This window comes from Miscanthus floridulus, chromosome 7, assembly GCF_019320115.1.
Source record: "Miscanthus floridulus cultivar M001 chromosome 7, ASM1932011v1, whole genome shotgun sequence".
In the NCBI taxonomy this organism is placed as follows: Eukaryota; Viridiplantae; Streptophyta; class Magnoliopsida; order Poales; family Poaceae; genus Miscanthus; species Miscanthus floridulus.
The window spans coordinates 3638897-3783075 of record NC_089586.1 but is presented as its reverse complement, the minus strand read 5'-3'; the positions used below and the strand labels follow the sequence as shown (position 1 = coordinate 3783075).

Sequence of the window (144179 nt, the reverse complement as noted above, 5' to 3'; positions counted from 1 at the left end):
TGCTCGTGCATCCGCGCGCCCGCTTCCTCGCCACCGCAGCCCCTGCAGCCCTAGCCATCGTCGCATGCTCACCTTCTCAGGCCACCACGCCACCAATCCCACGCCGCTGAGACCACTTTTTGCCTGTGCGTAGTCATCCTCGCCCATGTGCACCACACCTTGGGAGCTCTGCTCGCCAGTGCATTTCTTGGGGACTGGGTTTGTCGGCATTGCTGCTAGACATCACGCCAGAGCCCGTGCCTCATCTGGTGCTTCTCGGCGACTGCCTATGTGTGCTCCTATGTCCATTCTTCGCCAATTGGCAGTTTCCTTGGCTAGCTACAGTCTCTCCCTTGGTGAGCACCTTCGCTGTCCTGCATGTGTTCGACAAATTGTTGATAATGACTCCCTTTGCCGATTTGCTTACCCTCGTCTGTCAATTCTTGCTGCAGTGACGTACCAGCCCCCATGACTACTTATCTCTGCTAATTTGCGGTTGATTCATCATTAGTTGATAGGTAGCAAAGACCTCTTCATTCTAACTCTTATCCATCTTGCTTTGCTTCACTTAGGTATTCTCATCTCTAGCAATACATTGCTTATATATTCCTTTCTATATCTATCATTGCAGCAGTGTCAGTGGTTGAGGTGACTTGGTCAGTGGCCGTTGGTAGTGAACTTGGGGCCAATCCCATGAGTATGGAATAGAGGCCAAGCCTCTTGAGTGTCAGTTGAGTAGGATGACTTGAGTCAGGGGAGTTCTGTTCTCTAGCAGTTGATTCTTAGCAGTTAATCTTACAATATCAGTGAGTGCTTGATTCAGAGGTATTCTTATCAGTGGCAGCTATGGCGCGTTCAGAGTGCACTAGTCCCACTCCTCTAGCTAGAAAGAGTGGTGGCGGCCAAGACCCTCACCGTTCATCAGGAGACAAGGGGAAGGCCAAGGTGATTGAGCAGACAAAGAAGTGGAAGCGGAAGCACAGGGAGGTTGAGCAAGCACTTGCAGTAGCTGTAGCTTATGATAGAGGTGTGAGAAGTGGCAGGGGTGGATCTCTACATATTGAACCTTCAGCTATAGAGACTCGGTCTTCAGAGCCCTAGTAGATAGAGATGCCTCAGCTGCATTGGTCGTCATGTGCACGCACCACTGTGCACCTGACGCCGAGTCAGCAGGGAGCAGCTAAAGGACCCTGAGGAGGACTTGCCTCCTATGCCACCCTGATGACACTTCCAAGAGCGTGACGAGTAGGGACTTGAGCAGGTTTAGGATGACCCTCACCTGATTAAGCTTCATACAGCCACAGCCAGACGTGTATGTCACTTTTGGAATGTCCCACTCGAGGAGTGGCTACCTACATAGAGAGAGGAGCTTGCCTCAGCACCGTCCAGCATGACTATTCAGAGGTCATTCTACATAGCACAGAGGCTTGAGCGAGTTGGTTTGAGGCCCCATAGAGTTCGGCCTATTTGAGGAGAGTAGTAGGTACTCATGAGATTTGATAGTGCATCACCTAGTTGCTAGGACTATAAGAGTTGATGTGTAGATTAGGGCTATACTTGGATGAGTGGGTCAGAGTGTTCTACACCATAGTTTGGGTTGACCCAAGCCATGAGTTTATTCAGTTCTGTTTCGAGGGTGAGACCTATAGGATCTTAGCATCTAAGATTAGACAGTTGTACAGGTTTCCAGAGACACTAGTTAGACTGTATAGTTTGTGCTATGGTATAGTTGACCCTCCTTGATGACCTCACGGTGAGACACAGCCATCGGCAGTCCATGTGGCTGCTATCTTTTATCCACTGTTTGATGAGGGTTCTAGACGGAGTCCGAGAGACATTACCCGTCTTGCTTAGGTGCTTGAGAGAGTGATGAGGAAGACCTTGCTACCACGAGTAGGTTTCAAAGAGGCCTTGACACACCTATAGCAGTGGCTTCTTGGGGCACTAGTCTCTCACACAGTGTTTGATGTTGTAGACTTTCTGCTTTGTGAGATTGAGGACACAGTAATGGATGGATGCAGAGCTCATCGTCAGCTTCCCTATGCTCACTACTTGTCTCATATCTTTGAGAGGATGATCCACCACCCCCAGTACATCATGACTCGAGACACTCACGCTAGAGCCTGTGGGACTTATAGTCCAGTTGCCCTTAGGATAGATGAGCGACACAGAGAGCTTGAGCCTATCTAGCAGCCAGAGGTAGAGGACCCTCAGGACGAGTCAGTTCATGACACTGAGCAGGAGTTTGGTAGAGATTATGATGATGATTTTGATGATGATGATGACGATGATGAGGACGAGTCGACATGAGCACCTTCGCCTCCGCAACCCCATGACCACGAGGCTAGTGGTTCCTGCTCTGCTCCACCAGTTCCTCTAGCAATAGACCCCACTCTGGCAGCTTTACTTCAGCAGATGATCTCTGAGCAGCAGAGACAGGCCGCTGAGATTTAGAGGATAGCAGCCGAGCAGGCATGATGTGAGGCAAAGGCACATACCGAGCAGGCAAGGCTAGGCCAGTAGATGCTTACTTTGTTTGAGAACATCTAGGCTTGGCAGGATTCCTTCTAGGACCGCATGCTTGCTAGTGAGGCTCGTCACTTTCACTACTTTGACCACATTCTGTAGCAGACAGGCATCTCACCTCCACCGCCTCCGGTCTAGATAGCAGCTCCTGCACTGGTTTAGCAGGTTTCTTTGGCCCTAGCTATACAGTATAGTGTACTTCAAGGCCAGAGCTTAGGGTGTCTCTGATTCACCCCACTACACTCGACTTCTCCTCTCTAGCAGCTCAGGGTGTGGATCTGAGGATTACCGGCATGTCTCAACCTCTCCCGCTTATAGCTACTATCGACACAGAATTTTTGTCCCGTGCCGAGGACACACGCAGCAAGCCAGAAGGGTCTGCTCGATGGAGCTATAGATCCGCCTAGCTACAACACAGGGTGGTCGATCCTACGTACTCCTCCCAAGACGTGCCAGTCAATTTGATCCTATAATTGACAAGGAGAGAAAGTTCATTAGTAATTAAGGACGAAACTTACCAGTGTTGCCAGACAGTCCCAAATGTGTGGCTCTAAGAGCCGATATGAAAGGAGATCGACTAAATAGTCGATTCCAACATATTCATGAGAATAAATCGATTAAAGCTCATTGGGTTGTATAAGAAGAATCAATTATCATTCAAGGTAAATGTCGTTATTTGGATAGATATTAATCAATGACAATAAAATGTCAACAATGATTGGTTTATGCCAAGCCAATGATTATAGGTAACCGAACCCCTTTTTATATAAAGAAACGATTCAACACCACTTAACCGTTTAATAAAGGTAGATCTAATGATCATGTTAGATCTCATCTATCGCTATGACTAGTGGGGCATGAGGCAGAATCATGCAAGCCATAGAAATAACAATAGACTCGATGACCCTAACTCATTACAAATATTAGTGGGGTAGGAGGTAGAATCATACAGGCCGTAATACAATAATAAGATCATGGGGCTAACATATCTTTCAACCTATCTTTACTTCAACGGTCTCGTGATGTGAACTATTCGTGAAAGGACTCGATATTGGCTAAAATAGCAGATTCAGGCATAACACACAGCTAAAGTCATGCTTTATCAAGAATAGATCTATCAAACAACGATCCCCACTCCACAGTGCTAATAGTGGGGTGTGAGGCAGAATCACGTAGGCCGTGATAACGAGCCATGGAACGGTTCTCGCTAGCCAATAAATCTACTCAAGATGCAACATGCTTTAACCGCACGCTATGCACGATCAAGATTAACGTAAAACAGCCGATAAAATGTAACTCGTCGTTTAACGTGTAGATTAGATCAATTTCAGATTAACAAACGATGGGCTAAACAAGATATAAGGCCAATCTAGATCAATTCCAATCAGGCAGAGTGATATTGCTATAATTAGATAAATAATGAAAGCAATAAGCAATATCAGTAACTTAATGAATCTACCAAAGACAGCCAATCTAAGGTAGAGACGATAACTTGACCTTGATCTAGTTCATGCAGTGGGCGTCGACCGGATCGATGCAGCTATACTTGAACCAGGCAAGAATCGATAACTAACTTATACCAGAGTTGCAGTGGAGGTTGACCAGATCGATGCAGCCGTACGAACAGAGGTATAAGCTATGACGGCACTTACAACAAGCAGTGGAGGTCGACCGAATCGATGCAGCCATACTTGCTGAAGAACTCACCGAGATCTACTCTACTCCTACTCCTAAGAGGTGGCTGGAGCCAAAAAAGTAAATAACTTATATATTGGATTGATTGTTGTCCTTTTACAATAGCCAGGCTTTGATATTTATACCCGGGACCTGTGCATGACTCCTGTCTAAGCATGACTCGTCACAATTTTTGACCCTAGAGAAAACATTCCTAATTTAAGATAACTTGGACTCTAATCTTTCCCTTTCCGTAGAGTCCAACATGTCTTGTCCTGGCGCCGAACGTAGCCTTTGTCGTTATCCGCTGGCGCTATCTGAAGAAAACCGATTCTAGTTTTTGCATCCGAATCAGCTGGTTCCAATCTACACGCAATCGATTCCTTGATGACATGATCTTGGAAGTCTTTGAAAGCTCTAGTTTGGTTTTGGTGAATTGATGAAACCCTAAGTGCTAACCTAGTTTATCAAGTGATCATAAGATAGGTAGCATGTTCCAATTGGTGAAGTAAATGAAGATCATGACATGATGATGGTGATGCCATGGTGATGATCAAGTGCTTGGACTTGGAAAGAAGAAAGAGAAAAACAAAAAGCTCAAGGCAAATGTATAAATTGTAGGAGCTATTTTGTTTTAGTGATCAAGACACTTAGAGAGTGTGATCACATTTAGGTTTGATAGCCGTACTATTAAGAGGGGTGAAACTTGTATCGAAATGCGGTTATCAAAGTGCTACTAGATTCTCTAACTCATTGAATATGCATTTAGGATCTAGTGGAATGCTAACACCCTTGAAAATGTTTGTGAAAATAAGCTAACACATGTGCACAAGGTGATACACTTGGTGGTTGGCACATTTGAGCAAGGGTGAAGAAGTTAGAGGTGAAAAGGAGTTAGTCTCGCTGGTCACAAGGTGACCGAATGCTGGTCTCAGAGGAACCAGCATGTCCGGTTAGATGTAACAGCGAAGACGCTGGCGTCGGTCAAACGACCGGACGCTAAGTCGCTTAGCGACCAGACGCTGGCTATGTCCGATCAAACATGACCGGACGCGTCCGGTCGAAGAAATTCATTTCTTGAACTTTACTGGAAATGATCGGACACTGGAGGCTGAGTGTACGGTTAGTTTGTGCGCTGCGTCTGGTCAATAGATGACCATTGAGATCGGGCGAACAACATTCAAAGATAGGTGACACATGGCTGTCATCGAGCGATTGGACACTGAGGTCCAGCGTCCGATCAACATGACCGGAGCGTCTGGTCACCATGAGTTGTGCCTAGTGAAGTGGTACAATGGCTCTATTTCATGGGGGCTTCTATTTAAGCCCCATGGCCGGTTGAAGCTCACACCTTTGGCCATTTTCATTGACATAGCAACCTTGCGAGCTTAGCCAAAGCCCTCCCACTCATCTCCATCATTGATTCATCATCTTTGTGAGATTGGGAGAGAATCCAAGTGCATTGCTTGAGTGATTGCATTTAGAGGCACTTGGTGTTCATGTTTCGCTGTGGGATTCGCTTGTTACTCTTGGTGGTTGCTGCCACCAAGACGGCTTGGAGCAGCGAGGATCATCGAGCGGAGGTTGGTGATTGTCTCCGGCTCCGATCGTGGTGATTGTGAAGGGTTCTTGACCTTTCCCCGGTGGAAAGCCAAAAGGTACTCTAGTGGATTGCTCGTGGCTTGTGCGATCCTCATCTTATGTTGGTTGTGTGGCACCCTATTGAGGGTTTAGCGTGTGAAGCCAATTAGCGCACGAACCTCCAAGTGAGTGAATCACCACAACGAGGACTAGCTTGCCAGCAAGCAAGTGAACCTCGATAAAAAATCATTGTGTTCATCATTGATTCTGAGGTGATTGGTCTTCATTGTTATTCATCCTTGTGATTGACTAGTTCCTTCATCTACACGGCGGTATAACCTTCTTGATCACTCTCTTTACATTACAACAAACTAGTTGTCAAGCTCTTTAGTGTAGCTAGTTGTGAGAGCTTGCTTGCTTGGTTGGTGTGGCTCTTTAGTTAGTCTTTGAGAGCACACTAACATAGGGTAGTGTCATAGCTATTGTGTGAATAGATACTATCTAAACTAAAATTGTGGTAGGTGGCTTGCATTTTGAGTTGGCTAGCGCAACACTTACTTTGCCTCATAATTATCTAACCATTCTGTTAAGTGTTGTTGTAGAAATTTTTATTAGGCTATTCACCCCCCCCCCCTCTAGCCATTAGGACCTTTCAAGTGGTATCAGAGCTGAGGTCACCGTGATTTGAGGCTTAACAACCTTCAGTGTAAAAATAGATCAAATCAACAACACAAAGAAGCCACCCCAATTTGATGGCTCTAACTATCCCTATTGGAAGGCTAAGATGACAACTTATATTAAGTCAATCAATAGGAAGGCTTGGAAGGTGGTAGAGACAAAGATTGAGATTGAATATGAAGAGGCTCCCACCGCCGCCGAAGAAATACTACTCCAAAATAATGACATTGCTCTTAGTGCCATCCATGATGCTTTGTATGAAAGAATATTTGAGCAAATCAAGAATATTGAGAGAGCTCATGAGGCATGGAAGAAATTGGAGGAATCATTTGAGGGCACTCAAGTCATGAAGGGTGCAAAGGCATACATCCTCAAAGAAAAGTTTGCAAGCATCAAGATAAAGGAGGATGAGAGTGTGTCGGACATGTTCTATCGGATGGAAGTGCTTGTCAATGATCTCAAAGCACTTGGTGAGAAGATAGAGGACAAGGACTTCTCTAATAAGTTCTTGAGATGTTTACCCGCAAGATTTGGCATGTTGGTCACCTTGCTAGTAAGGACCAGTTTGGACACAATGACACCAAACAGAATCTTGGGAGATATTATGACCGATGATGCTTATACAGATGATGATGAGAAGGAAGAAAAGAGGGAGAAGAAGGATGAGAAGAGGGAAGACAAGAAGAAGAGCATGGCATTCAAGGCCACATCATCCAAGGGCAAAGCTAAGCAAGAAACAACAAGTGAAGATGATGATTCATGGGATGATGATGATGATGAGAAGATGGCCCTCTTTGTTAAGAGATTTGGCAAGTTCATGGTGAAGAAGGGCTACCATGCTAGAAGAAAGAAGTCTTCATCCAAGAACAAAAAAGAGTCAAGAAGGTGCTTCAAGTGTGGAAGCAAAGATCATCTTGCTGCTCAATGTCCATATAATAGCGACAATGATGATGATAACAAGAAAAACAAGAAGAAGGATAAGATGACCTTCAAGAAGAAGAAGGGTGGTTCATATGTGGTCACTTGGGATAGTGATGCTTCCTCAAGTGATGATGATGATAGTGATGATGACAAAACTACCAAGAAGAAGGCACTTGCTAGCATTGCAATCAATGAAAAGCCTTCTCTCTTTGACACTCCATCATGCTTCATGGCTAAGGCCACTAAGGTACAAACTTGTGATGATGGAAGTGAAAATGAATATGATAGTGAAAATGATAGTGATAGTGATGACGATAAACCTACTAAAGATGAATTATTTGACATGCTAAAAGATGCTAAAGAACACTTTGACATTAAGAGAAGGGAATGCAAGAGCTTGAATAAGGAGGTAAAAGCCCTTAAGCAAGCCCTTGATGAGCTCAAAGCAACTCATGAGAGGCTAGAGGAAGCCCATGAGAAGCTTGGCAAGGCTCACAAGAAGCTTGAAAAAGCTCATTCCTCTTTGCTTAATGAGCAAAATAAAAAGAAGCATGTTGACACTTGCAATATAGGCTTAACTTGTGATATAATTGATGAATCATTATCTATGCCTATCATTGTTCCTCCCACTAACCCTTCTTGTAGTACTTCAACTTCCACCTCATCTAGTAGTGATGGTCTCACTTGTGATGCCTCGCTAGTGGTTGAGAATGAGAATCTCAAGAAGGAGGTTAACAAGCTCACTCACACTTTGGCTAAGGCCTATGGTGGTGTGGATTGCTTGCTTATGTGCTTGGGTAGCCAAAGAGCTTCTCTCTACAAAAGAGGGATTAGGCTATAACCCCAAGAAAGGTAAGGCGGCTTTTGCTCCTCACAAGACTAGTTTTGTGAAGAACAATGGTCGGTTTTGCACTAGTTGCAAGCAAGTTGGTCATAAAGAGCATAAGTGCAAGAATAAGAGCAAAAATGCTAATGTATCCTCAATTAAGATTAATTCTTTCTATGTGCTTACTAAGGGTACAAATGGTGTGAAGGCTAAGTTTATTGGTAAACCATGGATGGGCTCAAAGAAGAAAGCCATTTGGGTACCAAAGAGCTTAGTAACTAACCTTCAAGGATCCAAACAAGTTTGGGTACCTAAAAAGAATTGATCTTCTTTTGTAGGTCAATTACAAAGCCAGAGTAAGGCATTGGGTTCTTGATAGTGGGTGCACTCAGCACATGATCGGTGATGCAAGAATGTTCAACTCAATCAACCCTAATGGCAATAATGGTTATGATAGTATCACATTTGGTGATAATGGCAAAGGCAAGGTCAAAGGGTTTGGTAAGATTGCAATATCCAATGACATGATCATATCCAATGTATTGCTAGTAGAGAGCTTGAACTTCAATTTGCTATCCGTGGCTCAATTATGTGATCTTGGATTTAAATGCATATTTGGGGTAGATGATGTAGAGATCATAAGTGTAGATGGCTCTAACTTGATCTTCAAAGGCTTTAGATATGAAAATCTATACTTGGCTGATTTCAATGCTAGTGAAGCTAAATTATCTACATGCTTGTTCACTAAGTCTAGCATGGGTTGGTTATGGCATAGAAGGCTTGGTCATGTTGGAATGAAACAATTGAATAGATTGGTTAAGCATGACTTGGTTAGGGGCTTGAAAGATGTGTTTGAATTGGATAAGCTTTGTAGCTCTTGTCAAGCCGGCAAACAAGTTGGAAACACCCATCCTAAGAAAAGCATGATGAGCACTAGTAAATCATTTGAGTTATTGCATATGGATTTGTTTGGGCCAACACAATACACTAGCATTGGTGGAAATAAATATGGCTTTATGATAGTGGATGATTACACTAGATACACATGGGTATTCTTTCTAGTGGACAAAAGTGATGTGTTTGCAACATTCAAATCATTTGTCAAGGGCATTCATAATGAGTTTGAAACAACCATCAAGAGAGTTAGAAGTGACAATGGTAGTGAGTTCAAGAATACTAAAATTGATGAGTTGTGTGATGAATTTGAAATTAGAAATCAATTCTTGGCCAAGTACACTTCATGATCAAATGGCCTTGTTGAGAGGAAGAATAGAACACTCATTGATATGGCAAGGTCTATGCTTAGTGAGTACAATGTGAGTCAATCTTTTTGGGCCGAAGCTATCAACACGGCTTGCTGTTGTAGCAATCGCCTCTATTGTCATCCATTGAAAGAGAAGACACCATATGAGCTCTTGAATGGTAGGAAGCCCAACATTGCATATTTTCGGGTCTTTGGTTGCAAATGCTATATCTTGAAGAAAGGCACTAGATTGGGCAAGTTTGACAAAAAATGTGCTGAAGGATTCCTACTTGGTTATTCCACTACAAGCAAAGCATATAGAGTTTGGAATTTGGATGGTGGTACTCTTGAGGAAGTTCATGATGTTGAATTTGATGAAACCAAGGGTTCACAAGTAGAAAATAAGAACTTGGAAGATGTTAGAGGCATTCAACTTTCAAATGCCATGAAGAACATGGATATTGGTGAATTGAGGCCTAGACAAGTAAATGATGATGAAGATGATCAAGTGCAAGTGCTCTCTAACTCAAATATGCAAGATGATACAAATCAAGCTAGTACAAGTGGATCTCATGATAATGAATAAGATCAAGTGACTAGTACATCATCTCAACCCAATGATCAAGCAAGTGTAAGCAATCAAGTTCCAATCCTCCAACCAACCAATAAATCTACTAAAGATGCAACATGCTTTAACCGTACGCTATGCACGATCAAGATTAACGTAAAACAACCAAAAAAATGTAACTCATCATTTAACGTGTAGATTAGATCAGTTTTAGATTAACAAACGATGGGCTAAACAAGATATAAGGCCGATCTAGATCAATCCCAATCGGGCAGAGTGATATTGCTGTAATTAGATAAATAATGAAAGCAATAAGCAATATCGATAACTTAATGAAACTACCAAAGACTGTCATTCTAAGGTAGAGCTGATAACTTGACCTTGATCTAGTTCATGCAGTGGGGGTTGACCGGATTGATACAGCCATACTTGAACCAGGCAAGAATAGATAACTAAATTGTACCAGAGTCGCAGTGGAGGTCGACCGGATCGATGCAGCCGTACGAACAGAGGTATAAGCCATGACGGTACTTACAACAAGCAGTGGAGGTCGACCGGATCGATGCAGCCATACTTGCTAAAGAACTCGCCGAGATCTACTCTACTCCTACTCCTAATGGGTGGCCAGAGCCGAAAAAAGTAAATAACTTGTATATTGGATTGATTGTTGTCCTTTTACAATAGCCGAGCTCTAATATTTATACCCGGGACCTACACATGACTCCTGTCTAAGCATGACTCGTCATAATTTTTGACCCTAGAGAAAACATTCCTAATTTAAGATAACTTAGACTCTAATCTTTCCCTTTTCGTAGAGTCCAACATGTCTCATCCTGGCACTGAGCGTAGCCTTTGTCGTTATCCGCTGGCGCTATCTGAAGAAAGCCGATTCTAGTTTTTGCATCCGAATCAGCTGGTTCTGATCTGTGCGCAATCGATTCCTTGATCACAAGATCTTGGGAGTCTTTCAAGTCCCTGCGACCCTCCTTCCAAAATTTGGTGTAAACACACGCCCCCTAATTTTGGGATAAAAGTAATTTTATTCCAAAATTATCACGTCTGTATCCCTGATAGGTCCATAGTCACGGGTAGAGAACCTTGATCTGGGGTCTACTGTTTGTCGCCGTCCATGCTAGTTCATGAGCCCATGCTTCAAAACTTTTACGAGAGCACCATTGCTTCATAGGCACTTGGATTCATCCTTCCAGGCCAGCTATAAAATGTCTATCCGACCCTGGCGAGAGCAACTCAACAATTCAGCCATGTTTCTCTTCTATCTGCCACCTCGAGTGCTCCCAACTCCATTGGACCCTCCATGGTCTATCCTTTTGCTATGAAGATTTCGAGCGGTTAGAAGAATTCTTATGCATAGGGTGATTGTGTCACTTATTCTAGCGCCTCGTTGAGCAAGTAGACCAGCCATTACGGTTAGAAGAATTCTTGTGATATCACCTGAGTCTTCTCTCCATGCTCACAAAGTTGTTCTAGTGTTTGCGAGGGCTAGAATGTGTGGACACCTTCCCTTTGTTGCTCCTCCAAGCGCCCACCAGGAAAGCCTCAGGCTTCTTTCCCATAGTTCCTCACTCTATCGAGAAATCTACTGAGCATATGTTAGGCGGGCGACCTTTCTTCTTCTCTAGTACAATTTTATCGATGGGCCGATGTGACTCGGTTCACAATGAGTTTGGTCTTGTGGAGATCCAGACTCCCTTCAATCTAAAGAAGTTTTGGTGGGTTAATCTCTAGTCAATGTATCCATCCCACGATATTTTATAATCTAGGGAAGCAATAAATTCGAGTCTGTTACCTCTTCATTATCCGTCCCCTAAATTTAGTGTTGATCCATTTCTATTTCTGATTTTAATTTCACACCTCCATCGAAATCTATCTTCTCGCTTTCCAGGCTATATATACGGGCTATGGCCGTGGATCAAAAAACAACCCTCTTTGTCTCAATCCTTCTTTGTCTTCAGTATATTTCCTACCTTTCTATAGGTTCGAGGTCATGGAGAACAACAAGAGGTCTGCTGAAGAAGCCCTTAACGGATCTACATCATCACGCCAACGCCTTTGTCATCAAGAAGATGCATCTTGGGGTGCTCCCATCGCTTTGGATCAAAGGGCTGACTCTGCCCAGCCCTCGGGGTCCTCCTTGGCACCAATTCACCGCTAGCTTCCTTGTCACTCGAGGCGATAGATTGGTAATGACAATCTATTGGCCTCCATCGATTGGACCGACCAGTATCTAGCCAACTGCCTCTCCCTAGCGAAATGGGCTTTGGTCATGATTGAAGACCGATCACCCCCCGAGGTCTACCTAGTGAGGGAAAGGTTGGCCAGGGCTAAAGCTAGAATCATGGGTGAGATGTCTGCCATTATTTCTCTATTTTTCCTTGATTTTACCCTCAAGATTTTTTATCACTCTTTCCTTGAATATTTTAGATCTAACTGCTCAGTTGGAGAGTCTTCGATCAGCTGTGAATCATGCGGCAGGATTTATCAATGCTAGGGGCATCGTTCCGGTGGTTTGCTTGCATGACATCCCGAATTGTGTCAGGGAGGTCGCCCTTCATGGCGTTTGTTATGGCACTGCCATGGCGCTGACTGCTGCACAAGCCTGTTCAGGCCATAATCTTCAGCTTCTTCCCCATGGTTTTCCAAACGCAGCGTACCCTAGGGAGCATGAGCGCTTGGTTGAGGATTTTATGAGCACCGCTAACTCTGTAGCTTTCAATACCCTGACCGATGATATAGTAGGCAAAGTGTTTTCCGGCCCGTAGCTTGTAATAGGTGATGTTTAGCAAACAACTTCCTCGCCTTGAGTGATTTCCCTTTGTTTTGTGCTTCATAATCATCACTTCGTTTGTGTTTGCTTTGCTTCTATAGGTGATACACATTGTATCGGCTTTTACTCTTTTGGGTTCATTTTTGCACTGGAGACGATACCTGTTCAATATCGGCTATTAAAGTTATCGACCGAACATATCATTTATTAAGTATTGATCCAAACGCTAGGATAATATTTCTTCAAATATTTCCTGTTGATTGCTCGGGCAAATTCTTCCTCTCCTTTTAATGTTTCCAAAATATAAGCATTACCAGGCGCACAACATTTGACCCAATAGGGTCCTTCCCAGTTAGGTGACAATTTGCTGAATTTACTGTCTTTTGATCTGATCGGCAATTTCACTTTTCAAACTAAGTCTCCTTCAAAGAATTGCTTAATCTTGACCTTTTTATTGTAATATTTCGCAACCCTCAGTTTATTGGCTTCGATATTTTCAAGAGCACGCAGCCGAAAGCAACTCAAGTCTTCTAAATTGTTTATCATAAGATTCTTGTAGACCTCAGCTGACAAATCATTCTACAGCATAACACGCCTCGATCCAGTCTAAACTTCTTAAGGAAGAACTGCATTATGGCCATACACAAGTTCGTAAGGTGATATTTTAATTGATCCATGGCAGGCCATCCTATATGCCCATAGCGCCTCATTTAGCGTCGAATGCTACTTCCTTGGCTGTTCCTCAATCTTTTTCTTGATCAACTTAATCATAATCTGGTTGGACGCCTCTGCCTAGCCATTAGCTTAGGCATAGTAAGGGGAGGAATTAAATAGCTTGATTACCATACTAGCAGCAAAATCCCCAAACTCTTCTGATGTGAACATTGTCCCTTGATCGGGAGTTATAGTTTGAGGAATCCCAAAATGATACACAATGTGTTCCCTGACAAAATCAATCATGTTCTTTGAGGTTACCGTCTTCAAAGGAATTGTCTCAACCTATTTAGTGAAGTAATCTGTTGCCACCAATATGAACTTATGTCTTTGGCTTGAAGGCAGAAAAAATCTAGCCAATTAAATCAATTCCCCAACCCCAAAACGGCCATGGTTTGATTATTGGGTTCATGGCCGAAGCAGACGATCTTTGGACATTACCAAAATATTGATAATCCTGACACCCCTTATAATATTCAAAATAATCTTTCAGTATCGTTGGCTAGAAATATCTAGTTCTGCGAATAATTCATTTCATCTTATAAGCCGATTGATGAGCTCCACATATCCCTTCATGCACCTCACCCATCAACACCTTAGCCTCTTCTTGGTTCAAGCACTTGAGCAATACCCCATCGACTGTTTTATAATATAACTGATCATCTAACAAAACATACTTAGCTGATTTATACCTTAGCCTCCTGGTAACTTTTTGAGACGGATCTCTAAGGTAATCGGCTATTTCAACCCTCCAATCATCACTTGAAGTTTCACTACTCAAAACTTCTTGAAACATTCGATACCCTGATGCACTTTGAGCTAGTCGATTAGCCTCTTGGTTTTGCGCTCTTGGAATATGTTGGAAAGAGATATGAAGAAACTCCTTGAGCAACTTTTGGCACTCATCATAGTATCCTTTCAATGTCTCTTCTTTGCACTCATACAGGCTGATCAACTGATTAATAATTAACTATGAATCTCCAAACACTTCAACTGCTTCAGCCTTTACTTCGTGAAGAAGTTGAAGTCCCTTGAGAATAGCTTCATACTCCGCTTGATTGTTAGTAATCATTGGTTCAGTTGGAAAAGCAAACTCAAAACTTGCCCCCCCGAGGCGAAATAATAATAATACCAATGCCACCACCCTACTTGCATGATGACCCATCAAAGAACAACATCCAAGGCATCGGCTCTACAAAACTAATGCTTGGCTTGTGATGCTGGGTGATAAAATCGGCTATTACTTGTCCTTTGACTGTATTAGCCGATTCATACTTCAAGTTGAATTCCAATAACACAAGAATCCACTTTCCCACTCTTTCATTCAGTATTGACATTAATAACATGTGCTTAACCACATCAGCCTTGGAAACAACTATACACTCGGTCGATAATAAGTAGTGTCGCAATTTAGTGCAAGAGAAATATAAACACAAGCATAATTTTTCGGTGGGAGAATATCTCATCTCTAGATCCAGTAGTCTTCTACTCAGATAGAAAACAACTCTCTCTTTTCCCTCAAATTCTTGCATCAGGGTTGATCCAATTGTCTTGTCATCAGCCGATATGTACAACTTAAATGGCTTACCTTGTTGAGGAGGGAGCAGCATAGGTGGACACTTCATATATTATTTTATTTCTTCGAACGCCCTTTGTTGTATGTCACCCCACTTGAATTCTTGATCATTTTTCAACTTTAACAAGGGAGAAAATGGCAGGATCCTTTTTGACAAATTTGAAATGAATCTTCTAATGAAATTAATCTTACCAAGCAGAGATTGCAACTCTATTTTAGTAGTCGGGGGAACTGCTTCATCAATTGCCTTCATGCTTTTCTGACCAACTTCGATTCCTCTCTCGTGTACCATGAATCCTAAAAATTGTCCGGCTGATACTCCAAAAGCACACTTATTAGGATTCATCTTCAAACCATGCTTCCTCATGCATTCTAGAGTCTCACGCAAGTCAGCCAGGTGTTCTTTGTACCCTTTGGATTTTATCATCACATCATCGATGTAGATCTCAACAATCCTGCCGATCAACTTATGGAAAATATAATTCATCGCCCTTTGATAAGTTGCACCGGCATTCTTCACCCCAAAGGTCATCACAACCCACTCGAATAGACCGATTGTGCTAGGGCACCTGAAAGCGGTCTTTGCTATGTCTTCTTCAGCTAAGAAAATTTGGTTGTATCCTGCATTACCATCCATGAAGCTAATAACCTTGTGCTTGGCTGCTGCATCTACTAACATATCAGCTATCGACATCGGATAACAATCCATAGGTGTGGCTTTGTTCAGATCCCTAAAATCAATACAAACTCTCAATTTTCCATTCTTCTTATATACAGGGACAACATTCGATATCCACTCTGCATATCGGCACGGTCGGATAAATTTTGCTTCTAGTAACCTTTCAGTCTCCTTTTTGATATCATCAAGCATGTTCGAATTGAATCTCCTCGGAGCTTGTTTAAATAGCCAATATTCAGGTTTAATTGACAATCAATGTTCAATAATTGACCGATGTAAACCAGGCATCTCATAGTATTCCCAAGCAAAGCAGTCTTTAAATTCCTTTAATAAATCAATTAATTCCTGCTTATACTCTGGATCCAACTTAGCACTTACATACGTCGGCCTAGGTTTATCTCCAGGACCAATATCTACTTCTTCTAATTCATCAACCGACGTGAAGCCATATCCTAGTTTGTCATCTATACCGTCTATTGGATTATTCATTAATACAAATTTTCAAAGCCAACTTCCTGGATCGGCTGTTGGCTTTCACCATTGACTCTGAATTCTAACGGCAACAGAAAAGCCATTTAGATATTAGCCGATGGTTGCTTTCTATTGGCTATTTGCTTGGTATGCCACACTTGAGTTTTACCGAATGCCTGAGCCTGTTCCATCTCTTTATTCCTTAGGCGTTGCACCCTTCTCTTCTGGCTTCTTGTTAAACCTTCTGGGCACCACTGGCCTTCCTGCCATACATATTTTCTTTCATTGCCTTCCTCTTCATGATCAGCCTAGTCCTAATTAATGACTCTTTTTTCAAGCCGATCATGAACACTTTTATTTGTTAAGTGCCAATCCATGTTATTATAATGATATGCATCTTGAGCATGGATAGACCGGCGGTTGGTTTGAGACTATCTATACTCCCGATATTGATTGCTGTATTCTAGACAGTCATGTCTGGTAGGCAACTTTAAACCTTCGTTCCTGCAATGTCTGAAGAAAGGACAATTCTAATGTAATTTGTCTTGTTTCCTTTCATATCTCTCTTCTTTCAGTTGATGCTGATACACTTGATCTTTTAACCAACGCTGATAATCCTTTTCCTTCTGCCGCTGCCATTTATTCAATAGAATCCGAGATGTGACTTGTGGTTTTGTCATCTCTACTTTTGATGTCTCCCCTTGCTCGTATCGGCTCTTTTGCTTGGCACGACGTCTTCTAATCTCTCTGTACTCGTCAGCCGATATTTGCATCTTGAGATCGACTGTTCTAGCTTCTTTTGATTTGGTTGATGTTAGGACCTTAGTTTTTCCTTTGAATAGCCCAGCATCAACCATGTTTTGATCTCCTGGGAAAGGATTATCATCAATTTTCATTTTCTAAGGCGTATCAAATTTGAGCCTCCCCTGCTGAATAGTTCTCTGTATATGTTGCCTGAAGATTCTGCATTTATTAGTGGAATGAGAAGTAGCATTATGGAACTTGTAGAATTTCTTATTCTTCAACTGATCAGGGGGCAACATGACATGACCATCGGGCAACTTGATCTGCCCTTTATCAAGCAAGAAATCGAAGAGCTTATCTGATTTGGTGACATCAAAGTCATAGCTCTCTTCGACTCCTCTTCCCTAAGGATTTATCACCGTCACTGTCTTCTTGCCCCAATTTCATTCAGCCGCAGCAACCTCTTCTTCTTCATCTTCATAATCATCATCGACTGAGTATGGATCATAAGCTTCGGCTACTTTGGTACTCTTCTGAAACCGGGTATCTCTACGTATGCTGTGGAATTGGCTATTGAGCGCTGCTACTTATTGAGCCAATTGACCCAAGTTGTCAAATTCTTATCCCAGTAGCTTTTCTTTCCACATCGACAGCATTCCTTGAACAACTAAAGCAGCTAGTTGATCATCGGCCAAGTTTAAGGAGAAGCACAAGTTCTTGATTTCTTGGAACCTCTAAAGAAATTCAATGCCCGGTTCATTAGTCTTTTATCTTATAGTAGTCAAATTGGTAATCTTATTTTCTCCTGTCCCAGTGTAAAAATATGTATGAAATTTCTTCTCTAGGTCAGCCCAATTGGTAATAGAATTGACTAGCAATGATGAAAACCAAGTAAAAGTTGGCCCTAATAAGGACAGAGAGAAGAAACAAACTCGATGGGCATCCTCAACTGACGCTTCATCCACTTGTGTAAGATACCGACTGATATGTTCTATTATGCTTGTACTGTCTTGGCCAGTGAATTTAGCGAATTCTGGGAGCCTGTAATTTGTGGGAAGAGCGACCAAATCATACCATTCTGGATATGGGCAATTGTATGAAAAGGTCAGTCCTTTTGGCTTTAGACCGAACTAATTTTTCATCATCTCGATCACCCTCAGTAATAATTCATCAGCTTGCGGATTTGGATTTCTCTGTACCTGCTAACCCATCTGTGGATTGAAATCTCATGTGCCTTGATATCCTAGATTTGGCATCATGTGAAGGGTGTTATAATCCATGCTATAGTGATACCCTTGTGGAATCTCCATCTGCTAGGTCCTCTGCTAGCTTGCTGCTTGAAGTCTCTGATTATAGACCTAAGGATCTATATCTCTACGGATCTTTTGAATTGATGGTGCTATTTTTTGAGCCGACGACGGTATGTGGCCTGATGTGCCAAAATTGATCACCTAGTTCTGACTTTGCTCCATCGGCTATTGCACATGCTATATTGATGGTCCAGGATTGCACTGTGTCTAATTTGCAGTAGTTCCTTGACTTTGTTCAGATGAACCCTGAACTATCTGGACATCACCACTACCAGCTGGTGCTACTTCTTGATGGCTAGTACCGACTTGATTGGTCCCTTGGGTCGACGGATCTAGAATGTTGTAATAAGCCGGCCCACCTTGACCAACTAGAAACCCATGAATCGCCTCTCTCATGGCATTGTGGAATATGTCCACGAAAGCTTCGTTATGGCTTGATATGGCATCATGAACAGATTTGTCTACAACTTTCTTAAAGAAACGCATGTCTTCAACTTTAGTTGTGTCTGTCTGCCCGTGTAACAGAATTCTTGGTAGTGGAAATTTCTAAACAATTATGTTGTCACATGTTTTGGTGTAGGACAACAAACATTTGTTCTCAAACTCTTCTGTAGCTTTGATGATGATACCCTTATCCCCATCAGGTAGATCTTCATAATGTAGCATAAGGATGTTGTTATTGTGAACCGCCATAACGATTATGGGGTCCCACCGATCGTGCCAAAAACATGTGTCGACACAGAATTTTCGTCCTGTGCCGAGGACACACGCAACAAGCCAATAGGGTCTACTCGATGGAGTTATAGATTCGTCTAGCTTCAGTGCAGGGGTGGTCGATCCTACGCACTCCTCTCGAGCTATGCCAGTTAATTTGACCCTATAATTGATAAGGAGATAAAGTTTATCGGTAATTAAGGGCGGAACTTGTCGGTGTTGCCAGACAGTCCCGAATGTGCGGTTCTAAGAGCCGATATGAAAGGAGATCGACCAAATAGTCGATTCTAGCATATTCATGAGAATAAATCGGTTAAAGCTCATTGGGTTGTATAAGAAGAACCAGTTATCATTCAGGGTAAATGACATTATTTGGATAGATATTAACCAATGGCAATAAGATGTCAACAATGATTGGTTCATGCCAAGCCAATGATTATAGGTAACCGAACCCCTTTTTATATAAAGAAACGATTCAACACCACTTAACCGTTTAATAAAGGTAGATCTAATGAACATGTTAGATCTCATCTATCGCTATGACCAGTGGGGCATGAGGTAGAATCATACAGGCCATAGAAATAACAATAGACTCAATGACCCTAACTCATTACTAATATCAGTGGGGCATGAGGCAGAATCATGCAGGCCATAATACAATAATAAGATCATGGGGCTAACGTATCTTTCAACCTATCTTTACTTCAATGGTCTCATGATGCGAACTGTTTGTGAAAGTACTCGATATTGGCTAAAACAGCCGATTCAGGCATAACGCACAGCTAAAGTCATGCTTTATCAGAAATAGATCGATCAAATAACGATCCCCACTCCACGGTGCTAACAGTGGGGTGTGAGGCAGAATCACACAGGCCGTGATAACGGGCCATGGAACGGTTCTCGCTAGCCAATAAATCTACTCAAGATGCAACATGCTTTAACCGCACGCTATGCACGATCAAGATTAACGTAAAACAGCCGATAAAATATAACTCATCGTTTAACGTGTAGATTAGATCAGTTTCAGATTAACAAACGATGGGCTAAACAAGATATAAGGCCGATCTAGATCAATCCCAATCGAGCAGAGTGATATTGTTGTAATTAGATAAATAATGAAAGCAATAAGCAATATCGGTAACTTAATGAATCTACCAAAGACTGTCATTCTAAGGTAGAGCCGATAACTTGACCTTCATCTAGTTCATGCAGTGGGGGTTGACCGGATCGATGCAGCCATACTTGAACCAGGCAAGAATCAATAACTAACTTATACTAGAGTCGCATGGAGGTTGACCGGATCGATGCAGCCATATGAACAGAGGTATAAGCTATGACGGTACTTACAACAAGCAATGGAGGTCAACCGGATCGATGTAGCCGTACTTCCTAAAGAACTCACTGAGATCTACTCTACTCCTACTCCTAAGGGGTGGCCGGAGCTGAAAAAGTAAATAACTTGTATATTGGATTGAATGTTGTCCTTTTACAATAGTCGTGCTCTGATATTTATACCCGAGACCTGCGCATGACTCCTATCCAAGCACGACTCATCACAATTTTTGACCCTAGAGAAAACATTCCTAATTTAAGATAACTTGGACTCCAATCTTTCCCTTTCCATAGAGTCCAACATGTCTCGTCCTGGCGTCGAATGTAGCCTTTGTCGTTATCTGCTGGCGCTATCTGAAGAAAGCCGATTCCAATTTTTTGCATCCGAATCAGCTGGTTTCGATCTGCACGCAATCGATTCCTTGATGATATGATCTTGGGAGTCTTTGAAAGCTCTACTTTGGTTTTGGTGAATTGATGAAACCTTAAGTGCTAACCTAGTTTATCAAGTGATCATGAGATAGGTAGCATGTTCCAATTGGTGAAGCAAATGAAGATCATGACATGATGATGGTGATGCCATGGTGATGATCAAGTGCTTGGACTTGGAAAGAAGAAAGAGAAAAACAAAAAGCTCAAGGCAAAGGTATAAATTGTAGGAGCTATTTTGTTTTAGTGATCAAGACACTTAGAGAGTGTGATCACATTTAGGTTTGATAGCCGTACTATTAAGAGGGGTAAAACTCGTATCGAAATGCGGTTATCAAAGTGCCACTAGATGCTCTAACTCATTGCATATGCATTTAGGATCTAGTGGAATGCTAACACCCTTGAAAATGTTTGTGAAAATATGCTAACACATGTGCACAAGGTGATACACTTGGTGGTTGGCACATTTGCGCAAGGGTGAAGAAGTTAGAGGTGAAAAGGAGTTAGTCTCGCTGGTCACAAGGTGACCGAACGCTGGTCTCAAAGGAACCGGCGTGTCCGGTCAGATGTAACAGCGAAGATGCTAGCATCGGTCAAATGACTAGATGCTGGGTCGCTTAGCGACTGGACGCTGGCTATGTCAAGTCAAGCATGATCGGACGTGTCTAGTCGAAGAAATTCATTTCTAGAACCTTATTGGAAACGACTGAACGTTGGAGGTTGAGCGTCCGATCAGTTTGTGCGCTGCGTCCGGTCAATAGATGACCATTGAGATCAGGAGAACAGCATTCAAACAGAGGTGACATGTGGTTGTCATTGAGCGACCGGACGCTTTGGTCCAGCGTCCGGTCAACATGACCGGAGCGTCCGGTCACTCTGAGTTGTGCCTAGTGAAGTGGTACGATGGCACTATTTCATAGGGGCTTCTATTTAGGCCCCATGGACCGTTGAAGCTCACACCTTTGGCCATTTTCATTGACATAGCAACCTTGTGAGCTTAGCCAAAGCCCTCCCACTTATCTCCATCATTGATTCATCATCTTTGTGAGATTGGGAGAGAATCCAAGTGCATTGCTTGAGTGATTGCATCTAGAGGCACTTGGTGTTCGTGTTTTGCTACGGGATTCCCTTGTTACTCTTGGTGGTTGCCACCACCTAGACGGCTTGGAGCAGTGAGGATCATCGAGCGGAGGTTGGTGATTGTCTTCGGCTCTGATCATGGTGATTGTGAAGGGTTCTTGACCTTTCCTTGGCGGAGAGCCAAAAGGTACTCTAGTGGATTGCTCGTGGCTTATATGATCCTCATCTTGTGTTGGTTGTGCGGCACCCTATTGAGGGTTTGGTGTGTGAAGCCAATTAGCGCGTGAACCTCCAAGTGAGTGAATCATCACAACGAGGACTAGCTTGCCGACAAGTAAGTGAACCTCGGTAAAAAAATCATTGTGTTCATCATTGATTTCAAGGTGATTGGTCTTCATTGTTAATCATCCTTGTGATTCATTGGTTCCTTTAGATACACGGCAGTATAACATTCTTGAACACTCTCTTTATATTACTGCAAACTAGTTGTCAAGCTCTTTAGTGTAGCTAGTTGTGAGAGCTTGCTTGCTTGATTGGTGTGGCTCTTTAGTTAGTCTTTGAGAGCACACTAACATAGGGTAGTGTCATAGCTATTGTGTGAATAGATACTATCTAAACTAAAATTATGGTAGGTGGCTTGTATTTTGAGTAGGCTAGCGCAACACTTGCTTCGCCTCATAATTATTTAACCATTTTGTTAAGTGTTGTTGTAGAAATTTTTATTAGGCTATTCACCCCTCCTCTAGCCATTAGGACCTTTCAAGTGGTATCAGAGCTATGGTCACCGTGATTTGAGACTTTACAACCTTTGGTATAAAAATAGCTCAAATCAACAACACAAAGAAGTCATCCCAATTTGATGGCTCCAACTATCCCTATTGGAAGGCTAAGATAACAACTTATATCAAGTCAATCAATAGGAAGGCTTGGAAGGTGGTAGAGACAAAGATTGAGATTGAAGATGAAGAGGCTCCCACCGCCGCCGAAGAAATACTACTCCAAAACAATGACATTGCTCTTAGTGCCATCCATGATGCTTTGTATGAAAGAACATTTGAGCAAATCAAGAATATTGAGAGAGCTCATGAGGCATGGAAGAAATTGGAGGAATCATTTGAGGGCACTCAAGTCGTGAAGGGTGCAAAGGCATACATCCTCAAAGAGAAGTTTGCAAGCATCAAGATGAAGGAGGATGAGAGTGTGTCGGACATGTTCTATCGGATGGAAGTGCTTGTCAATGATCTCAAAGCACTTGGTGAGAAGATAGAGGACAAGGACTTCTCTAATAAGTTCTTGAGATGTTTACCCACAAGATTTGGCATGTTGGTCACCTTGCTAGTAAGGACCGGTTTGGACACAATGACACCAAACAGAATCTTGGGAGATATTATGACCGATGATGCTTATACAAATGATGATGAGAAGGAAGAAAAGAGGGAGAAGAAGGATGAGAAGAGGGAAGACAAGAAGAAGAGCATGGCATTCAAGGCCACATCATCCAAGGGCAAAGCTAAGCAAGAAACAACAAGTGAAGATGATGATTCATGGGATGATGATGATGATGAGAAGATGGCCCTCTTTGTCAAGAGATTTGGCAAGTTCATGGTGACGAAGGGCTACCATGCTAGAAGAAAGAAGTCTTCATCCAAGAACAAAAAAGAGTCAAGAAGGTGCTTCAAGTGTGGAAGCAAAGATCATCTTGTTGCTCAATGTCCATACAATAGCAACAATGATGATGATAACAAGAAAAACAAGAAGAAGGACAAGAAGGAAAAGAAAGAGAAGAAGGACAAGATGACCTTCAAGAAGAAGAAGGGTGGTTCATATGTGGTCACTTGGAATAGTGATGCTTCCTCAAGTGATGATGATGATAGTGATGATGACAAAACTACCAAGAAGAAGGCACTTGCTAGCATTGCAATCAATGAAAAGCCGTCTCTCTTTGACACTCCATCATGCTTCATGGCTAAGGCCACTAAGGTACAAACTTGTGATGATGGAAGTGAAAATGAACATGATAGTGAAAATGATAGTGATAGTGATGACGATGAACCTACTAAAGATGAATTATTTGACATGCTAGAAGATGCTAAAGAACACTTTGACATTAAGAGAAGGGAATGCAAGAGCTTGAATAAGGAGGTAAAAGCCCTTAAGCAAGCCCTTGATGAGCTCAAAGCAACTCATGAGAGGCTAGAGGAAGCCCATGAGAAGCTTGGCAAGGCTCACAAGAAGCTTTAAAAAGCTCATTCCTCTTTGCTTAATGAGCAAAATAAAAAGAAGCATGTTGAAACTTGCAATATAGGCTTAACTTGTGATATAATTGATGAATCATTATCTATGCCTATCATCGTTCCTCCCACTAACCCTTCTTGTAGTACTTCAACTTTCACCTCATCTAGTAGTGATGGTCTCACTTGTGATGCCTCGCTAGTGGTTGAGAATGAGAATCTCAAGAAGGAGGTTAACAAGCTCACTCACACTTTGGCTAAGGCCTATGGTGGTGAGGACCGCTTGCTTATGTGCTTGGGTAGCCAAAGAGCTTCTCTCTACAAAGAGGGATTAGGCTATACCCCCAAGAAAGGCAAGGCGGCTTTTGCTCCTTACAAGACTAGTTTTGTGAAGAACAATGGTCGGTTTTGCACTAGTTGCAAGCAAGTTGGTCATAAAGAGCATAAGTGCAAGAACAAGAGCAAAAATGCTAATGTATCCTCAATTAAGATTAATTCTTTCTATGTGCTTACTAAGGGTACAAATGGTGTAAAGGCTAAGTTCATTGGTAAACTATGGATGGGCTCAAAGAAGAAAGCCATTTGGGTACCAAAGAGCTTAGTAACTAACCTTCAAAGACCCAAACAAGTTTGGGTACCTAAAAAGAATTGATCTTCTTTTGTAGGTCAATTACAAAGCCAGAGTAAGGCATTGGGTTCTTGATAGTGGGTGCACTCAACACATGACCGGTGATGCAAGAATGTTCAACTCAATCAACCCTAATGGCAATAATGGTTATGATAGTATCACATTTGGTGATAATGGCAAAAGGTAAGGTCAAAGGGTTTGGTAAGATTACAATATCCAATGACATGATCATATCCATTGTATTGCTAGTAGAGAGCTTGAACTTCAATTTGCTATCCGTGGCTCAATTATGTGATCTTAGATTTAAATGCATATTTGGGGTAGATGATGTAAAGATCATAAGTGTAGATGGTTCTAACTTGATCTTCAAAGGCTTTAGATATGAGAATCTATACTTGGTTGATTTCAATGCTAGTGAAGCTAAATTATCTACATGCTTGTTCACTAAGTCTAGAATGGGTTGGTTATGGCATAGAAGGCTTGGTCATGTTGGAATGAAACAATTGAATAGATTGGTTAAGCATGACTTGGTTAGGGGCTTAAAAGATGTGTTTGAATTGGATAAGCTTTGTAGCTCTTGTCAAGCCAGCAAACAAGTTGGAAACACCCATCCTAAGAAAAGCATGATGAGCACTAGTAAATCATTTGAGTTATTGCATATAGATTTGTTTGGGCCAACACAATACACTAGCATTGGTGAAAATAAATATGGCTTTGTGATAGTGGATGATTACACTAGATACATATGGGTATTCTTTCTAGTGGACAAAAGTGATGTGTTTGCAATATTCAAATCATTTGTCAAGGGCATTCATAATGAGTTTGAAACAATCATCAAGAGAGTTAGAAGTGACAATGGTAGTGAGTTCAAGAACACTAGAATTGATGAGTTGTGTGATGAATTTGGAATTAGAAATCAATTCTCGGTCAAGTACACTCCACAAATAAATGGCCTTGTTGAGAGGAAGAATAGAACACTCATTGATATGGCAAGGTCTATGCTTAGTGAGTACAATGTGAGTCAATCTTTTTGGGCCAAAGCTATCAACACGGCTTGCTGTTGTAGCAATCGCCTCTATTGTCATCCATTGAAAGAGAAGACACCATATGAGGTCTTGAATGGTATAAAGCCCAACATTGCATATTTTTGGGTCTTTGGTTGCAAATGCTATATCTTGAAGAAAAGCACTAGATTAGGCAAGTTTGATAAGAAATGTGATGAATGATTCCTACTTGGTTATTCCACTACAAACAAAGCATATAGAGTTTGGAATTTGGATAGTGGTACTCTTGAGGAAGTTCATGATGTTGAGTTTGATGAAACCAAGAGTTCACAAGTAGAAAATAAGAACTTGGAAGATGTTAGAGGCATTCAACTTTCAAATACTATGAAGAACATGGATATTGGTAAATTGAGGCCTAGGCAAGTGAATGATGATGAAGATGATCAAGTGCAAGTGCTCTCTAACTCAAATATACAAGATGATACAAATCAAGCTAGTACAAGTGGATCTCATGACAATGAACAAGATCAAGTGGCTAGTACATTATCTTAACCTAATGATCAAGCAAGTGCAAGCAATCAAGTTCCAATCCTCCAACCAACCAATGTTACAAGAGATCATCCATTAGACATTATCATTGGTGATATTTCAAGAGGTGTACAAACAAGATCAAGATTGGCTTTATTTTGTAAGCACTTCTCATTTGTGTCATCCATCGAACCGAAGAAGATAGATGAAGCATTGAAGGATGTTGATTGGGTGAATGCTATGCATGAAGAATTAAATAACTTCACAAGAAATCAAGTATGGGAATTAATAGAGAGACCAAAAGGACACAATGTGATTGGAACCAAATGGGTCTTTAGAAACAAGCAAGATCAAGATGGGATAGTAGTAAGGAACAAAGCAAGATTGGTAGCACAAGGCTATACACAAGTTGAAGGTCTTGACTTTGGAGAAACATATGCCCCAATTGCTAGATTGCAAGCAATTAGAATCTTGCTAGCCTATGCTTGTGCCCACAATATCAAGCTCTATCAAATGAATGTTAAGAGTGCATTTCTCAATGGTTATATCAATGAAGAAGTATATGTTGAGCAACCTTTCGGTTTTGAAGATGACAAGAAGCCTGACCATATGTATAAGTTGAAGAAGGCATTGTATGGCTTGAAGCAAGCACCTAGAGTGTGGTATGAGAGATTGAGGGACTTTCTACTCTCTAAAGGGTTTATAATGGGCAAGGTTGACACCACTCTTTTTATCAAGAAGATTGTAAAAGATTTGTTTGTGTTGCAAATCTATGTTGATGACATTATATTTGGAATAACCAATTAAGACTTTTGTGATGAGTTTGGAAAGATGATGGATAATGAGTTTGAGATGTCCATGATTAGAGAGTTAAGTTACTTCCTTGGTCTTCAAATCAAGCAATTGAATAATGGTACATTTGTGAGTCAAGGCAAGTATATTAAGGACATGATCAAGAAGTTTAGCATGAATGATAGTAAAGCCATTAGCACACCAATAGGAACAAATGATAACTTGGATAGTGATGCCAGTGGCAACATGGTGGATCAAAAATTGTATCGGTCTATGATTGGAAGCCTACTCTATGTGACCGCATCAAGACCGGATGTCATGTTTAGTGTATGCATGTGTGCAAGATTTCAAGCCTCATCAAGAGAAAGTCATTTAAAGGCTACAAAGAGAATATTGAGGTACTTAAAGCATACACCAAATGTTGGTTTGTGGTATCCCAAAGGAACAAAGTTTGAGCTAGTTGGTTACTTCGACTCGGATTATGCGGGATGCAAGGTTGAAAGGAAGAGCACCTCGGGCACATGTCAATTATTGGGAAGATCACTTGTTTCATGGTCATCAAAGAAGCAAAATAGTGTTGCATTATCAACCGCCGAAGCCAAATACATATCCGCCGATAGTTGTTGTGTACAAGTACTTTGGATGAAGGCCACTTTGAGTGACTTTGGAATCAAGTTCAAGAAAGTGTCATTGCTATGTGACAATAATAGTGCAATCAAGTTGACAAACAATTTGGTTCAACATGCAAGAACAAAGCACATTGATGTCCGCCACCATTTCATAAGAGATCACCAACAAAAAGAAGACATTTACATTGAGAGTGTAGGCACCAAAGATCAACTTACCGATATATTCACCAAGCCATTAGATGAAAAAAGATTTTGCAAGCTAAGGAATGAGTTAAACATATTGAATTTCTCAAATATGTGTTGATGCACCCCCACTTATATGACATGCCTCTCCTTCGAGCAATCTAAGGTAAAAGTTGATTGGCATGGCATACATCCTTGCTAAGGACTTGTTTAGTGCATCTAGACATCTTTCACATTGAATAGGCTCATTCATGAAAATTAAATGATTTTAATGATTGTATGGTACCACTATTGCTTCTATGCTTGACTTGATCTAATGGTAGCATATGACATGTTTGTGGGCTTATAAACCTAGTGTTTGGTCTAGAAAATGAGCTATAAGTGTTTAACTCAACATGGTACAAGATAACCCTTATTTGGAGGCGTGAAGAAGCTTGTCCTTGGATCAAACCGAGTTAAATATCTTTGGCAAATGATCTAGATTGGACTAAATTTGGGAAAATGATCCTCACCCCATTGATTGACATTGATAATCCTAACCTATCTATAATTTAAGTCTTTGTGGTAATTGATGACAAAGGGGGAGAGAAACAAAGATATAAGTGATAGGGGGAGAAATAACAAAGATATTAGTACATGGGAAAAAGAAGTGTACTAAGTTGGTGAAAAGGCAACAAAGGGGGAGAACTTAACATAAGGGGAGAAATATGACAAAGGAGAGGGATCAATTAAAATTTTGAGCACACAAGTAGGGGGAGCAAGCTTATGAACTTGTATGGTGCATTTGAATGTGCATTTCATATGTTTGCTTGCATGGCACAAGTTTTAAATTTCAATATCCATGCTTGTGTGATGTATGATAGTTGTAGGTTTGAATGATGAAATGAAAAACTAGCATGCATAGGTTATCTAGTGATTTTATTTCCAAGTGTTTCCAAGTGGTATCAAGCTAACCATGGTGCTAAGGATGGTATAATGGTGCACTCCGATTGGTATCACGCTTCAAAAGTCCATCTTTTATACCTTAGCATTATTTGGTAGACATTGTCTCCTATATTTCCTATCTAAGCATATGTGCAAGCTACAATCCAAACTCTTAGCACATATGTAGGGGGAGCAATTGCTACCATTTGGGGTTCATGAAACTTGTCCATATTCTTTTACACATGGTAAATATGCTTGGGCAAGCAACATGGATTCAATTGAATTTTAATTCATATCTTTGTGAAAGGGTTGTCATCAATTACCAAAAATAGGGAGATTAAAAGCTCTAGTTTGGTTTTGGTGAATTGATGAAACCCTAAGTGCTAACCTAGTTTATCAAGTGATCATGAGATAGGTAGCACGTTCCAATTGGTGAAGAAAATGAAGATCATGACATGATGATGGTGATGTCATGGTGATGATCAAGTGCTTGGACTTGGAAAGAAGAAAGAGAAAAATAAAAAGCTCAAGGCAAAGGTATAAATTGTAGGAGCTATTTTGTTTTAGTGATCAAGACACTTAGAGAGTGTGATCACATTTAGGTTTGATAGCCGTACTATTAAGAGGGGTGAAACTCGTATCAAAATGTGGTTATCAAAGTGCCACTAGATGCTCTAACTCATTGCATATGCATTTAGGATCTAGTGGAATGCTAACACCCTTGAAAATGTTTGTGAAAATATGCTAACACATGTGCACAAGGTGATACACTTGGAGGTTGGCACATTTGAGCAAGGGTAAAGAAGTTAGAGGTGAAAAGGAGTTAGTCTCGCTGATCACAAGGTGACCGGACGCTGGTCTTAGAGGAACCAGCGCGTCCGGTCAGATGTAATAGCGAAGACACTAGCGTTGGTCAAACGACCGGACGCGTCTGGTCGAAGAAATTCGTTTCTGGAACCTTACTGGAAATGACCAGACACTGGAGGCTGAGCGTCTAGTCAGTTTATGCGCTGCATCCGATCAACAGATGACCGTTGAGATCGAGCGAACAACATTCAAAGAGAGGTGACACATGGCTGTCATCGAGCGACCGAACGCTGAGGTCCAGCATCCGGTCAACATGACCGGAGCGTCCGATCACCCCGAGTTGTGCCCAGTGAAGTAATACAATGGCTCTATTTTGTGGGAGCTTCTATTTAAGCCCCATGGCCAATTGAAGCTCACACCTTTGGTCATTTTCATTGACATAGCAACCTTGTGAGCTTAGCCAAAGCCCTTTCACTCATCTCCATCATTGATTCATCATCTTTGTGAGATTGGGAGAGAATCCAAGTGCATTGCTTGAGTGATTGCATCTAGAGGCACTTGGTGTTCGTGTTTTGTTGTGGGATTCGTTTGTTACTCTTGGTGGTTGCTGCCACCTAGATGGCTTGGAGCAGCGAGGATCATCGAGCAGAGGTTGGTGATTGTCTCCGGCTCCGATCATGGTGATTGTAAGGGTTCTTGACCTTTCCCCGATGGAGAGCCAAAAGGTACTCTAGTGGATTGCCCATGGCTTGTGTGATCCTCATCTTGTGTTGGTTGTGCGGCACCCTATTGAGGGTTTGGCGTGTGAAGCCAATTAGCGCGTGAACCTCCAAGTGAGTGAATTGCCACAACAAGGACTAGCTTGCCGGCAAGCAAGTGAACCTCGGTAAAAAATCATTGTGTTCATCATTGATTCCGAGGTGATTGGTCTTTATTGTTATTCATCCTTGTGATTGATTGGTTTCTTCATCTACACGGTGGTATAACCTTCTTGATCACTCTCTTTACATTACCGCAAACTAGTTGTCAAGCTCTTTAGTGTAGCTAGTTGTGAGAGCTTGCTTGGTTAGTTGGTGTGGCTCTTTAGTTAGTCTTTGAGATCAAACTAACATAGGGTAGTGTCATAGCTATTGTGTGAATAGATACTATCAAAACTAAAATTGTGGTAGGTGGCTTGCATTTTGAGTAGGCTAGCGCAATACTTGCTTCGTCTCATAATTGTCTAACCATTTTGTTAAGTGTTGTTGTAGAAATTTTTATTAGGCTATTCACCTCCCTCTAGCCATTAGGACCTTTCAATCTTTCGAGTCCCTGCGACCCTCCTTCCAAAATTTGGTGTAAACAGCTACTTAGACATCGTCGGTGATCGTGATGACTATAGTAGCTCAGACTTCTCAGACAGTCTCCGCCACACACAGCCAAGTCATAGGAGAGTCTTCACAGGCAGTGTCGTCCACTTTAGCTCATGTGCTACCTATAGCTCCACCTCAGACAGGCACCAGCGACACTATACCTTCTTTAGTTGCCTCATCTGACCCACAACAGTAGGTAGTCCTAGTGAGTCAGACTCCTCCACCTGCCACTTTAGAGGCTCCAGTGACAGTGACAGTGACAGTTGTAGCTACAGCGCCCGTCGGTCAGCCAGAGAGATAGAGTTTAGGTTTAGACTTTGACTACGACCAGTTTGAGCTTACCATGCACCTCTACACCTGGCACTACTGCACCTACCCCACCTTAGGACCCCTAGGTTTTGGTGCTTGACACCAAAGGGGGAGAGGGTGAGAGTATGTGAGATAGGGGGAGAGCTTGTGAGAGGGATTTGATATCTTTGTGTGCTACTCCCATATTTTGTTGCATGCATGTTTACATTTCCGCTATGCTCTGTATTATATGCATGCTTGCATGTGTGATGACTTGTGAGACATGTTGACTTATCGCTATATTTATATATCATGTCTTCGTTGTGTTGCTCGTTTATTGTGCTTCCACCTAACTCCGATGTTAAACGAGCTTCTACATTCTTGTACCCGCGCTTAATTCTTATATATTGAGTACATGTTGGGGACTTGGTATGTATGAACTTGTTCTAAACCCTTTGCTCTTATTGCCATAAGTTCATGCAAACCAAGCGGTTGAAAACCTCAAATCTCTTTTTTTAAACATACTCGAGGCTATGTTGTCATCAATCACCAAAAAGGGGGAGATTGAAAGCATCTAGGCCCCTAGTTAGGTTTTAGTGATTAATGACTACACAAGATTACCATGACTAACATGTGTTTTATAGAGGCATTATAAGTTAGGTCATGATAATGGTGATTGATTGGGCACTTATGGTATTCATGCCCCTAACGATAGAATCATTTTGGTTTTCAAAGGATGGACGACAAGGTTAAGGATGGACTAGTTCTAAGTGTCATTTGGCGTTGTGAGACACTTAGATTAGTTGTAGGACATTGTTTTTTCCTTTGGCCGTACTATAAAGGGGGGCATGGATGGATAGCTTGACCTAGGCGTGTCTAGTGAGAAGAATGTGGTGCACATTTGTTTAATCTAGCACTAGGTAGCTCAAATGAAGCCCAAGATTAGCGGAAGTTCGAAAACGATCTGAAACTGCACTGGACATGGCGGTGTACACCGCCCTAGGGGTGGCGGTGCCATCGCCCTTTTTCCTAAGGCTACTGGTTTGGAAATTTCTCTAGGCGGTCACCAGACAGGGCACCAGCCTTGGGGTGGTGGTGCCACCGCCATAATTTTCCAGAGACTCGGTGTTTTGGTGTTTTGCTGGGAGGGTCACCAGATAGGGCATCACCCTAGGGGTGGCGGTGCCACCGTCGCTTTATTCCAGAGAGGAGGGAATCTAGGCTTGGTCACCGCCCCTGGGGTGGCGGTGCCACCGCCCCTAGGGTGGTGATGCTAGCCCAGTAATGGCTAGTTCAAAACTAGCCGTTGGGGTGGCACTGGACAGGTGGTGGCGGTGCGCCACCTTGCTGTCCGATGACCCCAACTATGCTGAGTTGGAGGATAACGGCTAGTTCCTTGGCTTGGGGCTATTTATACCCCTCCATCTCGTGCATTGAGGCTCTCTTGCCCATTTGTTTAGCTGAGGGTGTGCAAGGGAGAGCAAGAGCCTAGTGGAGTGATTGAGATTTGCTAATTCAAGATTAAGGACCTCATTAGTGCATAGAGAGTAGCAAGTGTGCATCCAGTTTTCTTATTAGGCTTGGTTGGATCAAGTGAGAGATCGTGCTTGTTACTCTTGGTGATCACGATCACCTAGACGACTCGGTGGTGATTGAAAGCCTTGTGATCATTGGGCGGAGCTTGTGGATGACCCAAGTTATAGTGTGAGCGATTGTGGGTGATTCACCATGATGGAGTGTCGAAGAATCAGCCCGTAGAGAGTACTTGATCCTTGTGCGGATCAAGCGAAAGCTACACCCTTGCATGGGTGCTCCAACGAGGACTAGTGGGGAGTGGTGACTCTCCGATTCCTCATAAAAACATCATCGTGTTCCTCTTTCTCTCTTTACTTTGAGCATTTATATTTGAGCAATTCAATTCATGTCTTTACATTCTTAGAATTACCATGCTAGAGTAGGATTGGAACTTAGGGTGCAAAACTTTTATGCGGTAGAACAATAGAAACACTTCTAGGCACAAGGGGGTGAAATAGGCTAAATGTAGGGCTTAATTATTGCAAGAAATTTAGAATTAGCCCAATTCACCCCTCCCCCCTCTTGGGCATCTTGATCCTTTCAGTACCCCTATCATACCCCATGTCATCTGAGCACAGGTAATACAATCACTGAAACAGGAAAGGGCATTACCTCCTCCTATGGGCCTAAATCCATATAAAATCGTTGTATCTTATGTTGTCATCTAGTTTGGAATCACGCACATAGCTCCGTAATCGTATTGCAACTTGGTGGTGACAAAACACTAACATGACGCTCCATAAGAGGAAGAGGAAAGTAGACAACTATCAAAAATAAGGCATGGATATGGCTAAGTAAACCTTGTAGCCAAGCATCTTTCACCTGTGTATGGCTCCTATGCCACAAGCTTTGTCTTGCCGCCACACATGCTCTGCGGCTCTACCCTAACCACCCCTTGCGACGAATCAACAAGATTACAAGATAGTCGTGCATGCTTTGTCTTTGTAAGTCCCTATGACAACTCATGGAGGTGTCCATGTCATCGACATTTTATGAGCTAGAGTAGAGTGAAGGAGAGCACAAAGAACGATGTATGAGCACAACCCTCACGTGGGACCCATGGCTACGGGGGATCTAGCATGGCATATTTGGCATGTATGGTACTACCTACCTCTGTCCCAAAAGGATGCAACTATGGGTTGCATACCAGTTAAAGTGATTCACGTTTGACCAAATTTCTAGTAAATAATATTTACATTTATGGCTCCAAATCAAGTTATTATGAAAATACATTTCGTAATTAATCAAATGATATTAATTTCATATTATAAATATCTATATTTTTTATTTATAATTGGTCAAACTTGATATACTAAAACGTGACTGAAAGCATCTAGACCCCTAGTTGGGTTTCAGTAATTAATGATGATACAAGATTACTGTGACTAACGTGTGTTTTGTAGAGACAATTTGAGTTAGGTCATGATAATGGTGATTGATTGGGCAACCAATGGTTCTCATGCCCCTATCGATGTACATCATTTTGGTTTTCAAAAGATGTACGACAGGGTTAAGGACGGACTAGTTCTAAGTGTCGATTGGCGTTGGAGAGACACTTAGAGTAGTTTAGGACTTTGGTTTTCCTTTGGCCGTACTATTAAGGGAGTATGAACTAGTAGGTTGACCTAGGTGAGTCTAATGGTTTAGATATGGTGTACACTTGTCAAACTTAGCACCAAGTAGCTCAGGGACAGCCCAAAGATTGATTGGAGTCAAACTCATACACAAAGGTTCTTGTTTTGGAAGTGAATTGTGTCATATTAATGACCGGACACTGGAAAGTGCAGGGACCGAACTCTGGCTTGCCGAGTCCAGTCAGTTCACAGGGCGCACAGCCGAGGCTTCACTCCGACCAGACACTGGCTCCTAGCGAGGACCGGACACGACGGTGTCACTGTTGCAGTGAGGTGCATCGCTCTGGCTTGACCGGACGCTGAGAAGGAAAATGACCAGACGCGCGCGTGTGTGAGTCTGGTCAACAACAGAAAGCTTTTAGAGAGGAAAATTGATGACCTGATGCGTCAGGTCATGGTGGACCGGACTCTGCAGTGGGTCCAGTCACTCCAATGTCTCTCTACGCACTGTAGCCGTTGGCCACTGATCGGACGCGTACGGTCACTCTGACAGACGCGTTCGGTCAGTACGAAATGTGCTGAGTTGGACCCAATGGGTATGTTTTGAAGTGGAGAGTATAAATACTTCTCCCACTCGTTCAACCTAGCTCTCTTGCTCATTTGTTCAGCTGAGGAAACACTTTGGAGTAAGAGAGAGCAAAAGCCTAGTGGGGTGATTGAGATTTGATAATTCAAGATTAAGGACCTCATTAGTGCATAGGGAGTAGTAAGTGTGCATCCACTTTTCTCATTAGCCTTGTTTTAGTCAAGTGAGAGTTTATGCTTGTTACTCTTGGTGATCGCCAACACCTAGACGGCTCGGTGGTAATTGGAAGCTTGGTGATCATCCGACGAAGCTTGTGGATGATCCAAGTCATGGTGTGAGCGGTTGTGGACGATTCACCGCAACAGAGTGTCGAAGAATCAGCCCCTAGAGAGGACTTAATCCTTACGCGGATCAAGGGGAAGCTACACCTTTACGTGGGTGCTCCAACGAGGACTAGTAGAGAGTGACAACTCTCTGATACCTTAAAAAACATCGTCGTATTCCTCTTTCTTTTTTACTTTAAACATTTACTTTTGAACAATTCAATTCATATCTTTATATTATTAGAATTGTCATGCTAGAGTAAGATTTGAATCTAGGATGTAAAACTTTTATACGGTAGATCAATAGAGAACGCACTTATGCACTATGGGTGAAATGGGCTAAATGTAAAGCTTAATTATTGGAGAAATTTAGAACTGGTAGGGCCTTGTTTAGATTACCCCCAAATTTCAAGTTTTTTCACTCTCTCCATCACATCAATTTTTAGCCGCTTGCATGGAGCATTAAATGTAGGTAAAAAAAATAACTAATTGCACAGTTTAGTTGGAAATCACGAGATGAATCTTTTGAACTTAGTTGGTCCACGATTGGATAATATTTACCAAATAAGACGAAAGTGCTACTATTCATCGGATCTAAACATGGCCTAGGTTGCAGTTTGCAAAACTTCCTGCGACAGTTGTCGATCTGAGCCGCACAGGAATCATGAATGATCCAAAATTAGAGCGAGGAGGGGTCCTTCCGTTGGCGGCCGCTGCGGAGGAATAGGAGTCTGGATGGGCGGCCGCCGGCCGGCGAGAGGTCGGCGTCGGGGTTCCTGCACGCTGATAGGCTGATAGCTAGGCCGGATGCATCGCAGCTCAGCAGTTGGGGAAGGAAAGCTCTAGGTACGACCGCAGCCGGAGATGGGAGGGAGGTGCGGCCCGCGGGCGACAAGCGAGGCGGGGCACGGGCTGCCGTGGTCGCCAAGGTCCGCCGCCGCCGCGTCGTCGTCCATTTGCTCTCCAGCCAGCAGTTAACGCCCTCGTTGCGGAAACAACAGCGGTTAGGATCATCATTCATCAGAGGCAGGAGTGGTGAGAGACATCTGGGATTATTCAAGCAATACAGTTACATTACACAAATAAATAGAAAGCTAGCGTCACAAAACTGTGGATTATTCAAGCACACGCAGCTCCTGGCGATCCCACGAGTTTCCATGGCAACAAGGCTAGGTTTGTGCAGGCCTTTATTTTGTTCGTTCATTCAGATCAAACATACAGCAGTTCAAAATCCCGAGTTCCAGAGACGCCAGAAGCCGAGTCCGATCCCGCGCAAACCGCGCGCTCTACCTGATGCCTGAAGGGAGAAGCATCAGCGCATCAGGTCGTAGTGGGACGAGGGGCTGTCGTACGAGGACGGCGGCCTCGGGAGCTGGAGCAGCTCCTGAGCCGTTGTTGCAATGGCGGCGCCACTGCCCGTGGCATCGAGAGCCTGAAACCGCGCGTGGGCGTGGGCGTGGTGGCCCAGGGCCACGCTACCGCCGTCTTGCCACAGCCCTGGTGATGAGGCTTGCATCAAGGAGCTGGAGCTGGCGGCGAGGGTGCTCAGGCCAGCGTGGTGGTGGTGCAGCTGAGCAGTCCGCTGCTGGTTGGTACCAGCACCGGCTGGACTGTTTGACAGAAGAGAGAGAGCACGCTGAAGATCTGGGGTTCCGTCTGGGTCGGAGACGACCGCAGAAGCTTCAACGCCTGGAAACACGTCAAGGGAAGGATGCATGTTATGGTACTAGGTATGTTCAGCGATAGTCAAAATCCTCAAGTTTGTTGAAAATGCATATTTATTCGATACGATAAATGCCATATATGCTACTGCAACTGTTGTCCGTCTTAGTTGTTTATTTGGAAACAACCATTCCTGACAGGAGTATATGACTTATGAGATAAGAGTGCAGTGTTAAATTCAGTTAATCTTATAGTTCATAGTAATTAAAACTAAAGCATAGTAGGGTCAATAATTTTCCATATAGAGGATATCATCAATTACCAAAATCAATGATGATTAGATCATTTACAGAAAAAACAACATTCTGGCTCGGTGCCTCTCGAGGTTTTGCCTGCATGTGTAGCATTAGGAACCACAAGTTTTGAGCAGCACAAGCAAAAATCAATCAATCAGTTAAGTTATTCATGGAATCTGGAACCCAAGCATATTGTCTATGAGGATGACACTGTTGGCTACTTACTGATTTCCCAACAATACAAGAAAAGGAAGAAAAAAAATGGCGGTTGGAATCTACTTGACAATGTACCAAATTTCAGAACCAACCATGAGTGCCATCTATCACAACATGCCAAATTTGGGAACCAACCATGATATAAACCCCCCACCCTACACAGAGATCAATACAAACCGTCCTAGGTCCCAATTATGGTGCAGTGGGGTCTGATTCTGAAAAGTTAGCTTAGCGTGCTGTATCCTTTGGCCATGTTATGAAAGAGCTGAATCAAGGTTTAGGTGGCAGCTACTGATGTTGGCAATTCAGTAAAGTGGACAAGTTTCAGATGGAAGGGCAGGCCTGGTGCAGTGGTGAGAGCTGTCTCACTAAGTCACCAGGTCACGGGTTCGAAGCAGCCTCTCCGCAGATTTTGCGGGGGGAGGCTTGCCTCGGTTTTTCCCTTCCCCAGACCCCACTCATGTGGGAGCCTCCGGCACTGGGTCTGCTCTCTCTTTGGACAAGTTTTAGATGAGACTGCAGGTTTTTGCTGACTCAGCACTTGCAAAACATAAATCATATGCTAGTGTGTTCAAGCCTTGAGTAAAAACGCTCAATCATGTTGCAATAAGCTAGTACAAAGGCAAGAAATAGATTACTTGGATGTTACTAAAAAATGGTGACTGATGGTCATTAACTGACTAAGATAACAACATCGAAAATATGGCCTAGCAGTCAGGCTCTGATCTCGTCCTTTCAAAGAAAGGTTCTCAGACCGCAAATGCAAGTTCAGAAACATGCTATATACTAGTGTGATGCAAACGTATATGAATGATACAGGTACATATTATAAGTCCTAAACTTCAAATCAGGCGATAACAAATTATGTACACTAACACAGAGACAGAAAAATCATCTGGAAGATAAATTTTATGAAAGGCTCCTAAAATAATAAACATATAGGTGCACCTATCTACGAATTTTCCCTGGTTTGGAATTTCAGGAGAAACAGTTTTTCAAGCAAGTGACTGACCATCGGTTCATAAGTACAGATGAAAAATTACCTTGATCAAGGACCTTTGCACTGGTTCCTTTTAAAGCTGTGAACCCATCAAAATCTTGATGGACACCATGTGGCATAAAGTTGTTCCACACCTGCTGACTTGATAGATGCAACCCATCAACACCAGCAGCTCTTAACCAAGGAGCTTTTGTTTCTGCAAATTTGAAGCCTCCTACTGGGTTATCCCATGAAGAACTTGCACAGCTTCTCATTTGACCATAAGGACCTTGACCAAACAGAAGGCTTGTCTGTTGTCTTGTGTCTGTTTAAGAAAGGCAAGACAAATTCAGTGATAAAGCTAACAGATTCAGCAATGGAACAAATTATTTGCATAGTATTAATGTTGAAGCTGCTTTCGTACAAACCACAAAGTGCTGAAAATATAGTGGTCATGGCATGGACTTAATAAATTTGAACTAAGGCTTACTCAGCTTCCTAGTATCTCCAAAGCATCAATTTGTTTGTGCAAACGTAAAGTGGGTTTTCCTGAAGTATAATGTGGAACATAACCATATCGAGAGATGGCATCATGGCAGACAAAACTGAATCATGTGTTAGATATCTAAATTGAAAAGAACGGAGCAAATGTGCCCCTCTATACAAATCAAAATGGCACTCCCTCAGATGGAGTTCATCAGTTACCAACACTACCAGAGTAACCATGTCATCTAATATCGTAAATTAAAAAAAAAATTGAATCACACCTTAAAAATCATGACACTGAATTGTGAATAAAACAAGGAGATCAATTTCACAGATAAAATATGCAGCTTTGCATTCCTAAGATTCTTAAACATAATAGTTGCTAGAAGAAGATAAATAAATAATGTGTTGGCTTCACAAAATGACAAGGCAACCAAAGGCTTATTACTACCATAGAACATTGCGGACAGCCTTGATGAACCAAAAGAAAGTGCTTCAGGCTGTGGCTTCCGTCTGCGGGCATTGTGATCGTTGAGGCGCCTGCGGCAGCTTTTTTTCTTCTGGTCAAACTCAGATAATCCATGGAACCTGCAAGAAATTGGATTTTCAACATAGCAGAGCATTTTTCCTTCCTACTCAAGGATACCAAAACATGGATCCAAGCAAACAACAGAAAACATGTTTCTCCAAGGAAAAGCGATGCTCGGTTTACAAGCTAAAGAACTCACCGGCTACACTGTTGACAAAAGCGCCGCTCCAGACCAGCAACAACCACCTTGGGAGCCTTCGAATGAGGTTCACAGACTCTGTGCTTCCGATGGTACTCTTTAGCAGAAGACAGATCAACGTTGCAGCCTTCAACCTGACAGTAAGATTTCCGAGTGTTTGGAGCCGCTTTTGCCTTCTTAGCAGAAGCAGGAGGAGGAGTCACTGCACTCGTATCTGACGGCAAACTCTTGACACTCTGCTCTCCACAGACATCTTCAAAATATGTTCTCTTGCCAAGTTTCAGGCTTAGCACCGGCTCTCCACTGCTGATGGCAATCACCGATGATGGAGAGGTCCTGGCATCATTAACCTTTCCCGAATCAGTGTTCTTGTCAGGCGCTTTGGCAGGCACGAAATTGAGCTCCATGTTGTTCCCCTTAGCCTTGGGCGAAGAATCAGTCGACGCGGATACGGAGCTCTTGGATGAACCATACCCCATCTCCGAGCTGGAAGAGAAGGTGCCGCAGGAAGAATGCACTGATTCATGCCTTGTGGCCTCAAGGCCTGCAAACTTGGCCTCACCCTGAGGCGCAGCAGTCATCCTGGGGTTCTCGCTCCCGTTTGCGCCTATGGGCAGCAAATTCTCCCAGTCCCACAACACGGAGGCCTTCTGGTTCCAGTCTATCCCAAAGGAACCCATGCCAGGATCCAAAATCTGAGCGGCTGCTCCTACTTTTCTGCCGAAGCAGCTACCTCTGAAGCAACAAAATGGGAGAGAGAAAGCAGATTAAGAACAGAAAGAATTCGGCTCATGGAAGTTGCAGAAACTGGACAGATTTGCAGGAGCATATCTGGATCACTCAACTATGCATCATCATTAAATTCACAGAGAAGTACGCAAGGTGATATCAGAACGGATGCGGATGGCATGTTGGGGGAGAGAGCAGTTGAACTTTCACTAGATGGATCGTCAATCATGGCAAGAACAGAACAGCAGCGCCATCAAATTCTAGTCTAGCACCAAGAAAGGCAAGGAAAAAAAAGCCCACAAGTACGCCAATCAAGGTGCAGCAAAAGGCCAAAGTACTCACCAGGAAAAGGGACAACCTGCCTCTCAATCCGCATCAGCACGCTGGACAGCCATGGAGCACGAGCCGTGGCGGCGGCGGCGCATCGGTGAGCTCGTGGGGGCAACGGGCAAGAAGCTCAGCCTCGCGCACCGGGGCACAAGCTTGGGCACGGGCTCATCCTCATCGAGCTTCCTGGGATCTATACCCTGTTCTTCTCCTCCCCGGCCCTCAGCCTGGAAACCACAGCATCGCCAAGTCGTCAACAACAACTCCGGCGGCTGGACCCTACGCACATCATGGCAGGCAATTGGGAACCACCACTGACCACCCCCCGCACCGCAATTCTACTCCCTCCGTCCGATCTTTCAGCAAGAATCTCACCTCCTCGTTGTGGATGATGGAGAATCTGTGTCTCGTTGCAGCTCTTTCACAGCGACCGGCAAAGGGGGGCAAGCAGTGGGGAAGGGAAACCAGGGCCTCAGAAACCCAAAAGAGAGCAGCATCGAGGAAAGGGGAGCAGATAAGAAAGACAAGATTCCCAATTATCGATACAGTACGCACGATATGGCCAGCCTTTTTATTTTGCATCCATCTCTCTCTATCAATCGCTCGCTCGCTCTGCAGTCTGCACGGCTCAGATCAGACGGCTAGCTGCCTCCTCCGCAACCACCACCACCAAGGTCCAAGGCAGAAGGCACATGGCCGTCCCTGACCCCCAAGCACGCACAAGCAGGCCTCACCACCAGTGACTGCTGTTTACTGCTGCTGCGGCTGCAACCAACCACAACTGCCTCTGGGCTTCTTCCAGCTACTCCCCACCGTCCTACGGCGTGCGGCCACTACGCCCGCCACGGTGCCCAGTGCCGAGCCGTGCGACGAGCCCAATGCCACGAAAGGACCCTCCTTTCTGTGCCGGATTTCCAGGACCCTGATGGCAAAGCTCGTGTTGCCACATTTGGAACTTGGAAGGATGGTAGAATGGCCTCTCTGCACTGTACCGCTGTACTCCTCCAGAGAAAAAGAGTGGCGAACATGAGTGGATCGGCAACAGTGGCGCCCTCTCTCTCTTGCACTCTCACTGTGGATGTGGTGCCCTTTTCAAGTCGTGCTGCCATGCTCCGTTTGGCATTGCACTGCACCGTGCCACAGTGGTCAGTGGATAAACAGTGACAGCAATGGCCGGGCTGCTGGCGGCCTTCCTCAGCCTGTTTGGTAGGGCTGAAAGTGGCCGGCTGGTATTGGACTTATCAGCCTAGCCGTTCGGCAGCCCAGCTCCAGCCGAGCGGCTGGTTATAAGCCACCGAACCCCCAGTGTACGGCGTCGTCCCTCATCTTCTCCCCTTCGCGTCGGTGGCTAGGGTTTCCCCGCATAGGCGCCGCTCGTCGCCGTTTCTCCGCGCGAGTCCCGGCGGTCGTCTACGCCGCGTCGCTGGGCCCCATTGGTGGTGAGTGGGTCGGCTCCCGCCCGCCTCTCTATGCCGTGCCGCGGAACCTCGTCGGTGAGAGCCAAGCTGACGTTGCGCTGCGCCTCCCTCCCCCAACCCGCCTTCGTCCTCACCGACTGTCAGCAGCAAGGTATTCTCGATTCAATGCCACCGCCGTAGCACCTGGATGGATCTGACCTGCAGGCGCTCCTCTTGCAGTTCTCCCCCCTCGCCGCACCGCCTCCATCGCCACGATCCGGCTGACTTGCTGCATTAAGGTAAAACCCAAGCCACGCCGCCGCCGTTTTGTAGGTTTTCCGGATCTAGGGTTTACGGTGCACGGTCTCTGCTTCTTATTTTCCCGGATCTGAGCCGCCGTTTTATAGGTTTTCTAGATCCACCGTTCCTTACTTTCGCGGAGCTGAGCTCCACGGCCTAGTTATTTTCATCTTGATTACGCTGACCAAATTTAACTTTTTGCTTGGTTTTGTCATTGATTCTGTTATCAAATAAGGTCAGTATGACTCATAGATTCAACAACGACATCCATTACTCCATCTTTTGCCAACAAGTATCAAATGTCACCCTCACATTAGATTGTACTCCTAACATGATCATTGTGCTAAAACTGAGTGTCGGGTTCATAAACCCGGGGTCCCCAATGGACCCGCTTCCTTACAAAAACTCGACCCAGCAGATGGGGGCAACAACGCTCACCTCCTGGGCCGGCCCATATACACAATGACAGTCCAGGACAATGATCTGGTCCCCGACCGGAAGCCCTGGCTAAGGTGGGGGCGAGGTCCAACTCCGACCTCCTTTTTCAACTAGGGATACGTCGGACCTCTGCTCACGGTTTCTTCTCCGACCAACGCGGTCGGGGCCAACTAGGGACGACCGACCGGGGACATTCGCTCGGTGAGGGCCTAGGGATCAGGCAGAGTATATAAGGAAAGGCTCTTAAGTCAACCGCAATATCGAGGATCGTACTCTACCATGCCCTGCGCACCTTCAGGACGGTGCCATCAGGCCATACCAGACGGGCACTATGCAACCTTTCAGGCGTGTCAGAGTACAAACAGTATTGTGGGCGCCGACGTTTGCCGTACCAGGCGAACACGGTAGAGCCTGCCACATGCGTCTAACATAAATAGTATTATGGGCGCCGACGACCGTCTCGTACCTGACAGCGTGGGCAACAAGATTAGGTAGCACACGTATTCATTCTCTCTTTCTCTAACTTGTAAGGCTATCCCCTTCAACTATAAAAGGGGTGCACTCTCTCCTCTCGAGAGGAGGTTCTCTCTGGCTCTCCTCAAAAAAGAGAACTCGAATAGCTCAATAGCTCTAGAACTCTAAAGCTACACAGAGCATACGCTCCAACACTTAGCACACGTTAGAACCCCCGTCACTCTCGACCCTTCGGTTCAGAGTCCGATCGGGTCTTTAGCACCCCCCCCCTTCTTATTCCCACTCGTTTGTAACCCCACAGCAAACTTCGAGCACCTGGGCTCAGGAATAAAGTCACTGACCGACTGAAACTGGACATAGGGCACGTTGCCTGAATCAGTATAATTCCTATGTCATTGAGTGCTAGGCCACATCCGATCACAATGCACGGCAAAACTACAAATATTTACTTGTTGATCAGTTTTCGCACCGACAGTTGGCGCCGTCCGTGGGGAGGACGTTGTGCGTTCACGCTTTTGGTCATCGGATGGCCCACCTTTCCACCATCTTCGGCATGCGCGGGCTCGAGCGATACGATTCGCTTTGGCTCACTGGAGTTTCCTACGCTCCCACCTGTTGGGATGTGGGTTCCTCCCGTCTTCCAGCCGCTCTAGACTTTCCTCTTCGAGAGTCTAGACTTCGTCGCTGACCGGCTTGGCGTACTGCGCCTCCGCGAACAGGCACTCGTCCTGGCATCCACTAGAGGAGGAGCGAACTCCACCTGGCCCTGGGCCACTCGATGACCCAAACGCCGAGACACTCGCGCTTCGCCTTGAGCCCATACTAGGCTCAAACTTCATGGTGAGTAACATACATGTTGTTCTTTACTCGCTATTTAATACCTTCCACCGACTCTCCGAAGGGACCCCGTTGTCCCCACCGCGACCATCATGCTACCGGTTCCCATATGGCTTCATGTCCCTCGTGGATGCGTACACACGGGGGCTCCAAAGGATGCTGACGTCGCCCCCTCTCACATCCGAATTCATGGGGATGGCGGGCTATGCTCCTGCCTCCTTTCACAGCCTCGTGGATGACGAGGTCGAGAGCAACGGCTCCAGCATTGGCGATGTTGTGGCACCTGGCCACCCTCTATCCCAGGAGTGCGCTATGGCGGACGCTCTGGGACAGCCACTGGTCATAGCAGAGTCTCTATAGACTCACACCCCTTTGGACCCTCGTGCGGAGGCCCTCACGCGTGCGTAGAAGCACGGCGAGGAGTTACGACAAAGGCGGTAGAGCCAGCCACCACTTGCGCTGGCACGCTCGGTGTAGCACGTTGTGCCACGCGTGCATAACCCAATGAGCGGTGCCCGAGGTCATGCCCATTAGGTCCAGTGCAACATCCTAGATGGAGGGAACGACCCCTCTCAGTTTGCTCGAGTTGCCAGAACATCGCTGCTGTGGCGATGCTTCTGCACGGCCTTCCTGAGCCAGCCGACCCCTAGGAACAAGCAATCCACCGAAACCTAAGGGCACTGGTGAAGATCGCCGCCGTTCAACAGGCAGAGAGCTCTACGTCGCGACACCGGCTCGTGGCCTCTTGCCCAACCAGAGGACTAGGGCCACACTAGTCGAATCGCTCCATCCACTCACCACTACTATTGCCGAGAGTGGGGCAGGAGGCCATGGCTGCACCACAGCCCGACCGATGCCCGCTCCACACCGACCACCTATGCACGAATGCCTCAAGCCAAACCATGACGCTCGCAGCGTCATCAACAATCGATGCCATGCCTGGCACAATGATGACGCCTATCAAGTGATGGCGAGAGCAGGCGATACAGGCCCCGACCTGACCATCGAGGAGTGTGGGGACACGCACCCTAGGCATGGTGGCCGACCAAATGGCCGGAGTCCTAGCCCAAACGGCCTAGGACCATGGGCCTTTGGTCGTCGCATCTAGAGAGCATGTTCCCACAGCGCTTCCGACCACCCATTAACATCGCCAGATACACCGGGGAAACGAACCTCGGTATATGGCTTGAAGACTTCCAGCTCCCTTACCGAGCCAGAGGAGTGGATGATGACCATTTCATCATCCAGTATCTCCTCATCTACGTGGAGGAGCATGTTCAAGCATGGCTCAAATTCCTTCCATCCGACTAGCATCCACGACTGGGTAGATCTCAAGAGGGTCTTCGTCGAGAATTTCCAGGGGACATATGTCCATCCTAGGAATTCCTAGGACCTCAAGAGCTGCCAGCAGGAGCCCAGCGAGTTTCTATAGGATTACATCAGTAGGTTCTCAAAGCGGTGCAACTCCCTTCCAAATGTCATTGACACAGACGTCATTAGCGTGTTTCTCTCTGGGACAACCTATGAGTCCTTGATCCACAAGCTCAGCTGTGTGAAGCCCCATACCACCTACGACCTACTCAACATCGCCACAAAGGGGCTTAAGGCGATGGCTGGGACAGGGGCAAGGCCAAGCGCGAGGACCAAGGCAAAGGACCCTCCACACAAAGGGGCAAGAAGAACAAGAAGGATCGATGACGACCGGCCAACCCAGCCTTAGTCACCGTGATCGATCGTGCGGGCAAGTAGCCCCAGCAGGGCTAGCCTAACCACTTCGACAAGCTCATGGAGAGTCCATGCACCAACCACGCCTATCCTGTCAAGCACCTCTACAAGGACTACAACTCCTCAAGCGCTTTCTATGACACGTCAGCAAGCCGAAGAAAGGGAAAGGCAAGGAGGAGGAGGCCAAGAAAGGAGGCATGGCGGGCAAGGATGATGACGGCTTCTCTGACCCAGAGGAATGCCTCATGATCTTTGGGAGATCCAACGCCATCCACTCCAAGCGCCAGCACAAGGTATGCTACAGAGAGGCATGTGCTGCCGAGTCAGCCATCCCCTCTTTCCTTAGCTGGTTGGACTCCCCGATCACTTTTGATCGGAGAGACCATCCTTCCCACGTTGCCCGACTAGGTTGCTACCCACTTGTAGTCGACCCCATCATCCGTAAGAAGTGCCACACCAAGGTGTTGATGGACAGAGGTAGCGGCCTCAACATTCTCTACGTCAACACCCTCGATGCCATGCGCATCCTCCGGTCGAAGCTCTGCCCAGTAAGCTCTCCCTTCCATAGCGTGATCCCAAGGACGCAGGCGTACCCACTTGAGCAGATCAACCTGCCCATCATGTTTGGTGACCGAGCCAACTTCCGCTCGGAGGTCCTCACCTTCGAGGTGGTGGACTTTCTAGGGTCCTATCATGCCATCTTGGGGCGGCCATGCTATGCTAAGTTCATGGCGATCCCCAACTACACCTACCTCAAGTTGAAGATGCCGGGACCAAACGGTGTCATCACCATGGGTAGCACCTTTTTGCACACCTACATGTGCGACCGCCAGCATTATGAGCTCTCCACTGCCGTCATCAACTCCGCCGAGCTCCGGGAGCTCAGGAATTCATCAACTCCAGCAGTCCCAAACTGCAACGAGCTGACCTCATCGAGTGCCTTCCACCCGATGGAGGAAACCAAGGCGGTGGGGATCGACCCCACCGACCCAACTAAGATGGTGCGGATCGGGACCAAGCTCTTGGCCAAATAGGAGAGCGAGATCGCCAACTTCCTATGAGCTAATCGCAACGTCTTCACGTGGAAACCTTCTGACATGCCGGGCATACCAAGAAAGGTTGCCGAGCACGCATTATGCCTCGTCCTAGGCTCAAAGCCCGCCAAGCAACGCCTGCATCGCTTTGACGACGAAAGCTGCAGGTCCATAGGTGAGGAGATCGTGAAACTCCTAGCAACCGGATTCATCAAAGAGGTATACCACTCTGACTGGCTAACTAATCATGTTCTTATGAAAAAGAAGACTGGGAAATAGAGAATGTGTGTTGATTATAATGGCCTCAACAAGGTGAGTCCAAAGGACCATTTTCCTTTGCCACGCATAGAACAGATAGTCGACTCCACCTTAGGATGCGACATCCTCTCCTTTCTGGACGCCTACTCAGGCTATCACTAGATTGTGATAAAAGAGTTCGACCAGCTCGTGACTTCATTCATCACCCTGTATGGTTTGTACTGCTACATAACCATGCCTTTCGGTCTGAAGAACGCTGGCACCACCTATCAACGGTGCATGACGTGATGCTTCGCCGACCAAATCGACCCACCCGACCAGCCTGACCAAGTCGAGTGGCCGAAACCAACAATTGACGTCTATGTAGATGACAAAGTGGTGAAAATGGCTCAAGCTAGCAACCTAATCGCAAACTTGGCCTCAACATTCGTAAACCTTCGAAGGTTCAGCGTTAGATTGAATCTCGAAAAATGTGTTTTTGGGGTTCCAAAGGGAAAGCTGCTCGTATACATCATGTCTGAATGCGGCATCGAAGCCAACCCCAAAAAAATCACGGCCATCTCCAACATGGGCCCTATACGCAACGTCAAGGGCGTACAGAGGCTCACCGGCTGTTTGGCCACCCTAAGTCGGTTCATCTCCTGACTAGATGAGCGGGGGATGCCTCTCTATAAACTTCTCAAGAAGACAGATGCATTCGTTTGGACTGAGGAGGCACAGCTGGCTTTGGAAAGCCTCAAAGCATCACTGATGTTGGCCCCAATCCTCGTTGCTCCCGAACAGGGAGAATCCCTCCTCCTCTACATTATGGCAAACAACCACGTTGTGAGCGCCACCCTGGTCATCCAAAGGGAGGAGCTGGGACACCCCCTAAAGGTCCAATAACTAGTGTACTTCGTTGGTGAGGTACTCACTGACGCCAAGGTTCGATACCCCTAGGTTCAGAAGCTTCTATACGTCGTGCTGATGCTGACCCAGAAGCTCCTACACTACTTCATCGACCACAAAGTCATGGTCGTCACTTCATACCTACTAGGAAACATCATCCGCAACCACGACGCCACGGGATGGATCTCCAAGTGGGCTCTGGAGCTCATGGGCCACAACATTAGGTATATCCCCCACACTGCTATTAAGTCTTAGGCTCTTGCTGACTTTATCGCCGAATGGACGGAAGTCCAGTTCCCAACCCCAAACGTCACCCAAGAGTACTGGACGATGTACTTCGATGGGTCAGTCATGGTGCCTGGCTCGGGGGCTGGAGTGGTTCTGATCTCCCTGGATGGAAGCAGGCTCCGCTATGTGATCTGTCTCCATTTTTCAGCCTCAAACAATGCCGTGGAATATGAGGCCCTCATCAACGGACTGTGCATCGCCGTCGAGCTTGGCGCCATGCGACTGTATGTCCATGGCGACTCGGAGTTGGTCGTCAACCAAGTCATAAAGGAGTCCTCCTACAAGAGCCCTCTCATGGCAGCATATTGTCAGGAGGTGCGCAAGCTCGACGACAAATTCTGAGGGATCGAACTACATCATGTCCCCCGAAAAGGACAACAATGCCGCCGATTTCCTCGCAAAATTGGTTGTCAGGTGGGTGCCGTCTCTAGATGGGGTATTCATCAATAATCTCCATGAGCCATCTGCCCACATTCTGGAGGATCCAATCTAGACGCACTCCAACACTAATCTGGCGCGCGGGGGCTCTGACCTCCCGACGTGTCCCGACCCCAACCAAGTGCTCGGTGGCTCCGACCCGGGTGCCTTCATGGTGACATCGCCCACTGACATCACCATAATGGCGCTCGATTCGATCGACTAGAGAGCACCACTGCTCGCCTACCTCCTTGAGGAGGTTCTCCCACTAAAAAGGACTGAAGCGCGATGAATCGCTCGATGCGCCAAGACATTCATCGCCATTGGTGATGAACTTTACAAGCGGAGCCCGTCGGGAGTACTCATGAAGTGCATCCCAATGGAGCAAGGGAAGCAGCTCCTCGAGGTCCATACCAGGATCTATGGACATCACGCGGCCTCAAGGTCACTAGTCAGGAAAGCCTTTCGCCAAGGTTTTTACTGGCCCTCTATGCTACGAGATGTAGAGGAGGTTATCCATAGGTGTGAAGGATGTTAGTTCTATGCTCGATAAACTCATCTACTAGTACAAGAGCTTTAGACCATCCCCATCACCTGGCCATTCGCGGTCTAGGGCCTCGACATGGTTGGACCCCTCAAAAAGGCCCCGGGTGGTTTCACTCACCTACTCGTAGCCGTGAATAAATTCACCAAGTGGATAGAGGCGAAGCCCATCACCAACATCCACTTGGAAGAGGCGGTCAAGTACTTCCTCGACATCATCTATCGGTTTGGTGTTCCAAACTGTATCATCACCGACCACGAAACAAACTTCATCGGGAAGAAGTTCCTGGACTTCTGTGACAATACGACATCAGGATTGATTGGGCCTCGGTCGGACACCCACGTACCAATGATCAGGTCGAGTGGGCTAATGGCATGGTCCTCCAAGGACTCAAACCTCGTATCTTTGACCGACTCAACAAGTATGTCAGACGATGGGTTACAGAGGTCCCAATGATCCTCTAGAGCCTAAGAATGACCTAAACCGGTCCACAGGGTTCACCCTTTTCTTCCTCGTATACGGAGCCAAAGCAGCGTTGCCCTTCGACCTTGATCATGGCGCTTCGAGAGTAAAGGCCTTCAACCAAGACCGAGCCATGGAGGCTCAGCAGGATATGGTCGACCTGCTCGAGGAGGCTCGTGAGACGACTGTCATCTGCTTCGCTCGTTACCAACAAACTCTCTGTAGGTACCATGAAAGAAAAATCAAGGGGAGGATCCTCGAGGTCGGTGACCTCATACTCCAAAGGACCCAGTCAACCAAAGAGAAACATAAACTCTCTCTCCACCATGGGAAGGAACCTACACGACGACCGAAGTGATCCGACTGGGTGCCTATCGGCTAAAGGATGACAACAGCAACGTTCTCATCAACACATGGAACATCGAACAATTACGTCATTTCTTTCCCTAAAGCTCGGTCTTACCTTTTTCTTTCCATTCAATGTTTGTTCCTATAGCACCCTAGCCCGAGCACTCTTGGCCTGGGTCGCTCGGGGGCTCCACGGGGGTATGGTACCACCCTCCCTTTTTACTATCATATAGTAATACTTTTTCACCCAAACGAAAGGGCATTCTGTTCCTTTGATTACCCTACGTAACTTGCGTTTTAACCTCCCGATCGATCACACCCCGCCATGACCTATAGTTATGAGCAGCTGAGCCTCACAGGCCATGCCTGGGTTCTTAAGGTTGTAGCCTACGGGTCAACGGGCAGGTACAAAAAAGAAAGGACAAAAAACAAAGCTACACAAGGGTAAAAATAAGGGCGGATGGGACAAGCTTTCCCTCATGAGTTATTTCATCACAAAACAAACTTAGAATATTCACAAATGTAAAGCTGTTCACATGGGGGCTCCCCCACGAAACTGTCTTTTTACATGAACTGACTATTTCTACTCTAAACTCTACTATGGCCCCCCGACGGCATCGGTCGACGAGGACGAAGGCAGCTCACTTCTGGTGGGGACGACGTTTGGCTCTGTTGGGGTGGGACGACGCTTGCCTCTGACCCAGTCTCCACTCCCTCTTCCTAGAGCATGTCTTCAGCTTTGTTTGAACGGTGAGCCTCCATCACCCACTGCGTAGTGACCTGCTCGGCGACCATCTTTGCATGTGTCACCAAACTTTCCCCTAGCGCATGGATTTCATCTGCGCTCCACCCATCGGCGTACCCTCTATAGATGGCCGCAAAGTCCAGATTGGGGTGATGGATCGCCACCGAGGTTAGCACCCCCGATCTCCCGTAGAACATGTCGCCGAAGATAAGTGCTCGAACTTCATTCGGGACCTCCGCCAGCTAGACAGTAGGCGTACTGGTGCTCAGTCCTGACCTGAACACCTCGGAGATGACCACCTATGTGACGTTGCGAATCTGGTCGAGCTCTCCCTCAAGAATGCACTGCTCCTCAAGGGACTAGGCTAGCGCCTCCATGCCCCGACCGATCGCTGCTTTGACTGTTTCCAGCTCTTGCTCCAAAGAGCCGATCTTTTCACCTAGTTCTAGAAAAAGATGACAAATTTAGACATAAAGGAAAGGAGAAACTAAAAGGACCTAGGATGCCGTCTAGAGGGGGTGAATAGGTGTTTCTAAAAATTAACACCTTTAAATGTGGAAACAATTAGTAAAGGTAGTTTCCAAAATGGAAACTCCAAATAAGAGTAATACCACCCCTCAAAAGTTAGCCATAGAGTATGTAAAAGATACTAAATAAATCTAGGAGTCACAACCCTGCAACACAACGATTAGTGCAGTGAATAGATAAAAATAGAGCAGGGGCCAATACTGGACACGTCTAGTTTGATCGAACACTTCAAGCAATATCGGACACGTCCGGTAGTTATACCGGACATGTTCGGTATACACGAGTTCTGCAGTGTGACCCCTAACTTGCTCCTTTTGATTCCAAACTTTAATCTAGCCTGTAGGCACCCACTAAAGATAGTGCCACACACAGGTAACCTGCACAAGAGCTAGAGCAACACAAATATCAAATGAAATGCATATTGAGACACGATATTTGTTTTACCGAAGTTTGGACTCGTTCGAGTCCTACTCTCCATTGAGGGGGCTGCGGTGACCCAACGAAGGTTAGCCCTAGAAGATACCATGAAGGTCACCCTAGCCAGAGCCTTTTTCAACTCCTTTTCCTCCTTCCACTAGTTGATTCCGAGGCTACGGAATCGGCCGTTACAAACTTTCTAAGGCACACCACAATCTCTCAGGTGCTCTCCAACGATGCCTAGGTGTCTAGGACCGAAGAGTCCAAGAGTAACAAATGCAAATCATGAAATAGATAATATGCACAAGTGCTCAAGTGGTGGCTTGCTCTCAATTTCAAATTCTCTCTCAACCCACAAATGGATTTTATGATTTGGATCACACACTCACTAAGAGAGGGTTTGGGAGAGTTGGCAAGGCTCAAAAATGTGTATTGCAACCAGCAGAATTAGTAGCCTCCAAAGGTGGAGGCTTAGGGTTATTTATAGCCCCTTTGAAAAACTAGCCGTTTTTCTAGCCGTTGCCTACACACCAGGCATGTTCGGTATGACTTACACTGTGCCAACGGTAACTGAGTTAAGTATCATTGTGAATCATCGGAACTCCCGACGAATGCCGGAACTCATGACCCTCATCTCATTTGAAAACTAGCCATTGGGCTCTAGCCTGCTATACCAGACACCTCTGATGTGACCAGGCAGTTAACTCTCTAAGTCAGTTAGGTGTCGGGATGTCAGAACTCCCGATGATTGTCGGAACTCCCGACTCATGTCGGAACTCCCGACGAACCAACCCAAGAACACCAAGTATCAGTTAAGCACGAGACGTCAGAACTCTCGACAAATGCTAGAACTCCTGACCGTTGAAACTCTTGACTCACATCGAAACTCCCGACGAACCAACCTAAGAACACCAAGAATTTTGCCGTGGCTAGGCAAATACCGGACACGTCTAGTATTGCCAGACCAGCAACAAACAAGTTAGCCCTTTTATCTCTCAAACACTCAAAACTCACATAGGTTGGCATGAGCACTTATGAATGATTATCTATCAACATGATCCATCCCTCTTAATAGTACGGCATACCGATTAAACTCAAGATCAAAGAAAAAACAAATTTATATCGCTTGAGTTGATCTCTTTTGAATTGATGCCATGTCTTTCAATCTTCATCAAGTGAGGGTGCCAACATGTCGATATTGATCTTTTTACTTGATCATAGCCATCTTGAGCACGTGACTTGATTCCATTCATCAAATATGAATAATCCCAAATGTATCAAGTCACTTCCATCAAACACTCTAATAGTGATTTGATCCTCCACATCAACATGACCACCATAGCTTGATTAGTACCTCAACTAAATGCAAGTATTTCCTTCTTCACCCTAGCTAGGTTCTTCAACCACCAAGCCATCGCTTGCCCTTCACCCTTGCTTAGTACCTCAAAGCCTTTTCTTGCTATCTTCACCATCTCAAGCCATCAAGTCACATCTTGTGTTGAATCAACCATTCATTTGTATTGTTATCTTTTTCATTTCAATTTAGCAAGCTTCAAATAAGAGACCATTCCATATGCAATCCCTCATGTCTCATTAATTAATTCTTACCGAGCTTGCTTTCACATAGTACATGGAAATCTCACAATAAATGAGCGTTTGCGTGAATTCCATTTGCATTGTTGTCTTGTATTTGAACTAGATTGTTTCCAACAATACATCATTTTGGCTTTCATTAAGTACCTGTGAGATAACCTATTACCTGTCCACACTTAGCAAATGGGTTAGACCTTTAATCACATTGTCATTCAATCATCCAAAACCCACTAAAGGTCTAGATGCACTTTCAGAAACCAAGGCATCAACCAAGGGCAGAACACATACGTACCAAGGCGGGCGCTTTTGAGAATGGAGAGCCCTTCCTCTTGCTAGGTCACCTTCTTGACCAGTCAAGCATTTGACTCCTCTACCCTAAGCATCTGCCCTCAGAGCGCAACCACTTCTTGTTCAGCGTCCGACCGGGCCTTCTGCTCTGCCTCTAGAGCCTCTAAGGACTTCTGAAGCACCACCTCGGTCTCCACCAAGTGGACCTTCGCCACGTCGAGTTCTCGCTCGGTAGTAGTTGCTCACTCGATCGCACGTAGTTCCACCGCCCATGCTCCCATTACCTCAGCCGCTTGGTCTTGGGACTCATGGCAGGCGGACTCTAGCTAGTGCCTGAGCTCATCAACCCACCGCGATGCTATTGCTTCCTGATCCATCCAACCATGCTCCTCCTAAAGAAATCAGGACTTACGGATCGACATCATCTCTAAATCCTGTGAGGCAAGAAGCAGACATGCTAAGACAACCATTGAAAGGCCAAGGAGTCAAGGACAACACCAAAAAATGTAGAGAACTTACCTCTGCGACACGTGGCAGGTCGACTGTCATGGCCTGATGGATGAGCTCAACCCTCTCCAAAGCCTCCTTGAGCCTTGCCTTGGCAAGGGCAAGATCGGACTCCATCGATAGCCCTCTCTTCCTGAGCAAGTGTGAAAGGTGCTAATGGCTAGAGGGGGGGTGAATAGCCTAATAAAAATTTCTACTACAACACTTAATAAAATGGTTAGACAATTAGGAGGCGAAGCAAGTGTAGCGCTAGCCTACTAAATATACAAGCCACCTACCACAATTCTAGTTTAGATAGTGTATATAATCACACAATAGCTATACCACTAAACTAGATTGGTGTGCTCTCAAAAGCTAACTAAAGAGCCACACCAACCAAACTAATAAGCTCTCACAACTAGCTACACTAAAGAGCTTAATAACTAGTTTGCGGTAATGTAAGAGTATGAGCAAGATTGTTATACCGCTGTGTCGTGACAAGAACCAATCAATCACAATGATGAAAACTAATGTAGACCAATCACCTCGGAATCAAATGATGAACACAATGATTTTTTACCGAGGTTCACTTGCTTGTCGGCAAGCTAGTCCTTGTTGTGGCGATTCACTCACTTGGAGGTTCACACGCTAATTGGCTTCACACACCAAACCCTCAATAGGGTGCCGCACAACCAACACAAGATGAGGATCACACAAGCCATGAGCAATTTACTAGAGTACCTTTTGGCTCTCCGCTAGGGAAAGGTCAAGAACCCCTCACAATCACCACGATCGGAGCTGGAGACAATCACCACCTCTGCTCAATGATCCTCGCTGCTCTAAGCTGTCTAGGTGGTGGCAACCACCAAGAGTAACAAGCGAAATCCGTAGCGAAACACGAACACCAAGTGCCTCTAGATGCAAACACTCAAGCAATGCACTTGGATTCTCTCCCAATCTCACAAAGATGATGAATCAATGATGGAGATGAGTGGGAGGGCTTTGGCTAAGCTCACAAGGTTGCTATGTCAATGTAAATGTCCAAGAGAGTGAGCTTGAACTGGCCATGGGGCTTAAATAGAAGCCCCCATGAAATAGAACCGTTATACCCCTTCACTGGGCATAACGTGGGCTGACCGAACGCTCCGGTCAGTTGACCGAACACTGAGCCCCTAGCGTCCGGTCGCTCGCAGTCAGCCACGTGTCCTGACTTCAACGGTCATCAGTCTTGACCGGACACTACGCCCATGTTGACCGGACGCTGAACACCCAGCGTCCGGTCGTTTACAGTAAGGTTCCAAAACTGACTTTTGCCGACCGAACGTGTCTAGTCATGCCTGACCAGACCCTGCCAGCGTCCGATCACACTGTGACTTCTTACTATGCTGACCGACAACACGACTGGACGCAGCCCTTCAGCGTCTGGTCATTTGACTGACGCCAGCATCATTGCGACCAACTCCATTTCACCTCTAACTTCTTCACCCTTGCTCAAATGTGCCAATCACCAAGTGTATCACCTTGTGCACATGTGTTAGCATATTTTCACAAACATTTTCAAGGGTGTTAGCACTCAACTAGATCCTAAATGCATATGCAATGAGTTAGAGCATCTAGTGGCACTTTGATAACCGTATTCCGATACGAGTTTTACCCCTCTTAATAGTACAGCTATCAAACCTAAATGTGATCACACTCTCTAAGTGTCTTGATCACCAAAACAAAATAGCTCCTATGATTTATACCTTTGCCTTGAGCTTTTTGTTTTTCTCTTTCTTCTTTCCAAGTCTAAGCACTTGATCATCATCATGGTATCATCATCATCATGCTATGATCTTCATTTGCTTCATCACTTGGAGTGTGCTACCTATCTCATGATCACTTGATAAACTAGGTTAGCACTTAGAGTTTTATCAATTCACCAAAACCAAACTAGAGCTTTCAAAGTGCTAGAGCTTCACCTCCTCCTCATCACGAAGGATGAACTAGGCCTTTCTCGGCTCGCTGGGGCAAGGCCACACCAGCTCGTGGGTTGCCCCTGACCCGCTAGAAGATCCAACCATCGTAGTATCATGTGATGATCGGATCATCACTAGCTCCTAGGATGGCAGGATGCCCGGCGGCTCCACCCTGGTGTCTTCCTTGTAGGAGAAGGGGATATCCACCGTTAGGACTCCATGGCTCGCTGACGGATGCAATACCTCTGGCCTAGCTATGGCTCCTCCGAACCCCTCCAGCTCTGACTAGGCCAGCGAACCATGCGTTCCTCCGCCAAGCGAGGCAGAGAGCCTAGTTTCCCTCCTCTCATCCTCTGCAGCCGTTAGGGGAGGGATCATGAGAGTCACCTCTGACTCAACCTCCACTATTACCATGGGGATCACCACCATCACCGTTGTTGCCGCCGCCATACTCATGACCAGCCGGGAAGACACAACCCTCGGTAGGGAAGGTCACACTGCCGCCAGCCTACTTCCTCCACCGCTCATCGAGACCCGCTACAGGCTGGGTCTCCACTCTTCTCACACGGGAGGTGGGGAGATTCCTAGTCCCACCAGCCTCTGACTGCTGTGAAACAAGCGTAGGTTAGTCACACTCAAAAACTCAACTACGAGAACAAAAGGGAGCATGGAGTTATACCTGGACGAAAGCGGCAGAGCCCTAAAGCCTCGATCGATTGACGACAAGCTAGCTAGACGAGGACCGCTCGTAGGTCACAACCCATGCCCCCTCATATCGGTCGAGGGAGGAGCCAACCCGGCCGGTCCCCGATCAACCCACAAATGGCCTCGATCGCCAGCCTATGGCGAAACCACTAGAGTAACTAACGGAGCATCCCTCCATTAGGGATCGTGCACGTGCGCCGATCCCGAAGACATAGGGGAACGATCACATCCCCCTGACCGACCGGTGTGCTCCACCACACTCGAAGCAAGGGGGCGTGAAGCTGACGACGCCTCCGAAGGGCACGGCAACCGCACCCACTTCGCCTCTCATTCGACGGTGGTGTCTTCACTCACGGCGCGCTTCATTGACTCAGGAACGTTGCCACGTGTCTCTATATCACGCCTGCTGCCGATGGATGCGGTCATAGGCTCATGGTGCTCCCCCGAGGTCACGACAGCGCTCCTGTCTCCTTCGCCCTTGGAGGCACTTGCATCGCCACCCATCTCCATGGGCTCCTCCAACTCGAGCTCTGCCTCCACATCGCTTCGACTCTCACCCCCCCCCCCCGGACCTACTGGCTGATCTCCTTCTCCTTTTTGAACCTCCTCCGGACCTTCTCGGCTTTCTTCTTCTTCTTGGCAAGCGCTGCCTCCCTCTAGGTAGCTTGCCGAGCTGTGCCCTCTGGCCCCCTTAGAAGATGCGGTCGGGATTTATAGCCCGAGAGTCCCTTCAAAATGGGCAACTCGAAATTAATCAAAACATCAAAATAAGGAGGATAAGGTCGTAGGAAAAGGGGGCATACTAGATTGGATAGCTTCACGGTGTGAAGAGGTCCAGGCATCCCTTCGAGGGAGTCTTTATCCCTTAGTTGCAGCACCTAATCGAGTCGACTCTAGACTTCGTCCTTTAGCAACTCCTCTGGCGACGCACGGTCGAGATCCATCGGGCCAGAGTACTCCCACATCGGTCGTCTTCTCTCTACCAACGGGGCAACATGACGGTGGAAGAAGGTATGGAAGACCCGCAACCCGTCGAGGCCATGCTGCACAAGCCTTTGAAGCTCCGTCTCAATAACCTCCAATTTGTTCTATCGACCGGTAGGACCCCACGGCCAGCTCTCCCTCCTCTCTGGCCTTCTTCCAGTAAACGTTGGGAATGGCGCCTCCGATGGGTTCCTGATGTAGAACCGCTCATAGTGCCACCCCCGATTGGAGTCATAGGGGGAGTACGCAGGGTAGGGGCCGACGGCTTCGGCTTCTTCTGCAAAGTGAATCCCCCAACCGACATGATTCTGGCGGCTTCCTCACAGATAGGGCTCGCCCACTAAAGATCCACCGAAAGAGGTCCACGTGTGGCTCCATCCCGAGGAAGGCCTTATAGATGATGACAAAGCCAGCGATGTGCAGCACCCCTATCGGGTTGAGGTGCTATAACTCTAGACCCTACTCATTGAGGAGCCCACGTAGGAACTAGTGCGCAGGATACCCGAGCCCACGCGCATGGAAGGTGAGGAACGTTACGACCTTGTCGGCATAGGGTTGCGAAACAACCTCCCCTAGCACAGGAGCCCTCTAATGCGCCACCTCCTTTGACAGGAGCAGCCCCTTCTCGGCGAAGGCATCCAACACCTCTTCATCTATGTTGGAAGGCCTCCAGCTCGACATCGCACCTTGGATTTGCGGACAAATCTGTGAGTTTTTTTCTCTCCCTTGCTTTACCCTCCTCTCTCCTAGAAACCACCACAGCGCACGAACGGACTTGTTGAAAAGGAGGAAGGAGAAGAGGCAGCAGTTCGAGAAAGGCGAAAGAATGGGAGGAAAACCCTCTCCATTCCCCCTATTTAAGGTAGAGAGGCATGTGGTGGGACACGCCCTGGCTGATAAGACGCGCCCTGCCCGACGAAATGTCGCTTGGTTAACGGGATGTGGCCTGGGCAGGACCCACCACTACCACAACCCGGGTGCGAGAAACAAGGCGCAACCACACGCAAATACCCCTCCACCTTCCCCAGAAGGGTCTAGAGGAGCCCACCAACGGGATTTCCATCAAGGAGAGACCAACGGGTCACCTAGGTCGATCACATGGCCCAAGTGGCTGTCGAGAGACAAGTAAGGAGTAGTGGGATGCCCCATGCGGACTATGCCAACTTCGTCACGAACGACGGACATGGATCCCATTCGGACATATCTGATAGGAGCTCCCTAGACCCATCACTCGAGTCATCAAGGTAACTTTACCAAACCCCTTTTTTATTTTCTAGTGTATGATGATTCATCCATCCTTTCTTATGCATGCATTCATACATTCATCCCATACATCCAAGCATTGCATATGCAATTGATGCATCACAACGCTTCACGTTGCGTCACAAAGCGGTAGTCGCCTCATTCGATATGAGCAATGACCGACCGAGGTTCGAAGGCTGGCCCGCAAAGGGCTTGACTCCACCTCACGTCAAACAGAGCTAGGGGAGAAAATGTAGATGAGCCCCAGCGGCCCTCGCCCGATCCGCTCTGAAGCAGACAGGGTCATCTCAACCTCCTTGTTTGATCCTGACCTCGAGCCATGCCACAGAATCTCTATTGAGGGGAGGCCAATGGGCCACCTAAGTCGGTCTCTGGAATGGCTCAGGCATCTACTAAGAGGCAGGTTAAGGAGCAGTGCAATGCCACATGAGGGCTATGCCGACCCCGTTACGAATGATGGATCCGGATTCCACTCGGACGTGCCCGTTATTAAGCTCGTCGAGCGCGTCGCTCGAGCTATCAAGGCAATCGATGTTAGCTCAACCCCTCCGGTTGCGGAAACCGTGGATGGGGTAACGCACGAAACTAGACCAACCCCTCGGTTGTGCCCGACACTTGGGTTGGCGCTCCCCGTCTCATCCAACGACAACCCACAATCTTACATCCACCGGGTGTGCTCGCAAAACGAGTATAAACAGACCCTTCACGACTTCACCAAAGTCCCAAAAGGGCTTGGGGGCTTCTATCGGGTTCATAAACTTGGGGTCCCCAATGGACCCACTTCCTTACAAAAACTCAGCCCAGTAGATGGCGTAGCAACAACACTCGCCTCCCAGGCCGGCCCATATACATAATGATAGGCCGGGACAATGATCCGGTCCCCGACCAGAAGCCCTGGCCAAGGTGGGGGCGAGGTCCGACTCCGACCTCCTTTTCCGACCAGGGATACGCCGGACCTCTGCTCACGGTTTCTTCCCCGACCAACGCGGTTGGGACCAACTAGGGACGATCGACCGGGGAAGCCCACTCGGTGAGGGCCCATGGATCAGGCAGAGCAGATAAGGAAAGGCGCTCAAGTCAACTGCAATACCGATGATCGTACTCTACCATGCCCTGTGCACCTTCAGGACGGTGCCATCAGGCCATGCCAGACGAGCACTATGCAACCTTCCAGGCATGTCAGAGTACAAACAGTATTGTAGGTGCCGACATTTGCCGTACCAGGCGAACACGGTAGAGCCTGCCACATGCGTGTGACATAAATAGTATTGTGGGCGCCGACGACCGTCTCGTACCCGACAGTGTGGGCAACAAGACTATGTAGCACACGTATCCATTCTCTCTTTCTCTGACTTGTAAGGCCATCCCCTTCAAGTAGAAAAGGGGATGCGCTCTCTCCTCTCGAGAGGAGGTTCTCTGGCTCTCCTCAAAAAAGAGAACTCAAATAGCTCAATAGCTCTAGAACTCTAAAGCTACACAGAGCATACGCTCCAACACTTAGCGCACGTTAGAGCCCCCGTCACTCTCGACCCTTCGGTTTAGAGTTCGACCGGGCCTTTAGCACCCTCTTCTTATTCCTACTCGTTTGTAACTCCACAGCAAACTTCGAGCACCTGGGCTCAGGAATAAAGTCACCGACCGACTAAAACTGGACGTAGGGCACGTTGCCTGAACCAGTATAAATTCTGTGTCATTGAGTGCTAGGCCATATCCGATCACAACGCACGGTAAAACTACAAATATTTACTTGTTGATCACTTTTCGCACCGACACCGAGGATAATTACCTTGATATTTGTATATACTTTTCTGTGGGGCAATTTGCTTACCAACATACAATGCTTTAGTTTGCAAGTATTTCCACAGTATAAATTTGCAATTATTATTGCTTGCAAAGTTTACATGTATAGAATGCATGCCATTATTTTCTTGGCTAGTTTGCTTGATTTATGAATTGAGCTTGCAATATGTTGATCTGCTTTCCTTTTGCTGGTGAGTGGTAACAATGGTTCTTGTAAAAATTTCTGCTGGTATTATAGTTTTCCCATTTTACCTATAAATAGATTATGTTGTTTCAGTTAGTTTTTAAATTATTACAGTAAACATGGTTCATTCTTTCATGTCCATGCTTTCGGGCACTTTTATAGATTCTGTGCTTTGCTGTTTTTTTATATATAAATTAGAAACACTGATTTGTTGAGCTAAATCGGGGAACCCAGACCTCTGCAGTTAGGGAGTTGATATCTACGGTTGTGTGGAGTGGTATCTGATTTAGGAAAGTTGAGATAACGCGGCTACTTTAGTAATTCAATTTGAATTAGATCGTTACGGATTTGTTTATGGGTGACAATGGGTACTGATCGCAGGAGCAGCTCGAAGGCGGGCGGTGTATGTGCACCTGCAGGTTGTAGGTATGTGTGCATTTTGGTTAGTGGGATCATAAAGGCCACAATGTTTGTGCGGCATATATGCCTACTGTGGTATTTGTAGTGTATGATCTTTGTGTTGTATGGATGGAACAAATGGACTGTGAATTATTGGTTGAATGTATGAAGTTCTGAAGGTTGTCTAACTGTTAGTAGGATGAACAAGGCTGATTTGTTGTTGCATGTATAAGGATGTAATGTCAACCTTATGTTTTGTAAACAATTCCGGATTGCAGTTGTGCTATGTTAGGTAATTCAACTGTTAGGTAATTGTAAGTGTTAGGATGTAACTGTTAGGTATTTGCAGTTGTTGACTGTATAAGGGTATGTGCACCTGTAATTTGTTTAACTGTGAATTGCAGATTGTAAATGTGTTGTAAACAACCTTATGCGCATTGTGGTTTGACGCCATTATATGAAAACCACTTGTTATTGACGTCAATAATCAGTTTGAATTTAAAATTATGAAATCAGCCATTTTAAACCTGCTGGGAATGGCTGACGGCTGGAATTGGCTGGCTGGGCTGACTGGTCCAGCCTCAGCTCCAGACAACCGATTCAGGGCTGCCGAACAGGCCGCTTCTTCCTTTGTGTGCTCCTGGTCGGCGTTGCACTTGCTGAGCAGCCGCCGTGCCGCCACAACTTCTGCTGCCGCCGGCCGGGCAACAAGCAGTAGTAGTGTAGTTGCAGCCTTTGCTATGTGCTGTTGTGTGTGACTTCAGTACAGGTCTAGATCGAAGTATCGAACTGACCTTCGTGTTCGTGTGCTTGCTCTTGAATTGGCCGGACGCCTCTGCACGAATTTGGATCGAATTTGACGCGTCTCCATCTGTCCGCTGCGCAGGTCTGGATCGAAAAAAGAACTCGGCGCGTCGCCATCGCCCATCGGACAAACACACACACATGCGAGCAGGAGAAGCCGCCGTTGTCGAAAACGACCGGGAAACAGAACGTATAAACTCCGGGACAGCCACATGGGTGACGGTCTCCTAATAAATCCGGATTCCGAAACGACAGCAACCACCAACCAGCGAAGCCCCCTTGTCTTTGTCTTCGTCTCCATCACACAGCTGAACAAATTGCAGGGCTTTGTACGGCTAAGCTACGGCTGATCTCCTCCCTCTCTCGTTAAATGTTTGGTGTCATGATTTACGTGTCGATAACTTTGACTCGATTTATATTAAAATATATGTAATATTTCTATCTCTAAATAAATTTATTAAAAAACTAAATTCAAATATCTATCCAATAATTCATAAATATTAATATTTTTAATATATATTTAGTCAAAGATGTTTATCGGGAAACGCACATTTAGGACCAGGTGAACAACCGGTTCAGTTTGACAGCTTCATTTCAATACTTTGTTATTATAACTAGGTAGCGTGTCTATACGTTGCTACGGGATAACTAACAATTTATACTAAAAAGGGGCTATTGCGTTCTTGCCCCTAGTTTGAATCCCAATTGTGATTTTACCCCCATTTTCTTCCACTTTGTGTTTTTACCCCTGCTTTTCCAAAATGAAGGTTCCGTTTACCCCTACTCCGTGAACAGCAGGTAACGGTGTTAAAAAAGTTAACAGATGACAAGTTTGCCCTTCCGAATATTGCGTTTTTGCCCCTATTTCAAACCACAATTGTGATTTTACCCCTACTTTCTTGCACTTTGTGTTTTTACCCCTACTTTTCCAAAACGAAGGCTCCGTTTACCCCAATTCTTAACTCAGTTATCTACATCCGGATCAAAGCAACTAAAAATTAACAAAAGGCCTGTAAAAGACAAACTTACCCCTTATCTCTCGGTCGTCTCTCTCAGGGTCGTCCCTCTCAACGCTAGCAGGTAACGGGCGGCTGGGTGCGGCGGCGGTGGCGGCGAAAGGGCAGCGTCGGGCCGTCGAGCGGGCGCGTGCGGCCAGGTGGAGGAAGCGGTGCGGGCACGCGCGGCTTAGCCTAACATGGGCGCGTAGCTAGGCACGCGGCTCTGCTTGGCGCGGGCACACGTAGCTAGGCACGCGGCTCTGCTTGGCGCGGGCGAGCGTCTCGTGGAAGCAGTCGACCATGCTGCTTGGTCGCACCCATGGTCGGCTGCTTTCACGAGACGTGCGCCCGTGACGTCGGCCAAGCCGCGCGCGCCTACGCCAAGCAGAGCCACGTGCCTGGCTGCGCGCGCCCGCGCCAAGTAGAGCCGCGTGCCTGGCTGCGCGCCCATGTCAGGCTAAGTCGCATGCGCCCACGCCGCTTCCTCCGCCTGGCCGCACGCGCCCGCTCGTCGCGCCCGCCCGACGGCCCGACGCTGCCCTTCCGCCGCCGCACCCAGCCGCCCGCTGCCTGCTAGCGTTGAGAGGGACGACCCTGAGAGAGACGACCGAGAGATAAGGGGTAAGTTTGTATTTTCACAGGCCTTTTGTTAATTTTTAGTTGCTTTGATCCGGATGTAGATAACTGAGTTAAGAATTGGGGTAAATGGAGCCTTCGTTTTGGAAAAGTAGGGGTAAAAACACAAAGTGGAAGAAAGTGGGGGTAAAATCACAATTGTGGTTTGAAATAGGGGCAAAAACGCAATATTCGGAAAGGCAAAGTTGTCATCTGTTAACTTTTTTAACACCGTTACCTGCTGTTCACGGAGTAGGGGTAAACGGAGCCTTCGTTTTGGAAAAGCAGGGGTAAAAACACAAAGTGGAAGAAAATGGGGGTAAAATCACAATTGAGGTTCAAAATAGGGGCAAGAACGCAATAGCCCCTACTAAAAACGTACGGATCGTATGATAAGATAACAATACTATAAAAATTAAATACCAACGTTAAAGTGACATTTAATCTAAAAAAGCAAAGTTTATGAATTTAACACAGTCATGGAGTGCGTGGAGTTGCAGGCTCACAAACTCTACTTTATAGACCTTTCTGTGATGCGGCTAAGATAATGTTTTATATTGGCAGGAAGAAATCTTCGATATCCATTTCTTTGATTGTAATCAATTTGGCCTCGTTCGCGTGCCCTTAAACCCTGTTTGATCCGCTTATTTTTTTCATCCGGAATATTGTTTTTCTCTCACAAATTCATCCAGTATTCCTCCAAACCATTCAGATTCCTCCAGAATTCAGACAAGCGAATCGCAAAGCTACTAAAAACTCTAACCGTGCCCTCACCTCAAACATTGTCCAGATAAATGGGTTACAATGAAAGAAATGGATATCGAAGAATTCTTTCTGCTGATATAAAATATCATCTTAGCCATATCACGAAAAAAGTTTATACAGTAGAGTTTGTGAGCCTGCGACGCCGCGCTCTCCAAAATATTCGTTTAGGAAATTACAGAAGGGTTACCAGTCTCACCATGTATAACCTGCACATCTTTTATTTGGCACCGCTGATGTTCTCAAGGAGTAGCCACTTTTTAATTTTAGGTCTGCATGCTGCAAACACTAAAATTAAGGACCAACCTCATTGAATCGTCTTGCTTGATCTTTGCCAATTGTCTTGCTTGAGCTTTGCGAACCAATTATACCATTGGCAAAGACTAACACATAAAGAGATAGAAGTTGCAAGAATAAAGCTAGGTGGCCTACTATGCACCTAGCCTAAATTTAATACCGTTCAAATTATGAACAATACCATATGAATTGTTGTAACCGACATGTTAACTCCATCATGCAGTACACCTAAGTATTGAATGTGCACATGCATAGTTTTTTTTATCATAGAATATATTTTTGTCTTATGAGACAACATAATTTTTTTCTAAGTGATAGTAGAGAGCCCCAAAATATTAGACAGAAACTCTCATTTTACTATCTCTGCATCTGCTAAAAATTTAACTGAAGTTTAATTAATCCATAGAATAATTTGGATTGTGCCTTTTGTACTGCCCCAACAATTCTTTTACCAAGCATGATTATTGTTTCTATGGATGATTATTATTTCTTTCCATGCATGATTATTGTTTTCTTCCATGCATGTGACCTCAGGTGATCGATTTGTTTCTTTCAAAGCAAGCGGGGATCGCAGGGATGACAGTTTTTTTTCTATCGCGCGGGGTATTGCACGGCCGGAAGGGAGGAGCGACCAAAAAAAAGTCGCACCAAAAGAGGTTGGCCAATTTGAATTATGTGTTAATTCTCTTTCCTTTTGGTCGTTGCCATGTATGCTGGTGCATGCAAACATGCATTGTGTATATAGATAGCACAATAATTTTTTACTTCCTATTTTACCATGATTCCTCTATCACATGACAGACAATATTCAATCAAGGAGAATAACATGTGGGAGATATCGTGGGATCGTAGGCATGAGCAGACTGGTTCGTTGGAACCGTATCCATGTGAGGGGGCTGGCCAGCCCAGCCAGCCCGCCCGCCCCAGCCAGCGAATGTTGGTGCCATGAGGCCACTTGCGCATGTAATGTGTACTGCAAATTGACTTCTCGGAGTACGAGATGCTCCCGGCCTGCATTTTTATTATTATGAGATGTTTGGTTCTACGGATTAAATTTTAATTCATGTCACATCGGATATTCGGATGCTAATTAGGAAAACTAAACATGAGTTAATTATAAAACTAATTACACAGATAGAGACTAATTTATGAGACAAATTTATTAAGCCTAATTAACCCATCATTAGCATATATTTACTGTAGCACCATATTGTCAAATCATGGACTAATTAGACTTAAAAGTTTCGTCTCGCAAATTAATCATAATCTGTATAATTAGTTATTTTTTTAGTCTATATTTAATACTCCATGCATATGTCCAAACATCCGATGAGACATGGACTAAAATTCAGTCTAAGAAACTAAACAGGCCCTTAATTAATGGTTCAGCAAAGGGCTGCGACCTGTAACCTGGACACCATGAAATATCTACGGCCCGTTCGGCCGGGACTGAAACGATCGTATACGATCGTAGATTATTACTGCTGGCTGGTTTAGTGTGAAAGAAAAATATTGTTCTGGCTAGAAATTTACGATCGTTTACGACCAAGCGAACAGCCTCCTGGGTGTTTTCCTGTTCCTGGTCATTCAAGGTGCAGTACCACCCCAAAGGCCCAGATCTGAAAGACTGAATCTGTCTCTGACCTGGCGGTGCTTGGTGGCCCCCTTGCCCATTTGAGTGACCACATCACACTTCACCCAACAAGAATGCATGTGAAAACATGTGTGAAGCGCTGAACAGAATTGCCCTCCATGTTGATTCCATGCTGAAGCAGAACCAAACTCTTTTCTGGTCATGAAAGCTTCTGAAGATTATGACAGCATAATGTGGAAGATGGATCACAAATATGCTGCTGAGAAACCTGAACTCACCGAAGTTGCAGAGGTTCAATAGCAATGCCCACACCCTGCTAGCCAGTGGATGGCTCAATGCATCATTCATTGCTACCACAACGGAACTGATGAATCAAAGCTAACCCTAACAATAATCAAGCATGCCCGAAACCGCAGTGTGCGATTTCCTTGCCAAAGAGAAGAAAAAGGGTTATCTAGGAAAGAGTTTCTAAATGAATGATACTGACAACATACATCTAATATCCTCAAGCTGTCAGATCGTTTATGCTCTCATTGTCATCTCTCACGAAACCTGCATCTAAGAGAAGGACAGGAATAGCTGGAGAAGCACAAGCAGGAGGATCAAGAGGAGGTTGTTTCCATGCCCCTGCAGCCTCCATGAGAAGGCGGAGTCAACCTCGATCATGATCCCGAACCTGCATGTCCCAGTGCTGGGGTCTTGGCCTGTGGTCGTCGCGAGGTTCTGAAACCCACAGGCCACATCATCTTGGTCATTCTTCTGGAAGTAGTTGTTGAATGCATATGAAATGTTGCCGCGGGTGTCCAGCATCCCACATGATGTCTTGTAGCCAAGGCTGGTGCATTCTGCCATGGAACATGCATAACCCACGTTGTCTGCAAGCTTTGGGTCGTTGAGGCTCACAGAAGGCTTCAGTACACACCACTTCTTTTCAAGGTACTTCACACCCCTTGCTCTCACAAGACCGCCTGAATTTGATGTCCCGACATTCAGCTGGTACTTTGGCAAGCCATCATAAGTAAAGATCCCCCAGTGCCGCTCAAAATTTCCTGGCTGTATGCTCTTCTCGTCCTCATCGATTAGACTGAACAAGTAAGCATCAACAGGTCCAGGCCGCATCGGTGTTCCTCGCCCAGAAGCAATATGGCTCATGAAGCCTTGGTTGAAGCGCTGAGCCAGCTGAGCATTGGCGTTCCTGTCCCCGTCAGTCGGCCATCCAATCTCCCCGACAATGACTGGGAGGTTTTCAAAACCATTCTTTTTCAGAGCCCATATAAGTGTGTCATGGTTCGCGTCGAACATGTTAGTATAAGTGAAGGAGCCATCAACGATGGGCGATGAGGCTCCCTCAAAGAAGGCATAGTCCACAGGGAAGTTTGGATCAATGTAGAGGCTTATGAAAGGGTAAATGTTGACAGTGAAAGCTCCACCATTGTCGCTCAGAAATTTTACTATAGTGAGCATCAGATCATGAATATCTGTCCGGAAGTCCCCATCAGAAGGCTTGGAGGTTGACGAGGTATAGACATCAGCGTTGAGAGGGCATGTGACTTTGACTTGATTGCCCAAACCGGCTTTTATAAGTGCACCTTGTATGTTTCTGATGGCAGGAAAAGTTGTTTGCAGAAAGCTTCCATTGTATGTCTCCAAGAAAGGTTCATTCCCAACTGCAACATACCTAACAATGCAATAGGGCAAATAAAGAGGTGAGGCCACAGCATCATGCAGATGGTTGACTGAGTTAACATCAACAACACACCACTGGCACAACAAACAATGAAGTTGTCTGTGAGATTCAGAACATGAAGCAAAGTACTATCTTGAATATTCATATTTCATTTACTGCATGACGTGCAAATGGAAGTGTCATGCCGTGCATGCAAGTTGCTCAAATGGCATGCTGATGCATATTCCCACAACTCATAAAGCAGGCAGTGAACATTAGAGGTAAAATTAAAGATGCCTTATTCCGATTAAACGAAAGTTTGACTGGTACTGCGTTACGTAAAATTGCAACAGAGTACTTAACAATCATGGCAGAACTTCATGCAACAGAAGTGTTAAAACAGCATTTCCGGAACAACGTGTGTATATGGAGGCTCAAAATACAAGATATGAAAGCTTGGTACGTGTCTGTTCTCTGTAACTGCTGGAAAAGAGTATCAATGAATTGATAAGCTATCAGTCACGGAAGGTAAGAAATAAGGAAGTGACCATTGCGGCTGTTACATGTTCTGCTTACTGTTTTAGTGATTAAGAAAATAAAGCTTTGCATTAGTATACGATGAGCTGGTGTTAGATGCGTAGAAAATTTTCAAGGCACAAGGCATTTAGCTTTAGTGGTCTATGTATTTTAAAAGGCACTGGCAGTTTGGTAGTCAAATGGTGGATGCAAGTGCGAGCAATAATTTATAAATAAATATAGAGAAGGGCAACAAAAATATCTAGTTAGGATTAATTTGCTACGCAAATTGAGGTACAGATGGTTAGACATACTCTTGACGTTAAAAATCAACTACGTTCATTTAAAAAAGAGTTTTCCTTCTATAACTAGACATGGTGTTCAAAATTTCTTTGAAAACTGAACCTTCCAACTTCTATAGTAGTACCATGTGGATAGGCCATCCACCTATCAAGCATTTCACACAATACAGTGGGAAAAGAAATAAGAGGCATAAAGAAGTGACACGATAAAGGCCTGAGGTAAACTAACTAAATTATACAAGTGGGGACAACTATGCTCCATTCAAATAAGGAACACAAATAAACTGGACCAGCCAAAATGGATGTATTTCCTCCAGCATAAGGTCCACGTCTTTAAAGCATATTGAGAAGTCACTGAATGCTCCTGAGTGCCTTCATGGATCAAGTTCATTTCAATGCATTCCTTCCAAACAAAAATTATGTTTTCTGAGACACAAAAGGAACATCTGAAACCTAGTAGTAAAAAATGATTGGCACTTCGACAGCTAAAATCTTTATTCAAAATGTAACTCATAAATCTGGCCATGGTCACATGATTTCTAGTGCAGCCAAGCACCACTACAGCTGCAGTGCTCGGTGAAAACTTATAAGATATTGCAGATTTCCATATAACAAAGAAGCATGATTCACAAGCACAACAGAGCTATCAGCAAAGTAGATTCTTCAAAATGGTGCAGGCATTGATTTGGTGGTGCGTGCACAGATTAATGAAATGCAAAACTTCCAAATTGGGGATGGAACAAATACGCTAGCCGTTTCTCGCATACAAACAGCGACAGAAGCGCCCAAGCAGGTGTGCAAAGCACAACATGCGCAACCAGAAACGGCAACCGTCCTGTCCAAAGTCCAAACTACAGCATGCGCACAAATGTACTAAATGAGCCACGAAGAATGCCGACCGCTTGTCGAGAATGATGATGCATAACTACTTTCCAAGTCAAACATTTAATCAGCCATGTGCTTCAATCATTAGCCATCAATCAAGACAAAACGAGGGTAGCATGAAAATCATCGTATTTCCCCAATATTCTAGGCTCAGAGCTCACCGTCATCAAAACTGAGATTCCACAGTACAATTAACACTAGCTACCACTACCAAGCATCAGTACCATGAGTGAGCTGAACAGCACCAACGGTAACCAGAAGCAACACTGACGCAGAAGCAAATACCTGATGCTGACGCCGTCGTTGAGGTAGCTGGAGACGTTGGTGTCTACCCACTTCTCTGCGGCCTTCATGCTGGTGGCCATCGTCGACAGCATGTCGTTCGGGATGCCGACCATCACCTCCAACCCGCTCTTCTTGAGGGCTTTCATGGTGCCCTCCTCGGCGTCGAACAGCTTGACCTTCTGGAACCCATTGTCCTTGAGCATCCGCACCACCGTTTCCGGCGGCAGCGGGTGGCTCGCCTGCGTGCCCCAGTTCGCCCCTATGGCGCCGACGCCGGCCGCCGAGAAGCCCAGCCAACAAACCAACACCGCAGCCGCCACCGCCGCTCCATCGCCGGACCGGGAACCCATGGAAGGATTACTCCAGCTCCAAATCGCGGGGCAATTTGGGTGGATTGCTCTGCTCTGCACCAAGAACTCCCCAAGTTCAGATCTTGGAGCCGGAAAGATAAAGAAGGGATAGTGGAAACCGGCGAGAGCAAACCTCCAAGAACAGTTTCAGAAATCTTTTTCTTGAGCTCACGAAACCTCAGGGGGGAAGAAAAGTTGAAACCTCTGCTGGAAAGGACAAGGGCTATATAAAGGCTCTAAGAGGCCAGCCAGATTTTCCCAACAACTTGAGAATTTGTGAACTACTAGAGCCCCAAAAGCCAAAGCTCAAAATATTTTGGGAATAAATGAACTCCACCTACAGTGGACCATGAGAGGGGATTTCCTGTGATTGCAAAATGCAAACGCTCACATGATAAACACCTCAGTCAGGGGAGCATTGATGGCATGCAAGCCCTCAGGTGTGAGTTGGGTGACGAGGACGGCAAGGTGTAGATAGCGTAGTAGCAATAAAGAAGGCTGCCAAAGATATCCCCCAAAACAGGCGATCCCCCAAAACAGGCAGTGGGGATAAACAGGATGAGCTTTCTTGGTTGATTTGAAAGGGTGAAAAAGATAGCAGGAAAAGGATTTGATTTTGAGCCAAGGATTGAACAGATAGGTGTTTGATCTACTCTAGCATACTCCGAGAGCCTCGGCCCTCAGGAGCTGCTCACTGAGCTGTGAACTCGCACACTGCAGCTGCAAGGAGTGACAGCACTGCCAAGCAGTGATGAAAATGCGCTGTAACAGACTCAAGATTGAGGGGGAAGAATGATGCTCTGCAAGGCTTAAATAAATGGAAAAGGAAAAAGATTCCTCACTGAGCATGGCAAACCAAAGATATTTGCACTGTTCCTTGCAGAAAGAGAGAATGGGATTTAAAAGCTCACGAAAAAGATAATAATAAAAGTACTAAAAGAAAAGGGGCAGCATAGCAATATTCCTCACTGCTCTCCGCTTTATTAAAAAAAGGCTCTCAATATTGCATCGGTAATCCGCCCAGTGCGTGCTAAAAAGGGGCTTTTATATTTTTACTATTATTAAGGTTGACGTTTATCCGATTATCACTCTTAATTTGGCACTTATAATTTTACCAGATGAGAGAACTTTGAGTTCTTAATTTATCATATTTGCGCATATAGCACGCCACGCTAGCCCGACAAGTTGGCGCCCAGTTAGCATAGGCACACGAAATGTCCTTGCTGCTCCTGACTTGCTCCTCTCTCTCCATCTCTGACAACAGGGTCCTGCAGCTCCCTCTCGCTGCCAGGTGGGCCCCACTCGTCAGCTTCGCCTTCCACCTCCGACAGCTCGGCCCCATGCTGCTACCCAACTGCCTGTTCCGCATGGGCGGCGGTGTCGTGCTACTGTCCACTTCCCGCGGCACTGGGCAGCCGGCCGTGACAAGCTCCCGTCGATAGGCACGCACGCGCCTTTCCCAGACGGGCACTGTCCACGGCGAAGGAACATGAAGCAGCGGAGGTGGACGAGCTCGCCCGCGGCCATGGCCGCCCGCTCCGCCACGGTCGGGCTCGCCCGCGGCCATGGAGAGCCGCGCTGCCAGGGCCGAGCTGTCGGGGATGGAGCTTCGCGAGAGAGGAAACGAACGGGACGCGACAGATTAGGCGCGGTTTCATTACCTTACCTACGTGTACGTACACAAGGATCTCAGATCGATACCATACAGATCAGGCGTCGGCTAGTGCTTGAGCACCTCGGGGATGTCCACGGGATAGCGGCTGATGCTCTCCGCCCAGGGTCTCTCGGCGGTGCACGGCGATGCGATGCACTCCCACGCCGCGCTGTTGCACTTGAACCCGGAGCCGAAGCCGATCATCCACACGCGGTCGTCGCGGCGCATGCGGCCCTTGGCCTCGATGTACGCCAGCTCGTACCACACCGAGCTGCTGGACGTGTTGCCGAACCGGTGCAGCGCCATGCGCGACGCCTCCACGTCCTGGTCCGATAGGCCCAGGCTGCGCTGCAGCTCGTCGATGACCGCGCGCCCGCCCACGTGGATGCAGAAGTGCTCGAACGCCGTGCGGAAGTCGGGGAGGTACGGCTTCACGTGCCGGTTCAGCACGCGCCACGCGATGAAGGACAGCGCGAACAGGAGCTGCTCCGACGCCGGCAGCACCAACGGGCCGATGGCCGTGATGTTGGCCTTGAGCGCGTCGCCCGCGATGGTCATCAGGTCCTTGGACAGGTTGATCCCACGGTGGCCCTCACCGTCCTCCTCCTGGAACACGCACCGGTACGCGCTGTCCTGGGCGCCCGTCAGCGTGCGCACCACGCGGGCGAGCCGGAACCCGGCCTAGGCGCGGGAACTGGACAGCAGCACGGCGACGCCGCCCATGCGGAACAGGCAGTTGGGCAGCAGCATGGGGCCGAGCTGTCGGTGGAAGACAAAGCTGACGAGTGGGGCCCACCTGACAGTGAGAGGGAGCTGCAGGACCCGGTTGTCAGAGATGGAGAGAGAGGAGCAAGTCAGGGACAGCAATGACATTTCGCGTGCCTATGCTGACTAGGCGCTAACGTGTCGAGCTGGCGTGGCGTGCCACATGCGCAAATGTGGTAAATTAAGAACTCAAAGTTCTCTCATATGGTAAAATTGTAAGTGCCAAACTAAGAGTGATAATTTGATGAGCGTCAATCCTAATAATGATAAAAATATAAAAGCCCCCTAAAAAGCCTACAATGTTTTTGTTCGCACATGCCGCTGCTGCTGTCGGTTTTTTATATTTTTTCTTTTGCTTGTCTCTTTGCTACAGCTCACATTTGGTTCTGGGACCATTAAAATAACCAGACTTTGCTAAACTCTGTCAGCAAACCAATTAGGAGTCGCAGGCAAACAAGGTGGCGAGGACAGCAGTGCGCTGATGGTGACAGTAACCCGTTGGTACGTCACCTCGTTGGCTCCACGTCAGCAGCATGGACCGAAGGGCTGACCACGCTCAACGCGGGACCCACGCTGAGGACGCCTCAATAGGGGGCCCAGAGGACAGTGACGGAGAGGATGATGCGCGCGGTTGGTACGCAGCCTGTTCGGCTGAGATTACACTGTCGTAAACGATCGGAAAGCCGAAACAGTATTTTTCTTAAACGTCAAATAAGTCAGTAATACTTTTTTATGATCCAACGACGAATAAGTCTAGCCAAACATACAGACCGATGATTATTTTGGTAGCGTTGATAGTTGGTACTGTCAACTGTGGGCTGTGGTTGGTGTTTGCCTGTTTGGGATGCTAGGAGATGAATCAATGAACTCAGGTAGGGCAACAGAGATTTTGTTGGTTCATCGGGCTCTTCCAGAGGACCAAAGTTGCATGGCAAACTTGTTCGCTTGTTTGATAATTCGTATTTTTTGGCTTATCTTTTTAGCCGGAACAATATTTTTTCTCTTACAACAAATCAGCCAGAACAATGTTTTTAACTTGTTTTTTCAGCGAAGCGAACGGAGCCAAAGAATGGCGAGTTTTTAACACAGTAGAAGTGTGAGTCATTGTTTTAGCTGGAAGAAAAGATGATGGAAAAACAGATAAAATGAAAAGTTGTAGATAACTAAATACAAGCCCCTACAGCAAGAGAAAGAAGAACGACGGGCTTGGCTTGGCCGCGCAAAAAATATCACTACACATAAAAAAATTCCTAGCTCAGAGCAGTCGAGCCTAAGACAAAATTTTAATTTTGTTATTTAAAACTTGTGGGTGGTCTCCGATCAAGCCAGGACTTAACCCGAAATGACAGGCCCGAACTTGCCTACTTAACGACTCTGCTGACGAAACCTAGGTCTAAATTCAACCATGCTTTTTGCAGACCCTACGCGACTTTCGTTCACGTCTATCCACAGTTGTTGGTGACAAGGAAGTTAACATATGTCCTTATGTAGTTATGTGTTGTAGTTTGTACCCAATCACCATTTTTTTTTCATGTGTGTTGTAATCTGTACCACAATTACCAACAAAAGTTTTCTCAAACAATGCTAAAATCATATATGTATATGTGCCTTCAGAGCTTTGTGGGCACCTTTGCATATAAACTCCATGTCTCTTCTCTACTTCAAGTTAGCATTCTATCTTCGCCTCATGTGCCATTGGTTTTTTTCATGTATTTCAAGTACATATTGTAAGAATTACGTATGATATTGTAATGTTTTTATCGGGTAATATGTCAAAACTCTCACCTTTGCAGGTTACTCCTCTATATCCATCGACCTACTGAAAGCATCTAGGCCCCTAGTTGGATTTCGGTGATTAATGACAATACAAAATTACTATGACTAACGTGTGTTTTGCAGTGTGAAAGGTCCTAATATGGCTAGAGGGGGGGTGAATAGCCTATTTAAAAATCTACAAATCAACTAGAGCAATTTGATTAGTATGACAAATAGCGTAATGTAAACTTGCTCTAGCTCTACAAGGGTTGCAAGCCACCTATCCAACAATTCTAGTTGCAATGAATACTTAGGCACACAAACTTGCTATGTAATTACTCACTAAGAGCTCTCAACCTTGCTACTCTAAAGAGCTCAACTAGATGAATGTAAATAATAAAGCAAGCTCTCAATTCTAATTACACTAAAGAGCTTGTATCAACTAGTTTGCAAGAATGTAAATGAGTGAGTAGAGTGATTATACCGACGTGTAGGGGATGAACCAATCACAAGATGAATATATAGCCAATCACCGGGAGAATGCCAAAGAAGAGAGACAATCGATTTTCTCCCGAGGTTCACGTGCTTGCCAACACGCTACGTCCCCGTTGTGTCGACCAACACTTGGTGGTTCGGCGGCTAAGAGGTGTTTCACAAACCTCGTCCACACGATTGGACACCGCAAGAACCGACCCACAAGTGAGGTAACTCAATGACACGAGCAATTTACTAGAGTTACCTTTCGGCACTCCGCCGGGGAAGGTACAACTCCCCTTACAATCACCGGAGACGGCCACGAACAATCACCAACTCATGCCGATCCTCCATCGCTGCTCCAACCGTCTAGGTGGTGGCAACCACCAAGAGAAACAAGCGAAATCCGCAGCGCAACACGAATACCAAGTGCCTCTAGATGCAATCACTCAAGCAATGCACTTGGATTCTCTCCCAATCTCACAATGATGATGGATCAATGATGGAGATGAGTGGGAGGGCTTTGGCTAAGCTCACAAGGATGCTATGTCAATGAAAATGTGCAAGAGTTGTCCTTTGAGCCGGCCATGGGGCTATAAATAGAGCCCCCATCAAATAGAGCCGTTATACCCCTTCACTGGGCAAAACGCGCTCTGACCGGACGCTCCGGTCATACTGACCGGACACTGGCCCTCAGCGTCCGGTCGCCCGATGGACGCCACGCGTCACCAGCTTCAAACGCTGTTCGTCAGATTTCAACGGCTACAAAGCTGACCGGACGCTCCGGTCAAAACTGACCGGACGCTGAAGCCCCAGCGTCCGGTCGTTTCCAGTAAGCTCCCCGAGGCATGTTTTTTCGACCGGACGCGTCTGGTCCACCTTGACCGGACGCGGACCAGCGTCCGGTGCTCAACCCTAGCGACTGTGCCGTCTGACAGCTCGACCGGACGCAGCCCTTCAGCGTCCGGTCGCTGAGTGACCCAGCGTCCGGTCAGTAGACCGACGCCAGCATCATTTCGACCAACTCCATTTCAACTCTAACTTCTTCACCCTTACTCAAATGTGCCAACCACCAAGAATTTTGCATCCGGCGCAATAGAAAATAGACATTTCATTTTTCCCAAAAGCGCCGAATCCCATGTGCAAACACCTTGTGCACATGTGTTAGCATATTTTCACAAATATTTTCAAGGGTGTTAGCACTCCACTAGATCTTAAATGCATATGCAATGAGTTAGAGCATCTAGTGGCACTTTGATAACCGCATTCCGATATGAGTTTCACTCCTCTTAATAGTACGGCTATCTATCCTAAAAGTGATCACACTCACTAAGTGTCTTGATCACTAAAACAAAATGGCTCCTACATTTTATACCTTTGCCTTGAGCCTTTTGTTTTTCTCTTTCTTCTTTTCCAAGTTTAAGCATTTGACCATCACCATGCCATCACCATTGTTATGATCTTCACCATTGCTTCATCACTTGGAGTAGTGCTACCTATCTCATAATCATCTTGATAAACTAGGTTAGCACTTAGGGTTTCATCAATTAACCAAAACCAAACTAGAGCTTTCACAGTGGCAAATAAAGTTAGGTCATGGTAATAGAGATCGATTGAGCAATCAAGGTTGTCATGCCCCTATGATGGAAATCATTTCGGTTTTCAAAGGATTGGACGACAAGGTTAAGGATGACTAGTTCTAAGTGTCGAGTGGAGTTGGAAAGACACTTAGAGTAGTTTAGGACTTTGTTTTTCCTTTGGCCGTACTATTAAGGGGGGTATGGATGGGTAGCTTGACCTAGTTGAGTCTAGTAAGTTAGGTGTGGTGCACACTTGTTAAAACTAGCTCTAGGTAGCTCCTATGAATGCCTAAGATCCTTTGGAGCAAACTTCATTCACATATGATCGAGAGTTGGAAGTGAATGCAGGGTCAAATACTGACCGGACACTGGCTCCAGTGGGACCGGACGCTGGCCGCAGGGTCCGGTCAATTCATTTGACCGAGGAAAACAAGTCTGGTGTGACCGGACGCTGGAAGGTCAATGTGACCGAACGCTGAGGGCCAGCGTCCGGTCGACTCCAGTAAGGGTCTAGACTTGAGAAAGTGTGACCGGACGCGTCCAGTCAGTGGTGACTGGACCCTGAGTATCCAGCGTCCGGTCGTTTACAGTAAGCATCCAAGAGCGACCGGACACGTCCGGTCAGTACTGACCAGACCCTAACAGTGTCCGGTCATCACTTGAAAACTGTTCGTGGGTTGAACTGACTGGAGCGTCCGGTCAAAACGATCGGAGCGTCTGATCATCCCGCAGAAGCTCATAACGGTTCGTTTTTCAGGCTGCCTTATAAATAGAAGCTCCACTCGTGAGTGGAGTTACTTTTGCTCATTCCAACAGCTGAGAAACATGTTTGTGAGTGCCAAGAAGAGCAAGGTTCTAGTGAGGTATTTGTGATTTGAGAATCCAAGAGTAAAACCTCATTAGTGAATCAAGAGTAGACAAGTGTGCATCCATCTTCTCATTAGGCTTCGCGTGGTCAAGTGAGAGTTCGTGCTTGTTACTCTTGGTGATCGCCATCACCTAGATGGCTTGGTGGTGATTGGGAGCTTGGTGATCACCTGGCGGAGCTTGTGGGTGACCCAACTCAAGTTATGAGTGGCTTTGGGTGATTCGCCACGACGGAGTGTCGAAAAATCAATCCATAGAGAGCACTTGATCCTTACGCGGATCAAGGGGGAGCTACACCCTTGTGTGGGTGCTCCAACGAGGACTAGTGGAGAGTGGCGACTCTCCGATACCTCGGCAAAACATCGCCGCATTCCTCTCTCTATTTACTTTGAGCATTTACTTTGAGCAATTCAATACTTGTCTTTACATTCGTAGAATTGCTATGCTAAAGTAAGTTTAGAACATAGGTTGCAAGTCTATTGTGCGTTAATTTGATAGAAACACTTTTCTAGGCACAAGGGGTTAATTGGGCTATCCGTAGGATTTGATTATTGCAAGGAAATTTAAAATTAGCCCAATTCACCCCCCCCTCTTGGGCATCTTGATCCTTTCAATTGGTATCAGAGCCTCGTGCTCATGTTTTTAAGCCTAACCGCTTAGAGCAAGATGTCTCATGGGGATGGTCCTCCTCCCATCTTCGAGGGGGATGATTTTCCATATTAGAAAATTCGCATGGAGGCTTACCTAGAAGCTCTAGATGTTGGAATTCTTAGAGCCGCCTCTCAAGGGTTCCCAACACCTAAGAATGCCGCACAACTTCAAGGTGATGAAGTAAACTATGAAAAATGGAATGCAAAGGCTCACAACACCATCTTTAGAGGCCTTTGCAAAGATGTGTTCAATCGTGTAAGGAACCACAAAGACGCCCATGCACTATGGTCGGACGTTTGTGTGCTCTATGAGGGAACCAAGAGTGAGCATGAGGAACGCTATCATCTTGTGATTAAAAAGCTAAATTCTTTTGAGATGCTTTCCCAAAGAAAGTGCTAATGAAATATATTCTCGTTTAAATATTCTTGTAGAGGAAGTCAATGGGCTTGGACTTACTCAAATGTCACCATCCGACGTTGTGAGAAAGATCTTGAGTGTCCTCCTAATTGACAAATATGGGCACATTGTGACCGTGCTACATCAAGGTGATCTTTCCACCGCTACACCGATACAAATCTTGGGAAAGATCAATGCTCATGAGATGTATATGCACATCACACCACAAGATGGCTCATCCTCTACAAAGAAGAAAGAGAAAGACTTAGCATTCAAAGCTAGCCAAGATAAGGGCAAGGCAAGACTTGAGTATGAAAGCTCAAGTGGTGAAGATGATGAAGAAAGTCTTGCTCTCATGGTGAAGAAGACCGCCAAGATGCTAAAGAAGCTAAACAAGAGTGGCATCAAGTTTGACGGCAAGAAGAAGAAGTTCTTCACTAGCTCAAGAAGAAAGCCAATCTCCGAGATGGATTGCTATAATTGTGGCAAACTTGGCCACCTAGCTCATCAATGCACAAAGCCCAAGAAAGACAAGGTCAAGAACAAGGGTAAGAAAGATGATTCAAGTGATGAAGATGAAAAGAAAAAGAACAAGCCATACAAGAAGAGAGATAGCAAAAAGAGAGACTTCTACAAGAAGAAAAAGAGTGGCAAGGCCTATATTGTCGGTGATTGGCTCACGGACATTGATTCATCAAGTGGATCATCCGATGATGAGAGTGACAATGAGAAGGTGGCCGCTATTGCTATTGATCTTGCATCCTCATCGCCACCATCGCTATCATCCTCTACACACCTATGCCTTATGGCCAAGGGTGAACGCAAGGTAACTAAGAGTGATGATAGTAGTGATGATGAGCAAGCTAGTGATGATGATAGCGATAGCGATGATGATTCACCCACATATGATGATCTTGTCAAAATATTAAGAAAATACACTAAGATCATTAGAAAGAGTAGAGCTACAAATGAAAAACTTGATGCTAAAAATGATTTACTTTTAGCTAAATGTGATACATTAGAAAAGGCTAATGATAAGCTCAAAGAAACAAATGATTCTATATCATCCAAACTCAAGGAGCTCAAATCTTCTAAGAAAGAGCTTAAAGATAAACATGATAAACTTGAGTGGGTGCACAATGAGATTATCACTAGTCACAACAAGCTAAAAGATGAATATACAACTCTAAAGATCAATTATCATACCCTTGTTATTGCACAAGAATTCTTACCAAATGAGCCACATGATGCTACTAACCATGTTGTTAAGATTGATATAGCTACCTCATGTGATGATTTAATTAATGAGAGCATTGAGCATGGATCTAGTAGCAAAGGCAAGCAAGTGGTTGAGTGCAATGACTATGATGAGTATGTCAAGCTCAAGAGTGACAATGAAAAGCTCATGAAAGATTTTGAAGAGATGAAAAGTCACAACACCATTGTGCTAGAAACTCTTGATCATGACAAAGAGTTGATCCTTGAGAATGAGAAGCTCAAAGAAGAAAACAAGAAACTCAAGGAAGAGAAAAACAATGATATTCTCAAGGAAGAGAACAAGAAGCTCAAGATGGAGAAAGAGCATCTCAAGGTGGGATTGAGCAAGTTTGCTAGAGGCAAGCATCTCCAAAGTGAGCTACTCATGAATACCGTCATGAAGATGGATAGAAGTGGCATTGGATATATGGCAAGTGTAGAGAAGAAGAAGGCTCAAGCTCAACACCAACAATCAAAGCCAAAGCCAAAGCCAAAGAGATGTTTTGAGTGTGGACAAGAAGGCCACTTTGCTCATGAGTGTCAAACTCCACCACCACAACCCTTGCCCAAGCATGCTAGACCCTTTGCTTTCAATGCTCACTACATGCTTAGAAAAGATTCTAGTGGAAAGATGAAAGTCATATTCTTAGGACCCCCTAACAAGAGTAGGCCTAAGAAGATTTGGGTGGCTAAGTCACTTGTTGAGAAGGTGAAGGGTCCTCAACAAGTTTGGATCCCTAAAGCTTGAATCTCTTGTGTGTAGGTGAACTACAAGACCGGTGGAAGTCATTGGGTTATTGATAGTGGTTGCACTCAACATATGACCAGTGATCCTCATATGTTCATCTCACTAGATGAAGAGGTAGATGGACAAGAGAAAATAATATTTGGAGATAATTCAAAGGGCAAAGTTAAAGGATTGGGCAAAGTGGCAATATCAAATGATCATTCCATCTCCAATGTGCTCTATGTTGCTTCATTAAGCTTCAACTTGCTATCTGTTGGGCAATTGTATGATCTTAGCTTCCAATGCTTATTCACCGAGAAGGAGGTGGTTGTATCCAAGGTAGATGACAATCAAATGATATTCAATGGATTTAGATACAATAACTTATATCTAGTTGACTTCACCTCCAAAGATGCAAACTTGAAGACTTGCCTATTCACTAAAACAATACTTGGGTGGCTATGGTATAGAAGACTTGCTCATGTTGGGATGAGCTCACTCAAGAAGCTTATGAAGAATGATTTGGTGAGAGGGTTGAAGGATGTGAAGTTTAAGAAGGACAAGCTTTGTAGTGCATGTCAAGCCAGCAAGCAAGTTGCAAATACTCATCCAACCAAAGCTTTCATGTTAACCACAAGAGTGCTAGAACTTCTACACATGGATTTATTTGGACCAACAACATTTAAGAGTTTGGGAGGAAATCTCTATTGTCTTGTGATTGTGGATGACTATTCAAGGTATACATGGGTGTTCTTCCTTCATGATAAATCCGAAGTTGCATCTTGTTTCAAGAAGTTTGCCAAGAGAGCTCAAAATGAATTTGAAGTGAAGCTCAAGAAGATAAGAAGTGATAATGGCAAAGAGTTTGACAACACAAACATAGAAGCTTATTGTGATGAAGTTGGAATCAAACATAAAGTCTCCGCAATCTATACTCCTCAACAAAATGGTATAGTTGAGAGAAAGAACCGGACTTTGATCACTCTTGCAAGGACAATGCTAGATGAGTACAACACCCCCGAAGCTCTATGGGCGGAAGCAATCAACACCACATGTTATGCATCCAACCGCCTATTTCTTCAAAAGTTCCTTGTCAAGACACCGTATGAGTTGCTCAATGGGAAGAAGCCGGACGTCTCCTTCTTTAGGGTGTTTGGTTGCAAGTGCTACATCTACAAGAAGCGGCAACACCTAGGGAAGTTTCAAAGATGTTGTGATATAGGTTTTCTTGTTGGTTACTCATTGAAGTCCAAAGCATATAGAGTATTTAATCATGCCACTGGCTTGGTTGAAGAAACATATGATGTGAAATTTGATAAATCTAACGGCTCCCAAGGAGCACATGAGAATCTTGATAATGTAGGTGATGAACCATTGAGGGAGGCTATGAAGAATATTCTGGTGGAAGACATCAAGCCAAAAGATGATGAAGATGATGTACAAGTCATTAACCAACCCTCTTCATCAAATGTACCATAAGATGGTGAAAAAGATGGGAGAGTAGAAAATGAAGATACTTATATCTCCCATGAGCAAATGGTGGTATAAGCACAAGATGTTGATGCTCCACAACCTCCTCCTCAAGTGGTCAATAGAAGAAATACACCTCTCCTACAAGATCATCCACAAGATCTCATCATAGGGAGTCCATCAAAGGGTGTAATGACTCGATCTCAAAAACTTACGTCATTTATTGCTCATCACTCTTTTGTCTCTTGCTATGAGCCTACTAAGGTAGAAGAAGCTCTTAAAGATCCGGATTGGATCAATGCCATATATGAAGAGTTGAACAACTTCACTCGTAATGAAATTTGGACTCTTGAAGAGCGACCTAAAGGTGCAAGAGTCGTTGGAACGAAGTGGGTGTTCCGCAACAAGCAAGATGATCAAGGTGTTGTTGTGAGGAACAAGGCAAGACTAGTTGCAAAGGGGTTCTCTCAAGTTGAAGGTTTGGATTTTGGAGAGACCTTTGCACTGGTTGCAAGATTAGAAGCCATCCGTATCCTTCTTGCATATGCATCAAATCATGAAATGAAACTATATCAAATGGATGTGAAAAGTGCATTTTTAAATGGCTTTATTAATGAACTAGTCTATGTTGATCAACCTCCCAGGTTTGAAGACCCTAGATATCCTAATCATGTTTATAGGTTGTCCAAGGCACTATATGGGCTTAAGCAAGCCCCAAGAGCTTGGTATGAGCGCCTTCGGGACTTCCTCATTGAGAAGGGCTTCACCATTGGAAAGGTCGACACCACACTATTCACCAAGAAGCTTGATGGGCATATCTTCATTTATCAAGTATATGTTGATGATATCATCGTTGGATCATCAAATGAAGACTCATGCAAAGAATTTGGTAAATTAATGTCGAAGGAGTTCAAGATATCAATGATTGGTGAGCTTACATTCTTTCTTAGTTTTTAAGTCAAGCAAATGAAAGAAGGCATCTTCATCTCTCAAGAGAAATACACAAAAGATCTTCTCAAGAGATTCAAGATGGATGAATGTAAGCCAATCAAAACACCAATGCCTACCAATGGACATCTCGACCTAGATGAGGGAGGTAACTCGGTTGATCAAACTCTCTACCATTCTATGATTGGTAGCTTGTTATATTTAACCGCATCTAAGCCCGACATTATGTTTAGTGTGTGTATGTGTGCTAGATTTCAAGCTAGTCCTAAGGAAACACATTTAATTGCCGTAAAAAGAATCCTTAGGTATCTTAAGCACATATCAAGCATTGGCCTTTGGTATCCCAAAGGAGCTTTATTTGAATTAATTGGCTATTCCGATTCGGATTACGCTGGATGCAAAATTAATAGAAAGAGCACATCCGGAGGGTGCCATTTGCTTGGTAGATCACTTGTGTCTTGGTCCTCCAAGAAACAAAATAGTGTGGCTTTGTCCATCGCCGAAGCAGAATACATTGCCATGGGTGCTTGTTGTGCACAAATATTATACATGAAATAAACTTTGCTAGACTATAGAGTAGTTCTAGAGAAAGTACCTCTTTTGTGCGATAATGAAAGTGTAGTAAAACTTGCAAATAATCCGGTTCAACACTCTCACATCAAGCATATAGATATCCGCCATCACTTTCTAAGAGATCATGTGGCTAAAAATGATATATCACTAGAAGGTGTAAGATCCGAAGATCAATTAGCAGATATCTTCACTAAACCGCTAGATGAGGCTACATTTTGTAGATTGCGGAATGAGCTCAATGTACTTGATTTTAGTAACTTCACTAAAAATTAAGCTTGTGTTGTCCCTTGCATTCATTGTAATATACAACATGTTTAAATTGTGGCAATGCATATAGGGCTTGTCTAACATGGTTAAGATAACCGCCGAAAAGCGTGTGAAGAAGCTTAACCTTGGATCAAACTTGACAAGCAACTAGATTTACTTACAAGTATTGCATATGCATGAATATTGTTTTGTCGTTTTGTTCCATTTGCCCTCTTGTTGCCTATTTTCTTAAAAAGAATTATAGCCTAAGATAAAATATTTAAAAAAAATATGAGGGTTTGAGAGAGGTCACTCACATCAGTCTCAATTGGTGTTTATTTGGATCTTATTCAAGTTGGGACTTGATTGGGAATAGGCAGCGCGAAGGAAGTTTGAAGATTTGCTGAAAAAGGTGCACCGGACGCTGCACCGGACGCTGCTGTCCAGCGTTCGGTCAGTTCACAGGAGGTGAACTGCTGGTGAAGGAGTGATCGGACGCTGCATCTGTGCGTCCGGTCAGGAAGGGTTCTGCGTCCGGTCGATCGAAGGAAGACCAAGTTGTACTGACCGGACCCTGCCTGCGTCCGGTCATGGACCACCGGACGCGTCCGGTCCCGATTCTAGAGGAACTGGACCTCTCTGGAATTGACCGGATGCTGGGTGGTAGCGTCCGGTCGCTACCACCAGAGCATCCGGTCAGTGGATCTCACGCGGCTTCAGGACTCTTTTCTCTATTTCCTAATCCGTCGCGTGTGGGGAACTATTTAACCGCAGTCATACCCAATTTTGCCCTTCACCTCGCTTTTGCCCTAGCCAGCGCCGCCGCCTCCTGCGCCTCCACTGCTTGCCAGCCACGCGCCGCCGCGCTACTGCCTCGCTGTGCCACTGCAACACCGCGCCGGCCACCTCGCGCCCAAGCTCGCCGCGCCGCCATCCAGCTAGCTTTGCCCGAGCCTTCTAGCGCACCACCGCGCCAGCATAGCTCACGCCGCCGCAGCTCGCGCACCACAGTGCTCGCCCGGCCCCCTCGCCACCACGCTGCCCAAGCCGAGCCCGCTGAGATTTTTGGCGCCGTTGCCAAGCCTGCTGGTCATCTCATGCCGTGTGCCCTAGCCCTACCACCTCCTTGATTAGTAAGGCAAGATTTATTTTTCAATCTTGATCTATACAATTGTGACCTAGATCATATTTTCAATGCACTGATTCCCCACTGCATTCAGGGTTTTTTTGACCTAACCCTAGCCAGTTCCGAGATTCCCTGTGTGACATCTCATCTTTTCTCGGATCGCTGCTTGTCAGGTAGAAAGCCATTCGATTCTATTTCATATCCACATTGCTTTCTCTATTAGGGTTTCGCATCTATTAGACATATGGTATTTATTTGTATATCCATCTATTCTATCGTGCAGCGTGTCGGTTCCATTGTGGTTCCTATGGCAGTTGACAGTCAACTCGGAGCCAAGCTCGCGAGTAAGGATCGAGGCCAAGCCTCGAAAGTGGCAGTTTGACAGTTGATCTTCATCAGCGGCAGTTCATCATCTTGTTAGTTCAGATGGCTCGCACCAAGAACGTTGGTGATGGCCCAGGTGATGATGATCGGAGGCCCCCGCCTCACTAGCCAGCCGGATCAAAGGGCAAGTCAACCAAGCAGGTGACATCCAAGAAGTGGAAGTACCCCGACGCAGAGACAGCGAGAGCAGCAGCTGTTGCAGAGGCTGCAGAGCGTGCCGAGAGAGGTGGTGCCCACAGCAGAGTTGTCATTGCAGATCAGCTGGTTTCACCAGCAGTCAGAGCTATGATTGAGGAGGTTGAGCGTCGTCACGGTAGTCTAGCTAGGACTGCCATGTTTGCAGGATGATGGGTTGCCATTGAGGAAGGCCCGTTAGTAGAGTAGGAGCTAGTTCAGCAGACTTAGGAGGGCGAGCAGGCCCAGCAGACTTAGGAGGGTGAGCAGGCCTAGCAGACTCAGCAAGTCAAGGAGACAGAGCTGGCACCCTAGCTTTGCCGCTCTGGACGGACCTGTGTACCAGTCTCATCAAGGCCGTCGACACAGCGGAGGGGATCACGTCCTCCACCTAGACCACAGGGTCTACCTCTAGTGGTACACTTCGACTTGAGGGCCGCTACAGCCAGGCAGGTTCAGCAGCTGTGTTTTGTTGAGTTTGAGGTTTGGTTTCCTCCGAGGAGGGATGAGAGAGTAGCTAAGGGTTTCTACACGCCACTGTGGGAGGACTTCTACAATGCTTATCTCAACAGTAGGGCAGTGTTTCGATCTTAGAGAGTCTGTCGGATAGAGTCTACTGTGGCAGCCGCCGGAGAGCACATTCGGCCTTACCTATCATATTTGCCAGGACTGATAGATTTGATTGGATGGACGGGGATATATGTACTATCTTGGGTTCGTCAGTTTTATGCTTCACTCTTCATCGATCCACATCACAGATTCATTCACTTTGCTTTTAGAGGCAAAGACTACAGAGTGATGAGTGGCAGGGTCAGAGAGATACTGAGGCTACAAGAGCAGCCTGTCAAGATGCATGAGGTTTGTTATGGACAGTAGGAGCCTCCCAAGCGTCCTCATGGAGGGTTGGTGCCTCCTACAGATTTAGTGCGACATTGCTTCAAGGAGCCTTTTGGAGAGGGGTCGAGCAGGAACCCCAGTGACTTGACTCCTATAGCGAGAGTGCTAGAGGTCATTATTAGGAGGACACTGCTTCCCAGGTTGGGATATAGAGAGGGCCTGACTCGCCTATAGGTCTGCCTTCTTAATGCCCTGATGCAGCAGACAGTATTTGATATCTAGGACCTCCTTCTTTCAGAGATGGAGGATACTATAGCTGAGGGATTCAAGGGTCGTAGGCAGCTTCCCTATGCTCACTGGATCACATTCCTCATCTACAGAGTAGTGCTTGATAAGCCCCCTAGTATGATGGATGAGTATATAGGTGCCACCATAGAGTTCCTAGCTTACAACCTATCATAGAGGATCAGACACACCACTCCTTAGGCACCCAGATAGCCTAGCCATCATCCCGACGTGCCAGAGTCCGCAGCTCAGTAGGATGAGATCATTAGAGGGATTGTAGCCACTAAGGAGGAGGAGCTAAAGGCACAGCAGGAGTTGAGCGAGTACAGTGACAGTTCTAACGATGACTACCTACCTATTCCTCAGATGCCTCCACATAGACACAATGCAGAGGCCGGTAGCTCTAGTTCTGCTCCACCTGCTTCGCAGACAGACCCCGCTCTCATTGCTATTCTTGAGCGGATGCAGCAGACATAGGATAGACAGGCACATGAGACAGCTGCTACTTTTGCCTAGTTTCAGACTCAACAGGACAAGTTCCAGAGGCAGTAGCAGGCCATGCAGCAGCAGCAGCAGATGCATCAGCAGTAGATACTCTTACAACAGCAGCTTATGGGTTTCATGCAGCATGTAGTGACAGCTCTTGGGGCCCCACAGCCATAGACTTCGCCCCAGCTTGCTCAGCCTGCTTCCACCACGATGACTCCAGCTATACAGCCCAGTGGGCTTCAGGGTTAGGGACAGCCTCTAGCTCAGTTTGCTTCACCTCTTGTACAGGTGTCCTAGTGGTTAGCCTCACCCGTGGTAGCCCCGCGGTTCACTCCACTTCAGACAGGCTTCACACCAGAGCAGTCTTCCTCACTATTCGTGCCTGACACGTCAGTCTCCAAGAGTCTTGGAGCATCCTTCAGCGAGTTGACCGGCATGCCTACTCCACCTCATATGCATATTGCCGGTCTGTCTACAGTAGCCCTAGTCGTAGTAACTACTCAGAGGCTCCCCTCGTATGTTGCCTCGTCAGATCCTATGACAGACATACTAGCAGCTTCATAGGCAGCACCAGCCCCGGCTCAGACCCAGACTGCTTCAGCAACACTTCCTGCCATAGAGGGCCAGTCAGTTCAGAGCTCAAGGTCAGATGATGATGGTGCCTAGTTCCAGCTTGCCCCACATTCTTCAGCGCCCGGCTCATCCGCTGCAGCCCCGCCGATCGACCCCTAGGTTTTGGTGTTTGACGCCAAAGGGGGAGAGGGAGTTTGAGTATGTAGTCTCAGGGGGAGTTACATTTAGGGGGAGCTAGTTATATAGTATTAGCTTATTATATACATTTGGAGTTTTATTTGTGTGATACACTATTACTTATGCATTTGTGTGTTTACCTTCATGCATACTATTATATATATGTGATAGTGCTATCTACGTGATTGTGATATATGACATGTGTGATTTCTACTTTGCATTATCTATATGTCATATCACTTGTGTTATGCTCATTTGCTTTTGCTTCCGCGTTTATACTTTGAAGCAAATGAGCTTTGTTATTTGTACTCATGCTTAATTCATATCCTTTGAGTACATTGTGTTGGCTTGGATCATATAAGCTTGACTAACACTTTTGTTCTTATCGACAAAAGCTTATATGAACCAAGCCCGTCAAAAACCTCACTCCATAACATACTCGAGGCAGTATTGTCATCAATCACCAAAAAGGGGGAGATTGAAAGCATCTAGGCCCCTAGTTGGATTTCGGTGATTAATGACAATACAAGATTACTATGACTAACATGTGTTTTGCAGTGGCAAATAAAGTTAGGTCATGGTAATGGAGATCGATTGGGCAATCGAGGTTGTCATGCCCCTACGATGGAAATCATTTCAGTTTTCAAAGGATTGGACGACAAGGTTAAGGATGACTAGTTCTAAGTGTCGAGTGGAGTTAGAAAGACACTTAGAGTAGTTTAGGACTGTTTTTCCTTTGGCCGTACTATTAAGGGGGGTATGGACGGATAGCTTGACCTAGTTGAGTCTAGTGAGTTAGGTGTGGTGCACACTTGTTAAAACTAGCTCTAGGTAGCTCCTATGAATGCCTAAGATCCTTTGGAGCAAACTTCATTCACATATGATCGAGAGTTGGAAGTGAATGGAGGGTCAAATACTGGCCGGACGCTGGCTCCAGTGCGATCGGACGCTAGCCGCAGGGTTCGGTCAGTTCATTTGACCGAGGAAAACAAGTCTGGTGTGATCAAACGCTGGAAGGTCAATGTGACTGGACGCTGAGGGCCAGCGTCCGGTCGACTCCAGTAAGGGTCCAGACTTGAGAAAGTGTGACCGGACGCGTCCGGTCAGTGGTGATCGGACCCTGAGTATCTAGCGTCCGGTCATTTACAGTAAGCATCCAAGAGCGACCAGATGCGTTCGGTCAGTACTGACCGGACCCTGATAGCGTCCGGTCATCACTTGAAAACTGTTGCATGGGTTGAACTGACCGGAGCGTCCGGTCAAAACGATCAGAGCGTCCGATCATCCCGCAGAAGCTCATAACGGTTCATTTTTTAGGCTGCCTTATAAATAGAAGCTCCACTCATGAGTGGAGTTACTTTTGCTCATTCCAACAGCTGAGAAACACATTTGTGAGTGCCAAGAAGAGCAAGGTCCTAGTGAGGTGTTTGTGATTTGAGAATCCAAGAGTGAAACCTCATTAGTGAATCAAGAGTAGACAAGTGTGCATCCATCTTCTCATTAGGCTTCGCGTGGTCAAGTGAGAGTTCGTGCTTGTTACTCTTGGTGATCGCCATCACCTAGACGGCTTGGTGGTGATTGGGAGCTTGGTGATCACCTGGCGGAGCTTATGGGTGACCCAACTCAAGTTGTGAGCGGCTTTGGGTGATTCGCCGTGATGGAGTGTCAAAGAATCAACCCGTAGAGAGCACTTGATCCTTGCGTGGATCAAGGGGGAGCTACACCCTTGCGCGGGTGCTCCAATGAGGACTAGTGGAGAGTGGCGACTCTCCGATATCTCGGCAAAACATCGCCGCGTTCCTCTCTCTATTTACTTTGAGTATTTACTTTGAGCAATTCAATACTTGTCTTTACATTCGTAGAATTGCTATGCTAAAGTAAGTTTGGAACATAGGTTGCAAGTCTATTGTGCGTTAATTTGATAGAAACACTTTTCTAGGCATAAGGGGTTAATTGGGCTATCCGTAGGATTTGATTATTGCAAGAAAATTTATAATTAGCCCAATTCACCCCCCTCTTGGGCATCTTGATCCGTTCACCTACATCAATTCCTACAAGGGTTAGGGCTTAGGATTATGTGGTTCATAGGTGGATGGCTTGGGAGCTCACCAACTTGATGGTCGTGGTAGGTATTGGGTGGAGTGGCTAAGGCAAAGGAGACAACAAACTATTTATTGATTGGGTGGAAAGGCATGGGATGGTGGAGGGCGGTGATTCCTTTTGGCAGTGATGTTGTTGCATCCAGGCAAGGTGACATCATATGCTAGGGACCGGAGCATGGATGGCATCGAGGTCAAGGTTTGTAATGGTTAGGGGAGCTAGTAGTAGTATAGGGGCACAACTCATGTGGTGGCGGTGTTACACCGTAAATCATTTACTAAAATATGTCATGAGCATCATGTTTATGTGTTAATGCATATAATAGTTTGTAGATCAATTTCCGTAACTCAAAATGATCAATGGAAATGTGAAATGAAAGTTAATTCCATAGTCATGTTATATCACTTAGGGTTTAAAACTAATTTTTATTAAGCAAAAATGCTATAGAACATGTATGTGATACTTGAATAAAGTTTGAAGTACAAACTTTGTAGATGATAATGAAATACCTGCGGTTGAAAAATGATACTACTAGCTAAGATTTCCAATAGCTTAAAAATGCAATTTGAAATAGAGTTCAACTCAGAACTTAGAAAATTTCTTGAACTTTGCAAAGGGTAGACATTGCTTTGTTCATCAATTTTTGTAGAAAAATTTAGTTAAGAAGCAGAGTAGTGTCATGGCCTGTTTTAGTAGCCTAATGTACCCTCTAAAGTATGATGAAGATGGTTTGGGTGTTTGGCCAACCGATTAGTTGTTTTGAACGCATTAAAAAGCATGCATGGCCCGTCCTCGGTCGGTTTCCTCGCGTAGGCGCGGTCACCGCGCCCTTGAGCCACGACGTCGATGCGCCAGCCACCTACGCACGTGCCTAGCCGCTATGGCCGACAGCCCTGGCGCACGGCTGCCCCACCTCACTATCGCGCTACTACCCTGCCACTAGCTCCCAGCCATGAGCTATCATGACGTTGTTGCCCTGCCCCATCACGCACTGCGCTACCATCGCGTCCGCCACTGTTGCCTCGCATCGCGACGCTGCCGCTGTCGTCGTGTCACCCTAGTACACGTGTTGCATCGCGCTGCCCTCCCTGGCCCGGTTGGGTACCATCCGCACGTGGCCATGCGCTGAAAGGTCCTAATGGCTAGAGGGGGGGTGAATAGCCTAATAAAATTTCTACAACAACACTTAACAAAATGGTTAGACAATTATGAGGCAAAGCAAGTGTTGCGCTAGCCTACTCAAAATATAAGCCACCTACCACAATTCTAGTTTAGATAGAGTCTATTCACACAATAGCTATGACACTACCCTATGTTAGTGTGCTCTCAAAAGCTAACTAAAGAGTCACACCAACCAACCAAGCAAGCTCTCATAACTAGCTACACTAAAGAGCTTGTCAACTAGTTTACGGCAAAGTAAAGAGAGTGATCAAGAAGGTTATACCACCATATAGATGAAGAACCAATCAATCACAAAAATGAATAACAATGAAGACCAATCACCTTGGAATCAATGATGAACACAATGATTTTTACCAAGGTTCACTTGCTTGTCGGTAAGCTAGTCCTCGTTGTGGTGATTCACTCACTTGGAGGTTCACGCGCTAATTAGCATCACACACCAAACCCTCAATAGGGTGCCACACAACCAACACAAGATGAGGATCACACAAGCCACGAGCAATCCACTAGAGTACCTTTTGGTGCTCTGCCGGGGAAAGGTCAAGAACCCCTCACAATCACCACGATCGGAGCCGGAGACAATCACCACCTCCACTCAATGATCCTCGCTGCTCCAAGCCATCTAGGTGGCGGCAACCACCAAGAGTAACAAGCGAAATCCACAGCGAAACACGAACACCAAGTGCCTCTAGATGCAATCACTCAAGCAATGCACTTGGATCACTCCCAATCTCACTATGATGATGAATCAATGATGGAGATGAGTGGGAGGGTTTTGGCCAAGCTCACAAGGTTGCTATGTCAATGCAAATGGCCAAGAGAGTGAGCTTGAGCTGGCCATGGAGCTTAAATAGAAGCCCCCACGAAATAGAGCCGTTATACCCCTTCACTGGGCACACTGCGTTCTGACCGGATGCTCCAGTCATACTGACCGAACCCTAGACCCAGCGTCCGGTCCACTGATTTATGCCACATGTCACTCTGAGTTAAAACTAAATCGTCAGATCACAATGGCTAAGTGCCGACCGGACGCTCCGACAAAACTGACCGGACCCTAGAGCCTCAGCGTCCGGTCGAGTACAGTAAGGGTCCAAATCCATTTTTTTCTTAACCAGACGCGTCCGGTCCACCTCGACCGGACACAACCCAGCATCTGGTGGAGTACCCTAGCTACTGTACCGCCAGGTCAGCATGACCGGACGTAGGCAGTCAACGTCCCGTGCATTCAAATCCAACATCTGGTCACTAGATCGATGCTGGCATCTCCTCTGTCTTCTTCACCCTTGCTCAATTGTGCTAACCACCAAGTGTATCACCTTATGCACATGTGTTAGCATATTTTCACAAACATTTTCAAGGGTGTTAGCACTCCACTAGATCCTAAATGCATATGTAATGAGTTAGAACATCTAGTGGCACTTTGATAACTGCATTCCGATACGAGTTTTACTCCTCTTAATAGTACGGCTATCAAACCTAAATGTGATCACACTCTCTAAGTGTCTTGATCACCAAAACAAAGTAGCTCCTACAAATTCTACCTTTGCCTTGAGCTTTTTGTTTTTCTCTTACTTCTTTCCAAGTCCAAGCACTTGATCATCATCGTGGCGTCACCACATCATGTTATGATCTTCATTTGCTTGACCACTTGGAGTGTGCTACCTATATCATGATCACTTGATAAACTAGGTGAGCACTTAGGGTTTCATCAATTCACCAAAACCAAACTAGAGCTTTCAATCTCTCCCTTTTTGGTAATTAATGACAACCCTTATACAAATATATGAATTAAAATTCAATTGAATCCATATTGCTTGCCCAAGCATATTTACCATGTGTAAAAGGATATGGATAAGTTTTATGAACCCCAAATGGTAGCAATTGCTCCCCCTACATATGTGCTAAGAGTTTAGATTATAGCTTGCACATATGCTTAGATAGAAAATATAGGAGTCAATGTCTACCAAATGATGCTAAGGTATAAAAGATGGACCTTTAAAGCGTGATACCAATTGGAGTGCACCAATATACCATCCTTAGCACCATGGTTAGCTCAATATCACTTGAAAACATACTTTGGAAAGATACCACTTGTAAAGACTTACTTGGAAATGAAAGTTATCTAATGATTTCATTTCATCATTCAATCTTACAACTAACATTCATCACACAAGCATGGATGTTTAAATTTAATACTTGTGCCATGCAGGCAAACATATGAAATGCACATTCAAATGCACCATACAAGTTTATGAGCTTGCTCCCCCTACTTGTGTGCTCAAAATTTTAATTGATCCCTTTCCCTTGTCATATCTCTCCCCCTATGTCATATATCAAGATATCTTTATGTTTCACTCCCTTTATGATATTTCTTCCCATTTTTCACTATCTTTGATACTATCTTTGTTTCTTTCCCCCTTTGTCATCAATGACCACAAAGGTTCTAAATATAGATAGTATTACTTATAGGGTCGAGATTATCAATGTCAATCAATGGGGTGAGGATTATTTTCCCAAATTTGGTCCAATTTAGATCATTTGCCAAAGATATTTAACTCGGTTTGATCCAAAGACAAGATTCTTCACACCTCCAAATAAGGGTTATCTTGTACCATATTGAGTTAAATACTTAGAGCTCATTTTCTAGATTAAACACTAGGTTTACAAGCCCCAAAACATGTCATATGCTACCACTAGATCAAGTTAAGCATAGAAGCAATAGTGATACCATATAGACATCAAAATCATTTGATTTTCATCAATGAGCCTAATAAAATAGAACCACTTGAAAGGTCCTAATAAAATTGAAAATGTGACTAGATGCACTAATCATGTCCTTAGCAAAGATGTATGTCATGCCAATCAACTTTTACCTTGGATTGCTCGAATGAGAGGCATGTCATGTAAGTGGGAGGTGCATCAACACATATTTGAGAAATCCAATATGTTCAACTCATTTCTTAGCTTGCAAAACCTTTTCTCATCCAATGGCTTGGTGAATATATCGGCAAGTTGATCTTCGGTGCCTACACTCTCAATGCAAATGTCCCCTTTTTGTTGGTGATCTCTTATGAAATGGTAGCGGACATAAATGTGCTTTGTTCTTGCATGTTGCACCGGATTGTTGGTTAGCTTGATTGCACTCTCATTGTCACATAGCAATGGCACTTTCTTGAACTTAATTCCAAAGTCACTCAAAGTGGCCTTCATCCAAAGTATTTGTGCACAACAACTACCAGCGGATATATATTCGGCTTCGGCGGTTGATAATGCAACACTATTTTGCTTTTTTGATGACCATGAAACAAGTGATCTTCCCAACAATTGACATATGCCCGAGGTGCTCTTCCTTTCAACCTTGCATCCTGCATAGTCCGAGTCAGAGTAACCAACTAACTCAAACTTTGCTCCTTTGAGATACCACAAACCAACATTTGGTGTATGCTTCAAGTATCTTAATATTCTCTTTGTAGCCTTCAAATGACTTTTTCTTGGTGAGGCTTAAAATCTTACACACATGCATACACTAAACATGACATCCAGCCTTGATGCGGTCACATAGAGTAGGCTTCCAATCATAGACCGATACAACTTTTGATCCACTATATTTCCACTTGCATCACTATCCAAGTTGCCATTGGTTTCCATTGGTGTGCTAATGACTTTGCTATCAATCATGCTAAACTTCTTGATCATGTCCTTGATATACTTGCCTTGACTTACAAATATACCATTCTTCAATTGCTTGATTTGAAGACCAAGGAAGTAACTTAACTCTCCAATCATGGACATCTCAAACTCATTAGCCATCATCTTTCCGAACTCATCACAAAAATCTTGATTTGTTGATCCAAATATGATATCATCAACATAGATTTGCAACATAAACAAGTCTTTTCCAACCTTCTTGATAAAAAGAGTGGTGTCAACCTTGCCTATTGTAAACCCTTTAGAGAGGAGGAAGTCCCTTAATATCTCATACCATGCTCTAGGTGCTTGCTTCAAGCCATACAATGCCTTCTTCAACTTGTACACATGGTTGGGCTTCTTGTCATCTTCAAAACCTAGAGGTTGCTCAACATATACTTCTTCATTGATGTAGCCATTTAGAAATGCACTCTTAACATCCATTTGATAGAGCTATATGTTGTGGGCATAAGTATAGGCTAGCAAGATTCTAATTGCTTCCAATCTAGCAACCGGGGCATATGTTTCTCCAAAGTTAAGACCTTCAACTTGTGTATAGCCTTGTGCTACTAATCTTACTTTGTTCCTTACTACTATCCCATCTTGATCTTGCTTGTTTCTAAAGACCCATTTGGTTTCAATCATATTGTGTCCCTTTGGTCTTTCTACCATCTCCCATACTTGATTTCTTATGAAGTTATTCAACTCTTCATGCATAGCATTTACCCAATCAACATCCTTCAAAGCTTCATCTATCTTCTTTGTTTCAATGGATGATACAAATGAGAAGTGTTCATAGAATGATACCAATCTTGATCTTATTTATATACCTCTAGAAATATCACCAATGATAGTGTCCAATGGATGATCTCTTGCAATATTTGTTGGTTAGAGTATTGGAACTTGATTGCTTACACTTGCTTGATCATTGGGTTGAGATGATATACTAGCCACTTGATCTTGTTCATTGTCATGAGAGCCACTTGCACTAACTTGATTTGTATTATCTTGCTCATTTGAGTTAGAGAGTACTTGCACTTGATCATCTTCATCATCATTTACTTGCCTAGGCCTCAATTCATCAATATCCATGTTCTTCATGGCATTTGAAAGTTGAATGCCTCTAACATCTTCCAAGTTCTCATTCTCTTCTTGTGAACCCTTGGTTTCATCAAATTCAACATCATGAACTTTCTCAAGAGTACCACTATCCAAATTCCAAACTCTATATGCTTTGCTTGTAGTGGAATAACCAAGTAGGAATCATTCATCACATTTCTTGTCAAACTTGTCCAATCTTGTGCCTTTCTTTAAGATATAGCATTTGCAACCAAAGACCTAAAAATATGCAATGTTGGACTTTCTACCATTCAAGAGCTCATAGGGTGTCTTCTCTTTCAATGGGTGACAATAGAGGTGGTTGCTACAATAGCAAGCCGTGTTGATAGCTTCGACCCAAAAAGATTTACTCACATTGTACTCACTAAGCATAGACCTTGCTATATCAGTGAGTATTCTATTCTTCCTCTCAACAAGGCCATTTGATTGGGGTGTGTACTTGGTCGAGAATTGATGTCTAATTCTAAATTCATCACATAACTCATCAATTCTAGTGTTCTTGAACTCACTACTATTGTCACTTCTAACTCTCTTAATGGTTATTTTAAACTCATTGTGAATGCCTTTGACAAATGATTTGAATATTGCAAATACATCACTTTTGTCCACTAGAAAGAATACCCATATGTATCTAGTGTAGTCATCCACTATCACAAATCCATATTTGTTTCTACCGATACTAGTGTATTGTGTTGGCCTAAATAAATCTATGTGCAATAATTCAAATGCTTTACTAGTGCTCATCATGCTTTTCTTAGGATGGGTGTTTCCAACTTGTTTGCCAGCTTGACAAGAGCTACAAAGCTTATCCTTTTCAAACACAACATCTTTCAAGCCTTTAACTAAGTCATGCTTAACCAATCTATTCAATTGTTTCATTCCAACATGACCAAGCCTTCTATGCCATAACCAACCCATGCTAGACTTAGTGAACAAGCATGTAGATAATCTAGCTTCACTAGCATTAAAATCAACCAAGTATAGATTCTCATATCTAAAGCCTTTGAAGATCAAGTTAGAGCCATCTATACTTATAATTTCTACATCATCTACCCCAAATATGCATTTGAATCCAAGATCACACAATTGAGCCACAGATAGCAAATTGAAGTTCAAGCTCTCTACTAGCAACACATTGGATATGCTCATGTCATTGGATATTATAATCTTACCAAGCCCTTTGACCTTGCCTTTGCCATTATCACCAAATGTGATACTATCATAACTATCATTGCCATTGGTGTTGATTGAGTTGAACATTCTTGCATCACCGGTCATGTGTTGAGTGCACCCACTATCAAGAACCCAATGTCTTCCTCCGGCTTTATAATTAACCTACAAAAGAAGATCAATTCTTTTTAGGTACCCAAACTTGCTTGGGTCCTTGAAGGTTAGTCACTAAGCTCTTTGGTATCCAAATGACTTTCTTCTTTGAGCCCATCCATGGTTTACCAATGAACTTAGCCTTCACACCATTTGTGCCCTTAGTAAGCATATAGCATAAATCAAGCTTAATGAAGGATACATTAGCATTTTTACTCTTGTTTTTGTATTAATGCTCTTTATGACCAACTTGTTTGCAACTAGTGCAAAACCGACCGTTGTTCTTCACAAAACTAGTCTTGTGAGGAGCAAAGGCCGCTTTGCTTTTCTTGGAGGTATAGCTCAATCCCTCTTTGTAGAGAGAAGCTCTTTGGCTACCTAAGCACATAAGCAAGTGGTAGTCACCATCATAAGCCTTAGCTAAGGTGTAAGTGAGTTTAGTGACCTCCTTCTTGAGGTTCTCATTCTCAACCACTAGTGAGACATCACAAGTGAGACCATCACTACTAGATGAGGTAGAAGTGGAAGTGCTACAAGAAGGGTTAGTAGTAGCAACAATGATAGGCATAGATAGTGATGTATCAATTATATCACAAGTTAAACCTACATCATAAGTTTCAACATGCTTCTTTTTATCTTGTTCATTAAGCAAAGTGGAATGAGCCTTTTCAACCTTTTGTGAGCCTTGCCAAGCTTCTCATGGGCTTCCTCTAGCTTCTCATTAGTTGTTTTGAGCTCATCAAGGGCTTGCTTAAGGGCTTTTACCTCCTTTTTCAAGCTCTTGCATTCCCTTCTCTTAATATCAAAGTGTTCTTTAGTATCTTCTAGCATGTCAAATAATTCATCCTTAGTAGGTTCATCATCATCACTATCACTATCATTTTTATTTTTATGTTCATTATCATCAACATGTTCTTCATCACTTTCATCATTATAAGATTGTACCTTAGTGGCCTTAGCCATGAAGCATAATGAAGATTCGAAGAGAGAAGGCTTCTCATTGATAGCAATGCTTGCAAGAACCTTCTTCTTGGTGATCTTGTGATCATCACTATCATCATCATCACTTGAGGAAGCATCACTATCCCAAGTGACTACATATGAACCACCCTTCTTCTTCTTGAAGGCCATCTTGTCCTTCTTCTCTTTCTTTTCCTTCTTGTCCTTCTTCTTGTTCTTCTTGTTGTCATCATCATTGTCGCTATGGTATGGGCATTGAGCAACAAGATGATCTTTGCTTCCACATTTGAAGCACCTTCTTGACTCTTCTTTGCTCTTGAATGAAGATTTCTTTCTTCTTATACGGTAGCCCTTCTTCACCATGAACTTACCAAATCTCTTGACAAATAGAGCCATCTTATCATCATCATCATCCCATGAATCATCATCTTCACTTGATATTTCTTGCTTGGCTTTTCCCTTAGATGATGTGGCTTTGAATGCCACGCTCTTCTTCTTGTCATCCTTCTTTTCTTCTTTCTTCTCCCTCTTTTCTTCCTTCTCATCATCATCTCTATAAGCATCATCGGTCATGATATCTCCCAAGATTTGATTTGGTGTCATTGTATCCAAACTGAACCTCATTAGAATAGTGACCAATGCACCAAATCTTGAGGGTAAGCATCTCAATAACTTATTTGAGAATTCCTTGTCCTCTATCTTCTCACCAAGTGCCTTGAGATCATTTACAATCACTTCCATCCGATGGAACATATCTGGCACACTCTCATCTTCCTTCATCTTAAAACTAGCAAATTTATCCTTGAGAATGTATGCCTTTGCACCCTTGATTGCCTTGGTGCCCTCAAATGATTCTTCCAATTTCTTCCATGCCCCATGAGCTCTCTCAATGTTCTTGATTTGCTCAAATATTCTCTCATCCAAAGCATCATGGATGGCACTAAGAGCAATGTCATTATTTTGGAGTAGCAATTCTTCGGCGGCGGTGGAGCCTCTTCATCTTTTATCTTAATTTTTGTTTCTACCACCTTCCAAATCTTCCTATTGATTGACTTAATATATGTTGTCATCTTAGCCTTCCAATAGGGATAATTTGAGCCATCAAATTGGGGTGGCTTCTTGGTGTTGTTGATTTGAGCTATTTTTACACCGAAGGTTGTTAAGCCTCAAATCACGGTGACCTTGGCTTTGATACCACTTGAAAGGTCCTAATGGCTAGAGGGGAGGGTGAATAGCCTAATAAAATTTCTACAACAACACTTAACAAAATGGTTAGACAATTATGAGGTGAAACAAGTGTTGCGCTAGCCTACTCAAAATGCAAGCCACCTACCACAATTTTAGTTTAGATAGAGTCTATTCACACAATAGCTATGACACTACCCTATGTTAGTGTGCTCTCAAAAGCTAACTAAAGAGCCACAACAACCAAGCAAGCAAGCTCTCACAACTAGCTACACTAAAGAGCTTGTCAACTAATTTGCGGTAAAGTAAAAAGAGTGATCAAGAAGGTTATACCGCCGTGTAGATGAAGAACTAATCAATCACAAAGATGAATATCAATGAAGACCAATCACCTCGGAATCAATGATGAACACAATGATTTTTACCGAGGTTCACTTGCTTGCCGGCAAGCTAGTCCTCGTTGTGGTGATTCACTCACTTGGAGGTTCACACGCTAATTGGCATCACACGCCAAACCCTCAATAGGGTGCCGCACAACCAACACAAGATGAGAATCACACAAGCCACGAGCAATCCACTAGAGTACCTTTTGGCGCTCTGTCGAGGAAAGGTCAAGAACCCCTCACAATCACCATGATTGGAGCCGGAGACAATCACCACCTCCGCTCAACGATCCTCGTTGCTCCAAGCCATCTAGGTGGCGGCAACCACCAAGAGTAACAAGTAAAATCCGCAGTGAAACACAAACACCAAGTGCCTCTAGACGCAATCACTCAAGCAATGCACTTGGATCACTCCCAATCTCACTATGATGATGAATCAATGATGGAGATGAGTGGGAGGGCTTTGGCTAAGCTCATAAGGTTGCTATGTCAATGCAAATGGCCAAGAGAGTGAGCTTAAGCCGGCCATGGGCTTAAATAGATGCCCCCACGAAATAGAGCCATTATACCCCTTCACTAGGCACACTGCGCTCTGACCGGACGCTCCGGTCATACTGACCGAACCCTAGACCCAACGTCCGGTCCACTGATTTATGCCACATGTCACTCTAAGTTAAAACTGAATCGTCAGATCACAATGGCTAAGTGCCGACCGGACGCTCCAGCAAAACTAACCGAACCCTAGAGCCTCAGCGTCCAGTCGAGTACAGTAAGGATCCAAATCCGTTTTTCCTTGACCGAATGCGTCCAGTCCACCTCGACCAGACATAGCCCAGCATCTAGTGGAGTACCCTAGCTACTGTATCGCTAGGTCAGCGTGACTAGACATAGGCAGTCAGTGTCCGGTGCATTCAGATCCAGCATCCGGTCATTGGATCGACGCTGGCATCTCCTCTGTCTTCTTCACCCTTGCTCAATTGTGCTAACCACCAAGTGTATCACCTCGTGCACATGTGTTAGCATATTTTCACAAATATTTTCAAGGGTGTTAGCACTCCACTAGATCCTAAATGCATATGCAATGAGTTAGAGCATCTAGTGGCACTTTGATAACCGCATTCCGATACGGGTTTCACTCCTCTTAATAGTACGACTATCAAACCTATCTTGATCATCAAAACAAAATAACTCCTATAAATTCTACCTTTGCCTTGAGCTTTTTGTTTTTCTCTTACTTCTTTCCAAGTCTAAGCACTTGATCATCATCATGGCGTCACCACATCATGTTATGATCTTCATTTGCTTGACCACTTGGAGTGTGCTACCTATATCATGATCACTTGATAAACTAGGTTAGCACTTAGGGTTTCATCAATTCACCAAAACCAAACTAGAGCTTTCATGCGTGCCACCGTCGCTTTTCCATTTATGGCACTACGGCCACGTGGAGCATGCCAATCGGGCACGCATGCCCATCAGCTAGCACCAGCGTGTGGGCCTCCTGGTCCCACTGCTCGCATCCCACCAAGGCGTGGATGAGCCAAACTCACTGCCATGCCCATCTCTCCCTCCCTCTATTTTCTGCCGCCGTCGTGTCGCATCGCGGTGAAGCAAGGGAGCGAGCACCTCTCATCTATTCCTCGTGCTCGCGTCTCCACCTTCACACCCCCTCTCCATCTGACCTCACCCCGCCTTGACTCACGTTGTGCCAAGCTCCAATTTTGGAATCTTGCCGCCGCCGTGCCATTAAGGCTCATCGCCGCCCACGTCGTGGCCAGTCTCTACCACTTTACCCCGTGCCAATTCCTTTGCACCGTTAGCTCATCTTGGCTTCCTCTTCGTCGTGCGCATGCTAGTCGCAGCTTTTGTGCGGCCTTGTCACCGCTGACATGGCCATGCCTTAGCGGTCCACCATTCGCCTCACCACATGCACGTGGCCAACCTTGCTCGGGTCGTCTCCGATCGAGCCGGCTTCTTGGTAAGGTCACCGGTGAGTTGTCGTTGCTCACCCGCTGCCCTACTACCTTGATTGTTGCTGCGTCTCACCTGAACACCGTTGCTATTGTCATAGGGTGTCCACCATCGTGGAGGGGTCCTTCTACACCACCCATTGGCTCATGTAACCACCGCCCATCATCTCATGTCGAACCCTAGGTGAGTGTTGGCCTCGTAGCTAGGTTAGCAGGGGTCCCGCGTGGCTGGCGTAGGCGCCTGTGCACTGTTCACCGCGCCAGAGCGCACGGGGATGGTCGAGGGCCTCACCGTTGTAAAGAGGAGAAAGGTCTGATGGTTCTCTTGCATAAGTGTTGTCTATAAGAATAGTAAAGTAGACTGTAGGTTATTTTGCTCATAGTCTAGGAGCATTTTTGCATATGTGCCAGTGCACGCAGGCCTCCTCGCCATGGGCCGCCTCCACGCGTGGGCTGCGCCTCGCCTGTGGGCCGCCGCGCTCTCTCTCACGCACGCGCGTTGCGCTGCGTGGGCCGAAATTGGTTTAGATTTTTCGTAGAAAATAGAAATAGCTTTTTATTTGTAATTCTGAGATAAACTTTGGTAAATCATATAAAATCATGTAGATGTCCAAAAATTATGAAACCAATTTTGTTAGGTTCCAAAAATTATGCTCTATCTGTTAGTGTATTTAGTTTATATATGTATTTATTCATACTAGCGGCTATTAAATCATTTGTGAGTGTTTAGTATTATTTAGATTAGTATTTGTAGGATTTTTTTGGCAAATTGGTAATAGCTTTGACTATGAAATTTTTATAGTAGATTTATTGTATTATTATGTGCTCACTGTAATTTTTGTAGACTTAGAATAGGTTGAGAAATATGGTAGCTAAGTACTTCTTGTTGTAGTATACAAAAAATCGTTAATAAGAGTAAGAATATATTTTAGTTGCTAAGTAGCACTTGTAGGTGAAACCCTACTGGTTTGATGGGAATGATGATTAGCTTGGTATCTTAGTTATTAGAGCTAGCTTAGTGGCTTAGTAGATGTATTCTTATTTTAAGAACTATTGTTGCCTTAATATTGGATGTTGCATCGTCATTGTATGCATGTAGAGAACGAGTTGATGGAGTTTGTGACCGAGGGCGAGTAGGAGCATTGGTGGGTGTAAGGGGTTGTGTCCCACGGCCAATGGAGCATAGCTTGGTTACACTGTTTTTCCTGTTCGTATCGGTTAAGGACCGGCCGTTGCATTGAATTCTAGTTAGGTCACAGACTTATTATCCTGAGCACATACTTATTTATGGGAGCAAGAAAGGCTCATTACTCTCTTATCGTGGGTTCCGGTTCTTTCCAGGCCGACTGATTGGAGGCGGGGATGGTGGAGGTCTAAGCACTACACTGAGGCTGGGACTTAGGTGTAGGGGCTTGGAGTTTAAGTTTGGATAGGGACCTGGACCCCTTGATAGAAGAGTGATGGGTTGGTCCTGCTTCTGCCTGGGGTACAAGCGGGGCGTGTGTTTCGGGGTACCCAACTGGGCACATTGATTCATAAATCACCGGGTAATCCGATACGACTTGTCTACAATCTAGCACCATAGTAAGAACTGTAAGATGAAAGGTGGTGAAATAGATCTGATTGCTCAACTCTTGCTTGAAAGTAGAATATGTGCTTACATAGAATGGTTAGCTAATGAACTAATTATGACTGCTAATAAAACACATACATAAGGATTCACTATTAGTATTGTTTTTTTGCAAAAAGGAAACCCAACAAACCATAAAGCTTATCATATCCTTTGGAGTCGAGAAATTATTCTCACTAGTCGGGTAAGTCTTGCGAGTACCTTATATACTCAGGGTTTATTTACCCCTGTTGCAGGTGCAGCTTGAAGAGTAACTATTGTGTGGAGGATTCTTCTGGTGGGCACAGACGGATCCTTGTATTCTACCGTTAGATATTTATTGTAATTCTACTGTTTAAATTCTGCACTTTGAACTTGGTACTGTAATAATGTATTTCTAAGAACTCTGGTTGTATGAAATGGACTAAGTATTGTAAACTCATTCTCATTATTGGATCCTAGAGAAAAAATGTGGATTTTTCGAGTTCTCCCTTGGAGTGTGCTCAACAGAATCCATCCGATATAGCTTGCTTTCGGGGTGCTTAGTGTCTGGTGAAAGATGAGCGCCTCCATAAGTGTGCTCTTTTGGCCGATTCTGCCACAGGTGGCGACGACTAGATCAACACTAGTTGCTGACAAGGAGGAAACCCACAAAGATAGAAAGAGGGGAGAGGGATACAGGGCGAGCAAGAGGTAGAGGTTCGTCGACGCCTACAATGCAGCAAGCGTTATGATGGGGGTAGTGGCATGTGGAGCTAGTCTAATAGGTTGGATAGAGACTCAATTAATATAAATGTGATAGATTTAGTGACTTTAACTTGTAAGTTGTAACATATTTTTATATAAAAGGACCAACTTGTAATATGCTTTTACACATAGTTGGTTTCTTATTGAGCTACACACAATTTTACTTCACTTTTGCAGCAGGAAGTCAATTGTAAGTTGTAACTTTAATAAAAAATAAATATACGGAAGTGACATCCTAAACAAAATTATGTTCCAAATCTAAGGATGATCAATGATTAGAAATAGTTGGCCATGCATCTATCACCTATATTTACACATATACTGGTTGAGTCTTTTGGATGAATTACATCTAAAGATAAACAGCAAAACAACTAATTGTTCTACAAAAAGATCTATATTTTATCTCTCCTACAGTGGCAAGTTAGAGTAACATGGTTTTAGGGTAAACGAGCTTAGCTATACTAAATTTGTTAGGTTGGGCCTAACTAGACTCAAGTTTGGTGAGTCTTGTTGGGTCCAAAATACTTTATTGTTTTCTTTTTATAGGTCTATCATATATGGTTCCACAACATTAATTCTTCCATTAACAAATTGAATTTATGCCACGATTAAGATGTTTTGGGGGTGTGTCTACCAATTATAAACATGCTAATATATAAAAAACTAGCTTGCAGCAATAGTACATTGGGGGGGGACATGGAGAGGTTGTTCATACCAAGCAAAGCGAGTCTTTCGTGAGCACATGTGCGTAATGAAGACCGTCGAACTCCCTATATTAACCAAAACATGTTTTACTCTATTCCCTTCTATTTCAGGACAAGGACTAACGCATCAACATGGGTTATATGCCCTTGGAATATTGACCATTCCTTCATAAAACACATCATATCATGTTTTCTCACCTATGTTATCCTATGCATGGTCATTATTATAACCCTAATAATATCTACAAACTAGAAAACAAAAACCAAACAAAACAGTAGGTATAAAATAAATTACTCAATATTTCTAAATTAGTCTAACTTCTTACCATGCTAGCATCGTATGGATATGAACATAGAAAAACCGACTTATAAAGTATAAAGATAAGATACTTAACCCTATTACAAAACATGTGACCAACTAAATCACATATTGTTAACCCAAAATATATGCGTAAAGATATTTTTTGTTTTCCTACTACAATGGAAAAAATCAAGAATTGTTGAACCCCAAATATATGGGGAAATATATTTTTTGTTGAATCACTATATATTTACTTAGCCATTCATACCTGCACAAACACTCTCTCTTAAGAATGCACGCACATACATCATATTATTATGAGGACTTCTGAAAAGGCTAAGACTAAGCCCTGTTCGCTTGTCTTATGAGCTACACTGTTTCAGCGAAGGAACATTGTTTTTCTCTCACAACAAATCAACGAACAGTATTTTCAGCCATGACTTTTCAGCGAAGCGAACAGGGCCTAAGCCGATAGATCTTGAGATCAACAAATCACCATAGATGTCTCGATGTTAGCTAACACAAGTTACATATCACATAAGGGGTCCGTTTGGCAGTTAGAAACATTTCAGATTCTAGCCAAAAACCTTAGAATCATTGCCAAACGAAAAAAAGTAAAATGTTTGTGTCAAAACACGCATGACACGTGCCTATGCATGTGAAATAGCTTAAGAGCAGTTTTTAACTCATTTTGTTTCTTGCCTCTTTTGTGAACTAGCAACCGTATTTTGTAGTTAACCCATTCAAATGCAATAAGTTAAAATATGTTGTATTTAAGTTAATCTTCGCCTGCGTGAAGTATATTTTTATTTATATAAACTTTTTTATGAAAAACATTATTTTTAAATTAAAATCTAGCCTACTAGTCAAACAATCCCACAAAATTATCCTGATTCATCACTTGAATTTTTTTAAAGAGAATTTGAATCTGAAATATTTCTACGAGAATCTAAATCCCTAATCCAACATGGAAAATGAGAGCCAGGTGCTTTGTGAAGCAACTACCTCTAACCTAAAAATTCAAGACTATGAGACTCTTTGTGCACAATTGTACTACCTATTGTCACTACGTGATTCACGCCCTTATCTTGATCCATGCACAAATTACACGATTGTGCAATTCGTAGGAGACAACTCAAACAATATCTTGGATTTATATGTAACACTATATTATTATGTCAATACTTGTGCACTTATTTTTTTATAAGTACGTTTTTATTTCAAGTTGTAAATTTATTCTGATTTTTTAGTAATAATTTTATTATACATCATATATTTTATATTTAGCTATATATATACAATCAAAATTACATAATCAGAAAAGACAGAATGATTTATAATTTTAAAATAAAAAATATTAAATATACTATAATAATAGTTTTTTTTTTGGCGATAGAGTTTGTCGGAGTTGGACACAGTCAACCACGATTTTCCCGACGACCTCTACTCTTACAAATGTATAGCGGGCCCCACATGTCAGTAAGCCATCCAGCAGCAAAAGCGCCAAAGAAAGAAAAAAAAAATCCGTGCCAAGAGTAATCAGAAGCACCCGCCAAACGGCCAAAGCCTGAAAGCCCCCTGCTCCCCGCTCGGCGCTCAAACCCCTAAACCCTAGCCGCACCAACGCCTTCCCAAATAATCCCTCCTTCCCCGGCGGCTCCGTCTGCGGGCGGCCACCAGCAACCAGCATCGTACGGCGGAGAAGCGCGGTTTACACCCGTCTGGCGGAGATGCCGCTGGGGCAGCGCCCGGGGGACAAGAGCGACTCCCGCTACTGCGGGGTGGAGGTGCTCGACTTCCCCGCCGGCGAGGGCCTCCCCGCCGTCCTCAGCCACTCCCTCGCCTCCGCCTTCGACTTCATCCTCGCCCCTCTGGTGGGCACACTACCGCTCTTTTGCCGCCGTATGCCTTCTTCAACGCCCCCTCCTCTGATATGCTCTGCTCTGCTGCACGCCGCAGGTTGACCCCAACTACCGGCCGGCGCCCGGCGCCGTTCTGCCCGTGTCGGCGTCGGACCTCGTCCTCGGCCCGGCCCAGTGGAGCAACCACGTCGTCGGGAAGATCAGCGAGTGGATCGATTTGGACGCGGAGGACGAGCTGCTCCGCCTGGACTCCGAGCTAGCGCTGAAGCAGGAGATCGCGTGGGCGTCTCACGTCTCGCTGCAGGTCCAGTGGTCTCATTGCACCGTTCATTACCCATTCACCCGTTAGCTTGGAACCGACCAATGATTGTTGCGAAATTGAAGACTTAATTTCGCAATACATTGCCTTCAGGACTTGAAAAACATTTTATAATGGCAAAACTTTCTAACTTTGCCGGGAGCCGGTAACTGTTGGCTGCCGGTCCGTTCACATTTGAAATCCCCTTCACAATCTTAACAGTTTTCAACTTCGAAGAGCATTCGATTGGCAATTGTATTCCGTTACGAGTAAAAACAGCTCACAGTGGAATATTCCCACTGCCGTCAGTTTCTCCCGGTGAGCCTGGGATTTCTAGTTCCAGATAACCTGTGGGTTGCCCTGGAATTTGAAACCCTGATTGACATAGCATAAGAATTCTTCTCCGGTAATTCTGTGTGTGTGAATCATCTCAGTTTTTCATCATCTCGCAAGTTCTAGAAACAAGGGCAATTCCATTCCAATACAAAATCTTAGGATTTTGATGGCAGCTGAAAACTTTGTTAGCTTGATTGTCTCATGCAGCACTGTCCCTTTCGAAGAAAAAAAATTGAATTTTGGTGCACGTCCTTGCAGGCATGTGTTCTTCCTGCCCCCAGGAGATCTTTTTGTGGCAATTATGCCAGAGTTGTGAATCAAATTTTGCAAGGCCTGACCAATATGCATGTATGCCCTCCATCTCCCACCCCTCATTCTGTCTGTTTTATCTTTGTTCTAGATATGCTTATATCTGAATGATATTTTTTCTTCTGCTTCTTTCTCAAGTTGTGGCTTAGGTTGCCTCTGGAGAAGTCTGAGCCTATGGATGGCGATGTTGATAAAATAAAGAATAACAACCACATGGTAATTTTTTGACAATTGAGTGTGCCTGGAACATGGTGTAGAAGTATTTTAGCATTATATATAATGCACATGTTTATTTGTTTTCTTTAACTACAGAGTGAAATAGTAGACTCGTGGGAATTATGGAATTCGTTCAGATTGCTATGTGACCATAGTAGCCAACTATGTGTGGCACTTGATATTTCGTAAGTGTCATACCTGCCCATTCCAGTACTTTTGAAACTATTTAATTATTTTAATCTATAATGCTATAGTTTTGGTATTTACAAAGATTCATTCTTTTAACAGGAGCACACTGCCATCAATAAACTCATTAGGGCGGTGGTTTGGGGAGCCTGTAAAGGCTGCTATTCTGCAAACCAATGTAACCACAAATTTTTTATCTAACAAATTAATGTTGATGCTCTGTCAGGCAATGAAAACTGAGGTCACTGTTTGATTTTTGCATCGCAGGCTTTTCTTACAAATTCAAGAGGTTATCCTTGTTTATCAAAGCGGCACCAGAGGCTGCTAACTGGATTTTTTAACCATTCTGTTCAGGTTTATTATTTTTATGCTTTTACGATTACACCTAGTCAACCTTTCTATTTTCATATCTTCTGAGCCAACAATCCGATGTTACGTGCTTCTAGTCTATGCAGCACGGATACGGATACACGTATCGGTATCGGAAGGATACGGATACGCGGATACGGCAATTTTCTAGAAAACATGATACGCGGATATGTTTTACTATTTTTTTAATAAATAAATAATAATACAAATTAAAATTGTGAAAGTCTAAAACTTGAGTCACAGGAAATCCTAATGTCTGTTCTCTGTTGAGATTGTGGCCGGTAGTCACAGCCCACGGATCCTATGCTAGGATTAGCACTAGCTTGTGCCAGCACTACCAAATTTGGAGAGGCCACCTATTGCAATGAAGCAATCAAGAATGGGCAACAGTAAATCAGGAAGGGGAAGTGGGGAACAAAGCAAAAACTGCAGAAGTAGAGTAGATCAAGAATAGGCAAGGGGATGTACATGCAGAAGCAGAGTAGACAGCTTGCTTTGCTGCTGAATCATCCTCTCCCCTGCATCACTGGAGCTGGCCGCGACCATGACTGACTGGTGAGTGCTCCCCGGCGTGGCGGTCTGGAGGAGGATGGCACGGAGGGGCCGGAGGCCCGGCACCGGCGGCCGGCGAGCAGCGGCGCATCCCTGCGCAGGAGGCGGCGCACATGTACGCAGGAGGCCATGCGCGGGGGCGGAGGCTTGTCTCCAGCGAGCGGGGGCGGAGGCTCGTCGCCGATGATCGATGAGCAGGGACGAGGCTTCCATGCGCGCGTTTGCTGGAGGCGGCGCGACCGCACGAGGTGCGAGCATCGGGGGCTAGGGCATCGGGGAGACATTGTTTTTGTTGGGCTGGGCCGTATCCCAAATACAGATACGTATCCACAGGCGTACTAAAAAATTGCGAAATTAATAAAAAATCGGATACTGCGCAGATACGTATCGGGAGCGTGTCGGACGCGTATCCGTATCGGAAACGTATCCGATACGCGATACGCTCGCTCAGCCACGTATCCGTGTAACGTAGCTTCTAGTTTTCAACTTGCCTTTTTTATCTTTTGTATATATATGTCATTTTGTGTTTTAATTGAGGCAACTGTGGCGGACATCATTCTTGAGTTCTTTTTTGTTCTGTTTAGGTGATAATCTCTGGGAGATCAAATCTCAATGTTTTCCCAGCATCTGGAGTGCTCTCAGGTGATGAGAGCTACACTGAAGGTTAGCCATGCATACTGTGTGACATATTATTCCGTGGTGTGCTTTAACCACACATGATTGTTCATAAACAGAGTGATTCGTATTGGCACCAACAAATATAGGCCTGCCCCCTGCCCCCCCCCCCCGGTCTATTCCGACATAGAATAGAGATAAAAGCATTACCATAGGCTCATTCATCGAACCCCCACCCCACCCACATTTGGATGGAGATAGTTCACTGGCCATGCTACATTTCAGAATTTTTAATACTCTTGTCGACTCTGGGGAAAAAATACAAGAGTTCTTAACTCCAAATGTTTAAATCTAAGCTCCACTTCATTATGATGGCAACATGAGCATTTCTATGATTATACTGTCCTATGTATTAGCTAATCACCTAATTCTAGGTCGCACTGTAAGTTACTTTCATTTCTTAGCATGACTCAGTACTTGCCTAATAAATTATTAATTACCATTGAAATAAACTGTTCTTTTAGATTCCCCTGTTCGACATGCATTAACTCCGTACGTGGAGTACATTGCGTGCCTATATCAGAGGATGGATCCACTTCCTGAGCAGGAACGCTTTGAGGTATTCATTCTAGCAGACACGCTTTGGCCCAGGATTTAACTGCTTGACTGGGATATTCATTGACTTTGTGTTATTTGACTTGATTCAGATTAATTACAGGGATTTTTTGCAGTCTCCTCTCCAGGTAAGTTCTGTTGTATTTGCCATTGATTCTATGGTACCTAAAACTAATTATTTCTTGGGTCATGGGTTGGGTTGTTTATACTGCCCCCAAAACCATTATCAGGGGTTGAGTATTGATGAGTTCACTGAAATTTCACAAAAGTCGGATATTTTAGTCACAAATGTAAAAGTGTGTTTTTGGTCATTAAGATTGATTTTTATGCCTCCATAATATAATAAACCAAGTCCGTGGCCTAGCATCTCGTGTCTAGAGGATGTCCAGGTTAAACTTACGTTCAGCCAGTTTTTTCAAAATTTACTTTCGCTGGCCGGCAGGCCTCACTAATTCAAGGAAGAGAACTGAAGTTGTAATGGCTTGGGGTTTGAACCCATGATCTCATCCTTGTGCTGCTACAGCCTTGCAATAGGTTAAATGCATTCGTAGGCTAAGGCATGATGCTCACTTTATCCTACTTTAAGGTTTAACAATTCAAATTTCTTCAAACAATCTTTATGGGAAGGAATTTTTCCTAGTTCGCAAGGTTATTCACTTATTCTGCTGACAACCTGACATCCCTGAGTTTTTTTTTCCTACGAAACCAGTACAGAAATACTTTGCCCTCCATTACTCTTCGTATACTTATGGGACATGACTTTCCTTTCGGTGCAGCCTCTAATGGATAATTTGGAAGCTCAGACTTATGAGACATTTGAGAAGGATGTTGTGAAGTATACTCAGGTTCCTGCTATATGATGTGAATATGCCCTTTGTTTTATATATTATAGCTTGTGAAGTAGCTACTATCTTGTTCATATTTATTTTGAATAACATGAATGCAAAATTTGAAATTCGAATAAAACTTCTTATCTGTTTCCACCACGATTTCAAGCATCACATTATATGGCTGTTCTTGAAATAATAGTTTACTTGAACTGCTGATGAACCTGGTTTGGCAAAAGAAAACAAATAGTCAAATATTATATGACCAGAATGTTATCCTTTTCTTTTCCCTGTGACTTCATGTCTGCTTATTATTAAGTCCAATACTGGTTTTTGTTGATTCTTTGTTTTACATCATGTGAGCAGTATCAAAGAGCAGTTGCTAAGGCCTTGGTTGATAGGGTTGCAGATGATGCAGTCTCCACAACTAGGACTGTAAGATTGAGCCTTAAACTTTGATTTGTTTTTTCCTCCTAAATTTGATGCATGTAAACCATACCTTCAGTAAATTTTAGGATACCGAAAAATTTAGGAGATGAAGTAATGGTATAGCTCTAAATAAGATTAGAGGCTTTATTTTCTGCTGAGATGGCATAAATTCGAATATTGTTTTTCCTATATGTTTCTGGACCATGGCCAATTGAATGACTCTTTTTTTTCTTCTGCCTTTTAATTTCCTGCATACTGTAAATAAATCTACTCCCTGTCTCATTGGGTTCATTCCATGTTTCTGTATTTTTTCTTGAGTCTAATTATGTATTCACTATTAAAAAAACATAGGTTCTGATGGTTGTGGGAGCAGGCCGAGGACCTCTAGTACGAGCATCATTGCAGGTTAGCGTCACTTCGCTTGAAGCTTATGAGCTTCAAAGAAAAAAAGAGGATCTTGATTAATTTGCTGTCATAAGGATACAAGTGGAACACCCTCTTCGAAAAATGTAGTACAACTGTATCTCTCTTCAATTGAGCTAAATGAAACTTTGACATTGCAGGCCGCTGAAGAAACTGGCCGCAAGTTAAAAGTATATGCTGTTGAAAAAAATCCTAACGCTGTTATTACTCTTCATGTAAGTTATTGAGTGGCTATTCTGTCTCTTATTTATTCAATCATGTCCATTAGGCTGGTACTAAACTACTAAAGTTTGTCAATGTAATAATTGCTGATACAATCATTTTACTTGTTGTATTGCTATATCTACTGTCGCCTTCTTGTATTCCATTAGTATATTTTGATTTGATTTATTTTGGGTGCTGAAACAGAGTTTGATCAAATTGGAGGGTTGGGAAAGCCTGGTTACTGTAATTTCTAGTGACATGCGGTGTTGGGATGCCCCTGAAAAGGCAGATATTCTGGTATGGTGATATTTCATTTTTGGAAGTGGTCATGTTAAACCTTTCCATCCTGTTAATTTTAAAAACCTCTTACATACCTACATGAATCAGGTCAGTGAATTGCTTGGGTCCTTTGGTGACAATGAACTATCTCCTGAGTGTCTTGATGGTGCTCAGCGATTCTTGAAGCCTGATGGGATTTCCATTCCTTCATTGTACTGGACCTTTTCTTATACATATATTTCCTTAATTCCTGATGTAAAAAATATGTTAAATATCATTTGATTGTCTGCTTATGTTTCTTTGCAGATACACCAGTTTCATCCAACCAATAACAGCATCAAAATTGCACAACGACGTAGGTGTCTACAAATTGTAGTTAAGCTTTTGACATTTCTATAGAAACCTGAGTGACTTGATTTCTGCAGATCAAAGCACACAAAGATATTGCACATTTTGAAACTGCATATGTTGTCAAACTACACCGCATAGCGACACTTGCACCTCCGCAGCAGGTAAGAGATCACATCTGTGTATGCTTCATCGGTTCTGATCAAATCACAGTTTGATACATTGCCATATTTTTTCTGTTTATTTATGCCATGAAATTTGGTGATCACTTTTACTTTACATCTTTACATAGGTTTTTACTTTCACCCATCCAAATTTCTCACCAAATGCTAGCAACCAAAGGTACACCAAGTTGCAATTTGAAATGCTACCAGATATGGGTTCATGCCTTGTGCACGGTATGCAACCATACCCATTGTTTGGATTTTGTTATTCATATAAACTAGTACCATAGATACAGACGTTGGCCCCTCCCTAACTCAAGTTTCCCCCATCATTTTGGCAGGATTTGCGGGCTACTTTGACTCTGTTCTTTATAAGGATGTTCATCTTGGAATCGAGCCAAACACCGCTACACCAAACATGTTTAGCTGGTAACCTGCAACCTGATCTTTACAAAAGCGAACAATCGAATCTCTCAAATCTTGCCATCAATAACTGTATCTTCATGACGAAACATTGCCAGGTTCCCCATCTTCTTCCCATTGAGAAAGCCCATCTACGTGCCGGAAGGGTCTCCTATAGAAGTGCACTTCTGGCGGTGCTGTACCCCCACAAAGGTAAGCATATGTCATGGCCTGTCGATTCTGAGATGCTGGAATTTCTACCATCTCACCCTCATCTTCCCCATTGCTGCTGCAGGTGTGGTACGAGTGGGCTGTGACTACGCCGACTCCGTCGCCGATCCACAACAGCAATGGCCGGTCGTATTGGGTTGGTCTATAATAAGCCAATCAAGATAATCGCTTTGTGTTGTAACAGAGAAGAAAAAAGAACAGAGAGATGATAGGGTTTAATTCTATTTGAGTTGAGTCGGGTGCTACTGGTTTTTCTGCCCCGGAGGAGCAGATCAAAGGATCTGTAACGTGTTGTCATCTGAAAGGGGTTTCTTGACTTCCAACGTTGCCTACTCGATTTTGATAGTGTGGTAGTAGCATTTCTTGGCTTGCAAATGTTCTTGTTTCGTCGAATCTTAAACTCTTATAAAGCAAAACCTCACTAGCCTATTCCTCTGCTTCCACGTTGTGCCACATCATCAACATTGGTCCAGCCGTCAGATCTTAAGTAGTCATCTCTATCCTCATTGTTGATTGTTTGAGCCACCCCTTTAGCTTCCAAGCCATTGGTAAAAGGTAACCGGTCATCATTGCTGCAAATGAAAATTAATGGGCAACCACTAGGCCATCAGCAGCTTTTTTCTAATGCCAACGACACCACTCCTCTTCCGATTCCTCTCCCTGCTCCACCCATTTCCTGTATCGTGATAATAAACACTGTTCTGGCTGAATTGTTGTGAATTGTTGTGAGAGAAAAATATTGTTCCACCTAAAAAAACAAGTCGAATATGGGGTAAGCCGAACAGGGCTAAAGGATATAATAGGGGGCTGCAGCTACTTTTAACAGCCCTCCCTCCTCACGAGTGAATCCTCATCCATACTATCTCGTTGTGCAAATCCTTAACCAGAGTGCTTCTTCCTTCTTGCTCATGACTCCATGAGGTATCTGCTATAGGCTCATGCTTCTTGGCACCTGCAGTGTTTCTGTACAGATTATTATTTCTCATATAATACATTACTTCTGTTTCTAGAACTTGGTTTGCAGCATTGATTAGATTTTATTTGTTTCTTATTCTTATCTCTAATAGCTACAGTCCAGATGCACGTCAGTGAGTCATCATTTTATTCTACTAAATGGCTGCATGTTTGTCTAGATCTCAAGATCGTCTATTCAGTTCATATAAGTAACATTGGGCCTGTTCGCTTGTTGGTTTCAGCCAGCCCAAACCAGTCAGCCAACAGTATTTTTCTCTCACAATAAACCAGCACCGGCCAGCCCAGAAACCAACCAGCGAACGGGCCGATTATGTTTTCCTTTGACATTTTTCATATTATCTGTCTTCTAAAGTCAATAGAGGAGTTATTCAACTCCTACCGAATTTTTTTATTCCAACTCCAACATGTTGTTTGCAATCATTCAAGAATGAATAATGAATGCTACTTGAATCTTTTAGCTCCTCGTACCAACTTTAGATCTTTGATCACCAATCATCATAAATCACACCACAATTACCATGGCAATGCACGAGGAATCATCTAAGGGTCTATTTGGTTCACCTAGTAGCTACTAAATTTAGTCGCTTTTAGTCACTTTAGTAACTTTTTAACCAAACACTATAACTAAAAGCTACTAAAAGAGCTTTAATCATCTTTAGTAACTCTAAAGTTACTAAAAATAACTAAACCGTTTAGTAGCTACTAAAGTTTAGTAACTCGAACCAAACGCCCCCCCTAATTTTAAAACGTCTGCATCCTTTCTCGATCTGTGTGGCTCTTTTGACTGGAGATTGGTTTGCTTCCTAGAACATGGAAATGGTCGGATATTCTGAAAGAAAAAGAAAAACAGAACATATAATTGTTTTATCTTAGGGCTGCAAAAAAAAAACATTTTTGAAGCCTGACGATCGTTTTCCACGCGACTGAATGGCACCCGTCGCTGTGCGTGCGTGTTCTGTGTCTGACGTGTGGGCCAATCGTGGAACCCACACGTTGCCTGGAAGGTTCACACAATCACACTTCAGTGAGCGTGTACTGCCGGGAAGGCTCCGGAAGCATCTGGAACACGCGGGCACGCCACTGGGCGTGGGCTGACCCTGACGACACACAAAAGGAGAAAGAGGAAGCAAGCCCCCGAGAAAGCGGTCAGAATTGGAGTGCAAGCGACGCGTCGAGCTAGAGCCCCCATCCCGTTCCCGCCCCGCGCCTCGCCGAGAGATCTGCGCCGTCGTCGGCACCGATCTGTTCGTCCGTCCATCCGTCGTCGGCGCCGGAGAACGAGTAGAGATGGAGGAGACGGCTGAGAAGGCGTCGTCGTACAGGTACTGGGTGCGGGAGGCCACCGGCGACGCCGCGCCGCTCCCCGTCCCGTGCAAGCTCGACCCCACCGCCAACGGGAACGGGAACGGGAACCCGCCACCCCTCGGCTCCGTCTGGAATCAGGTGAGCCACGCCCCATCTCGTCTCGTCTCATCATCTCCACCCGTCCGTCTACCTGTGTTGGATTGGAGAAGGAATCGTGTAACGGTGTAAGTAGTTGCATTGTGACAAGCTTGACGACTAAAAAGGTCACGAATTTGTGATGTCCTTAGTGTTCATCCGTGCGTGGAGTCTGATGGGGTAGCTGACGAATGCTAGATCTGATCTGTATTTCAACTTGCTTTGTGATTACGTATTGTTGATCTGACCGCTGGGAGTACCGTTAGTGACAACCAAATATGATACCTTGGCATGATGCCAGTATACAAATTTAGTCACCCTCAGCGAAAAAGCAATCCAATCGACAGAGCTTATTTGCCATGAATTTGTTGCTTGGTTGGCTGATTGGCGCAGGATTATTGTTTCTTAAACATGTCGCTTGTGTTAATGTGCTGCTCCATTCTGTTCTTGTGGAATACTGGATGCATTCACCCTTGTACTTGCAAGAAATGTTTCTTATCTTGGTTGAATGAGTGTTCCTGCTGCTTATGGAGAGTTGATTCAATCCACAGACAATTGGGCTGACCGCATCCAGTTTGGGGAATATTATATTTTTATGCTAGATTCCTAAGGGCATAAACCCTGATTACCCCTGGATCTGGAAGTGAGAGATAGAAAAAGGACGATAGGTGCATGAATAGGGGAAATGCATGTGAAGGGTGAATAGGTTTATAACTTTGAACTAATGGGTAAAATGTCTGATATGTGTAAACTAATTGGTACGAGCCTTTTTATTCTAAATGATTTAACACCACATGAATTCATTTCACCCTTACAATTTGGTTTATTTATGTTCACATTGAGTAATCTTATGGCATTGCTCCTATCTTATAATATGATAAGTCCAGCTGTTGTTTTTTTTTGGCACTTATGCTTCTTTGAAGTTGATAATAAGAAGATATGACAGGAAACTGTCTATGCTTAATTTTGCTCAAGACGCTGATCCATACCATCTTACAAACGTTGCAGCTTTAGACAGAATAAATCTCCTTGTACATGTCTTCAAATTTATGGCTATTCCTATTCAAGTTTTCTGATGTGTTTGTTTTTACTCTTTGCAGGCTGGAACCTGGGAGGAAAAGAACCTCAACTCATGGGCCAATACTAGGATAAAGGTGAATATTTTAGTAACCAGCTGTTGGCAAAAATACTTGGCTTATTTTTCTCGAAAAGCGCAGGAGAGCTGCGCTTCATTATATTAAGAAGAAAGATGGGTTAAGAACCCTTTACAACGCACACCGCACACCACACACCACACTTTTTGACTGATTACATTCGCGCCTGTGAACTAGCTGTCGAGGTGACCGAACCATACATGCTAACCATCAGGGAGTGGGGGCAGTCAGGAAGGACCGCTCCCGAGCACCTGCCATGCACCATAACCGGCGCTCCTCCCCTGCAGCGACCAAAAAAAATACTTGGCTTATGATACTCCTAGTACAATGATGTTTCTGTTTAAAAAAATCCTGACATTTGCTGGCTATTTTGTGCTACAGGATTTGCTGGGCTCTTTAGGTTCATTGGAGTTCCCTACAGGGAAGGCATCCGTTGATGAAGTGTCCAAGTGCTCAGGCGATGTAAGTATATTTTTTAATAAAATCATTCAATTCTATTATTCGGTCATCAATTTGTGCTTGAAAGAAACAGTCTGATTATGCATGTTGCTCCCTTGCCATTGTACACCTGATGCGATTGATTTATCTTTACATCACCCTTCTGTAGTATGAAACTGTCTGTCTTTCCTGATAGCTGAATGACAGCTTGTACTAAAGCATAATGCATTAGTGTCTAGACTAACATGTATTGATTTATGTTTTGGGAACCTGTGCTGGATTTAGTTATATAATAATAATAATATTATTAGACAGCAGGCAGTGTAGGATCACTTAGATCTTGGCCTAAAAAAAACCTGTGAAGGATTCACATGCACTTTGCTCAGCTCGGTGTCCATTGAAACTTGATTGCTAAGGTTCTGTCAACAGTTGCGAGCTTCGCCTTAAAAAGAACAATGCGATTAAATGGATTAACAAAATGTTTTGAATTGAAAATCCTTCAGGGTACATTAGCACATAACAGCAGAAACTATACTGTTTCCTGTGTTACCTTGGATGGAATCTGTTGTGGTGCCTTGTGATAGCCATTTGTTTCTTTGAAGTATCTCTGTAATTCTGTATTGTCATATAATTTAACTTCTGAATATAAACCACTGGTTCCTTTGCAGGCATTTCAGGTCACTGTCCGCAACAAGAAGAGAGTAGGATATAATTATGAACTAAGCTTGAGATTTAAAGGTAGACATCACATCATATCACTCACTCAAGACTGTTGGTCCTTTTTTTATTGCTATTACTGCAGTTGTAACTCATGGTAGCCCTTATCAGGTGAATGGTTAATTAAAGAAGAAAACAAGAAGATCAAAGGACATTTAGACATTCCTGAGTTTTCGTTTGGTGAGATTGATGACTTGGAGGTAAAGCTGGCATTATTATGTACTGAGATATCAGTACCAACACAATACTGGAATGCATGACATACATGGCATATTTCTTTTCTGCCTCTGGTTTCAGGTACAAGTAAGGTTCAGTGATGACAAGGGCCTTGCATCCGATGACAAAACACGGATCTGCAAGGATCTCAAGTCCTTCCTGGCGCCGATTCAGGAGAAAATGCGCATGTTTGAAGAAGAGCTCAAAGGTAGATAGCGAGTATTAGCAAGAGTAGGCAGTGCTAGTTAAGTAACTTGGCGCTGCCGTGCTAGATTTGAGTAGAACATATCAAATTGAGGTGTTGTCAGTCTTGTGGTGTTGCCACGTTCTGAAGTCGTCTTTGGATGACTGGAACTGTATGTGTACTAATGTTATGTTGTGCACTTGCTGAGATGACCACGTACGAACTGTCTAAACCATCTCTTGATCCTCCGAATTTTCGGCATATGATAGTAAAGAAATTTAATATATTTCTGCATGAATGCTATGAATATATTTAGATTTATTCGGAGCTCAGAACGTTGACGTCCGAATCATGATGATGCTCTTGGCTTATAAGCCATACTTTTTTAGTCAATGAACAGTATTTTTCTCTTATAATAAATTAGCCAACAGTGCTTTCAGCCAAGCAAACAGGGCATAGCAAAAAAAAAAAAAAAACTTTCTTTGCCAAAACCCAACGAAAAGGGAAAAAAAAAGAAAATAAAAGCGTTTGACTAGGAGGGTTTTATGCTTCAATTGTGCTCTGTTGAAACAACATAGGCGGAGGTCAAACCATGATCTGGATGAATGCTATGGATTGGATTTTTTTTAATACACACTAGACAATAATACAAATTAGTATTTAAACTTAGAACTTTACTGAGATGTGGACTCATCTGGTGGAGGTAGCAATCATGCAGAGCCCAAGTTGGAATTGGATCTCGTCTCCAATAAATTTGGCACACCTTGGGTTTGCCTCATCTCATGGAGTGTGGTTCACCTCAGCCACAAACCCTGCAATCACCATTTCTCTCACCATCCAGCAGTCTCCGTCAAAACAAATTAACCATTTCATCGCCTCCATTTTTCTCACAGCTTTCCATCAACCTTGCACAGAGGGAGAGAGATATGAGGATACATGCCCAGGCCCCAGTCTTCCAAATCCTAGCAATTTTCCCCATTCATTCATAGCTCTTGAGTGACACTTTTGGACTATCCTACGCCCTAACTCACCATCCTGTTATTGAGTGGGCAAACATGATTGGCTAGGAATGGGTTACCTGCTTTATGCAGCAAGTGAGCATATTTACTTGGCTAGGGATCTCATGAGGGGCAGACAACTGTTTCTTGGACTTGGCAGTTACTGATTTGGGCACACCAGCTTTTGATTTCAACATGAGTGCTCAACTATACTACTAGTGATAGTTTTCCAAAGGAAGTGCTTATCTAGTTTAGTGGAGAATTTGGATAGGCAAGGCAACCTCAGCCAGTTGCCTTATCATCATTAACCCTCATTTTTTTTACTAAATCATGTAAACAAGTTACATGGTTGTCAAAAGCGATTTCCTAAATGATGAATACTCGATGTAGATGTCCTTTACAACATGTCCAAATCGGTTTAATAGTGGTGTGACATCAAGTAGCATAAATATTCTTGTTTGTCACCGGTCTTGCTAATGACGGCAACCTAACACCATCACCATTTATATAGTAAATTATTTTATAAACCACTTATGTACGTAACTGTTTTAGGCCCCGTTCGGCTTGCTGAAACTTGGTTGAAATTGGCTGAAAAACACTGTTCTGGCTGAAATGTTGTGAGAGAAAAACACTGTTCCGGCTGAAAAAAGATGCCGAACACGCCGGATTTAAGGTAAGCCGAACAGGGCCTAAGGCATAAGACCTCGTTTAGATGTTCAACTAATAAATACTAGAACACTTGTATTGTCTCTGCTTTTAGATATATGACATTTATGATAAAGTAATTAGTTTCAAAACAAACTAATTATTAGTTTGTTCTCAATACTAATTTTAAAGGAGAGGGTATAACTTGTTTGTCTAGTCCAACCATTTCTAATTTGGTTTCAACATTCCACATATTCTCAAGTGTATGGCTAATGGTCCACGGACCTACTCCCTCCGTCCCAAAAGAGTGACGTTTTTGACTTTCAGACATCGTATTTAACTGTTTGGCTTATTTAAAAATTTTGTGTAAATTATAAAATAAATAAATCATTATTAAAGTATCTCTTATCATAAAATAAGTCATAACAAAATAGATGATATTTATATACAAAAATTTGAATAAGACGGATGATCTAATAAGATATCTAAAAATAAAAAAACAAAACTTTTTTTTTTTGAACGAGCGAGCACGGTCTTTGTTTACGAGAAATAAGATAAGGGAAGGCGTGGGCCAGGGGTGGAAGAGGACTGAACTGGCAGCTCCAGCTCTGTCGTCTAGTCGATCTGCACCAGCCAGCGTCCGGACATTCCTTGGGTACAGTCAATTTCCCCCTTCGGTTCGCGCCCGTCCACGCATGGACCGCGTCTTTTGGACGTCGCTCGACCACGTCTACGTCACCAGCGTCCACGTGGCGCCATGCCGCCCGAACATCGTCTGTGCGGGGACTACTCGTGCACCCTCCCGCTTTCCACGCGCATTCCATGTACAACACTCGATCTATTTTTGAAATATACAGATGTAATACTTGTAACATTAAAAAAACAGATAAAACACTTAAAAAATAATTGAAAACCATTACAAAATACATAACATCTAGATAAAACACTTGCAACATATGTGTGAAACATATGCAACATCCAGATAAACTTGCAACATACGTCGAAAAACAGATGAAACATTAGGAACAGACACTTACAACATATGTGTACAACTATTGCAACATGTGCAATATCTCAATCTATTTTTGCAGCATCCCGTATGAAACATTTGAAACATACCTTTAAAAAATTTGAAACATTTGAAATGTACACTTGCAACATGCATCATATCCCAGTGCGGCCTTGATGTTGCGCAAAATCCTGACGAACTGCAGCTCCCTAGCGAGGCCGTAGACGCCGTAGACTCTGAGCTTTGGGGTATGGCGTCCTCGTCGACCAGGGACTGCGTAGGTCCTAAGGGATAGGCATGAAACACCCCTGGTTATCCAGGAACTTAAATGTGATACAAATACTAGTCCTAGGAGGCTAATAACACATTTATTACATCAGATAAGTCTCAGCGTAGTAGTCTCGACAAGCATGGATAATAAAGGCATGCCACGATTAAAAGTAACCACAACATAATACATGTCCAACAGACCTAAAAAAAAGGAATCACTAATACACATATGACGAATCCCAATGCCACAGTCTTAGTTGGGTACAGACACGACCTTATTCGTACGTCACGTCAGGGTTGAATTCCGGATCTTCCTCTGTTCAACAAAGCAAGAGTGAGTACAAAGTACTCAGCAAATCCAACCTTACCCTACGGAATGGGATAACGGTATATGCATATGGATAAATCAAGGATAAGGCTTGATTTTATTTGCATAAGGCTATCTTTTTAACACACGCAGGGTTTATTTTATACATACCTTTGTAAAAGACATATATTTTCCATATATAATAGTATTTCTAGAAAAGAGGTTGGTCACAATTTTAAGTGCTACTGAACCCTTGTTCCCACAACACATGGTAGACAACCATTTATTTTCAAATTCACACTCACTCTCCTGTTTTCACTCATCCCAATCCATCTAGTTGTTGAAACCAAACCATAACCCGTCTGAGACCGCAGACACGGCTATCCGGATAAATTTTACACTCTGCAAAAGTTGTACACTTTCCCCACAAATATGATGTCGTAACTTAACACCGTCATGCAAGCACAGATCCATCAAAACCATTACCCTCCATAGCTAAGTATTGGCGCTCACCACGGGAACACTAATACAACATCTCATAATACAATAACAATTTACATGGCTCTTTACATTTCATACAAATCCTCAATTTTCACATATAACTCTTAGTGCCCCGTTGCACACCTGCCTCCAGGTGATTGCCGTACCAACTAGAGGGATTTAGACTAAGCCTTTCCCATGCAAGGCGAGTGGTTGTACAATAAATGAGTTAGGCAAGATGAATCATCAACTCAGTCCTTAATCGAGACAAGCCTCAACACCAAGGCATTTCACAAAAGGAACACCGATCCGCCCCATCTCTAGAGTAATCACCATCTATACTTGTTCATTAACCCTTTCACAATACCCATAATTTATTCACAACTCACACAATTTTTTATTTAAAATCATTGTATTTGAGAAAACATAGTAATGAGTATCCATGATGAATATCAAGTCCTAAGCATACTAAATAATCATATTTTACCATAGCATATTATTTGTCCCTAAGTTTGAATAAGACAATTATCAGGTAATATCAATTCAAGGATGGCTATTCAAACAGGTTTTAGCTAAGCAGCGAAAATACTTTGTACGTATAATAGTACTTGCAATATTTAAAACAACTTCTACGGGTTGTGTTTAAAAATATGATCAATATGCATCAAAGGGGAATAGGCTAGACTTGCCTCCGTCGGCGTCCTCGGTAAACTCCTGCTGACAGTCTGGATCCTCGACGTCGAACTCGCGGTACTTGTCTCTGACGTCCTTGTTCTCCGGCTCGTTTACTCCGTCGACTAAAAGTACGCAATGATCAAAACAAGCAAACAAGCACAAATAAATATTCATATAAATTCAAATGAGCTCTAAAAATTATGAAATTTATATGGGGATAGATCATGACTTTAGATGAATTTAGGAAGAAGAATCGTTGGAATAGAGTGGGCATGTGGCTCTGCAAGATGGCCGAAATTTAATCACGCGGAAAAGAATAATGCGCGATTAAGGAATAGGTGTTCGCGTGAGGCATTTGGCTGGTAGTGCATGGTGTATGATGTGCGTGTACCATTTGGTGGAGTTATTGCTTGGGACCCACTCATCCTACACACATGCATGGGAAGGAAGAGAGAGAAGCTAGCAAGGGTCATGAGTCCTCTTCTTGCTTCATGCATTGACGACGCCATGGCTGAGCTCGTGGAGCTCGTGAGCAGCTCGGGTTGGACGGAGGGGAAGCAGGGTGAAGACCACAGGGAGGGAGGGAAGAGCGAGGGAATGCTCATGAGCCGCTCACCTCGTCCTGCGACGACGGTCGAGCCCGGCTCGTGCGTAGGGCCGTATACGGTATACGCGAGGCAAAAAGCGAAGCAGAGCAGGCGAGCGAGTGAGCGAGCTGAGCGTGCTACTAGGTGATGGAGGAGAGCACCTCGGCGTGCCCCTTTTATAGGCCGAGGAAGCGGGGCTGTGCCACCGGCTTGCTTGCTCGCTTTCAATGGCATTGCTGTGGCCGGATGCTTGGGCGGTGGAGCGACGGGACGGCCCCCTGGTGATTGTACGCGGCACGCAAATGGACGATGACGCGTAGCAGGGGATGGTGGATTCTCGGCATGCATGGCCGATGCCTAATTAGCATGGTGGTCGGCACGCATGCGAGTACGCGTGTGTGCATGCTGCTGGGGCCTTGCTTACTTTGCATGCATGCATGAGCTATCTGTTTGTGTACGCGGGTGCACTGCTAACACTTGCTTGCTTGTATGCTTGCTGCTACTATGTGCGTGCATCTGTGGGCCGCGGGTGAGTGGAAGAGCTGCTGGTACTTGCTTGTGCCCGTGTGCTAATTTTGCACCCTGAGTGTGGTGCATGCTGCCATACATGGAGGAGAAAGAGGGAGAGAAAGGTGGGAGATGGGACCCGCTGCCGTGGCGGCGTGCGAGCTGCCGCAGTCGCGGGGGTGGGTGGGGGGGGGGGGGGGGGGGTGTTCGGCGCACGCGCCGTTGTTGGGCAACGGGTGAGGGCGAGCGAAGTGAGAGAGAGGTGGGGGACGGCGGGTGATGCCGATTCTATGATATGCAGGATAAATATTAAAGAGAGATAACTGAGATGGATGTATAAGATGGATAAGAGTTGAAAGGAGATAGTAGAGCTGAGATGATTTATAGTTTTTGAAACGTATTCTGAAAATAATTTTTAATGCGACTGATTTTTTTAATGTGATTTTTTGGGATGTTACATGGCACGAGGGACGCCTCAGAGAGCTTCTTGAAGGTAGCGACGACGAGGGGGCGGGAGGCGCGGTAGCAGCGGAGAGGGAAGTGAAGGGTATTGGAGGACGATGACGAGGAGGAGGACGGCACGGAGAAGAGAGGGAAGGCGAGGCGGAGAGAAGCAGCAGTGGTGACAGTGGAAGCCATAGCCATGGGGATGGTGCGGTGGTGCCATGGTGGGGGCGTCTGCTTTACGTCGGCGGCAAGCGATAGGAGCAGCGGGGCGGGTGTGGGGAGCAGTGGCAGGAGCGGCGGGGCGAGCGCGTGTAGTATCGGCAGGAGCATCGGGGCGGGCGGCGGAGTGGGAGATGGGCATGTGATGAATTGACAAGATATTAAACAAAGGTTGTGTTAGTTGGGCTAGAGTAGACGAGAATTAAAATTGACATGGCCCCACACGCTGCGTCCGTCCGATATCCAGTCAGACACTCGTATTAAAGCATTATCGTATCCAGTAAAGAGTCGGACGCTCGGATTAAAGCATTACGACCTTTCCAGGGCCCACCACATGAGCCGTCACTAGAGTGGGGCCGGGACACGTTGACAGTTGTGACTTGTGAGTTGGCTCGCTCGCTTACCACCGGCGCAAATACAATTTTCATGTCACTTATTAGTGTTATACAGGCAATGAGAATCGTCTGTCACTAAAAAAACACTCCTAAGAATCTAATGGTTTTGACATAAAATTACTATGTTTCAAATAGGCTCTCGAAATGTAGTTGTCTTATACGTGCTTTTGTCGTAGAATCAAACAGGGATATCATGCAAACATTAGTACACGCCACTATAGAGACGACACCACCAAAGTAAATCTCTGAATAAGCCATTGTCATGCCATTTGCATTTGATCCAGACCTAACGATTAACTAAGCACTAACTCAGCTAAAAAAGAAACAGAGAGAACACCCTATCACGGATCACATCTTGCAACTGGCCAGTGTCCTCTCACAGCACAAGATGTTGCTCAGCCAAGATTCAGTAGACACACCAGTGTCTCAGTTGATTGCTTATGCACTCGTTAATCCCTGAGCTAAGCAACGTGCTTATGTAGTTACTCCCTCCTCCCAAAATAATTGCAAATCTTTGAGGAGTCACACTTTTTTAACTTAATTTATATGTATTTCATAACAAGTTTATTACGAAAATATATTCTATTATTGATCTAATAATACCTATTATGCATTATAAATATTACTACTATTTCTATTACGTATATTTGGTTATTTTTTTAAATGACTTCTCAAAAGATGTGCAGTAGTGACAGACAGAGTACGTGGTATGATATGTTCGCGAAATAAAAGTGCATAGGCAGACTAACCCTCACCTGTTACGCACTGCATGGCTTGATAAATAAACACGCACTGCATCACCGCATCTCAGTTGGTCAACTGGTGACGCCTTCGTTTACTTTCACCCTAATTTCTTCGCCTAATTCATTGCTGTGCACTGTATCAGGCCAATAGGTTTCAGATATTTTCTTAGTCATTTTTCTCGTCTAGCCAGGGTGGGACCAATCCTAATCTTACTATACTAGTAATCCTTCTTTCCATCGACGTCCCGTTCGGCTTACCTTATAATCCGCACTAACAGTGTTTTTTTTTTCTCACATCAGTTCAGCCAGAACAGTGTTTTTCAGCCAAGTTTCAGCAAGCCGAACGGAACGTATGCGTGTTTGATTTGGAAAAAGGCCAATTTTTGTAAGTTCTGGTATGATTAAGGTTAACCAAATGTAGACGGTGCTGTGCTGTACGAGTTAGCTTAAACGAAAGGGAAATACATACGTGTGGCAGCGAAACTTCGTACCTGTAATAATAGCATAACTGCTCGAATGGTTGGTTGGTGAGCCTTGCTTGTTATTTTGGGAGATGTCATGCTGTATTGCTGTGTTCCCAGAATTCTAAGCAAGTAGGGACAAAATACAAAGCATAACTGCATAAGCAAATGAAAGCAACTGTAATTTATTAACAGAGAGGCAGATGTTGACTAGTAGTGTAGTTGCAGCTGCAGGTCACCGCACCAATCATGTGCCACAAGCCCACAAGAGTAGACTAGTTAAAAGCCAGAGAGAGAGAGAGAGAGAGAGTCCGGAATGGATAGGAGGGAGAGAGGATAGGCAACTCCTTGCTTCTGAATCTCTCACGCTCTAGCACTCTTCATCTTGAGAGTTCTTCGTTTTCAGGTAAGGGGTTTGGATCTTCCCTCAGCATTTTTCCTACCATGAATCATGAATGGGTTCCTTCTTGGTTTATCCTCAGAGTTAGTTGCAGTCCCAGACTCTTAGGGGTGTTTAGACCCGGTGACTAAAATTTAGGAGTGTCACGTGAGGGTCTCGTATGGGGATGTTCGGATACTAATAAAAAAACAAATTACATAATCCGTCAGTACTTCCCGAGACGAATTATTAAGCCTAATTAATTCGTCATTAGCACATGTTTATTGTATCACTACATTGTCAAATTATGGACTACTTAGGCTTAAAAGATTCGTCTCGTAAATTAGTCGCAACTTGTGCAATTAGTTTCGTAATTAGTTTATATTTAATACTCCATGCATGTGTCAAACATCCAATGGGACAACGACTAAAGTTTAGGAGGAAAAAATCAAACACCCTCTTAGTTGTGTTCTTGTTCTTGTTCTTATTCCTCCACGAATTGTGTTTGGGTTTTCTCCTTCATATATCGTCAAATGAAATCTGGAACTGAGTTTTCTAGCCTTGCTAATCTGTGGTTTGCTTCGGAACCACCAAAAATTTTGCATGGGCTTTGTATTTTTTTTTTCCATCCTCCCGTTTTGTGTTTCCTCCATGTGATGTGGCTTGCGCTTCTAATCACAAGTCTGCTATGAGATTTCTTCTGCTGCTGCTGTTAAGACATTGCTGCTCTGACGATTCAAGAACAGGCTGCAGTTACATCCCCGGCCATTACTACTGAAGTGTCCAAATCATATATATTTGCAGCTCCTCTTTTATCCAGTTTGGTATCCTGTTACTATTGTTCGATTATGATTTTTTTGCTCTTCTGATAGACTATTCTAAACATCATTTTTTATTTAGTCATAAAGGCATATAAACAGAGTCTATTTTACAAGACTGGTCTTGTGCATCCATATTTCTGGACTTCATTTTTCTTGGGATCTATTGTGGTATCGGAAATACATGATTTGATAGGTTTTAGAACTGCATGTTCTTACTCTGATATTTCACTATGCAGGCTTGGAGCAAGCAGTTCTACCAAGGTTGGTTTAGTGGTGAATAACCAAAGAGACCAAAATAGTCTGAAGGCATCATGAGCACACAGAGCATCATCGCTGTGAAGCAATTCACTGGCCCTGCCAGAACGGCTCACACATGCACTGCTCCCCAGCCTTCAGCTCACCAGCTGCTCAGTGCCAAATACGATCACTGTGGTGCATCTCAAGCTAAATTATCGGATCCGATATCACCATCTAGTTCTTCCACATTCTGCACAAGCATGTACTCATCGTCATTGTTGACGAATTCCAAGTCGTGCCGGCAAGCAGACGCTCTGCCTTTCCTGCCCCATCCTCCTAAAAGTGAGCAGCAGCAAACATCAGGTGGTCAGTCATCCAGCTCTTCATCGCTGCTCTTTGGTACTGACCTCAACAGTGGTGGTCAAAGTGAGGCTGAACATTCAGCTGATCTCAAGGACTTTCTTAACCTTTCTGGAGATGCTTCAGAAGACAGTTTCCACGGTGAAAGCTAACGGCATGGCTTTCAGAGAGCAGATGGAGTTTCAGTTCTTGTCTGAACAGCTCGGAATTGCCATCACCAACAACGAAGAGAGCCCTCAATTAGATGTGAGTCCATAGTTCCATCAGTTACCATATTAAGCACTTGCAAATTAAAGAATTCCTTTTTTCACTTGTGATGATGAGTCTTTTTTGTCATGACTAAATTGTGACACTAACTAGTCCCTTCCCTACACCTTGTTCTTGATCAATCAGGATATATATGACAGACCGCCGCAAACCTCTTCCTGTCCGGTGTTGTCTTACTCTGACCAAGACGGCCTCCAGAGGACAGGATCTCCTGTTAAAGTTCAGCTGAGTTCATCTCGAGCTGCATCATGTAACAAGCCAAGACTGAGATGGACACTGGAGCTCCATGAGCTTTTTGTAAAGGCTGTCAACAAGCTTGGGGGACCAGAAAGTAGGGTGATCATTCTTTCTAGTTAAATTTAAATAAATTCACAGTTTTGATATTCAAGTGATTGTTTAAATTTCGTAGAGGCAACTCCTAAGGTTGTGTTGAAGCTTATGAAGGTAGAAGGCTTGACCATCTATCATGTGAAGAGACATTTGCAGGTATCTGGGTGGAATTTCTTCCCGTGCTTAGTCACTTTCTCCTGTAAACAGCCATCATTTCTGATGTACTTCTCGTTCATTTTGTCCGGAAATGCAGAAATATCGTTTTGCCTAGTATCTTCCAGAGACAAAAGAAGGTAAATTTTTCAGAAACTTAAAGTTGCAATTCAAGCCTATGTCTTTAAGTGCTGGTAATTGCTTTGTGTTGAAAATTTACCCTGATGAATTTATTGGTTCTTTTGCATGCTCAATGAAGACATGAAGTCCTCTTCAGAAGACAAGATACCTAAATCAGAAATACCAGGAAACAATGCTGGCATAAAGACGTAAGCATCCCACCCCCACCCCTAGTACAAACACATTACAGTGTGAATGAACAAATTCAAAACCATTTGAATTCACATCGCTTTTTACGTTTGTCAGGAGTTTACAACTAGCAGAAGCTCTTCGGATGCAAATGGAGGTTCAGAAACAACTTCATGAACAATTAGAGGTAAGTACCGAGCTCAGTGTTTTTTTAGTCTAGTGGTGGATGAATAATTTGAGCTGATACTGTATAATACAATTATCTTTAGAAGTCCTGTATAAATTTCAGATTTACATGGCTAGCAATGAAACAAATTTTCTTTGTCATCAGGTGCAAAGGCAGCTACAGGTGCGCATAGAAGAACATGCAAAGTATTTGCAGAAGATATTAGAACAACAGAAGGCAAGGAATTCCTTATCAGCTATGACAAGTTCAATACAAAGAGAGCCTTCTGAATCTACAGAGGAAGAGAAACCCCAGACGCAAGCGGACAACTTCTTCAGCTCCATTGCCAAATTAAAAAGAAATAAGATACTGACATGGAATGACTCACAAGTCACAAGTGAATAACCAAGAAAAAAAGCAAAGCCTCAGGTTGATCTTGAGAAGGAGCCACTATGTTCATAGCCGTTATGAACAGTTGAATATGTTGACTCGCCTACGTTAAAAAAAATGTTGACTCGACAAGCACTTACCTTCTCTAACCTTGTAGAATATTAGCACTTCTGCCTAGATGCTTCTCTCTTGTATCATATAATCCGTAGTACTTGAAAGAGTTCAAGCCAATGTATATGATTACTTTTCAGATGAAAATGCAACAGAAAAGGACCATTGATCTGTTTCTTTTTTCTTTTTTTTTTTGAAACGGCCCATTGATCTGTTTCATGTGTCACTAAATTTATTACTGCCTGTAAATCACGATAGCTGTTCATAAAAAAAAGATTGATTCTGATTTCTACAATTTCTGCGTGTATCACAAGAACAAAACTGTTGCCTACACAAACTGGAGATTTATGTAGAACTTCCTGCATAATTTTCTGCATATCTACAACAGTGGGTGTGCTTGAATGACCTTTTCATGTGAGGAACACTGAATAGGTCAGTCAATTCTTTTTTTTTCTTAAGTGAATGCCCTTGAGGAGGTTTCTTCGGAAAACTGGAAGAGTCCCATCATCGACATCAAGGTACTAGTTCCGCAGAGGCTAAACACCTGCAGCACAGAATTCCCAATGGACATTATACAAATTCATCGTATTGTTGAGCTTTCTCACTTCAGATGTGGCATTTAATTATAGATTTAAGAAAAAGATTGAAGCGCATAGCTTGTTGTCGCAGAAATAACAATTTAGATAGGAGAGAAACCTACCATCAATATTTGGATCAGCATATACATAAAAACTGGCAGCTACTATCAGGTAGCAGAGAATTAGCATCAGCCCTTTGAAACAATTCGAAGTCCCATCCTATAATGTTAACAAGAAAAATTAAACAAACAAATCTTGCAAGAGTGGAACACTGTTCCTCAACTGTGTTTATTCAGTACCTGCAACAGAAGTGCTACAACCAGTACGGTTATCAAGAGGCTGGCGGTTTCAAACAGATGGAAATTCAAGTCCATTGGCTGGCCCATCATCCATCCTGCCACTACACTAAATGGTATCTAAAAAATCAAGATGATTAGGTCCTTTATGAGCAGCACTTGAGAACTAATAGCTAAACAATGACAGGTGAAGCACAGCCCAATCTACTTCTAAATGATTTAGACGAATGGTAGTAAGCAGCACATAGTTGAACAACCCACCACAAACATGGATATCTGTGTCGAAGACCCGATGGCGACTCCAAGGGAAAGGTCCTATGAAAGACAAATGAGAGTCTCAAAAAATTACAGTAAAAGAAGTCATTAAAGATATTAACAATGTCAAGCTACTGCTTACTAATTTGTCTTTCATTGCAAACATAACAGCACTGGCATGTTCTGCAGCATTCCCTACAATTGGAAGCAAAACAGTACTGATGAACGCAACTGGTATTTTCCAAGCCTGGGAAGCTCCCTGCAAACAGCTTGCAGTGTCAGTTCACACAAAATCTCTCCCCGACAAAACAAAGTGTTTGCTAAAAATTGTGACAGATAAAATAAGTGCCATAAAAATCATCCATCACATCAGTGAGATATAATACCTCGATTGCATCAACTAAAAAGTCAGAGAAAACTGAGATCCAAGCAGTAAAAATTGCAAGCCAAGCAATGGCTTCCCACATAGAAATTTCAGGAAACGCGTATTCGCAATCGTCGTCCCCTTGATCCCCACCTCCTCCCTGGTGGTACAAATGCAGACAAGCACCTCAGAAACTTGCAAAGGGATCAATAACAATAAAACAGTGAATTTAAGAGAACGAACTCATCCTGCTTGCCTCACTAGATTCGTCTCTGCGGCGACTGTTGGACAGCTCGAAGAAAATGAAAGCAGCATAAGCAAAAAGCATTATGCAGCTGCTGAATCTTGACAATGCCAGTGCTGACTTGCCCAAGTTAACCTCGGTGTGAGTATAGTACAGCATAGCAGGAGAGACCAGCCCCATCACAGCCATCAAGAGCAGCCCAGAGTTCAGCACTGCATCTTCCTGTCAATGCAACAACGGATCAGTATCTATCTGTACCATGTAAACCTGCGAACTGATAAGGACGACGGGCACCTTTCTGAAAATCTGCTCTGATTTGCCGCAGGTGAGCCCCCCACCAAAGAACGCACAGCCAAGAACCAGCAGCGTGTTTGACAGGATTGATCCGAGGAGAGATTGCTGAACCACCTGTAGCTTTCCGCTCCGAAGCGCATGAATCGATATGACCAGCTCGGTGGCATTGCCAAATGTAGCATTCAGGAGGCCCCCAGCTGCGATAAGAAGTGGTCACAGTCAACCAAAGTTTGCAAATGCAATGCATTTCAGTTCAGAATTCTTCAGAAGAAGAGGAACTGAATGAGACCTGTTCGGCCAGTGAAGAGTCCTAGCTGCCTGCATCAAGAAGTAAATAGTCAAACTTGACCAAGAAGATTACACCAAGTATGAAGGAAAATTATGAGAACAGATTACTCGGTAGCAAAACCCAATCGCTCAGCCAAAGGAATGATACCCAACAGGCTCAGAGGAAATACCCAGGCCTTCAGAGAAACAAAGTAACAAAATCAGTAAAAGACCAAAAAAAAACAAAAGTACAAGTATTCAAGTAGTAGTAGTAGTAGTAGAAGAAGATTTGTGTATGAAATAACCTTATTTTGGCTGAGATAATTGATCAGGATTGTAAAGAATCCACATGGTATAAGCAAATTGAGCTTAGATTTCAGCAGCACAATCTTCAGGCTTCCGAATACACCCGAGTTTGTAGAGCTTGGATTCCTTTGGAAACTTGCTCCGATATTGTGGGACAAAGGTTCTGGTGCAGCAAGATTGTTGTCCTCGAACTCATCTGCTCCATCAGCCTGTTCTATAGGAAAACCAGTGGAGATAAATCTAGTGAATAAGTGTGGAGATATACCAAGCAAAAAATTGGACTCTCTACGAGTCAATTTTTGATAAGGCCATAGCCCATAAGGGCATATATAAGGCCAATTATGCCAATAAAGAAAAAACAATTCATTATTCAGATCCATGATCTCCTGTAATTCAGAAAAATATATATGATTGATTGATGATGCAATATTGAAATTGTACTAATTGCTTATCAGGCACGTAGTGATGATGCAAGCAATAGGGCCAACACGATGATGACATGATTGTGGTCAAAGAATTTACACAGAGATACACATCATTAGAACCTGATGTGAGTTTTGACGCCCAAGCAAGAGCCTCTGGGAATCGGCACTGTCCGTAGCCATCTCCTGATCCAAAGATTGAAACCCAATTAGAACAAATATAAGATTACTTAATAATCTCTTTATTCAATGGTGAAAAACAGAATGATTACCTCTTTGAAATGCAGATCTAGAATTTAATCGGAATTAAGCTGCAGTATCACGGGGATGAATGAATGGGAGGCCGAGAGATCACGTCCATAACTAGAGGTCAGAAATGTACACGGCATTTCATCTACTCAGCTTGTGGTTGAGAGAGAGATGGTACTTTTAACGGCCCCCCGCATGATCCCGCGAGAAATTATCGCCCAGTGCAACTACCTTTACAAAGCAGCCCTTCGACCCTGTTTAATAGGACTGTCGGGGGAAAAAAGTATATCGTTTAGCTTCTAATTTCAGCTTATTTTGGACTAAAATTTTTGCTTATTTTGGCCCAATCTGTCATTTGGCCTCAAGTTTCAGCTTATTTTGGTCATAAACAGCTTATAAGCTATACCAAAAAATCCCAAACCCTTCCTACTATATAGACACACACAAAAAAAAAAAAAACCAGAAACAATGGGGTGGTGCCCAGGACACTGAATTTATGACATTAGCAGAATTATATCAATCATATCATAGAAATTTAATAATCCTCGAGTTTAGAGGTCCATCGTGTTGCAAGGAAGTTTTCACAACACGCAGAGAAATAAGAAATTTTGATTGCTCTTATACACACACACAAACCAAAAAAAAAAACGCCATTGCTATGTAATAGTCATCGTAATACGACAGCTATGGTTATGATTTTGATAGTATTGAAATGTTGATCAATGAGTTACAGCCCAGAAAACAACAGTTTTATTGCTTATTCGATGGCTTTCCCTTTCCGGCGCTGCTCTCGTTTCCCTTCTTCGCAAACCCACTTATAACTTTCTTTGCCTTTGACCATTGCTTTTGTGACTCTGTGCTTCTCATGAAAGGGCAAACTTCACTAATGGTGATCTTTGGGACCACCCGCACCTTTTGCGGCTTATTGCTCTCCTTAGGCTCACCACCAATGGCATCGCCTGTTGACTCATCTGTAGTGCCGGTAGACAGCATTCCCATGGAACTCGGCAACCTCTGCTCAGATGAGAGCTGTGTTGTAGCTTCCAAGGATTTTGAAGATCTCTCACTACCAGTAACATTTGAAAGTACTGCTGGTGCTGAATTGTTGTTCGGTAACACCTGTGATAGGCTGAAAGATGTGCTCCCCATGCCCCCTACAAGATCTCTCCAGGCTGATTTCTGAATCCATGAATAACCTTTTTTAGGTTCAGTAGAACCAATATTTTGTGCACTTTCATTTTTGGTAGAAGAACTTGCTAGAGCCATAATGCCTTGAGAACCTGTAGAGCTTTTATCTTTGGGGAGTGCTGAAGAGAACTCATATGTTCCTTTTCCTTTCAAACCCAGAGACTTTTGTTCATTTTGGCTGGCTTCTGATTTTGCAGGCAAAGTCTTGCCTGCAGTTCTAGTGTCTGAAATAACCAAAACATGTTCTCCATTCCTTTTTATAGGTTCAGATGAGGCTTCAGATTTCTGCCTCTTTTTCGGCAGGGAAGGCTCTTCAATCCTCGGACGCTTTTGTAACTGTGAGTCCTGCGTATAAATGAAATTATGATGATCATGATTATGCATATAATTGCTCATAGATTTGGAAACCATGTGCAAATTGCTCAATAAGTACTTGCAATATGCTTACCTTATTCACTTCCTGCTTTTCCATGTTCGCTCGAACTGCTGATTTATTGGACTTGCGGGGAGCAATGTTAATCACAAGGTCATCATCTAAATCTTCGTCTGAAGACTCTTCTGTTTCTTCCATTGGCAAGTCATCCAGATCCACCTCTGGAGCCTCTTCCGTTTCTTCAATTTGCATGTCATTCACAGCATCAGAGGGTTCAATGGTGTCAGTATGACCATCAAATTTCTCCACTTCACATGAATCAAGATGTTCATTTTCCTTCTCAAAAAGCTTGTTCATCACAGAATTCATAATGTTACGTTCCTTCTCATATGCAGCAGCATTAAGAACAGAAGCATATTCATTATTAGCTTCCTCAGGAGGTCCACAATGCTCCTCACAGTCACAGAAATGAATAGGATAAGAAGGAACTTCAATATGTCGGAAACTGTATTTATGCTTTCCTGTGCCTTTCAATGGCAAAGCTTTCACCTGTAAAAGCGTATAACTGATTAAAGAGAACTCACACCATTTTTTAGCATACTGAATAACCATTTAAATAGAAAATGGGTGCCCTCCGCCCGTCTTGATCTATGTATTACACAATGCAGTCATAACATTTATTCGGATTTAGGCAACTGATACTTTCTGTTACTATTTTTGTCGCAGTCCTGGTGCAAAGATCTATTCAGTATTTAAGCAACACCCACTCTATAAGTTAGACCTGCCTATATTTTCACACATTTGAAGAAGAAAAAAAGCAGTGCTAGAGAATCAGTTCACACCCTACAAAACGATACAGGTAAGATAACCTGGTGTTAATATGAAATGCAACCAAGACTGTCTGTATAATCCAAAATTTGTGCTTTTCCACTTCTTGGAAGAGTGTATAACTAGAAGCACAACTCAAAAATCAAACGCGATATAGAAAACTCCGTGCAACTGAGCAATTCAAATATCAAGCCATATTGAGGAGCATTATACAAATCAATAGTCTAACACTACTTGGATCCATGTACTGACTAAAACAACTGACACAACAGGCCAAACCTAGCACATGACGCAAACAACTGCTCACCTTCCTCAGTTTTGGGAAGTAGATGTTAATCTTCATGCCCTCCAAAGCAGCCTTGTCTAGTTTCGGCTTCTGGTTCTCTGCATTATCTTTCAGCACAGCTTCCTTTGACGCCGCTGCAGCCGCATCCTGCTCCCATTCTCGTTTAAGGCGAGTGAGGTAGTGCTCTTTTGCCTTCTCCAGCTTGAGCTTCCCTCCTTTCCATTTGCACCCATTGTACTGCACACAAAATGTCATAAGCATCAGACAGCCTCAGAGCAACAAACAGGTAGCAGACACCAAAATCTCCGACTATCTATTCTCTGCTGAACTTGTCTAATTTTTTTTCTAAAGAAAACGTGCATTCATCTGAACATAGGCGTATTAGTTACGAGGGAAGGGTATAAGAATTAGAGGCAAGAGGGTAAGAGGTAGTGGGGCTGAGTACGGTGGAGAAGAGCTTGGCGAGCGCCTTGTCGTTGGGGCAGTGGAAGTCGACGTAGGCGAAGCTGCGTCCGTTTGTGCGCACGAACTCGACGCCGGCGACGCGCCCGGCGGAGGCGAACAGGGCCTCTAGGTCGGCCGCGCCCACACTCTCCGCCAACCCACCCACGAAGATGCGCAACAAGACGCCCGCGCTATTGTCTCCTCCTACTACTCCCTCCCCGGCCGCCGCCGCCGCCGCCATGAGAAAGGGTTCTTCCTTGCGGCGGTGGCTGGAGATTCTGGAGAAGCGAAAGCGAGACTGGATGGAGATGGAAAAGGAGACGACACGAGGCTGTGAGATTCGTGCTGTGGTTGGTGTCCACGGAAGGTGGGACCCACACAAATCTGTCTGTTGGAGGCCCGAGGCCTCACGTGGGCCGTCGAGGGAGACGCATACAGTTTGTTCTCCGTGTGGGCCTACGTTTGGCCCAACTAGTAATGCGGTGGCGACTGGCGACTGGCGACCGACACGTTGGGATGGTAAATTACGAGCCCAATTAACCAAACGCAACGCATTTGCGCTGCACTAAACCGGGCTTAACCTTTTGTTTAGTCCCACCTAGGCAGTTTTTTTTTTGAACTTTCCAACTAGGCAGCTTTGAGCGAACAGAGCCGGAGAAAAGGTATAAAAATGAGACCGGCCTTGTTGCAGTTCATATCTTTCTCGGTCTTTTGACTAAGATCAAGTATCTGTTTTTATTATAGTTTAATTTAATATCTGATATATTTGGACCATGTGTCCACTTTGATATTAAATTTATTTTTATGGAAAGAGCTCGCTGTAGTGGCTTGCCACCGGAGCCTTTGCTTTGACGGAACTGCTAGCGTCCAAACGTATGATACGGGCGCTAGTGTCCTAACGCTCGCGCTAGCTACGTCTATCCACACGCTCGCCCGCACGCCTACGTGCTTCATGTGGGGGCCCACGCCGCTTCGTTTCCGACGCATGCCTCGATCTAGGCCCGCTCTTGTTTCTTGCACCTACCGCTCGCGCCCCTCCGCTCCCACACATATGCACTTGGGGCCTGTGGTATGTGGGTCCCACTACAATATTCAAAATCTACTTTTACAAAATTCAGATGAAACATTTACAACATATGTCTGAAATAGATGAAATATTTGGGACATACAGTTAAAACACCTTTACAACATGTGCAACATCTCGATCTACTTTTAAAACATCCCGTTGCAATATTTGCAACATACAAAAAAAACAGATAAAACACTTGAGATATGCGTTTGAAACACTTGCGACATACGTGTACAAAAAACAGATGAAATTGGGGATAGACACTTGCAACATATGTGTACAACTGTTGCAACATATGCAAAATCCCGATCTACTTTTACAACATCCACATGAAACACTTGTAACATCCAGACGAAACATCCAAAATACTTGAAACATACTCTTGCAACATGCTTTTTCAGCGCACAATTTTCACCTTGCTGCTTGGACGAATCACGAAACTTGACGCCGCCGCAGCGCATGGAGCTCGCTGGTGCGCCCCTAGGTGGCCTGGGGCGACACTTGCTCGGCGGCCTAGGTGAGCACCTATGCGAGGCGCGCGAGCACCCTGGGCGAGCATCTGCGCGAGCACCCCTGGGCGATCACCTCCTCGGCGGCCTGGGCCAGCACACCCTGGGCGCAGTGGATGACGGGCATGGCACGGCGGGGGACAAAGGCGCGGAGGGGATGGCGGCGGCGGCGCGTCAGAATGGCCTGGCAGGGTCAGCGACTGAGCGGTGCGCCTCGGAGGTGGTCGCGCGCTGCGTTTGGCTGGGCCAGCGGCCGAGCGCCGGAGGTGGCACTTGAGCGGATAGGAGCAAGTGAGCGGATAGGAACAAGTACGTGAACGAGCAGATTTTTTATTTAGAAATGGAGGAGCGGGAGTCTTGGGCTGGCGTCGCGTGGCCCACCAAAGGAGCGTTCGGGCGCACGCATGCCCGTTCCCAGCATTACCGATTGTTCAAGCTGGCACACCCCAACCAAATCACAATGTAAATTTTGTTGGGCGTAAATAAGGAAACCTAGGCTATTCTCTCCATCTCAAAATAAAACGAAAAACGATTTCTATAACTTTCAAAAATAAAAATAGATTTTATCGTAAATTTGGCCAACAAACTTTATATGGTAATAACATCTATGAAATCAATACTTATAGGGTAATAACCCGTCTATGACATTACATTATGAAAAAATAGATTTGCGGCATCTAGTGATACTAACCAGTGTTATAAAACAACATTTGTTGGGCCTGTGACATAGAAACCAAAAGGCTAAGCTTTTGGATGCGCTTTGTACCAATAAAAGAATGTGTTGGGCCTATGACATGGAAGCCCCAATGTTGCATTTTGGATTGAGCTTTGTGTATATTTAGAGGCCACATATACACCCCTAAAATGTTGAGAGTTCACTGGTCTGAGGCCCTACTTGATTTGGCTTATTGTTGTAGCTTTTGCTCCCAAAAAGCCTAAAAGGCAACCAAAGGGCACCTGCTAGACCAACATCTTTTGCCAAAGCCAGATTTCACGGAGTTCATTTTCCACAGCAGGGAAAGAGCTGCTGCCAACCAAAGGGCACATGCTAAACTAACAGCTTTTGCCAAAGCCAGTTTTTACGTAGTTCATTTTCCCCGGCAAGGGAAGAGCTGCTTTCACCAGCTGTAGACATGCAAAATTACCCGCATTGCCTTCGGTTACGAAGAAAACAGGTCGATCCTTCTCGACCTTTAACCTCATCTGCGCGAGAGCCTCGACCATGCTAGTGGAAGAGGCTGCGGTGCTAGGGTTTCCTGGCAGCACATCTCGTCGGCCCTGCCTCTGGCGGTTGAATGGCACCAATTTAGGCGGTAGATGCCTCCTCCTCCCGCGATGAGCTTCTCTACTCGCGCCGGCGAGCGGCCTCCAGTCGCACGAACATAGCCTCATCGTGCTCCTCCCAACGACAACGGGTGAGTGGCACTGACCTCGGCGATGCCTCCCTCCCTCCCTGCTCTGGCATTCCCTCCCTGCTCCGACGAGTGCTGGGCAGGTGCGCGTGGCTCCCTTGCCTCGGTCCTCTCCTCCCCTCCCTGCTCCCGACGAGCACCTTTGCCCCCACGTGAGCACGGGCCCTGCTCCAGGCAAGCACGACCTCCGACGTGTGGGCCATCCCCGTTAGTGTGCCAGCCTGTGTCCTATTCTCGGTGGCTAGTGGAGAAGATGAGGGAGGAGTCATAGAGAGATTGACATGTGGGGTCATGTATGACATGTGGGGCTATTGCGAGCTGCTTTTCTAAAAGCTTACAGCTAGTCAACCAAACGGCTTTAGGGCCTGGGCTTCTCTCCTGTGAGAGCTAGGAAACATGTTCCTCCATGATGCAAAACACACTGAAGTACTGAACCACCATGGAACTCTTCCTGTTATTGGTCCACACGTTTTCTTCACATTTTCCCTCGTGCACCGTCTGACACTAGGGTTTGGATAATCGCCGCCCTCCCGCGCCTTCCTTTCCCAGTGCCTACATGCTTCTGCTCCTCGACCCCTTGTAGCTACTTCATTCTTCCCCTCCCAGTGTTGCATTTCCCTTTACAGAGACAAGTTAGTGAATCTCAATCCGTGGGGTAGATGGCTGAAGGTCACATGGTGATTAGCCCTCATCATCATCATGGATCAATGTCGAGAGGGAGACGTGGATGCCATAACAACATGGTAGGAGAGGTCAATAGCTTTCGATAACTCACAACCGATGAGTCATGGCCCCATGGGTGCTTCACTCCTTACGTTCCCCTCCAACCCTCCTTCATGGTCGTCATCTTCCTCCCAACACACATCCAATCCCCTCACCTTTGAGGCTTTGACGACATTCTCATGATTCTCCTCTGTCGCTTGCCAACCCTGACCATGGTGACCATTGTGGCAACCACGCAACCGGACCTGGCCATGAAGAAGCAGTGGCAACGTTCACAACAGTGGGACCTCGATGACCTCACCCATTAATATGCTAAGTGCATAGTCGGGAGGTCGAGTACTTAGGTATGTGCATTTCTTCTCATTTCATTACCATGTTTCTTCTGATTTATATCTAGCTTAATTTAGTTATGAGTAAATTGTACTGGTGGTCCTCGAACTTGTTCCGAGTTCTCATCTAGGTCTTGGTACTTTCAAATTACGCATTCAACTCCCTATTCTTGTCTCAAGTTCTTATCCAGGTCCCAGTACTTCCAAATTGCACACTTAGGTCCCTAAAGTTGTATTATTGTTCCATTATGGTCCATCTAGCCTTGCACCACCGTCCTCACCTCCACCACACTACACATGCTAGCTTTACCCACATACCCATGTAGTGTTGCACCATGCTCGCCCAACTACCCCGCGCCTGCCTATGTTGCATTATCAGTGTGGTGTCACACCCATGTTGCCACGCTAGACCTTGCCATGACCACTTGCGCCGCCATGTCACGCTCTACACTAACCCTACTACGCTATAGGGGACGACCTTGCCATTGTCGATGGAGGTGAGGAAGGCTAAGAGAGTGGGGAGCTGAGTGCGAGGAGATGCAAGAATGTAGAGGAAGGAGTTCGGTGGTGGCCATGGTGGTGTTGAATGCGACTGCCGCAAAGTGGGGGCCGATGCCACGGTGAGGTGGAGCAGGAGAGAGTCAAGCAAAATCGAGGAGGAGGCGAAGGCTCGGTTGGGACATGCGGTATGGCAAGCATGACCAAGTGACGTAGCAGGTCCTAGGAAGCTAGGTCTGCACATCCCTCATAATAAGCTCCTACTGCACGTCCCGACCCCCGTGAGGTACACCACTGTGGGTGGACGAACGCGATGTAGTGTGCTGTGGCCACACGAGTGTGGTGGGCACATGCAACGTAGTGTGTGGGATGGGGATGGACCATGATTGTACAATAATATAAGTCTAGGAAGTTGAGTGTGTATTTTGAAAGTATAAGGACCAGGATGAGAAGTTGGAGCAAGTTTAGGGAACTGAATGTACAATTTAAAAGTACCACGACCTGAATGAGAACTCATGACAATTTAGGGAGTTGAATGTGCACTTCAAGGAGACCTCTACTTCACAATTTTTATTTTATATTGTCTATACAAATATTGTGCTTATTTGACAGTCTAGAGTAGCATAGGTACATGGATTCTCATTTCATATAAACAATTAGATTCTTACTTCAAATAATATTTTTTGAAACATTCTTTCTCATCATGTGCTAAGTTTGCAACAAAAATGACTAGCACATGTTGACATATGCTATTCATTTGAATGCACTCATCACATACTGCATATAGTGCTTTGATAGTAGCTGTAAATATTTTTGCCACTGGACTCTGTATATTTGCACAAATCTATTCCTACATTTCACTTTACTATTTGCTTGCAGTTTGTGAGAAGGATGCATTGAGTACTTACTCTTTATGGAGGTAGATAGCAATGAACTATTCGGATATATGTCCATGCTGTTTACCTGCAGATTATCAGCTTCAGTGGAAGGTCTTGGGCTAACCTTGGTAGAGTGAGACAACAAGGCTAAGACCAGAGCCATGTAGTTCTTGTGGTTGTACTGTAAGTCCTGGGTTGCCGCTTTAAGATTCAGTCCTTACGGAGGGCAGACTAGAGCACCCAAAAAGACCCAATGCTCTAGCCCCCTTCTGTCCATGTTGCTAAAAACACATTTTAATCCATAGTTGTATATATTATTAGTCAATGTTATTACAGTCAGTGATAGCAAACTAAGCCAGTCTACCCATATGCAAAACCCATAGGTAAGAAGGAATACAGGGTAGAGTGCTAGGTAAAGTCCTTAGGGGTTCATCAATTAGACACGTGCACATAAAAGGTGAATATAAAATTATTAGGTATCAAGGGTACTCATGTTACACTTGCCTTCTAAAAGCTTCCCCTCCAACTTTCCAACTCTTTTGGATCATCCTTGCTTAGTTCCACTTCTAACAATAGCATCATCCAGTACAAGCATGTTAAACAAACCTAGAAGCAGTACACCAAGCATTATAAATCAAGATATAAAGGTATCAAAACATGCAGAGCTTGCAACTACGAACGTATGAGCGCAAAAACTACTAGAAACGAAGCTACGGTTTCAAAGGTATGCAAGATCAATTGTAGAGGCTAGGAGGTTTTGAGAAATGATAGGAATGGAATAAACATGATATAGGCTAACTTGAAAGATTTACAAAGCACGTAACCCTATAGATGAATTATATATGACTATAGATTTGTGTAGAGGACACGTGGAACATATTTTGATAAGTGGTTGCACTGAGATGAATGCTTAGATTAACGAGGGACACAATTGTAGTGAATTGTGCACCGGTTAAACATGCCCGTGCGGCGGGTAGCGGCGGCTGCAACCGTCAATAGGAAGATCTCTGTTGAACTTCTATAGAGGATATTTGGTGGGATGGTGTGCAACTAGTAATCACAGAGTCACACTAGATGGCTCAATGATTCGAACACTGATTTAGTGTGGAACGTGATGGAAAACCGGCGCGTCTAGGATGTGCACATCAGCGGACAGAAGGGTTTATGATCACAAGGAGCATGATCATAGTAGCACCAACTGGAAAACCATTTTGTGGAGATGTTCTGGACTGTATGTAGTATGTTACGGCAAAAGGGCATGGTGGTTGGACCATCTGTTAGCCGGGGAACGCGAACACAAAACGGGTGGCATGGCTGATTTCTGGACAGCAGGAGTAGCATATACTACGGCCTCAATATCTAGTCCACTGTGGCATTTATGACCAATCCAACTTGCAGAGACATGTGCAAGTATATGAGGCACGTTACAGTTGAAGGGTTTGGTTATTTGACAAATGGTTGATGGGAAACATTACTGACATTCAGAGGCCCACCGCCGCTGAAATAGCAGAAACAATGAGCACGGAAACGATAATATCTCTTTCATCTTTAATCCTCTAATGAAACTGACTTGCAGGGACATGTGCAACTCCAAAAACTACATTGTGATAAAAGGGTTCAATGACCAGAGGGCTATATCACTGGGAACACGGACGGTCACTGGCAGCAGCACAGCTGCAAGGTAGTAGAGGCAGAAAGCACGAAAACGACTGTATCTCTTTCGTCTTGGGTTCTCTGGCCATGAATTTTTGGAGTGGCATGTGCAAGTATATAAGGGATACTTTAGTCAAAGGAATCATCATAACATTCAATGGATCAACAAGGAACGTTGTTGCCGTCGGCAGCAGTGCTGCTGGCCGCAAGGACAGCGACACATATCATGGGAAGATCTTTGCCCAAAACTGATAGAACGTAGATTATGATGCATGATTTTACAGTGAGGAATATGTAGATGAGATGGAAATATGGGGGAGGATCTTACATTAGGATTCATGGTAACTGCAGCGACCTTATCGGCACCCTGCATCAACGGGGGTCGGCATAGCAGTTAACCGTCATTGGGGCTGCAGTGGTTGACTTGAGGGTATGATATGATGATGTGCATCAAGATGACATCCACGCAG

The 144179-nt window shown here is 44.4% G+C and overlaps 5 protein-coding genes and 3 pseudogenes across 9 annotated transcripts; 3 read left to right on the top strand and 5 right to left on the bottom strand.

Moving 5' to 3' along the window:
* Nucleotides 1-36287: 36287 nt before the first annotated feature.
* LOC136466410 (squamosa promoter-binding-like protein 3) lies at nucleotides 36288-41346 on the bottom strand. Of its 3 annotated transcripts, XM_066464796.1 has the most exons (6): nucleotides 41053-41346; nucleotides 40693-40904; nucleotides 39622-40356; nucleotides 39345-39481; nucleotides 38472-38732; nucleotides 36288-36943 (listed from the first exon to the last, which is right to left on the bottom strand). In XM_066464796.1, exons 3-6 carry the CDS (start codon nucleotides 40299-40301, stop codon nucleotides 36567-36569), a joined length of 1455 nt encoding a protein of 484 aa, XP_066320893.1. In that variant the 5' UTR covers nucleotides 40302-40356; nucleotides 40693-40904; nucleotides 41053-41346; the 3' UTR covers nucleotides 36288-36566. The 3 variants fall into 3 exon arrangements, with proteins under 3 accessions (XP_066320893.1, XP_066320892.1, XP_066320894.1); XM_066464795.1 differs by having other exon boundaries at nucleotides 40693-41346; XM_066464797.1 differs by lacking the exons at nucleotides 40693-40904; nucleotides 41053-41346 and adding an exon at nucleotides 40467-40633.
* A 25296-nt stretch (nucleotides 41347-66642) lies between these two features.
* LOC136462376 (glucan endo-1,3-beta-glucosidase 6-like) lies at nucleotides 66643-71242 on the bottom strand. 3 transcript variants are annotated; one of them, XM_066461482.1, is made up of 3 exons: nucleotides 70645-71242; nucleotides 70162-70560; nucleotides 66643-68185 (listed from the first exon to the last, which is right to left on the bottom strand). In XM_066461482.1, exons 2-3 carry the CDS (start codon nucleotides 70509-70511, stop codon nucleotides 67066-67068), a joined length of 1470 nt encoding a protein of 489 aa, XP_066317579.1. In that variant the 5' UTR covers nucleotides 70512-70560; nucleotides 70645-71242; the 3' UTR covers nucleotides 66643-67065. The 3 variants fall into 3 exon arrangements, with proteins under 3 accessions (XP_066317579.1, XP_066317577.1, XP_066317578.1); XM_066461481.1 differs by having other exon boundaries at nucleotides 66644-68185; nucleotides 70162-70565; XM_066461480.1 differs by having other exon boundaries at nucleotides 70162-71242.
* Nucleotides 71243-72231: 989 nt separating this feature from the next.
* Nucleotides 72232-72915, bottom strand: LOC136462375 (3-ketoacyl-CoA synthase 5-like; annotated as a pseudogene).
* Nucleotides 72916-106744: 33829 nt separating this feature from the next.
* Nucleotides 106745-119276, top strand: LOC136462851 (protein arginine N-methyltransferase 5-like). The gene is made up of 28 exons (XM_066461898.1): nucleotides 106745-107063; nucleotides 107149-107355; nucleotides 107944-108033; nucleotides 108133-108210; nucleotides 108307-108395; nucleotides 108499-108574; nucleotides 108664-108750; nucleotides 109902-109980; nucleotides 110457-110551; nucleotides 110640-110675; nucleotides 111324-111392; nucleotides 111741-111809; nucleotides 112155-112208; nucleotides 112367-112441; nucleotides 112635-112727; nucleotides 112818-112921; nucleotides 113016-113064; nucleotides 113135-113221; nucleotides 113350-113455; nucleotides 113563-113650; nucleotides 113743-113836; nucleotides 113919-113994; nucleotides 115944-116272; nucleotides 117370-117423; nucleotides 117805-117885; nucleotides 118530-118599; nucleotides 118690-118778; nucleotides 118876-119276. The coding sequence occupies exons 1-28, from the start codon at nucleotides 106920-106922 to the stop codon at nucleotides 119008-119010; spliced, it is 2703 nt and encodes a 900-aa protein (XP_066317995.1). The 5' UTR covers nucleotides 106745-106919; the 3' UTR covers nucleotides 119011-119276.
* Nucleotides 119277-127048: 7772 nt separating this feature from the next.
* LOC136466408 (protein PHOSPHATE STARVATION RESPONSE 3-like) lies at nucleotides 127049-130321 on the top strand (annotated as a pseudogene).
* Nucleotides 130322-130458: 137 nt separating this feature from the next.
* Nucleotides 130459-133747, bottom strand: LOC136466407 (putative vacuolar cation/proton exchanger 4). Its single transcript, XM_066464794.1, has 13 exons — nucleotides 133543-133747; nucleotides 133394-133456; nucleotides 132848-133057; nucleotides 132672-132739; nucleotides 132565-132593; nucleotides 132276-132472; nucleotides 131994-132203; nucleotides 131760-131897; nucleotides 131516-131632; nucleotides 131380-131433; nucleotides 131122-131238; nucleotides 130945-131041; nucleotides 130459-130788 (listed from the first exon to the last, which is right to left on the bottom strand). The coding sequence occupies exons 2-13, from the start codon at nucleotides 133451-133453 to the stop codon at nucleotides 130781-130783; spliced, it is 1305 nt and encodes a 434-aa protein (XP_066320891.1). The 5' UTR covers nucleotides 133454-133456; nucleotides 133543-133747; the 3' UTR covers nucleotides 130459-130780.
* Nucleotides 133748-134021: 274 nt separating this feature from the next.
* On the bottom strand, nucleotides 134022-136935 carry LOC136462374 (protein REPRESSOR OF SILENCING 3-like). The gene is made up of 4 exons (XM_066461478.1): nucleotides 136640-136935; nucleotides 136216-136431; nucleotides 135156-135629; nucleotides 134022-135052 (listed from the first exon to the last, which is right to left on the bottom strand). The coding sequence occupies exons 1-4, from the start codon at nucleotides 136877-136879 to the stop codon at nucleotides 134270-134272; spliced, it is 1713 nt and encodes a 570-aa protein (XP_066317575.1). The 5' UTR covers nucleotides 136880-136935; the 3' UTR covers nucleotides 134022-134269.
* Nucleotides 136936-137332: 397 nt separating this feature from the next.
* Nucleotides 137333-137516, top strand: LOC136468297 (U2 spliceosomal RNA; annotated as a pseudogene).
* Nucleotides 137517-144179: the final 6663 nt, after the last annotated feature.

Excerpts from the sequence above, each read along its gene's own strand:
- LOC136466410 (XM_066464795.1), bottom strand. The coding sequence starts at position 40,301 with ATGGGTTCCTTTGGGATAGACTGGAACCAGAAGGCCTCCGTGTTGTGG. Across the intron at positions 39,482-39,621 it reads TTTTGTCAACAGTGTAGCCG|GTTCCATGGATTATCTGAGT; the intron begins GTGAGTTCTTTA and ends AATTTCTTGCAG. Across the intron at positions 36,944-38,471 it reads TGCAAAGGTCCTTGATCAAG|GCGTTGAAGCTTCTGCGGTC; the intron begins GTAATTTTTCAT and ends ACGTGTTTCCAG.
- LOC136462376 (XM_066461480.1), bottom strand. The coding sequence starts at position 70,511 with ATGGGTTCCCGGTCCGGCGATGGAGCGGCGGTGGCGGCTGCGGTGTTG. Across the intron at positions 68,186-70,161 it reads AACGACGGCGTCAGCATCAG|GTATGTTGCAGTTGGGAATG; the intron begins GTATTTGCTTCT and ends TTGCATTGTTAG.
- LOC136462851 (XM_066461898.1), top strand. The coding sequence starts at position 106,920 with ATGCCGCTGGGGCAGCGCCCGGGGGACAAGAGCGACTCCCGCTACTGC. Across the intron at positions 107,064-107,148 it reads ACTTCATCCTCGCCCCTCTG|GTTGACCCCAACTACCGGCC; the intron begins GTGGGCACACTA and ends TGCACGCCGCAG. Across the intron at positions 118,600-118,689 it reads ACTAAGCTTGAGATTTAAAG|GTGAATGGTTAATTAAAGAA; the intron begins GTAGACATCACA and ends AGCCCTTATCAG.
- LOC136466407 (XM_066464794.1), bottom strand. The coding sequence starts at position 133,453 with ATGGCTACGGACAGTGCCGATTCCCAGAGGCTCTTGCTTGGGCGTCAA. Across the intron at positions 132,204-132,275 it reads CAGAGCAGATTTTCAGAAAG|GAAGATGCAGTGCTGAACTC; the intron begins GTGCCCGTCGTC and ends TTGCATTGACAG. Across the intron at positions 131,239-131,379 it reads CACAGATATCCATGTTTGTG|ATACCATTTAGTGTAGTGGC; the intron begins GTGGGTTGTTCA and ends TTGATTTTTTAG.
- LOC136462374 (XM_066461478.1), bottom strand. The coding sequence starts at position 136,879 with ATGGCGGCGGCGGCGGCGGCCGGGGAGGGAGTAGTAGGAGGAGACAAT. Across the intron at positions 136,432-136,639 it reads TCGCCAAGCTCTTCTCCACC|TACAATGGGTGCAAATGGAA; the intron begins GTACTCAGCCCC and ends TTTTGTGTGCAG. Across the intron at positions 135,053-135,155 it reads AAAAGCAGGAAGTGAATAAG|GACTCACAGTTACAAAAGCG; the intron begins GTAAGCATATTG and ends ATTTATACGCAG.